Raw genomic sequence first — 139,217 nt, 5'->3', positions numbered from 1 at the left:
TAACATTCCTGTGGTGGAAAGAACACCTCAACAGCCCAACACTGTGGCATTTAATTTCAGAAAGGGGAACTATGCAGAAATGAGGAGGTTAGTTAAACAGAAATTAAAAGGTACAGTGACTAGAGTGAAATCCCTGCAAGCTGCATGGACACTTTTCAAAGACACCCTTATAGAGGCTCAACTTAAATGTATACCCCAAATTAAAAAACACAGTAAGAGAACCAAAAAAGAGCCACTGTGGCTTAACAACCATGTAAAAAAAGCAGTGAGAGATAAAAAGGCATCTTTAAAAAGTGGAAGTCAAATCCTAGTGAGATAAATAGAAAGGAGCATAAACACTGCCAAATTAAGTGTAAAAATGTAATAAGAAAAGCCAAAAAGGAGTTTGAGGAACAGCTAGCCAAAAACTCAAAAGGTAATAACAAAATGTTTAAGTACATCAGAAGCAGGAAGCCTGCTAAACAACCAGTGGGGCCCCTGGACGATTGAGAAACAAAAGGAGCACTTAAAGACGATAAAGTCATCGCAGAGAAACTAAATGAATTCTTTGCTTCAGTCTTCATGGCTGAGGACATTAGGGAGATTCCCAAACCTGAGCTGTCTTTTGTCGGTGACAAATCTGAGGAATTGTCACAGATTGAAGAGTCACTAGAGGAGGTTTTGGAATTAATTGAGAAACTTAACAGTAATAAGTCACTGGGACCAGATGGCATTCACCCAAGAGTTCTGTAAGAACTCAAATGTGAAATTGCGGAACTATTAACTATGGTTTGTAACCTGTCCTTTAAATCAGCTACTGTACCCAATGACTGGAAGATAGCTAATGTAACACCAATATTTAAGAAGGGCTCGAGAGGTGATCCTGGCAATTACAGACCGGTAAGTCTAATGTCAGTACCGGGCAAATTAGTTAAACAATAGTAAAGAATAAAATTATCAGACACATAGAAGAACATAAATTGTTGAACAAAAGTCAACATGGTTTCTGTAAAGGGAGATCATGTCTTACTAATCTATTAGAGTTCTTTGAGGGGGTCAACAAACGTGGACAAGGGGAATCCATTGGACATAGTGTACTTAGATTTCCAGAAAGCCTTTGAAAAGGTCCCTCACCAAAAGCTCTTATGTAAATTAAGTTGTCATGGGATAAGAGGGAAGATCCTTTCATGGATTGAGAACTGGTTAAAAGACAGGGAACAAAGGGTAGGAATAAATGGTAAATGTTCAGAATGGAGAGGGGTAATTAGTTGTGTTCCCCAAGGGTCAGTCCTAGGACCAATCCTATTCAACTTTTATAAATGATCTGGAGAAAGGGGTAAACAGTGAGGTGGCAAAGTTTGCAGATGATACTAAACTGCTCAAGATAGTTAAGACCAAAGAGGACTGTGAAGAACTTCAAAAAGATCTCACAAAACTAAGTGATTGGGCAACAAAATGGCAAATGAAATTTAATGTGGATAAATGTAAAGTAATGCACATTGGAAAAAATAACCCCAACTAAACATACAATATGATGGGGGCTAATTTAGCTACAGCAAATCAGGAGAAAGATTTTGGAGTCATCGTGGATAGTTCTTTGAAGACGTCCACGCAGTGTGCAGCGGCAGTCAAAAAAGCAAACAGGGATGTTAGGAATCATTAAAAAAGGGATAGAGAATAAGATGGAGAATATCTTATTTCCCTTATATAAATCCCCACATCTTGAATACTGCATACAGATGTGGTCCCCTCATCTCAAATAGATATACTGGCATTAGAAAAGGTTCAGAAAAGGGCAACTGAAATTATTAGGAATTTCGAACGGGTCCCATATGAGGAGAGATTAAAGAGTCTAGGACTTTTCAGCTTGGAAAAGAGGAGACTAAGGGGGGATATGATAGAGGTCTATAAAATCATGAGTGGGGTGGAGAAAGTGAATAAGGAAAAGTTATTTACTTGTTCCCATAATATAAGAACTAGGAGCCACCAAATGAAATTAATGGGCAGCAGGTTTAAAACAAATAAAAGGAAGTTCTACTTCACTCAGCACACAGTCAACCTGTGGAACTCCTTGCCTGAGGAGGTTGTGAAGGCTAGGACTATAACAGGGTTTAAAAGAGAACTGAATAAATTCATGGAGGGCAAGTCCATTAATGGCTATTAGCCAGGATGGGTAAGGAGGTGTCCCTAGCTTCTGTTTGTCAGAGGGTGGAGCTGGATGGCAGGAGACAGATCTCTTGATCATTACCTGTTAGGTTCACTCCCTCTGGGGCACCTGGCATTGGCCACTGTCGGTAGACAGGATACTGGGCTGGATGGACCTTTGGTCTGACCCAGTATGGCCATTCATATGTTTTTACAGGTCCTGGTTCTCATGGGAGACTTCAATCACCCTGACATCTGCTGGGAGAGCAATACAGCAGTGCACAGACAATCCAGGAAGTTTTTGGAGAGTGTTGGGGACAACTTCCTGATGCAAGTGCTGGAGGAACCAACTAGGGGCTGTGCTCCTCTTGACCTGCTGCTAACAAACAGGGAAAAATTGGTAGGGGAAGTAGAAGTGGGTGGCAATCTGGGCAGCAGTGACCATGAGATAGTCAAGTTCAGGATCCTGACAAAAGGAAGAAAGGAGAGTGAGCAGCAGAATACAGACCCTGGACTTCAGAAAAGCAGACTTTGACTCCCTCAGGGAACTGATGGGCAGGATCCCCTGGGAGGCTAATATGAGGGGGAAAGGAGTCCAGGAGAGCTGGCTGTATTTTCAAGTAGCATTATTGAGGGCGCAGGAACAAACCATCCCGATGTACAGAAAGAATAGCAAATATGGCAGGCGACCAGCTTGGCTGAACAGAGAAATCTTCGGTGATCTTAAACACAAAAAGGAAGCTTACAAGAAGTGGAAACTTGGACTGGTGACTACGGAGGAGTATAAGAATATTGCTTGAGCATGCAAGGTTGTAATCAGCAAGACCAAAGCATAATTGGAGTTGCAGTTAGCAAGGGATGTGAAGGGTAACAAGAAGGGTTTCTACAGGTATGTTAGCAACAAGAAGGTGGTCAGGGAAAGTGTGGGACTCTTAATGAATGGGAGAGGAAACCTAGTGACAGATGATGTGGAAAAAGCTGAAGTACTCAATGCTTTTTTTGCCTTGGTCTTCACAGACAAGGTCAGCTCCTAGACTGCTGCACTGGGCAGCACAGTACGGGGAGGAGGTGAGCAGCCCTCAGTGGTGAAAGAACAGGTTAAGGACTGTTTAGAAAAGCTGGGCATACACAAGTCCATGGGGCCGGATGCAATGCATCCAAGAGTGCTGATGGAGTCGGCTGATATGATTGCAGAGCCATTGGCCATTATCTTTGAAAACGTGTGGTGATCGGGGGACTGGAAAAAAGCAAATAGAGTGCCCATCTTTAAAAAAGGGAAGAAGGAGAATCCGGGGAACTACAACCTCACCTCAGTCCCTGGAAAAATCATGGAGCAGGTCCTCAAGAAATCCATTTTGAAGCACTTGGAGGAAAGGAAGATGATCAGGAACGGTCAACATGGATTCACCAAGGGCAAGTCATGCCTGACCAACCTGATAGCCTTCTATGATGAGATAACTGGCTCTGTGGATATGGGGAAAGCAGTGGATGTGATATATCTTGACTTTATCAAAGCTTTTGATACGGTCTCCCACAGTATTCTTTTCAACAAATTAAAGAAGTGTGGGCTGGATGAATGGACTATAAGGTGCATATATAGTTGAAAAAAGAAAAGGAGTACTTGTGGCACTTTAGAGACTAACAAATTTATTTGAGCATAGGCTTTTGTGAGCTACAGCATGCATCCGATGAAGTGAGCTGTAGCTTACGAAAGCTTATGCTCAAATAAATTTGTTAGTCTCTAAGGTGCCACAAGAACTCCTTTTCTTTTTGCGGATACAGACTAACACAGCTGCTATTCTGAAACCTGTCATAGAAAGCTAGCTAGATTGTCGGGCTCAAAGGGTAGCGATCAACAGCTCCATGTCTAGTTGGCAGCCGATATCAAGCGGAGTGCCCCAGGGGCCAGTTCTGGGGCGGTTTTGTTCAACATCTTCATTAATGATCTGGATGATGGGATGGATTGCACCCTCAGCAAGTTTGCGGATGACACTAAGCTGGGGAGAGAAGTAGATACTCTGGAGGGTAAGGATAGGGTCCAGAGTGACCTAGACAAATTGCAGGATTGGGCCAAAAGAAATCTGATGAGGTTCAACAAAGACAAGTGCAGAGTTCTGCACTCAGGACGGAAAAATCCCAGGCACTGCTACAGGCTGGGGACCGACTGGCTAAGCGGCAGTTCTGCAGAAAAGGACCTGGGGATTATGATGAACGAGAAGCTGGATATGAGTCGGCAGTGTGCCCTTGTTGCCAAGAAGGCTAACGGCATATAGGGCTGCATTAGTAGGAGCATTGCCAGCAGATTGAGGGATGTGATTATTCCCCTCTATTCGGCACTGGTGAGGCCACATCTGGAGTATTGCGTTTAGTTTTGGGTCCCCCAATACAGAAAGGATGTGGACAAATTGGAGAGAGTCCAGCAGAGGTCAACGAAAATGATTAGGGGGCTGGGGCACATGATTTACGAGGTGAGGCTGAGGGAACTGGGATTGTTTAGTCTGCAGAAGAGAAGAGTGAGGGGAGATTTGATAGCAGCCTTCAACTACCTGAAGGGGGTTTCCAAAGAGGGTGGAGCTCGGCTGTTCTCAGTGGTGGCAGATGACAGAACAAGGAGCAATGGTCTCAAGTTGCAGTGGGGGAGGTCTAGGTGGGATATTAGGAAACACTATTTCACTAGGAGGGTGGTGAAGCACTGGAATGGGTTACCTTGGGAGGTGGTGGAATCTCCTTCCTTAGTGGTTTTTAAGGCCCATCTTGACAAAGCCCTGGCTGGGATGATTTAGTTGAGGTTGGTCCTGCTTTGAGTAGGGGGTTGGACTAGATGACCTCCTGAGGTCTCTTCCAACCCTGATCTTCTCTGATTCTATGAGTCCTGAAACGACACTCTGAACAGGGAAGCTGGATACAGACCCCAACTGGAGAACAGAGGACTGGGACTGAGAATAAGTGTGGGATTCTGGGTCTGGAAGAAAGCTTGGGAATGACTGAGGAAGTCAGAGAGAGACACAGATCCTGAACACATTCACTGCAGCTGGGCCAGAATGGGCTCTGCTTGCATCTCAGCTCTCTGTGTTCAGCTAAGGACTTCCTAGGCTGGTTGCCACTCGGTAGCACTGTAATCTTCTCTGAGTCTAGGATTCTATGATTGAGTCATGTCAGATTATGGCATAATAGCTGACAGATTTGTTTTATTTGTATTTTATTATTTTGAAATTGTGAAGATCAGCGAGTACTTAGCTCAGACTGAAGCTTCTCATCAAATTTTCTACATCAAAATGTCTCCTCTTTTTGCACAATGAGACAATTTAACACACTGACAAACAGGAGATGCTTTTGTTTTGCAAACAAATATTTTTGAAAAGAATTTTCATCCAACTTGTTATGATTTCAAGAAACAAACTGGTTTAATCTGAATGGGATTTCCTGACAGAAAATGGTTCAATTAAAATTTCCCCATCATCTTAATTCCTGGGCTCTCTCCCTGCTTCTGCGGGGTTTGTTGTGTGTTAGTTAGAACAGGAGTCAAGACTGTTGTCTGGCTTTGCCACCACGTTACTGTGTGGGACCTTGGGTAGGTCACTTCCCTTCTCTGTACTTCAGGATTCCCATCTTTCCCATGGGAATGGGGACAATTCTCTACCTCCAAGCAGTGGTGAGCGTGGGTAAGATAAAGGCTATTAAAGCCCTCTGTGGGGGAGAAAGGGGTGTTTCAAGGTGTTGAGAGCCAAGAATTCTCAACTTTGCTAAAATGTCTAGTCTAAAGAAACAAGAAATAGTTGGGGCCAAATTTTAACCATTGTCTTTTTTTAAAGCCCATTCAGGGATATGCGTCTCACTGAGCCATAGAGAAGGGTAGCAACTTGCCCAAAGTCCCACAAGTCAATAGGAAAATCAGCAATGGAACCCAAGAGTCCTGACTCCCAATCCCCTGGTCCAGTCACTACCGCAAAGTGCGCACTCTCTCAAAGGTTGCATCTGAGCACCGGGCGAGGGGTCCCTGAATGCACAACTGCCCTACCCCAGAGGTGGCTGCATCTCAGGACCAGGCAAGGGGTCCCTGTATAAACAGCTGCACCAAACTAGAGGTGGCTGCATAACAGCACCAGGGAAGGGGTGCCCGTATAAAGTCCCCACACTACCCCAAGGCGGTTTGGTTTCCGTGGGGTCTGGCCCTTGGGCAGAGAGCAGGAGTATGGCCCTGGTTGTCCTGCCTGGGAGCTGGGGGGGGGGGTGGCCGAGCCTCACCAGGTCTGGCGCCCCCTGTTTGTTGGCATCTGGTGCCTGCGAAGTGCAGCCCAGCCTGGTCTTGTTACCACCAGGCGTGGTGTCCCCAAGCCATCCTGTTCCCAGGGGAAGGCCCGGTGCTGAGGAGGTTGCGTGTGGCCCAGAGGGTGGGGGGCTAGTGGTGGGGGAGTCGCATGCTGTCCCTGCCACCACCACCACCCCCCGGCCCAGAGCAGATGCCATGTGCTGTATCTGGGACCGTCACCATGGCACAAGCACAGAGTCCCCTGAGGGGATCCCAAAATAGGCCTTTGTTGCGGCCATGGTGCCGTGGTTCTGGGAACAGGAACGGGCCAAGTTTCTGTTGCCTGCCTGAGCCATCCCTGCCCCCAGGCCTCCCTTGCCCTTCCTCCCCCGACCCAGAGACTCAGGCAAACAACAGAGGGAGGCGGGAGCAGCCCTCCGGGACTCGACCCTGGTGGGGAGCGGGGGGGCCTCAGTTGCTCATGAGAGCCCCAGAGTTTCCCAAGCTGACCCCAACCTCTGCAGTTCCCCAGACTGGCAGGGACCCCCCACACTGCTCCTCACAAGCCGGAGTCTCCAGCAGGAAGCATACCTGGCAGGCAGGGCAGGATCTGCAGGGGGCATGGGGAAGGTAAAGGGGTGGCAGCTTGTACCAGCAGGGCCAGGGATAGAACCCAGGAGTCCTGGCTCCCAGCCCCCCTGGTAGATTCTACCAAGGACAACGCAGTGTTGGGATGGGGGGCTGGCTGGGGGCAATTCCCAGCAGTCAGTGCTTACCCCCAATGCCCCCATGTGGTGAAAGGGGCCTCATATCTGTCTTACCAAAAGTAACACCACAGGCCCAGACTGTATGTGGGGTCCCCACATTGCAGTGTGAGGGAGACATGTTCTCTGATGTCTCAGCGTGAACCTCACGTCCTGGACTATCCCGGCTACCTTCCTTCTTGAGAAATGTTCCCATCTCCACCTCCCTACGCCCATGCAGCCTGTCCAGGTGCTAGTCCACCACTCCCACACCCACCCCAGAGATGGCTGCATCTCAGTGCCGGATGAGAGGTCCCTGTATAAATGGCTCCCACACCCAACCTCAGAGGTGGCTGAATCTCAGTGCTGGGCGAGGGGCCCCTGTATAAACCACTTCCATGCCCCACCCCAGAGATGGCTGAATCTCAGTGCTGGGTGAGAGGTCTCCGTTTAAACAGCCCGTGCTCCCAGCCCAGAAGGGCTGTATCTCAGTGCCCAGCAAGGTGTCCCTGTATAAACAGCTCCCATGCCCCACCCCAGAGGTGGCTGTATCTCCATGCCCGGCAAGGGATCCCCTGTATACCGTGGCAGAAAGTGCTTTGGGCTCTGTTGGGGGGAAGGTGTTCCCTGGAGCTTGACTCCAGCAGGGTCTCTGCCCTGCTCCAGCTCCCCAGTGGGTTTCCAGGGTGGGGAGCTCCCCTACTGTCAGGAGCTGACTTTCCAGGAACACCTGGGACAAGCTAATCCTGGACAGAGGGTACTGGGGGGCCAGGGGAAGGGGGGCAGTAAATGAGAGCGGGGGCTGGGGGACTGGAGTATCCAGTGCCAGCTGGTAAAAATAACCCAGATAAGTGCCTGCTAATCCCGGCCCAGCGAGTGCCAGCCCCCGGCACTGACCGCACCCGACCCCTGGCCCGCACTGCCAGCTGGGACCTGCCAGCCACCACGGGACCCTTTCCAGCTCAGGGTGGACGGGATAAAAGGCTCATCCCAGGCCAGCGGATAGACAGACAGGAAGGTAGAGGGCTGGAATCAGCGGCTCCCCTGTGCATACTGTGGGGCTCCGGCTCCAGGAGGCAGGTAAGTGGGGTCCCTCTTCACCTGGTGCCCCCCAAGCCCACAGGGCTCCATTGATTTATCTGGGTGGGCCTCTCAATGCTGCCCCCTCTCTTGCTGCTGGCAGCTCCCAGCCTGAAGATGCCGATGGGTGTCCAGGGCTGTTGGTCCCGCATTCACTGCACATGGTGCTGGGGGGCACTGACACCAGGGCCACTTCCTCACCTGAGCAAGTCCAGGTAGCAGCCGGGACTCCTGGGTTCTATCCCCAACTCTGGGAGGGGAATGGGGGTCTAGTGATTAGAGCAGGAGGGCTGGGAGCCAGGACTCCTGGGTTGCTTCCCTGGCTCTGCCTCTGACTAAGGCTTTGTCTGCGCTCAGAAGCGATATAGGGTTTGCTGCCGGTATGAATTTGGTGCCGGAACCCAGGGTTGTAGAGGTGCCTGAGGCAGTTCAGGCTCAGTGGGGCAGGAAGAGGTATCACTGAGGCAAGGGAGCTGCTCTTCTCCAGATGCAGAGCATCAGTCGGACCTGGAGTCTGCCCAGCCTCCACAGGCTGAAAGGAGAGCCCAGTGCGGGAGGTATGTCCCCTTGGTCCACAGCTGGGCATCTACAGGAAGCCATGACTTGGTGCCCATGCAGAGAGGGATGGAGAAGCTGCTGTCAGGCCCCAAGGGGCTTGGGAGGGGCTGTTATTCAATGGGACATAATCTTGTGTGAAACAAGCCCGTGACCCCACCACAGGGGGCTACGTCTCAGCACCGGGTGAGGTCCCTGTATAAACAGCCCCCCATTCTCCTCCCCAGAGGCAGTCGCATCTCAGCTAGGGGTCTCTGTATAAGCAGCTGTCACGGATCCACAGGAGCAGTGCTATGCCCCAGCCTTTAAATTGTCTCTTGGAGGAACCCTGAGTGCCAAACCCCCGATGGGTCTCACTCGCCCTTCAGGGCAAGCCATGTGGCCTCACCGCCCCCAAGACTGAGCCCCTTGGGCTCCAGCCTCCTGCTCCACCCTGTGAGCTCTGCCCAGTGAGCCCACCTGAGCCAGAACCCTGGGGGAGACTTGTCCGTTGTGCAGGGGTCCAGGTGTCCAGCCAGAATTCGCAGCCGTCCCCAAACGGAGCAGGGTGCACTAGCCAGCTGGGCATGGCATGGGCATAGGGTTGCCAACTTTCTAGTTGCACAAAACCAAATATCCTTGCCCTGCTCCTCCTCTGAGGCCCCGCGGCCAACTGGACAGTCAATGGCCCAGTCGGCGGTGCTGACCAGAGCCACCAGGATCCCTTTTTGACCCCGGGTTCCAGTTGAAAACCAGAAGCCTGGTCACCCTATGTGGGCAGCCCTGAGGCCAGCGTGGCGAAACAAAGGTGCCGATGCAGGCCGTGTCTCAGTGCTGGGCTGGTGATGTCCATGTCCCCGGGGGGCCGTCTGGACACTGCTCCCAGTGGTAACAACCCCATCCCTCCCCATCCCGCAGCCATGACCCTGCCCGCCCCATGGGGCGCAGAGCAGCAGCTGGAGGAGATGATGGAGCTGACGGCGCAGAACCTGCCCAGGCTGGATGTGACCCAGTCGTACACCATCCTGAGGGAGCTGGGCAGCGGCTCCTATGGCCACGTGCTGCTGGCCGTACACCAGCGGCAAGGTAGGGCCTGGGCTGCCAGGGCGGGGGGGGGGGGACAGTCTGTGTCCATGTGGCCCCACCTCCCACAGAACCCACTGCTCCTGTTCCCCCAGGAGCGCCAGCACCGAGCCCACCTCCTGATGGGCACCGGCTGGGGAGGGGGAGCCCTGTCCAGGGCCAGGCATGGAGCACTGAGCCCTTCTGCCCCCTGACTCCACACCCTGGCTAGCTGCCGGGCCCTGAGATCCTACAGCCTGACAGCCCTTGGCCCCACAGAGCAGCATGGGGTGGCAGGGGGCTGATCCATGGGGGGGGGGGAAGAATATGAGAGTCTGATCCAGTGCAAGGGAAGGGTCTGATCCAGCATAGGGGAGGGGGTATGATCTGGTGGGGGGGGCAACAGCCCTGACCCCTCTGCACATCCCTTCCCCCCAGGCAGGCCGATGGCCTTGAAGTTCATCGAGAAGCGGGACACTGAGCTGCGGGACTTCCTGAGCGAGTACTGCATCTCGCTGAGCCTGGCCGCCCACCCCTGCATTGCCAGCGCCCTGGGCATCGCCTTCCAGACCGAGCACCACTATGTCTTCGCTCAGGAGCTCGCCCCTGCCAGGGACCTCTTCTCCCTGCTGCAGCCACAGGTACTATGAGCCGGAGTCTCCGACGTTGCCACACTGCGGATGGGCATGGGACATGGGCCTGTCCCCTTTAGGGGATGCCCCACCCGGCCCCAGGATGGGGACTGGCTGGCTCAAGGGGTGGGGACTGGGACATGGAACCTTTCCCCTCTATGGGGCACTAACTCAGATCCAGCCCCAGGGCAGGCACAGGGAATGGGACAGGAGGCCTTTCCCTGCTGGGTGGGGGGAGGGGGGGCTCCTATCCGCCCCAGGGCAGGGACTGGCTGGCCCTGAGGTGGGCAGTGGGACCCAGAGCCCTTCCCCTCCAGGGCACTGTGTGTAACCTCTCTCCCTAGGTGGGGTTCGGGCTCGCGGAGCTGCATGTCAAGCGCTGTGCTTTGCAGCTCGCCAGTGCCCTCGAATTCATGGGGGCCAAGGGGCTGGTTCACCGCGATGTCAAGCCTGAGAACGTGCTTCTGCTCGACCTTGAGTGCCGGCGTGTCAAACTGACCGACTTTGGGCTGAGCTGCCCACAGGGCACTGCCATCGAGGCCCTGCCTGAGAACCTGCCCTACACAGCACCCGAGCTGTGCCTCCTGGGGCCCTCGGCCCGCCTGCTGGCCCAGCCCAGCCTGGATGCCTGGGCCCTGGGCGTGCTGCTCTTCTGTGTGCTGACCGGCTTCTTCCCCTGGCACACGGCCGCCGACCGGCACTACCGGGACTTTGAGCGCTGGCATCGCAGCCCCCGCGTCCGCCCGCGCCCACCCCGCTGGGGGTGCTTCACCTACGAGGCCCGGGAGATGCTGCGAGGGCTGCTGACCCCTGACCCCAGCCAGCGCAGCCCAGCCAGCATTGCCATGGCCCACATCAAGTGCCCCTGGCTGGAACCCCAGGAGCCAGGCGCTGCCCGTGCAGACAGGACTCTGCGGGGGAGTAGCCATTGCCACTGAGCCCCAGCCTCATGGGCACTGCCACCAGGCACGGGCACCCGCCACAGCCAAGGGGCCGCAGGGACCAAGGACTTGCAGGACACATTGCTTAGCAGGGACCATGGCCAGAGGTTGGGGCTGGGGGCCTGGCCTGGGGGATTGCAGAGGTGGCAGGGGGACGGGGTAGGGAATAAAAGCACAATCCTAACACTAACGGCTCGGAGCTTCCTTCAGCGTACCAGAGCAATGGGTCCACTGCCTGACACCGTCCCCCACAACCCACAAAGCCCCAGATCAGACCTATGACCCATTCCCGTTCCTCAGTCACTGCTTTCGTCCCCCAGGCTGATGTTTTTGGCCCCAGCCACCATGGATTCTCTGAGCTGGGCCAGCTGCCCACTATGGGAATGTATGGGGCAGGAGGGCAAGGACTGAGCCCTGGGGTTGTATGGGGCAGGAGGGCAGGGACTTGCAGTGGAGGTGGCAAGGGGTGTACGGTGCATGGGGTGAGGACTTGCAGTGGAGGTGCATGAGGTGAGGGGAGGGCCTGAGACTCCCCATGGTGAGGCTGCATGGACAGTGGGGTCAGCCCCTGCGGTGGAGACTGTGAGGCATCGGGCCTGAGCCCCACGGTGCACATCCCGTACAGCAACAGAGCTGGCCTTGCACCCTGTTTCCTGGCTGTGTTTCCAGCATGTGGCCTGTTGCTGACCCCAGATGCCAAAGGCCTCAAGACACGAACCTCCGGGTGCAGCTGTAATTGGAAACTGTCAACAAGTGGCCAAGGCACGCGGCCGCACACAGCCACTAAATATAACTGGGCTGGCAGGGGGGCTTCCGTACTGCAAATGGGTCCAAGACATGGTGGGGATCACAGAGTTGGGGTAGCTGGGGGCTGTGGGTTGGGATTGAGGGGCATCCAATCTATGCATGGGATGGGGGGAACCCAGCATCCAGTCTCTTTGCAGGGGGACCCAGCACCCAGACTGTGCGTGGCAGGGGGTGGGAGGGGGGGAACTCAGCACCCAGTCTGTGCATGGAGGGGTGGGGGGAGGGGAACCCAGCACCCAGGCTGTGAGTGGCGGGGGAGGGGAACCCAGCACCTAGTCTGGGCGCTGGTGAAATCAACAGGGCAGCAACATGCCTGACAATAAGCGAAGGGGGCTATCCAGACTCGGAGGACAGAGAATAAACTTTGGGGCTATAAGCAGAAGGCAGAAAGACCCCCTTTGTCCTGCACCTGGGCAGTGCGGGTACATGAGGAGCTCTGCTACCTTGGCTGAAAACACCACGGAAGTCCGGGTGAGAGGAGCCTCCTTTAGCCAGATTAGCCTGGGCAGGTGTGTTTAGGGCAGGCTCCAGACACCAGGTGTTGCTTTTGATTTATGTGGAACCCTTCTGTTGCCACTGCCCTTCCTCACTGGCCTCTCTGGGACTAAACGTCCCGTCCCGTCCCGTCCCGTCCCGTGTGCTCTCTGGAACCAGAGCTCAGGGCGGGGCTGTTGTGCAAGAGGCTGCAGCGGAACTGGACACGCTGGTGTGTGCCCCGGTCCCATGCAGGCTGCAGCCCCAGCATTACGGGGTGTGCTCAATGGAGAGGGGGCAGCACACCACAGCGGGAGGTTTTCTGAGGGGCTCAGGCCCAGCTGTTCACCCACGAGGCAAAGGGTGGGCTTGTACGGGGAGACTTTGGCAAACCAGTAAAGTGCCTGAAACCAGTATGGCTTATTGCTAAAAGCAGCCAAGGCAGCAGGCTCTAAATTGGCCATTCAACAGTTTCAGTTTAACCAAGGCAGGAGGGGAGGGAGGGTTTTGGGTGCCACAGAAAGGGCAGCTTGACCCCGCATCCTTCCGGATAAGAATTGTGTTGAAGTTGCTGATACACGCATTTTAGAAGAGCAGGATGTGCCCCAGGAATCTCTACTAGGGCCTCAAGGCTGCAAACTCTCGAAAAACCCACACCTGGTTAATCGATAATGAGAAGGAGCCTCTTGCTTGCCCATTGGAACAGCTTGCTTAACAAGTTTTCTTTAAGGGACATCATTCTATTACTAATGTCTAAATAAGGAGGGAAAGTTTGAGGTACTGGGACTCTTCGGGACTGGACTCTCCCTCTGGAAACATCTTGTGTTCCCCACCAGCAGACGGGCTGCCCCTGTGCCACTCGAGAGCCACACTCAGCTTTGGTAATGATCAAGGGTTGGGGGTGATTTACTAACCTGTTGCAGACGTGTGTATAAGTGCTTGAGACTAAGTAAAGTTTAGCTTTAAGTGAAAGCACTCTTGTGTTGTCCTGTTTGTGCCAGCCATCTGTCGGTCGGCCGGCCGGCCGTGTCTCCCCTGATTTATTTCCTGACACCACCTCGCACAGAGTAAATGTTACCAAGAGCTTTGGGTCGAAAGAACCCCGGGTAACAGGCTGGCCTAGTGGCTGCCAGGCTGGAGGGATCAGGCAGCTGGCACCCAACTAAGCACCAGCAGGTCTGTCTGTGGCTGTAGGCAGCAGGAGGTAACACGGTGACGCCCAACCCTGGGCATCCCGAGAGCCATCCCAGAGGCCATGGTGGCCAGGCTGAGGTGGTGCCAGCGTGAGAGGGCCAAGTCCTGTTCTGAGCAGAAACCATCTCAGAGACTGGGCGAGGGCAGGTGAACAGCAGGTGCCAGGGCACTGCAGGGTGCCTGGTTAGGAGCAATGGGGAGCACCCTGTATTTAGGCTGCCTTACACCTTCCATTCTAAAAGAGTCCTTTCTTGTTGCCCCCCACCCCCATCGGTTGCTGCAGGCCTTTGCTATCTGGCACAGAAAGACCCTGGCTCCAGCAGTGCCTTTGTTGCCAATGAAGTGAGCTGTAGCTCACGAAAGCTTATGCTCAAATAAATTTGTTAGTCTCTAAGGTGCCACAAGTACTCCTTTTCTTTTTGCGAATACAGACTAACACTGCTGCTACTCTGTAAGGTGCCACAAGTACTCCTTTTCTTTTTGTTACCAGTGAAAATCCACCAGGCTTGGCCAAAATACGTGTTAAAAATCCATCATTTCCCATCTTTCGCCAACGCAGGGAAAAGGGGGCAGCAGCCGAAATAATTACTGGCCATGAACATTGTGAAGAGCCGGGCTCACGCCAAGGCCCTTGAAGCAGGGTCAGCAGCAACAGACAGTGCCCTGGGAATGGCTGGGAGAACCCCTAATGGGGGGAGAGCCCTGAGCACCCTAAGTACCTGCCCCTCATGGCCCGTCCCCAGCCAGCCTGGATAACAGTCTCCTGCTGCTGCCAGCTAGCGCAGTCAGTCCTGCACCTCAGGCAGTTGTGGGCAGTGCTGGGGGGCCAGAGCCCAGGCGCTGCTGAGGATGCTGGGTGGGAGGCTCTTCAGGTCACATTTAAATAATGTGGTGTTGCCATTGTGCTTTAAGGCCCCGGGGAATGACACACAAGAGGCCATCCCCAGAACGTCTGGCAGCTGCTGTGGGAAAGGCTGGCCGTGGCCTAGCTGCTGTCCCCCTGCTGCTGAAGCTGTGGGTCTCTGGGGCTGATACAGAATCATGCACCTGGGTGGTGTGGGGGGAGGGAAGGGACGTCATTTGACCTCCTCAGACCCCTCCCTGTGTCTGCATTAAATGTCCCTGCTCAGAGACAGGTCCCCGGGCAGGTCTATGGGCGGTGCTGCTTGGTGCATGGCTCCATGGGCAGGTGGCGATGCAGAGCAGGGGTGAGCAGTAAGATAGAGCCATGCATTTCAGGCTGCTCCCAGGGAAAGTGACTTCAGACAACACCCGCTGAACCTGGGGAACTCCCTGCCACTGGACTGCGTCGGGCCAGGCCTCAGCATGCAGCAAGCCTCTCTCTGGGTAACAGGGATGTCCAGGGTCCCACAAAAGGGGCAGTGCCCCTCCCCCCCTCCACCGTGGAGGGGATGGGAAGGCTCTGGCTGTGGGGGTTTAGGCATCTCAAACTCCCAGAGCCCTGGGCACAGTTCAGGACCCTGCATCCCCCCTCCTGTGGTACAGATGTGATGGCACTGGCTCTGCCTCCGTAACCACAGCTCTGCCCCGTGGGGGCCAGTGCTTCCCTGCTGGGCAGTAGGTACCGATGCCCTGGTGTTTGGTGTTCATGTGGGGCAGGGCCCACAGGCTGAGGGGTTATACACAGCACCGTGGCAGCAGGGTGCATTGGGCTCCCTGGCTGGCTGCATCCCAGTGAGATGGGAGGCCCCTTGGACCCCATCACCTGCCCCAGGGCTGTTGACCCCCATCCCTGTTTACTGGGCCAGATTTACTGTCCCTCCAGGGAACACTGGCTAATCCCCCCGTCCCCGCCTTGAATCGGTGATTAAAGGGAAGCCAAGTGCAGAGCCAACACCCCGTGCCCTACACCTGCTCAACTCCAGGCAGATCCACTCCACTGCCAGCCCCAGCCCAAACCACTTCTGTTTATTGCTGAGACAGGCTCAAGGTGTGACAGCGAGAGAGCAGCCAAGGGACCCGGGGCTGCGGTGGGGAGCTGCCACAGCAGGGGGTTGGGATTGAGGGGCACTGGCAGAGCTGCCTGGGGGAAGCCCAGGACTAGCAGGGGCCAGGGAGCTGTGGGTCGGGATTAAGGGGCATTGCAGGGGTCAGCCCACACCTCCCCCTTCCCCATTCTGTGCTCCCTGGCTGTGCAGTGTCCAACTGAATTGCAACTCCCCAGCAGCCCCCTCCTCCCCTGCCCCCCGGCTCTATGCCAGTCATTTCTAATTCTGCTCCTGGCAGCAAGCCAGCCTCCCTGCTCAGCCCAATGGAGGTCTGGCCCTGGCACTGCCCATAAATCTCTGGCCGTGTCCTGGATCTGCCAGCACCCAGCAGCACAGAGCCATGTATGTCATGGAATCCCACTGCATGTGGCTGGTTGAGTCCAGGGGACGTAAGAGCGGCCATACTGGGTCAGATCAAAGGTCCCTCTAGCCCAGTATCCTGTCTTCCAACAGTGGCCAAAGCCAGGTGCCCCAGAGGGAATGAACAAGTGATCCATTCCCTGTTGCTCATTCCCAGCTTCTGGCAAACAGAGGTGAGGGACACCATCCCTGCCCATCCTGGCTAATAGCTATTGATGGACCTATCCTAGTTCTTTTTGGAACCCTGTTATAGTTTTTAATTGTTCACTTTATTAATATAACTTAATAAGCAAAGTTTTATGAATGAAACAACAACATTCATTCATAAACCAGTTACCCCCAAAACTGGCTAATTGAGTTTCACTTTCAATCCAATTGCTGCTTAAATCACTGAAAATTGCACTGCTTCAACATTTTAACTTCTGCTCACTGTTTGTCATTCATTATACTTATCTATATTGTAACTTCAGTTCACTGTTTGCCATTCCTTACACTTGTCCATATTATAACTCAAATTCCATTTTAAAATGCTCACTCCACTTTGTAAAAGTCTGCTGCAACCTTCATTTTGCAAAACCCTGATGTAATCTTATTAGTTTAGTTTAGATGTGTGAATGAGGTATGGATGGATGATGGAATCAACCTCCCCCAGCACGTCCTGATGAAATAAAGTGTAAACACCAAAGGTTGAAGATGCAGACAACAGCCCTGACAAAGCAAGAAGAGTCCACTCTAAAAAGAAAAGAACAAAGGTACAATTGAAGGAACATCAAAGCCAGGTCCCAGGCTGAAAGTCATGTCTGCAGTTGATGGGGGATCAATCACACCGAATCCAGAGGCAGTCTGACACAGCAAGACCTATAGACTCTGGATTCAAACTAAAGCCTACAAAAAGGATGGGTGAGATGGAATACTTTGGAGGTTAATGTTCTGCTGCCAACATCAAGGAGCATCAGTGCACACCCAACAGAGACCCAGCCCTTTCTCATGCCCAGCTTTCCTGGCCAGTTAGCTGCCAAGAGTCACAATCCCAAGCTGCGAAATCAAGCCATGAACTCAAGCTACGTTCAGGACTGGTAACTATCCAGCAGCTGCAGAACATTTGATGTATGTGTGCGTGTGTGCGTGTGTGTGTGTGTGTGTGTAAGTATTATGTATTAGCTAGTGGTTATAGATCAAATTGTTATCATAAAGATAAACGTGGCATCTTTGCCTTGTCCCCTAAAACAATGGTGTGTAGTTTTGTCTGCATAATACTGGGGCTGGTTTTGTTCAACATCTTCATTAATTATCTGGATTATAGGATGGATTGCACCCTCAGCAAGTTCGCGGATTACACTAAATTAAGGGGAGAAGTAGATATGCTGGAGGGATAGGGTCCAGAGTGACCTAGACAAATTGGAGGACTGGGCCAAAAGAAATCTGATGAAGTTCAACAAGGACAAGTGCGGAGTCCTGCACTTAGGATGGAAGAATCCCAGGCACTGCTATAGGCTAGGGACCGACTGGCTAAGCGGCAGTTCTGCAGAAAAGGACCTGGGGATTATGATGGACGAGAAGCTGGATATGAGTCAGCAGTGTGCCCTTGTTGCCAAGAAGGATAAAAGCATATTGGGCTGCATTAGTAGGAGCATTGCCAGCAGATCGAGGGACATGATTATTCCCCTCTATTCGGCACTGGTGAGGCCACATCTGGAGTATTGCGTCCAGTTTTGGGCCCCCCAATACAGAAAGGATGTGGACGAATTGGAGAGAGTCCAGCGGAGGGCAACAAAAATGGTTAGGGGCTGGGGCACATGACTTATGAGGAGAGGATGAGGGAACTGGGATTGTTTAGTCTGCAGAAGAGAAGAGTGAGGGGAGATTTGATAGCAGCCTTCAACTACCTGAAGGGGGGTTCCAAAGAGGATGGAGCTCGGCTGTTCTCAGTGGTGGCAGATGACAGAACAAGAAGCAATGGTCTCAAGTTGCCGTGGGGGAGGCCTAGATTGGATATTAGGAAACACTATTTCACTAGGAGGGTGGTGAAGCACTGGAATGGGTTACCTAGGAAGGTGTGGAATCTCCTTCCTTAGTGGTTTTAAGGCCCATCTTGACAAAGCCCTGGCTGGGATGATTTAGTTGGGTTTGGTCCTGCTTTGAGTAGGGGGTTGGACTAGATGACCTCCTGAGGTCTCTTCCAACCCTGATCTTCTCTGATTCTATGAGTCCTGGAACAACACTCTGAACAGGGAAGCTGGGCACAGACCCCAACTGGAGAACAGAGGACTGGGACTGAGAATAAGTGTGGAATTCTGGGTCTGGAAGAAAGCTTGGGAATGACTGAGGAAGTCAGAGAGAGACACAGATCCTGAACACATTCACTGCAGGTCAGCTGGGCCAGAATGGGCTCTGCTTGCATCTCAACTCTCTGTGTTCAGCTAAGGACTTCCTAGGCTGGCTGCCACTCGGTAGCACTGTAAATCTGTGCTGGGTGCATTATTCCCTGCAGCGCAGACAAGGCTCTCCCAGGAGTCTGGCTGAGCTGCACTTGCTGGGCAGAGGTCACAGGGTGAAGCAGGAGGGAGGGAGCCCAGAGGCTCAGGTTATGTCTTCACCGCTGCAGTGTAGCCCCTCACTACAGCAGCAGGGGATTCTCCGCAATCCCTCTCCCCAAGAGGTGGTAGCTGGGTGGATGGACGAATTCTCCCGTGGACCTAGCGCTGTCTGCACTCGGGGTTAGGTCGGCTTACCTGTGCCCCACACAGGTGTGGATTTCTCACGGAGCTGGTTCGACCTGACTTTTGAGTGTAGACCCAGCCTCAGTCTTAGAGATGGTGAGGCTGCGTGGTCCCCCTGGGGGTCTGGCAGGCCAACGCCGGGGAAGCTGGACAGCAACTCGGGGAAGAGGCAGGAGGTTTCGGTGGCTGTTTGTGAGGTGCCAGAGAAACCCTGGATGTGAGGAGCTTGGACTTGTTGGACCCACAGGGACAGAGCCAAGGTGGATCCCAAGGAGGCAGAGCCAGGGGCCAGGTGAGGAGTCAGGGGGCAAATGCTCCTTCCCATAGTGACTGTCTACAGCGCAGCTTCCCCAGGCTATGATAATGACTCTCCCATGCTGGGTCCAGACTATTAAATGCAGCTTGACTTGAATGCGCCGCGCTTCCTCGCTGCACACGCTCCCTGAGGTGTCGTTTCCTGATGGGACTGAGCCCCAAACAGCTTAGGATCAGCAGAAAAACAGGCTGTCAGCCAGAAGTGTGTCAAAAGGGCAGGGCAGAGCACAGACCCGGCCAACTCGGGACTTCCAGCACAATTTCTGGGTAACTGCATCTTTGATCGCCCTTCCGTGGTCTGCTCCAGGAAAGCCCCTCCGGTCTCAGGGCTCTCCCTGGGCAGGGTCCCCCGTGCCACTCCAGAGCAGGGGCTTAGGCTGCACCTGCTTGCCACTCGCCCAGCAACGCCAGTGGGGCCTGGGGAGCAGCCGGCAGAACAGACGTCTGAGAAACGCCTCCCAGAGAACACACAGCTCTCCCCGGACCCTGCTCGGAGCAGAACTTCCCACCGCCTGCCCGGGGCTCAGGCTGGGATCCAGCAGTGCGGCTCTCCCCTTGGCCCAAAGGTCAGGTCCATCTGACGGCCCCTCGCACAGGCTGAACCCAGCCTTTCACAGCACACGCCTTTTCTTTGTCTCTAGGCCTCTGATCCCTGGCTGAGCCAGCCTATGCCAGCCACCCTGGGGAGGGGACGTCTCTGGAGCGGTTTCCACTTGCCGGCAGGGACAGCAGTGACTCTCTCACCCCCATTGCTTCCAGCTCCTCGGGGAGCGGCAGTGTCCCTCCCACATGGAGTCGCCCACAGTGACCTACAGCACGTTCATAGTGCTAATCGCATAAGGCCCCCACAGATCCCACTGTGGTTGCAATCTGTGCCCTAGCTGCCCTGCTCCAGCCCGCTAGGCTGCCTGGGTCCATGGCCCCAAGTACTGGCTCCCCAGGGAAGCTGACAGAGCTCCAGCTGGTCCAGGGCAGCTCTGTAGTGGGGGCTCTGCCATACCATCCTGGCCCTTGTCCCCCTTGCAGTCTGCCCTATGGGAGCAGCCAGCCCAGGGCCGCCCCAGCTGGGGCAATTCCCCAGGGCAGCCCCTGTGTGCAACAGGGGGCAGATGCATCCTTGTAACCTCCTGGGCTGCATGGCTCATTAGCGCAGCAGGGCCTAGTTGGGTCACAGTGTGGAAGGACAATCCAGCCCCACAGGGAGCAGGGCAGAGGTTCTGTAGGGGACGCTGTCCCCTCACAGGTTTCAGAGTAGCAGCCGTTAGTCTGTATTCGCAAAAAGAAAAGGAGTACTTGTGGCACCTTAGAGACTAACACATTTATTTGAGCATAAGCTTTCGTGAGCTACAGCTCACTTCATCGGATGCATTTGGTGGAAAAAATGCATTTTTTTCCACCAAATGCATCCGATGAAGTGAGCTGTAGTTCACGAAAGCTTATGCTCAAATAAATTTGTTAGTCTCTAATGTGCCACAAGTCCTCCTTTTCTTTCTGTCCCCTCACAGTCACTGCTGGCTTTAGTGCAATGATATATGGGGATATGAGATGAAGCAAAACCAAGGTCCTTTTGATGTGTCATTACAGCTCTCTGAAGGGGATGAGCCTTGCACCCCACTCCACACCAGCTCCAGCATGGGCCCACTGGTCGTAGGGCCTAGCCATGCCCTTGGTGCACTCCTGCCGTGGCTGGATGGCAGCCAGAGGGCTGTTGTGTAACAGGGGGGTGGGGAGTGGGGGTGGAGGAGGGGTGTTGTTTCACATGCAACAAATTTAGCTGCGTGGGTGAGATCTCTCATCACCATTCCAGGGATCAGCACACTGGCCGCTGTCCTGCCAAGCTCTGTATGTGTGTATGTGTGTGCATAGCTCTACGTCTGTGTGTGATGCTGGCAGACCAGATGCCAGCTCACGCCAAACCCCTAGGTCTTGACTGAACGCCAACAAACCCATTGCTGGATCCAGTCTGGCTCCTGTGTGTGTTAGTGTTGTTAAAATAGGTATTAGAGTTATAAGAATGTGTTTAGTGCTTAGACTTTGCGAAATGCTTGTGAGTTGCCGCATGTATTAATCTCACTTATAACAGCTGTATCCCACGCTATAAGATTATTTGTAAGCATTTGCTCTGTAACTATAAATCACCAGACAGGAGAGAAGCATTAACCAGTTTGAAATACTAGTTTCCAACAGGAGGTGTTATCCCCTGTCCAACAAGAAGGCCCATCAACACTAGAAGAACTATTGTGGAATATCAGAGGACAAAAGACTTTGTTGTTTGCTCCCCCACCTCGCAAAGAGGAGATGGCAAGCGAATTCCTTCCATCAACGGAACTTGCAGCTCAAAGCAGGAGGGAACAATAAAAAGTCCTAACAAGGAGGAACTGTATGCTGCTGGGACTGTGAGAGCATGTGTACACAGCAAAGAGCATGTGTACACAGCCTGTGCCAGCTGACTCGGGCTCTAGGGGCTCAGGCTGCGGGGGCTGTTTCATTGCTGTGTAGACTTCTGGGCTTGGACTGGAGTCCGGGTTCTTAGACTCTGTGAGGTGAGAAGATCCCAGAGCTCGGGCTCCCACCTGAGCCAGGAGATCTACACTGCAATGAAAAAAGAACGAGAAGTACGTGTGACACCTTAGAGACTAACAAATTTATTTGGGCATAAGCTTTCGTGGGCTAAAACCCACTTCATCAGATGCATGCAGTGGAAAATACAGTCGGAAGATATACACGCGCGGATGTCGGGAGTGAAGCCGTCACTACCACATGTTAATGGACCGCGGGTTAGGAGGGCCATGCTGAAAAAAGTGTCTATGATTTATTTGATAAGCAAAAGATCCCCAGTACTTAGCATGGGTTAGCCCTGAAGGACACATAGAGCTTACTTGGCATCCAAGCTTCTATTACTTTTTGAAACTTAAAACTGAAACTCATTTGCTTTAACCTTGTAAATAACTCTGATTTCCTTTTCCTATACAATAAATCTTTTGTTTGTAACAGTACTGGCTACAAGCATTGTTTTTGGTGTGAGATATAAGGTGCAAGTGACCTGGGGTACATGGATGCCAGGTTTGTGTAATTTTTGGTGGAGCCCAGAATGGGTGCAAGCAGAGCTGTCCCGTCCATACGACGGACTGAGGCAACCGCCCTGGGCCCTGTGCTTTGGAGAGCCCTGCACTTCAGGGGGACATGGGGTCCAGGGTGGCCTGGGGAGTTAGCGGGGGGACTGGCGCCGGCAGCAGCAAGTGACCTGGCCCCAGCCCACTCTGCCCCACCCTGCTGGCTCCCAGTGTGGCTCGGGGGAGGGAGCGGAAGACAGAAAGAGGCGGGGTGGGGGCTTGGGAGAAGGAGTGGAATGGGGGCAGGGAGGGGGCAGAGTAGGGGTGGGAAGAGGCCGGGCAGGGGCTTGGAGAAAGGGGTGGAGTGGAGCAGGGGCGGGAAAAGGCGGGTCAGGCTGGGGCCAGGTCGCTCGCTGCTGCCAGCGCCAGGCCCCCCACTAATCCCTCAGGCCCCCCTGGACTCTGCATCCCCCTGAAGTGCGGGGCTCCCCAAAGCACAGGGCCCAGGGTGGTTGCCCCGGTCCATCCTCTGATTAAATATAAGTCCAATCATTGGTGGAGCCAGGCCCACATTCCTGAATATTGGTGGAGCAGGGGCACCATGGGCCCGTATAACTCGCCGGCGCCGCCTATGCTGGGGTAAGCGACTGGTCCTTTGGGAATAACCTGCATATTGCTGTGATCTTTGGAATAAGGGACCATCTATCACAGAGGTAAGCTCATCCGGGCAGCAAGACAGCTTGAAGAACCCGAGGGGACTGTCTGTGACTCCCTGGTCAGGCTATATAATGCTTGAAGAGTTCACACTGGATACTTGGCTGGTGAAATGTAAGTCTAGAACTCACAGCCAGTTTGGGGCGTGTGCCCTGCTTCTTAACAGTCTGCCCTGAGCCACTGCAGGACACCTTGCCAGTGTATATGTGACAGTAGTGTGTGTGTAAAAAGAAAAGGAGTACTTGTGGCACCTTAGAGACTAACAAATTTATTAGAGCATAAGCTTTCGTGAGCTACAGCTCAGTTCATCGGATGCATCCGATGAAGTGAGCTGTAGCTCACGAAAGCTTATGCTCTAATAAATTTGTTAGTCTCCAAGGTGCCACAAGTCCTCCTTTTCTTTTTGCGAATACAGACAAACACGGCTGCTACTCTGAAACCTGTAGTGTGTGTGTGTGTGTGTGTGCTCGTGCGCAAAGCTCTGTGTGCGTGTGCACAGCTGTGTGTACCTGTGCGTAGCTGTGTGTGAATTTGCATGGCTGAGCTCTGTGATTATGTGTGAGTAGCTGTGCGTATAGAGTTGTGTAAGTGTGTTGCTGACTGGGGGGCTGTGTGTACGTGTGCATAGGGCTGTGGGTGTAGAACTACACCTGGTTGTGGAGGGTTTGGTGTGGATCTATGTGTGTATGGGCTCAGTGTGCGGGGGGGGGGGCGGGTGTACATTGCTGCAACCCATTGCCTCCTGCAGGTTGGACGGGGAACTGCTCGCTGTGTGTCCTACCCCCCCGGCCAGCTGGTGCTGGGGCTCTGTCAGCCAGGGACAGGGGGTGCAAGATCAGTGCCCTGGGCACGGGAGCGTTGCGGAGGCTGGCAGGCTGCGGTCCCGCAGGAGAGCCCCCACCCCCGCCGCCCGGGATCGCCGCAGCAGAAGGGCTGGGGTGCCTGCCCAAGCGAAGGAGGCTCCTTGGCGCCCGGCGTGTCCCCAGGCAGGCAGCGGGGAGCCCCTCGGCGCGCGTGGGCAAGGAGCTGGAGCAGCCAGGGGGCACTGCGAGGCCTGGGGCCAGTTCAATGCCGGGAGCCGCCGGCTCAGCTGGCCATGGGGGTCAGGGCCGGCTCCCTCCGGTCCCGCCTGCGGGGGCAGCGCCCCAGCGGCCGAGCCCAGGGGCGGGGGCTGGGAGCCAGGCCGCCTGGGTCCTCTCCAGGTGGAGCACAGGCCCCGCGGGTAGGAGCCGCAGCCGGGCCGGGCCCAGACAGCCCGCCCCGAGCTGCGGGGCCCTTGGCGCCGCTGCCCCGCCCGCCCGCCCGCCCGCGGGGACGGGCCCAGGCTGCCCGAGGGGCGCCACTGCTGAGCCGCCCGTGCCGGGGGGGGGAGGGGGGGGCAGGGCTGCCCGGCGCCCGCAGGCGGCGGCTGGTGGGACCCACCCCCCCCGGGGGGCGGGGCAGGAGCTGAAGCGCCTCCGGGCCGAGGCCAGCGGTGACGTCCCCGTAGGGCGATGAAGTCACTCTCCCGCGAGGCGGGGCCGCTCTCCCGCCCGGGCTCGGATGAGCCCCGCCCCCGGCTGCCCTCACCCAACATGGCCGCCCGCCTCGTCCGGGCCGTCTAAGGGACTCCGTCGACCAGGCTGCCCCGCGCGGAGGCAGCCGGCCAATGGGCGCGGGCGGAGGGGGCAGGGCCCGCGCGCGGCCCGGTGGTTAGTGTGCGCGCGGTCAAGGTTGGGTGCCTCGCGCCGGCGGCCGTTGGGAGGCAGGAGCGGCCCCGCCCCCTCGCTCCCGCCGCGGGGCGGCTGCCCTCTCCCCCACGCTGGGAAGGGGCCCGGAGCACGAGGCAGAGAGGCGAGCGAAGACCCCTCCCCCCCCCTCCCTTCCGCAGGTGAGATTGCAGGGGCCTAGAGGGAGGGGCGGGGCGGTGGGCGCTGTGTTTAAAGGGGCGGGGCCGCTCTTAAAGGGGCAAGGCACGTGACGCCGATTTTGTGTCTGCCGGCCTGTGTCGAGGGGCGGGGCGAATGGCTCTTACGGAGGCAGTGCCGGCCCGAAGCGGGCGGGGCCCCGGGGCGGCATGGCGCTTAAAGGGGCAGGCGGTGCTGCTGTTAAAGGGGAAGTCGCCGCTCCTTAAAGGGGCGGTGCTGTAGGCCCTGCCCCCGAGGGGAGCGCGCCCCTTATTTACTGCCCGCCGGACAGCGGGGGGAGGGTGGCCGCCCGGGCGTGGCCGCGTTAGTCTCTACCCCCAAGCCCCGGAGGAGGCCGGCGGCGGCGGCGGCGGGAAGGCTGACGGATTTGTTCGGGCAGAATTGGAGAAGTGGGGGGTTTACCCGCGAAAGCTTCCGCCCAAATAAATCCCTCAGTCTCCGGGGTGCCGCCAGCCTCCTTCTTGTTTTGTGCCAGAGAAATGTAATGGGGGCTGTGTGAGGGGGGGGGGGCCTTTACCCAGCGGGTGTGTGTACACGGGGGGGGGTGTAACGCGGGGGGGACAGTACTCGTGAGGGGAGAACTACCTGGGGGGCTGTGTGGCACGGGGGCTGTACCGGGGGGGGGCTGTGTAATGCTAGGGGGGGCTGTACTCATGGGGGGGGGCTGTGTAATGCTAGGGGGGCTGTATTTATGGGGGAAGGAGGCTGTACCCAGGGGGGCTGTACTGAGGGGGGGAGGGGCTGTACCCAGGGGGAAGGAGGCTGTATTCATGGGGGGAGGGGCTTTGTAATGCTAGGGGGGCTGTACTCAGGGGGAAGGAGGCTGTACTCATGGGGGGAGGGGCTTTGTAATGCTAGGGGGGCTGTACTCAGGGGGAAGGAGGCTGTACTGAGGGGGGGAGGGGCTGTACCCGGGGGGGGGGAGGAGGCTGTACTCATGGGGGGAGGGGCTGTACCTGGGGGGGCTGTGTAATGCTAGTGGGGCTGTACCCGGGGAGGGGGTGTACTTATGGGGGAGGAGGAGGCTGTACCCAGGGGGGCTGTGTAATGCTAGTGGGGCTGTACCCAGGGAGGGGGTGTACTTATGGGGGAGGAGGAGGCTGTACCCAGGGGGGCTGTGTAATGCAGGGAGGCTGTATAACTAGATTTCAGAGTAGCAGCCGTGTTAGTCTGTATTCGCAAAAAGAAAAGGAGGACTTGTGGCACCTTAGAGACTAACAAATTTATTAGAGCATAAGCTTTCGTGAGCTACAGCTCACTTCATCGGATGAAGTGAGCTGTAGCTCACGAAAGCTTATGCTCTAATAAATTTGTTAGTCTCTAAGGTGCCACAAGTCCTCCTTTTCTTTTTGTATAACTAGAGAGGGCTATACCTGGGGGGCATGGGCTGTGTAACACTGAAAAGGTGGGAGGCAAATAGCTCTTCACACAAGTTCCCTGCATGTTGCTGCAGCAAGGGGGACCAATGAGACACTGTGCTGGAGTAGCTGGAGGATTGCAGGTGGAAGCAGAGAGGTTATTTTCTCTCTTTATGTGGCACTGGTGGAACCACTGCTGGATCCTATGTCCAGTTCTGGTGCCCGCAATTGAATAAGGATGTTGATGAATTGGAGAGGGGTCAGAGAAGAGCCATGAGAATGATTAAAGGGCTAGAAAAGCTGCCTCAGAGTGATAGACTCACGGAGCTCAATCTATTTAGTTCAACAAGAGAAGGTTAAATGGTAACCTGATTACAATCTATAAGTACCTACATGGGAATCAATATTTAATAATGGGCTCTCAATCTAGCAGTGAAAGGTAGAACATGAGCTAATGAATGGAAGTTGAAGCTGCACAAATTCAGACTGGAAATAAAGTGTAAATTTATAATGGTGAAATTAATTAACCCTTAGAACAATTGACCAAGGGTTGTGATGCATTCTCCATCGCTGACAATTTTTAAGTCCAGATTTGATGTTTTTCTAAAACTAGATATTATTTTGGGGCAGGTCTCTGGCCTGTGCTATGCAAGAGGTCAGACTAGATGATCACAATGGTGTTTTTTGGTCTTTGAATCTCACTAACAGCATGACAGAAGAGTGGAGCATGAGTCAGGGCAGGAGGTGCCAGGCCCAGTGACAGGGATGAGTGAGGATGTGGTTCGGCTTTGTGACATCTAGCAAGTTTCCAGCCAAAATCCTGTTTGGATCTCAGAAATCACTGCTGGATTTGTTAACAGCCACCACATCCCAGACCAGAGGCAGCCACATTTCAAGCCTGTGCTCCCAGGGAGCTAGGCTGTCACCAATGCAGCACCAGGACACATCTTGGCTGGTACTCCCAAAGTGGGGTCAGCATCCACTCAGGTAACAGCAGGCTGTAATCAGTTGCATGGTAAGCAGGTGGGAGCCAGAGCAGTGGGTGAAGGACTGATTCCTTTACTAACCCTGCTTTGAAAGAATGCCGCAGAGAGTCCCAGCAACCAAGGGGTTAATGTGAACCATGAAGTTCATAATTAGAAGACAAATCCCTCCTTTGTATTCCAGAGTAAAGCTGGAGTCACCCCATGACTGCAGGGGAATCAGGATTCTGATCTCAGTTCCCCCAAGACTGATCTGGAGTTACCTTGCCAACGTTGGCTGACTCTGGGTGGCTGTGGGCTCTGGGTGACACTGGGCTCTGGGTGGCCGCAGATTCTGGCCTGGCCCTGGCTGCCAGTGGGCTCTGGGTAGGTGTGGGCTCTGGCTGGCAGTGGGCTGTGGGTGACTGCGGGCTCTGGCCCAATTGTTGGTGTTCTGCTGACCTGCCCCCCTTTTCCCTGCAGGCTTGGGTGAGATGGTGGGAGCTCAGCAGCTGGAGATGGCGGAGATGCAGCCAGCGCCAATGCCGCAGCCAGGCACCAGCGACCACCAGTATGAGTGTCTGGAGTGTGGCAAGGTGTTCAAGTGGTCATCGCGGCTGATTCACCACCAGCGCACGCACACGGGTGAGCGCCCCTACAAGTGTTCCGAGTGCCCCAAGGCCTTCAAGGGTTCGTCAGCACTGCTCTACCACCAGCGCAGCCATACGGGCGAGCGCCCCTACAAGTGTGCTGACTGCGGCAAGGCCTTCAAACGCTCATCACTGCTGCAGATCCACCAGAGCGTGCATACGGGCCTGCGTGCCTTCAAGTGTGCTCTGTGCGGCATGGCCTTCAAGTGGTCATCACACTACCAGTACCACGTGCGCCAGCACACAGGCGAGCGCCCCTACAAATGCACGTTGTGTGAGAAGGCCTTCAAGAACTCATCCAGCCTGCGGCGCCACCGCAACATCCACACGGGTGAGCGCCCCTATGTCTGCGCTGCCTGTGGGAAGGCCTTCACCCAGTCCACCAACCTGCGGCAGCACCAGCGCATCCACACAGGCGAGCGACCCTACCAGTGCACCGAGTGCCCCAAGACCTTCACCCACTCCTCCAATCTGCTGTTACACCAGCGCACCCACACCGGGGGCCGGGCCCACAAGTGCCAGGCCTGTGGCAAGGCCTTCATCTCTGACGCCTACCTACAGAAACACCTGCAGACACATGCAGTCAAGCCGCTAGCACCCTACAGCGAGGCGGAGCTGGCCTGCACACCGGCCAAGCTCTTCCTGGCTCCAGCCGAGCCAGTAGAAACAGTGGAGATGCTGTGGAAGTGTGGAGAATGCGAGCTGACCTTCCCCAGCGAGGAGCTGCTGCTGGGCCACCAGCAGAGCCACCTGACCCCTGCTGCACCCGCTGAGCCACCCATCCCGCCACTCTACTCCTGCGCTACCTGTGGCAAGGCCTTCAAGAATGGCTCGGGCCTGGCACGCCACCAGCACAGCCACGTGGGCGAGCGCCCCTATAAGTGCTCCATCTGCGAGAAGACATTTGTGCAGCTCTCCAGTCTGCTGGGGCACCAGCGCAGCCACCCGGCCGAGCAGCAGCTCATCCAGGCTGAGGCCGAGGTCACATGTCCCCAGACCACAGCCGAGCCGGTCCCACCCCCCGTGCCTCCCGAGGCAGCTGAGCGCCCCTACAAGTGCACCGAGTGCGGCAAGGCCTTCAAAGGCTCTTCGGGGCTGCGCTACCACCTGCGCGACCACACTGGTGAGCGCCCCTATAAGTGCTCCGAGTGCGGCAAGGCCTTCAAGCGCTCCTCGCTGCTGTCCATCCACCAGCGTGTGCACACCGGCCTGCGCGCCTTCAAGTGTGCCGAGTGTGGCCTCACCTTCAAGTGGTCGTCACATTACCAGTACCATCTGCGCCTGCACACAGGCGAGCGCCCCTATGGCTGTGCCGACTGCGGCAAGGCCTTCAAGAACACCTCGTGCCTGCGGCGGCACCGCCAGCTGCACACAGGTGAGCGCCCCTTCGCCTGCCTGGTGTGCGGTAAGGCCTTCACTCAGACCTCTAACCTGCGGCAGCACCAGCGCACCCACACGGGCGAGCGCCCCTACAGCTGCCAGGAGTGTGGCAAGAGTTTCACCCACTCCTCCAACTTGCAGCTCCACCAGCGCACACACTCCAGCGAACGCCCCTTCAAGTGCTCCATCTGTGCCAAGGGCTTCGTCATGGCCTCCTACCTGCAGCGCCACCTGCGCACCCATGCTTCCGAGACCAAGGGGGAGGGCCCAGCCCCAGGCCTTCCTGCCCCACCTGCCACCCAGGAGGTGCACATTGTGCCCAACCTGCAGGCCACCCTCAACCTGGAGGTGGGCACCACCCCCAGCGCCCCCAACTCGCAGACCTTCCTGCTGGTACAGACAGCTCAGGGACTGCAGCTCATCCCCAGTGTCCAGCAGAGCCCCCAGAAGCTGCTGCTTCTGCCCAGCCCGCAGCTGGTGCCCACGCAGCAGAAAGTGCCCATCCTCCAGAACACCCCCAATTTCACACTGGTGCCCAGCAGCCCTGTGGCCCCAAGCAACCCTGCCTCACGCCAGCAGAGCAAGGCTAGGAAGCCAGCAGCACCTGGCAACCCCCAGAACATTATCCTGGTGCCGGGAGGTGGGCCGGCGCTGCCCAGTGTGCAGATCCAGGCGATGCCAGGCACACAGCGGGCACCAGTCCTCCCAGCTGGGCAGAACATCATCGTGCTGCAGAACGTGGCTGATCAGCCCCCTGCAGAGGTGTCTGGTGTCCGGATCCAGGCTCAGCCTCAGGAGGTGGCCAGCATCCAGCTGCAGGCCCTGCCGCCACCCCCTGCTGAGGCATCCAGCATGCAGGCTCTGCCTCAGCCCCCGGAACTGGGCAGCATGCAGCTGCAAACTCTTCCACAGCCTCCCCCAGCAGGGGGTGAGGAGCAGCCCCTGCCCTGCTCCTCGGCCCTTCCGGACACCGTGGGTTCCGGGCCAGAGGTGCCAGGTCTGCAGGAGAGCCAGGACCTGCTGGTGGTGCAGAGCGGGCCAGGGGAGGAGCTGCTGGGGTCGGGTGGCGAGGTAGGTGTGCATCTGGAGACACTGCAGACAGAGGAGGGGGTGCAGAGCGTGCTGGTGCTGCGGGGCGCTGATGGTGAGCAGACCCGACTCTGTGTGCAGGAGGTGGAGAACCTGCAGGAACTGCCCCCAGACAGTGGGGTCGGGGCTCTGGCACCATCCTCAGGGCAGAAGCTCTTCATCATCCGCAGCGCGCCTGGTGAGCAGACCCTGCAAGTGCTGGAGAATGTGGGCTCTGGCTCTGGCAGTGGCGTGGGGCGAGGGGGGTCAGCTGGTGGGCAGCCCTCCACCACCAGCACCCAGATGGTACAGTTGCTGCCAAGCCCAGTGCCACCCCCACAGGAACTTCCCTCCATCCAGATTGTGCAAACGGTGCCCAGCGTGCAGCTGGTTCACACCTTCTGAGCACCTCTTCACACATGCCAGCCCGAGGGGGTGCAGCTTGGGTTGGCATCGCAGGATCTGCCAGAGCTCATGCTCCGTGTCAGCAAGCCCCACCCCCATTGTCCTGCCTAGGCAGCATGGAGATAGCGGGATGCCCCCACATGACGACCAGCATGGGCAGCAAGCTGTGGGACTTATGCAGGCAGCCTAACTCTGCTTCGCCCTCGCTATTTTGGCTACAGCCTTCTGGGATGCAAGGCTGGTGTCTGTGCCGCAGTCAGAGCCATGCTGGCATTAGCTGTGCTGGGACAGGATTGCCCAGCAGCACTGTGATCTAGGAATGGCAGGACCTGGCACAAAAGGAGCCCTTTGCCTACTCCTTGGCGGGGTCAGCGTGGCGAGCTGAGCAGGGCCCTCATCCATTGCCATGTCCTGACACTCCTCCACATCAGGCCTAAGGACAGTGATAGACACTCCTGCCTGTTAGTTAAAGAAGAGGTGTGGGAGCCAGGATTTCTGGGTTCCGTCCCTGGCTCTGGGAGGGGAGTGGGGTCTAGTGGTTAAAGTGTATGTGGGGAGGGCAGGAGGGGGAATGGTTTGGGAGCTAGGACTCCTGGGTTCTGTTGGGAGCTGGGTGAACCTGAGCAAGTCCCTCCCTGGGTGTGGCGTTTTCATGGCTGTGGGTGGGGGCTAGCACTCGGGGTGCATGAATAAAAGTTGGGAGCTCTGCAATCACCAGGTGAGGGGAGCAGCTGGCACTTGCCCCTCTACAGGGGTGGGGGGTTCCCATGACTCTGGCAGGCAGAAGACTGGCATGAGAGCATCTGCCACCTCCTGTATCCCTGTCCTGGCAACCAGGTAATACCTGCTTCCTGAAGCCCTGGCCTATTCCCCCAATGCCCAGATGGCCGCCTCCTGTAGGCAAAACACCCCCAGTCTCTTCCAGAACCCAATGTGTATGACGGCACTGGGCGCTGCCCCAGGGGCTGTGGTTCCTTCAGCCTAGAAGGCAAATAAATGACTGCTTCAAAAACGCCTCTGTCTGGTTTGTTCAGTGCATGGGGGAGACACGGCCTCACGTCCACCCCCATTTCACTAGGGCTGAGGCGGCAGGTACCACACAGGGCTGCATGAGAACTAGGCCCAGCTGGTAAATGGTGCCCTCCTGCTACCACCACAGCTGCAGCCCCTGTGCTGAATCTAGCTGTGGCTGGTGGGTGCCTGCGGGCTCAGTCTGGCAGCTGTGGATGCGTAAAACAGATCAGTATGTGCTCAGACACAGAGATGGGTCCCTGTGTTGGAGCAGCTGGGGGAGAGGGGCCCAGAGACCTGCCAGGCCTGAGGAGTGTTCATCAGATAATCCTTGTGCTGGGGGCTGTGGGGCTTTGCCACAGGAAAGCAGAAATCAGTGCTGGTGCCAATGCCCCAGGATGGTGCTTGGGAACCTATACTGCAGAGAGTGGGGTGGGGCTCAGCAAGGGCCCCTTTGCTCCCCATATCCTGCACTGTACATTTGACCCCTGAATATGTGTTGGGTAGGCCTGCCTGTCAGGTCACTGGGTCCATCTTGGCTTGCCCCCTTGCTCAGTGGTCACCAGGTCTGGCCTGGCTCACTGGGTCCAGCTCAGCTCAGTCATTGGGTCTAGCTCAGCTTATCCGTTCACTCGGTCACTGGGTCCGGCTCGGCTCACACACTGGGTCCGGCTTGCTTCGCTCATTGGTTGCTAGATCTGGCTTCACCTGCACACCGGGTCACTGGAGCCAGATTGGCTCGCCCTCTAACTCATTGGTCACTGGGTCCAGCTTAGCTCACCCCCTCGCTCAATAGCCACCGGGTCCGGCTTGGCTCACCCCCTCGCTCAGTAGCCACCAGGTTTGGCTTGGCTTGCCAGCCTGATCACTGGGTCTGGCTCAGCCCGCCCCCTCACTCATTGGTCAGTGGATCAGGGTCGGCCGGCCTGCTGGGTCACTGAGTACAGCTCAGTTTGCTCCCTTCCCTCCTGGGTCACAGTCTGGCTCAGCCTGCCCCAGGGCGCATCCATCCACAGAGACCCAGGCTGGCCTCTGGCTGGCTGGCGGCAGTTTGCGGGGAGGCCTCTAGAGCAGGCTGGGCAGGGCCGATGGCCGGGTCACGGCTGCAGATCAGGCAAGCGGTGGGGGCAGTCCCGGCATCTTGTCCCAACATGCGGGCATGCGTGGCAGGAGCCTGGCTCTGGGGGGGGGGGGCATTGCAAGAGCCCTCATAGCAATGCCATGGATAGGGGCCATGCCCCCCCACCCCCAGGGATTGGTGCCCATTTGGTGAGTGCCCCAGGAGGAGCCCCCATCCTTGCACACACCCCACTGTCCTCCTGCAGGACACGGCCTCGGCCTCCTCGCGCCCCCTCACTGCGAGGCAGGCCCTAGGCGGCCCACTGGGCCGCACTTGCTGCCTTAGCAACGGTTGCTAGGTAGTGCCAGGGCGGGTGGGGGAAGAGTCGGAGGCGTGAGCCGCGGCGCATGCGTGCTGGGCAGGAGCAGCGAGGCCGCCGCTGGCTGCGCGCTGGGCTGGGGTGAGGGGCTCGGGGGCCGTGGAGCCGGTCCGTTGCTCACAGCGGCGGGGGGAGGGGGGTGGCGGGTTGTGGGAGGTTCCATTCTTCGTTGTGGGCAGCCGGGGAGCTCCATCGCCTGTGCTGCAGGGGTCGCACTTTCTGGGGAGGAGGAGGAGGAGGACTGTACCATTCTGGTCTTGGGGGGAGGAGTGGTTGCAGGGGCGGGCAGTCCCATTTCTTTAATGGGGGGAGGGGCCGTGGGGGCAGGGGTGGGCAGTCCCATTCCCTTGCACGGGGGGAGGGGCGTATCTCCGTTATCTCTAGGGCACTGGGGGCGGAAGCTCGAGCTCTCCCTGCGAGGGGGCTTCTCTGCCTCTGGCGGGGCAGCCGCAGGAGAGCAACGATCTCATCAGTGGGGAGAGCAGCTTCTGCCCCACCTTGTCTCTCTGACCCCTCTGCCGCCTGGGCCACGGGGCCCTTCCCCCTCTAGGGGGCGCTGGCTCCCCCCTGGCCCCAGGGTGGGGAATGGCTGGCTCAGGGGGCGGGGAACGGGACGTGGGGCCTTCCCCCTCTAGGGGGCGCTGGCTCCCCCCAGCCCCAGGGTGGGGAACGGGACGTGGGGCCTTTCCCCTCTAGGGGGCGCTGGCTCCCCCCGGCCCCAGGGCGGGGAACGGGACGTGGGGCCTTCCCCCTCTAGGGGGCGCTGGCTCCCCCCGGCCCCAGGGCGGGGAACGGGACGTGGGGCCTTCCCCTCTAGGGGGCGCTGGCTCCCCCCGGCCCCAGGGTGGGGAACGGGACGTGGGGCCTTTCCCCTCTAGGGGGCGCTGGCTCCCCCCGGCCCCAGGGTGGGGAACGGGACGTGGGGCCTTTCCCCTCTAGGGGGCGCTGGCTCCCCCCTGGCCCCAGGGCGGGGAATGGCTAGCTCAGGGGGCGGGGAACGGGACGTGGGGCCTTTCCCCTCTAGGGGACGCTGGCTCCCCCCGGCCCCAGGGTGGGGAACGGGACGTGGGGCCTTTCCCCTCTAGGGGGCGCTGGCTCCCCCCGGCCCCAGGGTGGGGAACGGGACGTGGGGCCTTTCCCCTCTAGGGGGCGCTGGCTCCCCCCTGGCCCCAGGGCGGGGAATGGCTAGCTCAGGGGGCGGGGAACGGGACGTGGGGCCTTTCCCCTCTAGGGGACGCTGGCTCCCCCCGGCCCCAGGGTGGGGAACAGGACGTGGGGCCTTTCCCCTCTAGGGGGCACTGGCTCCCCCCTGGCCCCAGGGCGGGGAATGGCTGGCTCAGGGGGCGGGGAACGGGACGTGGGGCCTTTCCCCTCTAGGGGGCGCTCTTCCGCTCCTGCCTGGGAACACCCTGTGGATTCAGCCCCCGGGGCCTGCCCAGCTCTTCCCTGTGCTGCAGTCGCTGAATGACTCTAGTGCAGTGATGGGTGGCACAGGCCTGGGGGCAGAGCTGGCTCAGCAGGGCCTGCTCTCAGTGCTGGGGGAGTGAGCCATTCGGAGCTTCACCAGGTCTGCGAGGGGAAAGAGAAAGCCCCAGCACTCAGCCTTGTCTCCTGCCTTGCAGGTGCTCTCACTCCTGCCAGACGTGATGCCCATGCTGGACCCGAGCCAGCTCGCCATCCGTGAGATGCAGGAAGATGAGGAACAGATGGTCCTGGAGCTGCTAAAGGTCTGGGGAGGGGCCAGTCAGTGCCTGTCTGTCCAGCCTTGAAGCTGTCTGTCTGTCTGTCCGACCGTTCAAGCTCTAATGCTTTGCCTGCCTTTAGCACCTGCCTTGTGGGGATCTCAAAGCTAGTTAATGATCCTGCATGTCCCCCCACCCTAGCTCGGGGTGGGCAAACTTTTTGGCCTGAGGGCTACATCTGGGTAGGGAAATTGCATGCAGGGCCATGAATGTAGGGCTGGGGTGGGGTTAGGGTGCAGGAGGGAGTGCCGAGTGTGGGAGGGGGTGTGGTGTTAAGAAAGGGGCTCAGGGCAAGGGGTTGGGGCAGAGAAGGGGTGCGGAGTGTACGAGGGGGCTCAGGGAAGGGGGTTGGGATGCAGGAGGGGATGCACAGTGCAGGAGGGGGCTCAGGGCAGTGGTGCAGGGAGGGGTGTGGAGTGTGGGAGAAGGCTTAGGGTAGGGGGTTGGGGTGCAGGAAAGGTGCAGGGTGCGGCAGGGGGCTCAGGGCAGAGGGTTGGGGTGCAGGAGGGATACGGGGTGCGGCAGGGGGCTCGGGGTAGGGGGTTGGGGTGCATGGTATGGCAGGAGGTTGGGGTGCAGGCAGGGGGCTCGGCAGGGATTTGGGGTGTGGGGTGCAGGAGGAGTTTAGGGTGCAGGCTCCAGCCCAGTGCTTCTTACCTGGAGCAGCTCCGGGGTGGCAGCGGAACGCACCGGGGCCAGGGTAGGCTCCCTGCCTGCCTGCCTGCCCTGGCCCCGGCCCCTGCGCCGCTCTGGGAAGCAGCCGGCACCACGTCCCTGCGGCCCCTGGGGGAGTGGGGGCAGAGGGATCCACGTGCTGCCCTTGCCTGTGGGTACCTCCCTCAAAGCTCCCATTGGCCATGGTTCCCCGTTCCTGGCCAGTGGGAGCTGTGGGGGGAGGTACCCATAGACAAGGGCAGCGCGTGGAGCCCTCTGCCCCCCTCCCCTAGGGGCCGCAGGGACGTGGTGCCAGCCGCTTCCCAGAGTGGCGCAGGGCCCGCAGCGCCACGGGGCTGGCAATCCCACAGGCCGGATTGACAGCCCTGAGGGGCCGGTTCTGGCCCACGGGCCGTAGTTTGCCCACCCCTGTCCTAGCTTGTTGCAGCAGGTCAGTGAGAATACCATTATTCATGGAGGAAACTGAGGGTATGTCTACGCTACCCACAGGGTCCGCGGGCAGCGATTGATCCAGCGGGGGTCGATTTATCGTGTCTAGTCTAGACGCGATAAATCGACCCCCGAGTGCTCTCCCCTGTGCTCCAGCTCCACGAGGGGCGCAGGCAGAGTCGACAGGGGAGCGGCAGCAGTCGACTCACTGCGGTGAAGACACCACGGTAAGTCGATCTAAGTGCGTCGACTTCAGCTATGTTATTCACGTAGCTGAAATCGCGTAACTTAGATCGATCCCCCCTTACTGTAGACCAGAGCTGAGGCGCAGAGAGCTGAGGCAACTGACCCTTGAAGTCACACAGGGTCAGTGCAAGACCTGCTCTTGACCTGCCATTTCCTTCTGTGAGCACTAGACCCTGCTGGCCTGCAAGGTACAGAGCTAGAACCCTGCTCCTTTCCCTCTACCCCGGCCTTTGTGCTCTGTGTGCGGTACCTGTGAGAAATGCATGGGATTGAGGCCCTGTGTCCCACCCTGCACGGCCCTCGATACCATCCCCTGTGGCTGTGGTGCCCTTTCAGGTGGGGTCACGTCCCTCAGGGAAAGCTGCTGCCGTGGCGAACCCGACATCACAGCCTGACCCTATGTTGCACTCCCTCCCTCCCCGCCACCTCGCTGCTTGTCCTGCCTGTGCTGTCCTAGTGCCAGGCCCTGCTGACATGCCCTTTCCCCCCAGGATGGGTTCAAGGACACGGAGAACCGGCTGATCCTGTATGTCCTGACACGGCCCCTGGTGCTGCTGCTCCTGGCCGTGGTGAGCAGCGGCCTCCGCTTCCTGCTCAACTCCTTTGTAGCGGCGCTGCTGGGGCCCGTGCTCCTCACCATCCTGGCCCTCAAGCTGCTGCTGCGGCGCTCGCCGGACCTTGGCTGCCTGGGCGCGTACTACCGCTCAGGGCAGCGTGGGCTCTGGGTGGCGGTGTACGACGGCGACGATGTGTGTGGCTGCGTGGCGCTACAGCCCCACCCGCAGGGGAAGACCCACACAGCTGAGCTGAGGCGCTTGGCCGTCAGCCGCTGGTACCGGCGCTCCGGCGTGGGGCGCCGTCTGCTGGCCTTCCTGGAAGCCCAGGCCCGGGCGCAGGGCTACGAGCGCATGGTGCTCTACACTGCCGTGGTTACCAAGGCTGCCATCAGCCTCTTTGAGAGCAGCGGCTACCGCCCCACCAGCGGGCGCAGCTGGCTGGGCTATACCATCCTGCAGGAGTTCAGCAAGGAGCTCTAGCAGCTCCTCCCTCCCCCGGCTCTGCTGGGTTGGGGGAGTGGCTTGTAGGGAGCAATTCTGGCCAAGGGCTGGCAGGCCGTATCCGTCCTCATGCCCAGGAGTTCCTCTGCTCCACAGATGCCACTGAGGGACACAGGGCGGCGATGGCCGGGATGTGGGATTTAGGGCACAACAACAGCCCCGGCCTTCGCTCCCAGGACAGCAGTGCCACCTTGTCCTTGACTGGAAACCACCCGTTTTGGATGAGTCCCTTGCTGGAGCTTCAGCTGGACAAGACCGGCGGGACCTGATTGTGACTGTGGGGTGGGGGAGGGAGGAGGGATAGCTCAGTGGTTTGAGCATTGGCTTGCTAAACCCAGGGTTTTGAGTTCAATCCTTGAGGGGCCATTTAGGGATCCGGGGGGAAATTGGAGATTGGTCCTGCTTTGAGCAGGGGGTTGGATTAGATGACCTCCTGAGGTCCCTTCCAACCCTGATATTCTAGGATTCTATGATAGGAGATCACATACCCGATTGTGACTGTGACTGTGACTGCAACTGCGGGGGGGGGGAATAGATCACAGCCCTGATTATGACTGTGGTGGGTGGGGATCACAGGCTCTATGGTGACTGCTCTGTGGAAAGGAATATAGGTTGGGCAACCCTGACATGGAGCGGAGCAAAAGGGAACTTGAGCTTGGAGCCTGGGGAAGTCCTGCCCCTGGGGTGGAGGTGCCCCAGGGGTGGGGGGGACCCCAACATTAAAGGAGGGCTGTGGAGAAGTGTCTCTCTCCTGCCCCAGAGTGGGCTCTCCCCAGCACCAGCTTGGCTGCGTGATGGAGTTGTATGGCCATGGTTTGCCATGGACAAATTCCCAGGCCTGGGCCTGGCTGAGGATCGCATTGCTGCAGCCAGGAGAATGGGGACTCTGGAGCTGTCAGTTGCCCCCGTAGTCTGGCAGCTGCTGTCCAAGCACCCAGAGCTCACGCTGCCCCACCCAGGGCCATGGGACCTTGCTGCAGTCACGCAGGCTGCCAGCTGTCACTGGGTACATGTATGTCCGAGCATGTGTGTGAATAAATCTTGCCATTGCAGATACAGCAGCTCCATCTATCTCCCACCCCCACGGGCCTGAGGCAGCTCCCCAGGCAGAGCGCCAGCCAGCAAGAACACCCAGCAAGGGGATCCACTCAGCCCAGGGGGGTCGTCAGGAGAGTCACTGCCAGGAAAGGCCAATGGGAGCTGTCTCTCAATCTCCAGACATGCTCTTACAACAGCAAATATCCCTCCTCCCATCCTAGTGTGCATGGGGAGCCAGCACTGACTGCCAGGGGAGAGCGCCCCCTACTGAGCACCCCACTTTCTGCAGCACAGGCCCCCTAGCGCTGCCCTGGGGCATTGGGGCTAGCACAGACCGTGAGGGGAGCAAGCCCTTGCCTGCTCCTTGCAGCCGCCGGCCTGTTCCTTGGCAGTCTCCCATCCACGGCGGGCCAGGCAGCTGCTGTTTAGCGTGGGATGTTTGGTTGTATGACAACACAGGTTGCTATGGTTGCCAGTACCCTGGAAACACAGCCCTCAGCGGCGACTGGGAAGCTGAGGACCAGCCAGGCCATGGAGCTCCATCTGCCCTGCGGTGCAGCTGGCTGGGCAGGGGCAGTGCCTGGCCTGGGGTGCCAGGTGGCCAGGGTCCCCCAGGGCTGCCCCATGTCTATGGGCAGGGTCCCAGAGACCTGGGCTGCGCTGTGCCTCTGCCTACAGCACGGCTGGCTGCAGGCCAGCCTGGCTCGCACAGCACTGACTCAGTCTTTCTATGACTCGCCCCTGGCTGGGACTGTGTGGCCAGGACATCCCCAGGGCTGGGGGGGAGATGAGCGCCAGCCAGGCCACGGCCCCACACTGCCCCCATGGCAGGACAGGACCCCTCCTCCTGTCCCCTCATATCCCTTGGTCCAGACAACATGGCACAGCACCAGGGCGTGAGGCCAGCCTGGCAGCTGGAATCACAGGAGGATGTGTCAGTATGTGCGCACAAGTATGTCAGTGTGTGTGTGTGTGTGTGTGAATGACTGGCTATGTGCGTGCATTGGCATGTGTATGAATTGACACTGTGTGTGTCAGTGTGTGTGCACATGTAAGCATCTGTGCGTGTGCATCCCTTTGCATGAATATTTGCACACACATGGGCGGGCATGTAGGGATGGCGGGGTGTGTGTGTGGCCCTGGGTGTTGGTTTGCGCTGCACACACAGGCATGAACCCAGCTGTTGCAGCTGTTTCTATTGCAGCTCATTAACCCATTGCCTGCCAGTGGTCTGGCTGGAGGATGCTGCTCTCTGTCCTGGAACACGTGGCTGGCAGGGCTCGCCCAATCCAGCATCCCTGGTGTCACGCTTGCCTACTCCTGTGCACAGGGTTCCCTGCCACCCCTGGCTTCCCTGGCGCCGAGGTCACCACCCTGAGCTGTGGGCGTTGCAAGGCTCCCTCCTTAGAAATTGTGGCCAGGCTGAGTCATCCCCTGGCCTGGCCAGTCCTGCTCCATGAAACACCCCTTCCTGACACTGTGCAGACCTGGCCCCAGGGCTTGCTCCCCACCAGCCACAATGCGGCTGCCCCTGCTCCTCCTTGGTGAGTACCAGCTGCTTTGGGGGCGAAGCTCAGGCACTGGGGAAGCCCAGCCCCTTCCTAGCCCCCGGGTCCCACCTCAGGCACTGTCAGAACTGCCAGATGCTGAGGGCTGCAGGGGACGCTGAGTGCTGGGCAGAGGTCACTGAGCATTGGGAAGCTGGTGCTGAATGTTGGGTGGGGGGCGGCAAGCAGGGGGCACTGGGCAGTGGGTGCTGAGCTCTGGGCAGGGGATACTCAGTTTCAAACCCCCAGGCAGGGAGATCAAGGTGCCTGGCACTCCAGGGCTCGCTCCTTTCACAATGCATTTGCAGTGTTTACCTAAGTGCTGCTCACACTGGTCGTTCCGGGAATGAGGGCTCAGACTGGCTGCTCCCCCACACCCAGCCAGGCCCCCACACAGGACAGTCCTGACCCACTGGGCAGGAGATTAGCCATCTGCTGGCTCTGCTCACCCGTTGCGCTTTTGTTTTTCAGTTGGGTTCCTGGAATTTCACTACACAGGTAACTGCGTATTGTGGGGGTGTGTGCACACACCTGTGTGTGTGCATGTCCCTGTGTATGTGTTCCTGTGGACTCTGTGTGTGTGTATGCGTGCACCTGTTGTCCCTGTGTGTGCCCCTATGTATGGGTGTCCCTATCCCTGTGTGTGTCGGGGGAGGCGGGGCACAGGACTACCTAGGACCTGTGCGAGCCTGGTGTGGACGCAGCTCACGGAGCAGTGCTTGTCCCAGCCCAGCTGAGCCACCTTGATGATGCAAGCTCTGTCTTGCAGGTACTACTCGGCTCTGCTGACAGAGCCATGTTGGGCAGGGGTGACACCTCTTCACACCCCGCCCAACAGCTGTGCCAGCAAACTCTGCGTGTAGGCCTGGCCAGTGTGTCCCTAGCTGTGTGTGTGTCCACCCCTGCCTGTCTCACCCTAGCACTGTCTCTCTGGGCCTGGCACTGTCTGGGGGGGGTCCCCTCTCTGCCTCCAGCTCTTGCTGGCTCTAGGGTTTCTGATGTGATGGGGATGGGTCTGGGCAACCGCAACTCCAGCCCATGTGAGGCAGGGGTATGAAGGGTCGCAGTAGGGTGTAGGGTTGCAGTGGGGTGAAAGGTTGCAGGGGGTGTGAAGAGTCTCAGTGGGGTGAAGGGTTGCAGTGGGGTGGAGGCTCAAAGGGATTGAAGGTTCACGGATGAGTGAAGGATCATGGGGTGGGCTCAGTGGGGCGGAGTGGCCCATGGGGTGATGGGCACAGGGAGGAACAGCCCCATTATGGGGTGGGAGCCTGGGAGGGAAGGACTATATGGGGTAGGAGTTTCCTGTGGGGAGGGGCCCTCAGGGTGGAGGGGCCCTCGAGGGAATGGGCCCATTGGGGTGGGGCTAGAGGAGAGCAGTCCCATGGAGCAGAGAGGACTGTGGGGGGATGGGGTCCTGGGAGAAAGGAGTGGTGCAGTGGGGCCCTGGGGGTGGGGATAAGGCCCTGCGGGGCCGTGTGAAGAGGGGAGGGCCCTGTGGGGCAGAGGGGCCATGAGAGAGGGGTTGTGGGTCTGACAGGCTGTGCCATCCCTGCAGGCCCATTCCTGGTCCGTCTGGCTGGGGGCCCCAGTGAGTGCGTGGGGCGTGTGGAGATCAACTACAAAGGTCGCTGGGGCTCAGTGTGTGATGACGAGTGGGACCTGGCCGACGCAGCCGTAGTGTGCAGGCAGCTGGGCTGCGGCACCGCGCTCTCCGCCCCGATGGGCGCCTGGTTTGGAGAGGGCACTGGCCCCATCTGGCTCAATGAGGTGCGGTGCCAGGGCTCAGAGCAACATCTGCGCCACTGCCGCCACCGCGGCTGGCGCCAGCATGTCTGCAGCCACGAGGAGGACGCCAGCGCTGTGTGCTCAGGTGGGGCCAGCTGGAGCATGTGACGGGTCAGCTGGAAAAACCACAGAGCTGTGCCAGGCGGTACCCAACCCTGGGACAGTTGGAGCCAGCGCTCCTAGTAAGGACAGGTCCCATGACCCATTCCCCACCCCCTGAGCCAGCTGGTCCCCGCCTGGGGCCAGAATGGAGCGGACTCCCCCAGAGGTCACCGTGTGCCATTCCCCGCCCCATGAGCCAGCCAGTCCCCACCTAGGGCTGGAGTGGAGCAGACGTCCCTAGAGGGTACAAGCCCCATGTCCCATTCCCCACCCCGTGAGCCAGCTGGTCCCCGCATGGGGCCAGAGTGGAGCGGATGCCCCTAGAAGGTCCTGTGTCCCATTACAGCATGGTGTGGCTGGGGCTCTGGGTATGTGCAGGTGATATGGCCTGTTCCATTTCAGTGCCCATTGTGGCTGGCACCGATCCTTCCAGGGCCCAAAGGCCACACTCTCCATGTGGCCATGTCTCTGTGTCCCTGTATGACCCTGCTGTGCCCACAGCTCACCGCTTCCTGCCCGTCATCACCACTGAGCCCTCTGTGCAGCCGGCCCTTGGGGACCGCAGCCCCCCAGCACAAAGCACTGCCAAGCCAGCTTCCACCACGCCAGAGCACAGTGAGTATGAGACAAACCAATTCCCCACCTAGGAGACCCCCACCCCCAATGACCCTCCCACTCCTTGGCACATGCCTCCCTCCATTCCATCTCCTGAGCTTCCTGGGGCTTCATCCCAGGGGAAGTGGAATTGCTCGTTCATGAGCATTGATTGGAGCTAGCTGCTATTACTGACCCTGGTGGGATGAGCCGCAGGACTGGAATGTTAAAATCAAGGGTTAGAGCCTAGGTAGGAAGCTTCAAGTGGGCAAACAGGGAGGGAGGGCATCCTACCTCAAAAGTGGCATTGCTTGTTTCTGAGTCACTTCTCTACCATGTGTGGAAGAACAGTTGCATCCTGGGGGACTTCAGTTCTTTTCAATTCCAAGGCCAGAAGGGGCCATCGGGACAATGTCTAATCTGACCTCCTGCATAACACAGGCCCGAGACCATCCTCCAAGTAATTCCTAGAGCAGAGCTTTGAGAAAACCCTCCAATTGGAGTGACCTACCCTGGAGGTCTCACACTGCCAGGATCAACTGTCATAGGAATTTCAGAATATTGTAGATGAGAGTTTCCTAACTCGGAGAGTGCTGCAGCCAACACAGGGGAATTTTACACTTGAGTGTGTCTATAAACTGTTACCCGCACACTCTAGCCTACCATGGGCTCAAGACGTAACCCAGTTGATTTAGTTCCTAGGGCTCTGGGCAAAAGGCACCTACCCTTATCCAGTTCTTCTGGTTCAGGGCCCCCACCCCCATTCCTAGGGCTCAGGGAGTAATCAGCGGGTTTGCAGGGCTTGTTTGCCAGTGAAAGAGCCTTATACAGTAATATCCTTAACTTCTATTTATTAACGCTTACCAACACAGAATACACAGGCTAAGCATACAATGCTGACCACTCCCAATAAGGCAGACAAAATTTTCCTGATGATCAGTCAGGATCAGGTCATCCGGGGCTCTAGCTTCCTGCACATTGTGGTTGGCAGGGTGTTGAGGTTTGGCAGCTCTGATCTTGGGCTGTGTCCTGGAGTTAGGTTCTAAAGAACTTCCTTTTGGAGTTGGGACCCCAATTTATATAGTTAAACTTGAGTCCTGCGTAGCTAGACCTTAACCAATTGTTTAAACTAAAGTACTACAAAACAGTATTTTTCACAATCCTAGCCCATTACAAAACAATTCTTTAACCAATCACCCACCAACACCTTAATTGATTTAAATCTTGCAAAATGAGTTATGCAACAGACAAAAACAATCAAAGAACCAGACAGAAACCATACAGATGAACAAGAGAGAAGTGGGGACCATAAAGGCAAAACAATAAAAAAGTAGAGATTTCACACCCAGTGGCAAGTGGTTCCTTGCCAGACGAATACTATCAAACAAAGTTTTCTTTAAACATTTCTTTTCTGGTGATGGTGTGTACTATTAGGACAGGAGCACCTCTTTAAAGCCTGATACTGCTTTGCTTCGATGTAATTTAAAGGGAATGTGAGGATGTGACTTTCTGTTTATCTTATGGCTAAGGCTGTGAGTCTGTCACGGATTCCGTGACTTTCTGTGACCTCCGTGACTTCTGAATTAGCTGGTGCTGGCTGAGGGACTGCCGGAGCCTGGCAGCCCCGGGCCAGCAGCAGCAGTTTGGGTGTGTGGGAGGGGGCTGGGGGGTGCTTACCTTGGGGTGGGGGCTGTCTTGGCTTCCACTGGCATGGGCCCCCTGTAGTTCCCGGCCAATGGGAGCTGCGGCAGCCAGCACTTGTGGCGGGAGCAGTGGAGCCCCTGCCCTGGCCTGCCTCCACTGCCTAGGAGCTGAAGGGATGTGGAGCTGGGTAGGAAGCCTTTGCCAGCCCCGCCGATTGCGCCCACACCAGCACCAGCAGGGGTCCCGGGCTACCTCCCCCAGCACCCGCGGCGCCCCCGGACTTCCCCCGCCCGGCCCGCCCTGAGCAGCTTCCCCGCCCAAGTGTTAGTCAGGGCGGGTATTTTAGTAAAAGTCATGGACAGGTTACGGGCCCGGGAATTTTTGCAAAACAGGAACTGATCAGAGAAGTAACAAAGAACGGCAGCTTAGGTTCAAGCATCACGGAGCCCCAGGATTGGTACTACACCCCAGTGTTTAAACAGGCTCTTGGAGGAACCTCTGCAGTGTGCCAGACCCCACAAGGGGTCTCACTCTTCTGCCAGGCCAGGGGGCCTCACTGCCCCCAAGGCTGAGCTTTCTGGGCTCTTGCCTCCTGCTTTGCACCACGAGCTCTGCCCAGCATGTGAAACTGAGCCATGCTCCGGGGAGTGCCTTGTCTGTGTGAAGGGATTCATGCACCTCAGCCAGTATTTACAGTGATACCTGGCGGCTTTTTCAAAGCAGTCGGGTTTGTTCGCCCGTGGCACACAGCACAGGGAGTCCTTAGGGCAGCGCAGAGAGAGGAAGGGTCACGCAGAGCTCATTCTGGTCAGCCCCGAGCCAGTCAAGCGGGAGCAAACCCCATCTACAGACTCTGTTCCTTAGTCAGTTGCCAGGTGAGAACCCCCAAGCTTCTGCCAGAGCTCACACTTATCCCCTGCTGGTCACCTCCCAGTCCTCTGTCTCCAGGCAGGGCCATGCTGAATTCATAGCCGCACCTGCTAGAGCAGGGGTGGGCAAACTTTTTGGCCCAAGAGCCACATCTGGGTGGGGAAATTGTATTCCGGGCCATGAATGTAGGGCTGGGGCGGGGGTTGAGATGTGGGAGGGAGTGCGGGATGCAGGAGGGGATGTGGAGTGCAGGAGGGGGCTCAGGGCAAGGGGTTGAGGTGCAGGAGGGATGCGGGTTGAAGGAGGGGACTCAGGGAAGGGGGCTGGGGTGCAGGAGGGGAGCAGCAGGGGCTCAAGGCAGGGGGTTAGGGAGCTCAGGGCAGGGGGTTGGGGTGTAGGAGGAGGGGTTCGGGGTGTAGGCTCTGGCCCAGTGTCGCTTACCTCGAGCAGTGCTGGGGTGGCAGCGGTGCACAGTGGGGCTAAGGCAGGCTCCCTGCCTGCCCTGGCCCCGCACCACTCCCGGAAGTGGCCAGCATGTCTGGCAGTGGCTCCTGGGGGTGGGGTGGGGCAGGCGGCTCCACCACGTGCTGCCCTCACCTGCGTGTACCACCCCTGAAGCTCCCATTGGCCACGGTTCCCCATTCCCAGCAAATGGGAGCTGTGGGGGCAGTGCCTGCAGGCAAGGGCAGCGCACTGAACCCCTGACCCCCTCTCCCCCAGGGGCTGCAGGGATGTGGTGCCAGCTGCTTCCGGGAGCAGTGCGAGGCCAGGGCAGGCAGGGAGCCTGCCTTAGCCCTGCTGCGTCATGGGGCTGGTAATCCCGCAGGCTGGATTGAAAGCCCTGATGGGCCGGATCTGGCCCGTGGGCCATAGTTTTCCCTCCCCTGTGCTAGAGCGACCCATGGTGGAGTATCCATTGATCACTCCTTGGAGCTTCCATTGTTCCTCTGGACCCCTTGTTGATCTAGGTCTGTTTCAACCAGTTCCATAATGAACCATTTATTCCATCCAGACAATGAGATGACACACACCCTTGTGTGTCCTGCACTATTCCAGCAGTAGTGCTATCCCACTGGGTAGCAATGCAAACTACAAAGGGAAACTGAGGTGCACATAGGATTCATAAAAATATTACTAAAAATTCCCACTTTGTCAGAAGTGAGCATGACCTGATCACATTTATAATGTTCAAAAAGGAGAAACTCCAGTTCAGCAATCTGTATACTTGGTGCTTTAGAAGGGACAATTTCACAAAGCTGAAAATAATTATGAGCCAAATCATCTGGGAGGAAGAATTTAATCAGAAAAATGTGTATGATAATTGGGATTAATTTGAGAATTAGATGCTCCAAAAGCCACAATTCCACAATTGAGGAAGAATGCCTTGCTGTTTAAAAAACTGACCTGGCTGAAAGGAGAAGGAAAGCAGTGATAAAAATAAAAACAAATATATATAACAAATGGAAGAAAAAAGGAAGTTGGTAGTAATGAATATAAATCAGAAGCTAGAAATTGTATAAAATTGATTAGGGAAGACTTTTAAGTGAAGTAGTAAAAAAAAGAATCCTGACAATGGTATTGATGCATTACTAGATGGAAATGGTAGAATTATCAATAATAATGCAGAAAGGCAGACGTGTTCAATAATTATTTCTGTTCTGTATATGGGAAGAAAATATGGATGATTGCAGTCTCATCATAGGACGATGATAACACTCTTCTTATTCCACTAATATCTTAAGGATATGAAATAGAAGCTACTAAAGTTAGAAATGTTTTTAAATTAGCAGGTCCAGATGACTTGCATCAAAGAGTTTTAAAAGAACTGCCTGATGGACTCACTGGACCATTATTGTTGATTTTCATTCAGTCTTGGAGCATTGCAGTAGTTCCAGAGGACTAGAAGGAAGTTAACATTGTGCTAATATTTAAAAAGGGTAAACAGGATGACCCAGGTAATTATAGGCCTGTCAGCCTGACATCAATCCTAGGCAAGATAATGGAGCAGCTGATATGGGACTTGATTAAAAAAGAATTAAAGGAGAGTAACATAATTAATGCAAATCAAGATGGAAAATAGATCCTGTCAAATGAACTTGATATCTTTTTTGACGGGATGACAAGTTTGGTTGATAAAGGTAATAGTGTTAATGTAATATACTTAGTTTTCTCTGAGGCATTTGACTTAGCACTGCATGACCACCACTCCCAAGAGGAGGAGACGGATGGTGGTGATCGCGGACTCCCTCCTAAGGGGGGGCAGAGTCATCCATCTGCCAACCAGACCGAGAGACTCGAGAAGTGTACTGCTTGCCAGGAGCTAGAATTCAGGATGTGACGGAGTGTCTGCCGAGACTGATCAAGCCCTCAGACCGCTACCCCCTTCCTACTTCCCACATGGGCACCAATGATACTGCCAAGAATGACGTTGCGCGGGTCCACTGCAGACTTTCTACTAGGTCGCTGGGGGAGGGTGACCTAAGCCCTGAGGTAAGTGGGGAAGTGGGATACCAGGAGACAAACACAAGGAGGAGGGTACAACAGGGGTGGCCTCCTGATTCATACTGAGAAAATAGGGTAAGCGGCTAGTTATCTTAGGTGCCTGTACACGAACGCAAGAAGCCTGGGAAACAAGCAGGAAGAACTAGAAGTCCTGGCACAGTCAAAGAACTGTGATGTGACTGGAATAACAGAGACTTGGTGGGGTAGCTCATGTGACTGGAGCATCATCATGGATGGGTAAAAACTGTTCAGGAAGGACAGGCAGGGGAGAAAAAGTGGAGGAGTTGCACTGTATGTAAGGGAGCAGTATGATTGCTCGGAGCTCCAGTATGAAACTGGAGAAAAGCCTGTTGAGAGTCTTTGGGTTAAGTTTAAAACCAAGAGCAACAAGGCTGATGTCGTGGTGAGCATTTGCTATAGACCACCAGACCAGGAGGATGAGGTAGGCAAGGCTTTCTTTGGACAATTAACTGAAGTTTCCAGAACACAGGCCCTGGTTCTCATGGGGACTTCAATCACCCTGACATCTGCTGGGAGAGCAATACAGCAGTGCACAGACAATCCAGGAAGTTTTTGGAGAGTGTTGGGGACAACTAGGGGCCGTGCTCCTCTTGACCTTCTGCTCACAAACAGGGAAGAATTGGTAGGGGAAGTAGAAGTGGGTGGCAACCTGGGCAGTGGTGACCATGAGATGGTCGAGTTCAGGATTCTCACAAAAGGAAGAAAGGAGAGTAGCAAAATACGGACCCTGGACTTCAGAAAAGCGACTTTGACTCCCTCAGGGAACTGATGGGCTGGATCCCCTGGGAGGCTAATATGATGGGGAAAGGAGTCCAGGAAAGCTGGCTGTATTTCAAAGAATCCTTATTGAGGGCGCAGGAACAAACCATCCTGATGTGCAGAAAGAATAGCAAATATGGCAGGCGACCAGCTTGGCTTAACAGTGAAATCTTTGGTAAGCTTAAACACAAAAAGAAAGCTTACAAGAAGTGGAAACTTGGACAGATGACTAGGGAGGAATATAAAAAATATTGCTCGAGCATGCAGGGGTGTAATCAGGAAGGCCAAAACACAACTGGAGTTGCAGCTAGCAAGAGATGTGAAGGGTAACAAGAAGGGTTTCTACCTGTATGTTAGAAACAAGAAAAAGATCAGGGAAAGTGTCAGATCCTTAATGAATGGGGGAGGCAACCTAGTGACAGATGATGTGGAAAAAGCTGAAGTACTCAATGCTATTTTTGCCTCCGTCTTCACAGACGAGGTCAGCTCCCAGACTGCTGTCCTGGGCAACATGGTATGGGGAGGAGGTGAGCAGCTGTGAGTGGTGAAAGAACAGGTTAAGGACTATTTAGAAAAGCTGGACATGCACAAGTCCATGGGTCCAGATCTAACGCATCCGAGGGTGCTGAGGGAATTGGCTGATGTGATTGCAGAGCCATTGGCCATTATCTTTGAAAACTCATGGTGATCAGGGGAGGTGCCGTACAATTGGTAAAAGACAAATATAGTGCCCATCTTTAAAAAAGGGAAGGAGGAGAACCTGGGGAACAGTCAACATGGATTCACAAAGGGCAAGTCATGCCTGACCAACCTGATTGCCTTCTGTGATGAGTTAACTGGCTCTGAGGATATAGAGAATGCAGTGGACATGATATATCTGGAATTTAGCAAAGCTTTTGATACGGTCTCCCATAGTATTCTTGCCAGCAAGTTACAAAAGTATGGATTGGATGAATGGACTATAAGGTGCATAGAAAGCTGGCTGGATTTTTGGGCTCAACAGGTAGTGATCAATGGCTCGATGTCTAGTTGGCAGCCAGTATCAAGCAGAGTGCCCCAGGGGTCGGTCCTGAGGCCAGTTTTGTTCAACATCTTTATTAATGATCTGGATGGTGGGATGGATTGCACCCTCAGCAAGTTCGCAGATGACACTAAGCTGTGGGGAGAGGTAGATATGCTGGAGGGTAGGGATAGAGTACAGAGTGACCTAGACAAATTGGAGGATTGGGCCAAAAGAAATCTGATGAGGTTCAACAAGGACAAGTGCAGAGTCCTGCACTTAGACAGAAGAATCCCATGCACTGCTACAGGCTGGGGTCCGACTGGCTAAGCAGCAGTTCTGCAGAAAAGAACCTGGGGATTACAGTGGATGAGAAGTTGGATATGAATCAACAGTGTGTCCTTGTTGCCAAGAAGGATAAAGGCATATTGGGCTGCATTAGTAGGAGCATTGCCAGTAGATTGAGGGAAGTGATTATTCCCTTCTATTTGGCACTGATGAGGCCACATCTGGAGTATTGCGTCCAGTTTTGGGCCCCCACTACAGAAAGGATGTGGACAAATTGGAGAGAGTCCAGTGGAAGGCAACGAAAATGATTAGGGGGCTGGGGCACATGACTTACGAGGAGAGGCTGAAGAAACTGGGCCTGTTTAGTCTGCAGAGAGAAGAATGAGGGGGGATTTGATAGCAGCCTTCAACTACTGAAGGGGGTTTCCAAAGAGGATGGAGCGCAGCTGTTCTCAGTGGTGGCAGATGACAGAACAAGAATCAATGGTCTCAAGTTGCAGTGGGGGAGGTCTAGGTGGGATATTAGGAAACACTACTTCACTAGGAAGGTGGTAAAGCACTGGAATGGGTTACCTAGGGAGGTGGTGGAATCTCCATCCTTAGAGGTTTTTAAGGCCTGGCTTGACAAAGCCCTGACTGGGATGATTTAGTTGGGCTTGGTCCTGCTTTGAGCAGGGGATTGGACTAGATGACCTCCTGAGGTCTCTTGCAATCCTAATCTTCTATGATTCTATGACCAACTAGAATGAAACAAAACAATATAAAATTAACATGGCACACATTAAATGGATTAAAAATTGGCTAGCTGATTGGTCTCAAAATGTAACTGTAAAGAGGGAATCATCAACGAGCAGCAGTGTTTCAAGTGTGATCCCACTAGGTTCAGGTCTTGGCCCTATGCTCCTTAACATTTTTATCAATGACTTGGAAGAAAACATAAAATCATCACTGATAAAGTTTGCAAATGACGCATATATTGGGGGAGTGGTAAATAATGAAGGGGACACGTCACGGATACAGAGCGATCTGGATTAGTTGATAAACTGGGTGCAAGCAACAATATGTGTTTTAATATGGCTGTATTAATCTAGGAACAAAAAATGCCATACTTACATGGTGAACTCTCCTGGGAAGCAGTGACTCTGAAAAAGATTTGGGGATTGTGGTGGATAATTGGCTGAACATGAGCTTCCAGTGTGAAGCTGTGACCAAAAGGGCTAATGAGATGCTGGGATGGAGGGGAATCTCAAGTAGAAGTAGAAAGGCATTTTTACCTCTATACTTGGCACTGATGCAACCACTTCTGTGATCAACCAGTTCTGGTGCCCACAATTCAAGAAGGATATTGATAAATTGGAGAGGGGTCAAAGAAGAGCCACACCGATTAAAGGGTTAGGAAACCTGCCTCAGAGTGACAGACTCAAGGAGCTCGATCTATTTAGCTTCACAAAGAGAAGGTTAAGGGAGGATGATCACAGACTATAGATATCTACGTGGGGAACAAATATTTAATAATGGGCTCTTCAGTCTAGCAGAGGAAGGTCTAACACGATCCAGTGGCTGAAAGTTGAAGCTGGACAAATTCAGACTGGAACTAAGATGTACATTTTTAACAGTGAGAGTAATGAAGCATTGGAACAATTTACCATGGGTGGTTGTGGATTCTCCATCATGGACAATTTTTGACTCAAGATTGTTTACAAAAACACCCAATCTGCTCGAGGAATTATTTTGGGGACGTTCTCTGGTCTGTGCTATGCAGGAGGTCAGACTAGATGATGAAAGTGGTCCCTTCTGGCCTTGAGATCTCTGAATCTACAAGCTTCCCCTTCTGTCTGCTCTGATGTCACCAAGCATGCCAAAGCCATGACCCTGTCAGAGACTTGCCCCCACCCATCAGCCTGGGCAGTGGGGATCCCTTCCCTTGGAAAGACCTCCCCCCATGCCCCAGCCTGGCCAGTGGTGCCCCTTCCTCTACAGAGAGCCCCCAGCCTCTTAGTCTGGCCTATGGGGCCCCTCTGTGATCCCCATCCCCTGGTGATCTATTATCTGCCCTGCAGGTGGTGCCCCCCTGCGGCTTGTGGGGGGCCCCCACAGCTGCGCGGGGCGTCTGGAGGTGCTTCACGGGAGCCAGTGGGGCTCGGTGTGTGATGACGGCTGGGGGCTGCTGGAAGGTGCCGTGGTGTGCCGGGAGCTGGGCTGTGGCGCAGTGCAGGCTGCCCCTGGGGGGGGCGCATTTTGGGACTGGCACTGGCCCCATCTGGCTGGATGATGTGGGCTGCAGTGGGACGGAGATGTCCCTGCGGCAATGCCGGGCACGGCCCTGGGGGCACACCAACTGCCAGCATGATGAGGATGCCAGCGTCATCTGCACAGGTATGCCCCCAAGCTATCACCCCCAGGACTTACCTATCTGCCTAGGACCAACTACCCCCCAGAGCTACCCCTTCCTCAGAGCTACCTCCCCCAGAACTACCTTCCCAGCTATTCCCCAGAACTGCCTCCCCCACAGAACTACCTCCCCAGCAACTTGCTACACCTCCCCCAGAGCTACCTCCCCTACTACCCGACAAAGTATTCCCCAGAGTTACCTCCTCCCCAGAACTACATACCACCCTGACAAACTACTTCCCAGAGCTACCTCCCCCACAACTTGCTACTTCCCCCCAGAGCTACCTACCCCCCAATAAACTATTCACCAAAACTACCTCTACCCCGCAGCTACCTCCCCCTGAGCTACTACACCCCAGAGCTATCCCTCCCCCAGAGCTACCTTCCCTCCCCCAAACTACCTACCTTAGAGCTATTTACCTCCCTAGGAACAACTATCTTTCAGAGCTATTCCTCCCCCCCCAAACTACTTACTTCCCCAAAGCTACCTTCCCCTCCCAGAACTAGCCTCCCAAGAACTACCTCCCCACCCCCCAAACTACCTACCTCCCAAAGCTACCTAGCCTTCTAGGACCAACTACCTCCCAGAGCTATCTCCTCCCCAGAGCTACCTACCCCCAAACAAACTGCCCTCTCAGATTCCTGCTCTCTTCCCGGGGTGGAGGAGCTGATCTCTGCTCTCTCCCCAGGGGGTGCCGTGCTGCGGCTGGTGGGTGGCACTGGTTCCTGCTCCGGGCGGCTGGAGGTTTTCCACCAGGGCCGCTGGGGCACAGTGTGTGATGACATGTGGGCGCTGCCAGGCGCGGCTGTGGTGTGCCGGGAGCTCGGCTGCGGAGACCCACTCTCTGCCCCCAGAGGGGCCTTTTTTGGTGAGGGCAGCGGTCCCATCTGGCTGGACAACGTGCGGTGCCAGGGCAATGAGTCGGCGCTGAGCCAGTGTCTGGCTGCACCATGGGGCGTGCACGACTGCCAGCACGCGGAGGACGCTGGTGTGGTGTGTACAGGTAACGTGTGTGTGTGGGGGGGAATCTCTCGTCTCTTGCACTGGGCTCTCGCCAACCGGCACCCAGATTTTAGCTCTCTCGGTTTCTCTGCTGCTTCCATCAGCAGATGGCACTGGTGTGTGGCACATTTCCTCCATGCTGCGCTGAGCCGGAGGGTTTGGTTCATTCCAAGTAAATCAGAATTAGCCTGACGGTTCATTGGGATCCCTCCGTTAAGCAGTTTCTTTTAATATTCCAAAGTTATACCCTGAGTAGGAGCCAAGATCTGGCATTCTTCCCTTCCCCTCCCTGGGCTGGACCCCTCATCACACTTCTAGAGCAGGACGCTAGAAACAAAACCCTGGATCGGGCCTTTGAATGCAGGGCCCAGCCTGGATGTCCCCCTACTGAATGGAGAACAAGAGGCACTTCGCTGCAGTGCATACAGGAATCCATTCGGGGCAATTCTCTGGCCTGTGAATGTGTGAAGGAACACGACCAAGGGTTTGCCCAAGAAGAGCTGTCGATGGGGTTCGTGAGGCACACAAAGGAACAGTGGCTAGTTGGGCGTGAGATATGTGTCTGTTCGCTGGAGTTCAGCTAGTTTGCTCGCCAGGCCATTCAGCTGTCTGGGTGCACAGTGAGTTCTTCCTAGATGGGTTTTTTTACACTCCTCTCTAACGCTTGACTTACCCCTGGCAGCCGGGGCTCCCCCTGTGTGTTGAACCTTGGAGGGTCTCTCTAGTTGGACAGAGGGAGAGAAGCTCTGTTCCTAGGTGGCTGTCAGACTTGCTTGGTCACTGAGCTGGATGTAGATTTGGTTTAACCATCACATCTCTTAGTCCTGGGCTCATGGAAATTCCTTAGCCAATGTGTCTAAAAGACGTGTAACCCTGCTGCCAGCTCGTGGTGGCAGTGACAAGGGCCAGGTTCAATATCTAGGGGTTCCTCTTAACACCACAAAACAGAACTGGTTCAAGCCCCCACCCAGAAATCTGGGAAAAGTTAACGCCTCCCCATGTGCCTCCAAGAGGCAGTGCTTCCCCCTTACAAGCTCTTGAGTCTGCGAACAGTATAGAAGAGAAAACTTCTAAGAAAAGGCAAAAGGAAACCAGCATTAATTTGAGAAGACACCACAACAGTGACTCCCAAGTAAGCAATTGGTAAGTAAAACACCCGCCCGGCAGTGTCCTTTGCCTCAGTTTCCCACACATCAGTGTGAAAGTACAATGGACAAGTGTCCCTTTAATATGCCACTCCCCTTCCCCTGCGCTGCACCCCACTTGCGGTTGGTTGTCTGAGGTGGGCGAACTCCCAGAATTCGGGGGGCATTCACAGGGTTCAGCTCCCGCTCCTGAAGGGGGGTTGGGCAATACCTCTGTTACTGCACGTCTATCACTGCCGCTAGCTGCAATGTCGTGGTCTGATGCCCCATCCGTGGGGATTTCACTGGACAGTGAGGAACCTCACTGCTGCAGCCTCTGCCTTGCTTTCACCACACCACTGTCCCGACACCTGCTCCAAGGCTCAGAGACCTGCTCATCCCCAAGTCCGGCTCTAGTGAGCGCTGAGCAGAAGCCAGGCCTCTCTGTGAAGTCCACTCAGGGCTCTCTTTACACCCTGGAGAAGGATCAAACAGTAGCTAAAATGCTTTAACCCCCAGCTAGAAACCTCTGTTCCAGCCCCTGTTGCTTTTCCCTGCGGTTTGGCATCACTGTGCCCGCTTAGTGAGGAGATTAGGGAGACCCTCTCAGTCAGGGCAGGCTACGTACAGGTCTGCTGCCCTTTACTCCTGCAATAAGATGCCCTGCATCCAAGACTTTTTAACCCTTAACAGCCCAAATGGATCACTTTGGCCAAGCAGCTGTCTGCTGAGTGCCTAGATAAAGGAGGCGGTGTCTATGCAAATACAGCCTGTTCCTCGCATCTTTCCCCCTAGTTCATCACTAGAGGATAGGGAAGAGCTCATTGAGATCCTGCTTGCCCATAGATTGTGGGCAAGTGATGGGATGAGCCAGGGCCATCTCGCAACTTTCTTCAGTACCCTCGTTAGGGGAACAGAGGGAGAGCACCTGATCAAAGGCGCAGGGGAGCATATAGCTCTTACCAAGCTATTCTCAGCATATTTAACCTCTGTACATCTTATGTGTGCGCTGTGTGTCCATGTGCATAATGTGTGCACGTGTATGTGCATGCAGCGTGTGTATGCAGTGTGCATTTTTGTGCAGCGTGTATGCATACAGTGCACGTGTGCATACAGTGTGTGTGTGCAATGTGTGTGTGGGCAGCGGTTTGTGTGTGCAGTGTATGCATGTGCGTGCAGTGTACAATCTGTGTGTGTAGCAGTGTGTGTGTGTGCAATGTGCATGTGCATAGTGCTGTGTGTGTGTGCAGTTTATACATGTGTGTGCAGTGTGAATTGTGCATGTGCAGTGTACATTTGCAGTGTTCTGTGCAGTGTGCATGCAATGTGTCTGTGTAGAGCATGCACAGTGTGTGTATATCTCTTGGAGTGTGTTTGTGCCAACCCCCTCAGGTTGCTAGGTTCTCCTCCATCTCTTTCACAGATGAGTTGGCCCATGTGAGGCAGCACTTTGCCAAGCCCATGGCCCCACAGCCACGAATGCAGAAGCCACGGATGCAGAAGCCACGAATGCAGAAGCCACGGATGCAGAAGCCCCGGCCCAGGCCCAGGCCCAGGCCCCGGCCCCGGCCCCCTTCAGCGGCACAAGAGGAGACACAGGCACCAGCCCAGGTATCCCCACAGGCAGTGCTACCAGGTGAGTGAGCGGTGGGGATTACCCTCCCCAGCCAGCCCCCCGTTCCGGGCCAGCCAATCACCAACCAGTCACTAACCCACTCCCTAGTCCAGCCTCCAACCTGCCCCATCCCAACCCAGAGCCATCCCCCTGCTAGCTCCCAACCCATCTGTCCCTGATCCTCAGGATCTTGCATTAGACAGTCCCTTGAAGGAACCCATCAGTGTGCCAGACCCCCAAGGGGTCCCAATCTTCCTCCAGGATCAGCCACACTAGCCTCACCACCTCCGAGACTGAACCTCTGGGGTCCAGCCCTCCTGCTCCACCCGGCAAGCTTTGCCCAGTGCGTCCAGCTGAGAGACTCCTGGGAGAGCCTGGGCCGCCCTGCAGGGATTCCTGCACCTCAGCCGGGATTGACAGTGACACTTGGCGTGGGGCAGGCCTTAGGGTAGCAGGACGTTGTCCAGAGTGGCCAAGCCAGGGCTGTCTTGAAGGAACCGTGCCACCGTGGTTTCCTCTCTCCTGCTCTGCCCCAGAGCAGCTTCCCTCCCTGCCCCTGGCAGCCCTCCCTAGCCCAGTAAGGCTCTGCCATGCCTGCCCGTCAGAAACGTAGTCCCGGCAACTCCTACCTTGGCACACTAGCCCTTAGTCTGCCCCATCCCACCCCCACCCACCCAACCAGCCCTCAGCCCCTCATTTGCCCCAACCTTCACCTGCCCAGCCAGTCCTCAGTCCCCCAGCTGTCCCCCAGCCCCACCCTCCCAGCCAGCCCTCAGCCCCCCATCAGCCCCTCCAGTCCACACCTCCAATCCAGCCAGCCCACAGCTCCCCATCTGCCCCACATCCTGCCCCACCCGCCGAGCCAGCCCTCAGCCCCCCATGTGCCCCTCCAGTCCACCCCTCCAGTCCAGCCAGCCCACAGCTTCCCATCTGCCCCCCATCCCGCCCCACCCACCCAGCCAGCCCTCAGCTCCCCATCTGCCCCCACATCCCGCCCCACCCGCCCACCCAGCCCTCTGTTCCCCATGTGCCCCTCCAGTTCACCCCTCCAGTCCAGCCAGCCCACAGTTCCCCCATCTGCCCCCCATCCCACCCTACCCACCCAGCCAGCCCTCACCCCCCGTTCCACCCCACCCACCCAGCCCTCAGCCTCCCATCTGCCCCCCATCCTGCCCCACCCACCCAGCCAGCCCTCAGCCTCCCATCCCACCCCATCCCACCCCCACTCACCCAGCCAGCCCTCAGCCCCCCATCTGCCCCCCATCCTGCCCCACCCACCCAGCCAGCCCTCAGCCTCCCATGTGCCCCTCAGTCCACCCCTGCAGTCCAGCCAGCCCTGCACTCCCCACTGCCAGGCTGTCCCTCTGATGCTGGCTGGGCTCCTGTTTCCCATGTGCCTGGGGCAGGTCCGGCTGGCAGGGGGTGAGGGGGGTCCGGCTGGCAGTGGGTCCTGTCTGGCAGTGGGTGAGGGGGTCTGGCTGGCGGGGGACGAGGGGGGTCCAGCTAGCAGGGGGTCCTGGCTGGCAGTGGCTGAGAGGGGTCCTGGCTGGCGGGGAGTGAGGGGGGTCCAGCTGGTGGGGTGTGAGAGGGGTCTTGGCTGGCGGGGGATCCTGGCTGGTGGGGGGGTGAGGGGGTCTGGCTGGCGGGGGACAAGGGGGGTCCAGCTGGCAGAGGGGTGAGGAGGGTCCTGGCTGGCAGGGAGTGAGGGGGGTCCAGCTGGTGGGGTGTGAGGGGGGGTCTTGGCTGGCGGGGGATCCTGGCTGGTGGGGGGTGAGGGGGTCTGGCTGGTGGGGGATGAGGGGGGTCCGGCTGGCAGGGGATCCTGGCTGGCAGTGGGTGAGGGGGTCCGGCTGGCAGGGGGTGAGGAGGGTCTTGGCTGGTGGGGGATGCTGAGCTGGCTGCTCTGTAATCCAGGGAAGTGGAAGCCGTTGTCGTTGCTGGAGGGCACCAGTCCCCGGGAGGCCGCCCAGCCAAAGGGGACCACACAGAGCCCCCCGCCCTCAGGAGAGCCAGAGCTGCCCACTGCTGGACCCTCAGGTCAGTCTGGGAACCTGCAGCTCGAGCTGCCCAGCCACCCTCGCTGTACCCGTCCTGCCCTGGCCCTGGCTCTGGCTCCAGCTTCGGCTCCAAGCGCTCCACCCAGCACAGGAGCACCTGTTTTTTCCACTCCTGTCTGTCTAGATCTCCCCAGCACATCTGCCCGGAAGACACTCCCTGCCCCCCTTCCCCTGTAGGGGACACCTGCAGCTCGAACAGCCCTGGCCTCACTGCCAAAGCGACCAGCCAGGGGCCCACCAGTGCTGTGGATGATGCCCTCTTGGGCTGGGCCTGAGCCCCCAGGGGCCAGCAACCAGCCCCTGGGCAAAGAACCAGGCTGGGTTATGCCCTCATCCTTGCTCTGCCCCTCTGCCCCCGTGTCCCCTGCCTGTCCTATCTCCCAGCCCCCTTCCCCATGGGCTGGGGCTAGGCTGTGGCTACCCACCTCCCTTGTAAAGTGCTGTGAGATCTAGGGATGGAGAGGGCAGAGTGGGGGAGCGGTGTTGTTATCAGGGTGTGCACATGGGGACAGATGGCTGGTCAGATGGGGTGTATGGAGACTGAGGGTTAGTTTGTCAGGTGCAACCTTTTGTAACCTTTATACTGAAATATTCCCAATTGCTATTAATATGAAGTTGTTAAGGATAAAGGTGCAATGAAACCCAGCTTAACTTTCAGGGTCGAGCCTCTGGAGCGCTGACAAGCCGTGGTCAGTAGAAGGCCACAGGGCAGCACTTGGAGGGATAAAACCAAGCTCTGCTTAACTAATCATTTTCCTTTTCAATAAGGCGGCATGTGATTGCCACATACGCAGCACAGCGGTTATACTCGCACGCAAAGATGGATGAGTGTACCACCGACAACAGAGTGAAGTGAACCTAGTGGTGCCCTTTGGAGGTTCACTGCTATGCAGCAAAACTGTTTCTTTCATAGGCACCAACTCCATGGGTGCTCCAGAGCTGGAGAACCCACGAAAAAAAGTTAGTGGGTGCTTAGCACCCACCACAGCCAGCTCCCGCCCTTCCCCCACAGTGCCTCCCTTCTGCTGGTGGCCCCACTGATCAACTCCTCCCCCTCCCTCCCAGTGCCTCCTGCACTCAGCTGTTCCTCGGTGTGCAGGAGGCACTGGGAGGGAGGAGGAGGAGTGAGGACAGGGAACGCTGGGGGGGGGGAAGGGGTGGAACCGGGTGGGAAGAGGCGGGGCAGGGGTGGAGTGGGGGCGGGAAGAGGCAGGGCGGGAGTAGGAGCTTGGGGAAAGGGTTAGGCCAAACCCTAATTTCTAATTAACATAGGCTACAAAGGGGATAGATAGATAGATAGAGGGGCTGTATGCGGATAGATAGAAAGAGGGGGTGTATGAAGATAGATAGAGGGGGTGTATGGGGATAGATAGAGAGATAGAGGAGGTGTATGGGGATGGATAGATGGGGGGTGTATGGGGATAGACAGATAGTGTTAGTGCTGCGTTAGGTGGTGTGGGGCAGTGTGTTGTGCAATGAGTGTGTTAGATGGACCATTGAGCTGACCCAATGGCTGTTCTTATGTTCTTGTTAACAGGGGCTTTACAAGTGACTTTAACTTTCTATAGGTTTCAGAGAAGCAGCCGTGTTAGTCTGTATTCGCAAAAAGAAAAGGAGTACTTGTGGCACCTTAGAGACCTACAAATTTATTAGAGCATAAGCTTTCGTGAGCTACAGCTCACTTCATCGGATGCATCCGATGAAGTGAGCTGTAGCTCACGAAAGCTTATGCTCTAATAAATTTGTTAGTCTCTAAGGTGCCACAAGTACTCCTTTTCTTTTAACTTTCTATAGTTCAGTTTATTTCAGCCTTTCAAATACAGGGCCATGGATCTTAGTGCTGCTCTGGGCAGTGTGGGGCCGGGCTGGGCAGACTGAGCTGGGGCAGGGCTGGGTTTGGGTCGGTGGTGGAGGGCCGGGATGGGTAGACTGATAAGCTGGGGCAGGGCTGGGTTTGGGTGGGCGGTGGGGGCCGGGCTGGGCAGACTGATGAGCTGGGGCAGGGCTGGGTTTGGGTGGATGGTGTGAGGTAGGCTGGGCAGACTGAGCTGGGGCAGTGCCAGGGTGGGCTGGGTGGTGTGGGGCCGGGCTGGGCAGACTGAACTGGGGCAGCGCCGGGGTGGTCTGGGTGGTGTGGGGCTAGGCTGGGCAGACTGAGCTGGGGCAGCACTGGGGTGGTCTGGGTGGTGTGGGGCCAGGCTGGGCAGACTGAGCTGGGGAACCATCCGGGTAGGCTGGGCAGTGTTGGGTAGGGCTGAGCAGACTGAACTGGGGCTGTACGGTGTGGGGAGCAGGAGAGAATTGGCAGCACAGCTCTGTGTCAGAGGCCCTGCACTGCAGGCAAAGGAGGGGAGTCTCCATTGGCTGGAGCAGCAGGGCCCTGTTCTGTCCCCCACCCTGTGGAGCTGGCAGGGCCCAGCGAGCGGCTCACTGCGCCGGTGCTGGCCTGGTGTCTATGCACATCCCTGGGGAAATCCACTATCCGGACCCAACCCCTGGGGCTGCAGGTGGAAGGGCAATCAGGGTGGGGGGGTTCTGCATGGGGAACATTACCCGCCTTCCAGCTCTGCGGCTTTGTCCCCACAGCCCAGGCTGTGACAGATGCTACCATGGGGGTGAGCAGCCCCAGGGATGGGCTCCGTCCTGAACGCCATAGAGCCCCGGGGGTGCAGCGCCCCATCCCAAAGAACCGGCAGCCCAGCCCCGAAACATTGGAGACACGCACAGGTACCAGTGGCTCTGCGCGGCATGCTGTGGCCAGGGCCTGCCCTCGGGGTCTATGGGAGAGGGTGTCTGTGGTGGCCCCGATGCCCTTGGTAGCGCTAGGGGTTCTGTGCTGCCGGGAGTGGGGGGCTCCATAGGGGGTGCTGTCCCCAGCAGTCTGTGCTGGCCCCGATGCCCAGGGTGGTGCCAGTTGGGCTGTGGTGCAGGCCAGTGGTCATCGGGGGAGGTGTTGAACGGGGCCTGTTGGTTGTTACAGTCAGTGGGGCAGGGTATGAACCCTGGCGTCCTGGCAAAATGCCAGGGAGGGTCAGTGCGTTCTGCCCCTGCCAGGTGGTGCAGGACACAGTGGGTCGGGCTCGAAGGTGTCGTGGGGTGGAGCCTGTTGGGCACTGGGGCGGGGCAGGGCTGGAAAGACCCAGCTGAGCCCCAGAGCGCTCCGGAAACCTGCGTCCATGTGTCTGTCCCCTTCCTTACATAGACGCCATCCGGCACCGAGCTCCTGCTGCCACCCCCACCCTTGGGACCCGCGCTGGGGCCCGGACTGTCCCCAACGTGCCTCATCCCCCACACCGGCCTGGGGATAGCACCCCGACGACTGTGGCCTCCGCAACCCACCCTTCCAGCCAGCCCCAGAGCGCCTGGACCAGCCCAGGCACCGCCACCCCCACTCCCGGCCAGCCCCACAGTGCCTGGACCCGCCCAGCCGCCCCCACGCCCACTCCTGGCCATCCCCAGAGTGCCTGGACCAGCCAAGCCACCCCCACCCCCACTCCCAGCCAGCCCCACAGCGCCTGGACCAGCCCAGCCACCCCTACCTATACCCCCACAACCACACCCCTTCCCAGCCAGCCCCACAGTGCCTGGACCAGCCCAGTCACCCCCACCCCCACTCCCGGCCAGCCCCACAGCGCCTGGACCAGCCCAGCCACCCCCACCCCCACTCCTGGCCAGCCCCACAGCGCCTGGACCAGCCCAGCCACCCCCACTCCCACTCCCAGCCAGCCCCACAGCACCTGGACCAGCCCAGGCATCCCTACCTATACCCCCAGAACCTCCCCCGCACCCGGCCAGCCCCACAGCGCCTGGATGGGCCCAGCCTCCCCTCCCCCCACCCTCACAACCACCCCCCCTCCCCGCCAGCCCCACAGCACCTGGACCAGCCCAGCCATCCCTATCCCCATCCCCACAACCACCCCCACTTCCAGCCAGCCCCACAACACCTGGACCGGCCCAGCCTCCCCTATCCCCACCTCCACAACCACCCACCCTCCTGGCCAGCCCCACAGCACCCAGATATACCTGGCCCTCCCTACTCCCATCCCCAAAGCCACGCACCCTCCCAGCCAGCTCCACAGCACCTGGACCAGCCTAGCCTCCCCCATCCCCACAACCACCCCCCTTTCCAGCCACTCCCACAGCACCCAGATGGACCTGGCCTCCCCTACTACCACCCCTATCCTCACAATGACCCATAGAGCCCAAACAGACTCAAGCTTCCCCATCCCAGCAACCACCCAGTCTCTAAACATGGCCCACAGCACCTGGCCAGGCCTGGCCCCCACCACCTCCTACACAACCACCCAGCCTCGGGACGAGACCCACAGCGCCCGGATGGGCCCAGCTCCCTCCGACCCCACCACCACCCAGCCTCGGGACGAGACCCACAGCGCCCGGATGGGCCCAGCTCCCTCCGACCCCACAACCACGCAACCTCGGGACGAGACCCACAGCGCCCGGATGGGCCCCGCTCCCTCCGACCCCACAACCACCCAGCCTCGGGACGAGACCCACAGCTCCCGGATGGGCCCTGCTCCCTCCGACCCTACAACCACCCAGCCTCGGGACGAGACCCACAGCGCCCGGATGGGCCCGGCTCCCTCCGACCCCAAAACCACCCAGCCTCGGGACGAGACCCACAGCTCCCGGATGGGCCCGGCTCCCTCCGACCCCACAACCACCCAGCCTCGGGACGAGACCCACAGCTCCCAGATGGGCCCGGCTCCCTCCGACCCCACAACCACCCAGCCTCGGGGCGAGACCCACAGCGCCTGGATGGGCCCGGCTCCCTCGGACCCCACAACCATGCAGCCTTGGGACGAGACCCACAGTGCCTGGATGGGCCCAGCTCCCTCTGACCCCACAACCACCCAGCCTCAGGACGAGACCCACAGCGCCTGGATGGGTCCCGCTCCCTCTGACCCCACAACCACGCAGCCTCGGGACGAGACCCACAGCGCCTGGATGGGTCCCGCTCCCTCCAACCCCACGACCACGCAGCCTCGGGATGAGACCCACAGCGCCTGGATGGGCCCAGCTCCCTCCGACCCCACGACCACCCAGCCTCAGGACGAGACCCACAGCGCCTGGATGGGCCCAGCTCCCTCCGACCCCACGACCACTCAGCCTCGGGATGAGACCCACAGCGTCCGGATGGGCCCAGCTCCCTCCGACCCCACAACCACCCAGCCTCGGGACGAGACCCACAGTGCCCGGATGGGTCCGGCCTTTCCCTCCCAGCCCCAGGGCGAGCCTCCTGGTACTCGAACGCAGTATGCCAGCCCAGCAATTAATGGGACAGGTTGTGCCAAGACACCTGCAGCACCCTGGCTTCCAGGCACCCCGGCTGCACAGACAGGTAGGGGTCTGGGGGCACTGGTCCCAGGAAGGGGGGGTCCAAAGGCCTGGGCCAGAGGGTGTGTGGACAGCATCTAGACACCAAGGCTGACTGGAAATGTCACCATGTGTCAGGGGGATTCTACCAGGTCCTCCTGGGGCGATAGCATCCTCCCTAGACTGGCCGGGCCAGACCCGGCCCTCCAATAACCCTAACCCATCCTTCTCCGCAGTGACACCCACCCAATATTGTCCCACTTCTGGGATCCCCAGGCCTTTACACAGGGGAAAATACCGTTATCCACCTTTGTAGGTGGATAAACTGAGGCATGGACTCTTATAAGTGAGTCAGTGCCTAAGCTGGGGAGAAAACCCTGGAGTCCGAGCCAGCATGTCCCCTCTCACCCTAACCCACTGTACCTCATGCCCCTTCCCGGGGCTGGGATAGAACCCAGGAGTCCTGGCTCCAGCCCTTCTGCTCTAACCACTAAACCCCACTCCCCTCACAGAGCTGGGATGGAACCCAGGAGTCCTGTCTCCCAGCCCTTCTGCTCTAACCCACTAGACCCCACTCCCCTCGCAGAGCTGGGATGGAACCCAGGAGTCCTAGCTCCCAGCTCCCCCTCCCCCAGCTCTAACCATTAAATCCCACTTCCCTCCCAGAGCTGCCATGGTATGTGCAGTAGCAGACAAGGCTGTTGTCAGCGGGTGAGCGGCTGGTGGCCAGGCCCCATGGTGGCGTGCGGGGGGAGAGGGGGAGGGTGTCTCTCCAGCATGGAGCTTTACAGGTGGCTTCCTTGTGTCCTATCCCACAGATGCTGCCGCCACACCAGGCCAGCCTCAGGGACCCGTCCTGGAGATGCCACACCCTGTCACCCGCGCCCTCCCAGCCACTGCCTTCCCCCCAACCATGCCCGCAACCCTGGCCCTCCCATCCCTGGCCACTGCTCCCCACACCACCACCCCTCGGGCCACCACCACCCCTGCTCCACCCCCTGCCCAGGGGGCAGTGACTATGGTGTGGGAGACAAGAGCCCCCGTACTGGCTGCAGGGCTGGGGGCAGTCAGGGGGAAGGGGGATTGCCAGGAGCCAGGCTACAAATCTCCCCAGCTGCAGGAGTTGATCCAGGTGGTGCGGGAGCTGCGGGGGGACTTGCACGCCCTCGTCCATGCCCAGCAGCAGGAGCGTCGCCAGCTGGGAGCCATCGCTGGCAGCCTGGCTGAGCTGGCGGGGGCTGTACGGCAGCTGGTAGGGGAGCTGCCCAGCCAGGTGCTTCGGGGGCAGAGCCAGCTCCCCCCTCCAGTGTGGCGCAGGCAGGGCCCTGCACCCCACACTGACAGCCTCGCCTGATACCTACCTACCAAAGAGCCCCACTGAGAGACAGTACCCTTCCCTGGCCTGAACTAACCCCCCACTGAGAGACAGACCCCCCCCTCCCCAGCCTGAACTAACCCCTCACTGAGAGACAATCCCCCCCTGCCGTCCTGCACTGCCGCCCCCACCTCTGCTGAGAGGCAGACCCACCCCCTGCCCTGCATTACACACACACACACACACTGAGAGACAGACCCTCCAGCCTACACTGCCCCCCTTGCTGAGAGACAGACCACCCCCCCGCCCTGCATTACACACACACACTGAGAGACAGACCCTCCGGCCTACACTGCCCCCCTTGCTGAGAGACAGACCACCCCCCCTGCCCTGCACTCCACCCCCACCCCGCTGAGAGACAGATGCCACGGGCTGCACTGCCCCCTGCCCCCCTGCTGAGAGACAGACCCCCTGGCCTGCACTGCCACTCCCCCATTGAGCGACAGAGCCCTCCCAGCCTGCACTGCCCCCGCCCCCCGCTGACAGACAGACCCCCGGGCCCCTGGCCTCCACTGCCCCCTTGCTGAGAGACAGACATCCCCAGCCTGAACTCACTGCACTGCCCCCCTGGTGAAAGACAGACCTCCACTGCCTGTACTGCCCCCCTTGCTGAGAGACAGACCCCACCCGCCTACACTGCCCCCCTGCTGAGAGCAGACCCCCCCCCCAGCCTGCACTGCCCCCCCATAACAGACAGACCCTCCCACTGAGATGCACTGCCCCCAGTTATGCCCGCGGGACGCTGCAAGCTTATATGAGTTTGTCAATTTAACAAAGAAATTGATATGTACCAGGTTTGTTATCCCAAGGGGAGTCTCTGACACACTTCAAACCAAACACACTGCTTCAGGTAGAATAAATATACAGATTTATTAACTAAAAAGATAGATTTTTAACTGATTATAAGTCAAAGCATAACAAGTCGGTTTGGTCAAATGAAATAAAAGCAAAACGCATTCTAAGCTGATCTTAACACTTTCAATGCCCTTACAAACTTAGATGCTTCTCACCACAGCCTGGCTGGTTGCCCTTCAGCCAGGCTCTCCCCTTTGATCAGCTCTTCAGCTGCTTGGTGGTGGTGTCTATAGATGTAGGTGGAAGAGAGAGATCATGGCAAATGTCTCTCCCTTTTAGCATGTCCTTTCTTCCCTCTTGGCTTCTCCCCCCCCCCTTCAGATTCAGGTGAGCATTACCTCATCACAGTCCCAAACTGACCAAAGGAAGAGAGAGTCCAACAGAGCCTTTGTTGCTGTCTAGGCCAGTGTCCTTTGTTCCTGTGAGGCTGGGCTGAGTTTGTCCCATACATGCCTTGATGAGGTGTGAACTGCCTCTCTGCTCCTAGAGAGTTTTTGCCTGGGTCACATTTTCAGCCTCATAACTATATACATGAAATTATAACGTATAACATTACTATAAAATTACTGTAATGACAATTACTATAATATCATTATAACAACAATGCTCAGTACATCATGAGCCTTCCGAAGACACCCGACATGACAAACTTTGCATTGGATACCACACAATCATTTTACAAGAATGAGCATGGGGGTGCTGGGTGTTCCCTCGAGGTACAGAGCATCACACCTCCCCTCTTAGTTTACTGCAAGAGAGTTAGTTCCTGACTAGCTCAAAGGCAATTTGTGTTATAGTTCTCTTGGCATCCAGCCATTAAGGCCATGAGGCAGTGCGCTTGAGTTTCCCCATTCACTCACAGCAAACCAGGATTTTATGGTTTCTCTGCTGTGATAAGCTTTAAAGCTGTTTACAGGTATTAATTGAAAAGTAGCTTTATCATAAGGTTTAACATCTTTGTCAAAATTCTTATCCCCAAAACTTAACATTAATGCCAAAATTTTTATCACAGATGTGTGTTTACAAGTATCTTTATGATATCACATCCTCTGTTCAGACAGTGTAATTTGAGTTTGTTCATTACCCATGGTGTCCTTTGACTCTCTCCCATGTAATCAGTCACTGGCTTTTCTTTCCCTACAGTGTTCCCCTCTGGGTGGGCTCTTAATTTAATCATGTTTCTGAAATTTTGGTGCCTTAGGCTCTAGCAAGATAGGTGTTCAGGGAGATCCTGCACATTGACTGGCCCTTTGGGGAATTGTCTCCCAACCCCAGAACTGTACATATGCAAAAAATCCAGCTCCCCTTTTGGGGTTACCCTGGGTTTGTCCCCCTCCCAGCACTGTATTGAGGACAGCAGAACAATGAGCTATTCTTTGCCTGCTTCTTCCTAGCAAAGGGCATTTATTCCTCAGGTGATCAGTGGAATTACACTGATAGCACCTTTTGGGCTCTTCTGCTTTTACAGGAGATTTGGGATAAGGGTTAGAGGAATGGTTTTGGGTAAGAGAATGTTTAGGCTCCCAACCCCCTTCTCTCTTCCCGGGGCAAAATGGGATCCTCCCTTCCCACAAGTTTTAAACCCCACTTTCTGTGGCCTGCCCTCAATAGACGCCTGAGTCTGTTCGAAGGCATCAGCAAAAAAAGCCATCTCATCCACAGACTTTACATCCGTGTCCCATAGGCGCTGCTTCATCTCAGCCTGACACATGCCTAGGAAACGCTCTTGAGCAACAAGATCCAATATCCCCTCAAAACTCGCCACCTCTTTGCCCCTCACCCATTTTCCCAACAAATCTTTCATTTTGTTCACATCTTCCCCATTACTCATCCCAATATCCCTCTTAAGATTCCAAAATTTCACTCTATCTGTTTCAGGGGTAATCTGAAACCTTTGCAAAACAATATCTTCAAATTTACAATAGTCTAAAGCATCTTCACTAGGCATTCCTTTGAAGACATTTTGAGCATTAATTTCGCAATCAGGGTAGGAACTCTCTAGTCATCAGGGGTTTCCTGTATTACACACAGCCTGTCGAAGGCAGTCAGATATTCAGCAATATCATCAGCCTCACTCTGTGCAGAACATAAGTGTTCCCATTCGTGGATTTTAGGAGGGATGGGGGTCGTTGGGGTCAGGGGGTTCTCGTTCTGCTTCTCTAGCATGTCCAGTTGGTGTTTTCACTCTCTCTCTTTTTCTTCCATAGCCCTTAGGTGTGCAGCCTCCTCTTCTCTGAGCCTCATTTCAGCATCATTTCATGAGCCTTCCAAAGACACCTGACATGACAAACTTGCATTAGATAACACACAAGTATTTTACAAGGTTGAATATGGGGGTGCTGGGTGTTACCCCAAGATACAGAGCGTCACAACACCCCAGCCTGCACTGCCCCCATTCTGAGAGACAGACCCCCCCCCCCAGCCTACACTGCCCTGCCCCTGACAGACCTCCCCACTGAGAGGCAGACCCTCCCAGCCTACACTGCCCCCTGCTGAAAGACAGACACCCCTGGCCTGAAATAACCCCCCACTGAGGGACATCCCTTGCATCCTGCACTGCCCCCCCTTGCTGAGAGACAGACCCCCCCGGCCTGTAATCCCCCCCCACCGTTGAGAGACAGACCCCCCCCACACTGAGAGACAGACATCCCCTATCCTGAACTCATCCCAGCCCACACTGCCCCCTGGTGAAAGACAGACCCCTGCTGCCTGTACTACCCCTGCTGAGAGACAGACCCCCCCAGCCTGCACTGCCGTCACCCTGCTGAAAGATAGACCCCCTGGGCCCCTGGCCTGCACTGCCCCTTTGCTGAGAGACAGACATCCCCCCAGGCTGAACTCACCCCCAGCATGCACTGCCCCCTGTGAGAGACAGACCCCTGCTGCCTGCACTGCCCCCCAACCTCCAGTGCAGAGCTCTGTGGGATCCATCCTGAGATCATGCCCGTCTGCCCCTCTCATTGGCACTGAGCTCCGGGCTGCAGGCATCAGTCTGAGCCCAGCCCTCAGTAAAGAGGAAGGAGCTGGATCTGCGGCATCTGCTTGTCTGTCTGTTCTGGGGAGCCCTGTTTGCAGAGGGCAGTGGGCTGTAACCCCCGGTAGCCCCAGCACAGGGTGCTCTGCAATGCAGGGCCCCCGGGGTCCGTGCTCTGTGTAGCTGGCTGACTGGCCCCTTTGGCCTGGCTGCCCAGTTTGCCCGTCTTCCCATTGTGGATCCACAAGGTCTGGTTTAGGTCACCAGTCTCCTGGGAGTGACCCCTTTAACGTGCTGGGCTCTGAGGCCCCCCTGCCCGTCCCCAGGGGCAGGGCCATGCCCTTGGCACCAGCAACCCCGTCTCTCCCTGTGGCTTCCTGCAGTGAGCCCAGGCCAACCTGCGGGAGGCTTGTACTGGACCTCTCCAGGGCGCCTGGCCGAGGGAGCCTTCCCAGCCACACCAGCAGCCTTTGCATAGAGAGCAGGACTAATCAGTCACCTGGCTACAGCATCCTGCAGCCGGGGGACTAGCATGGAGAGGCAGGGGCTAAGCCATTGGCCAGGCTTGAGCTCTCGGTGTCCTTTTCAATCCCAGGTGAGCCCTGAGCCTCTCCCCAAAGGCAGCTCTTAGCCGCAGCCTGCCACACTCAGCCTCTTGGTGCCAGGCAGGGCCGTGCTGAGTTCACAGCAGGCCAGGGAGACACGAGTGTCCCGTGATCAGCACTGGGGCTTCCCTTGGCTCTCTGGACCCTCTGCTGATTTGGGTTGGTTTCAGTTCTTTAGCAACCCAGTCACGCCACCCAGCCAGCAAGGGGCCTCGCTTCTGCTTGGCTCCAAGAGCAGCGTTAACCCCTGTGCCCCTGCTGGGTAAGTGATACAAACCATGGAGGGACCCTGAGGCACACACAGGAGTCGTAAAAATTATACAGAAAATTCCCATTTTGTCACCCCCCTTCCCCCGGGGCCGAGGTGAGGCTTTGAGTGGTGGGGTGCAATATGAAGGGTGAACTGCTGACCTGGCTCCTCCCACCCCATGCCCTGGATTCTGCGCCCCACTCCCTTGGACTCTGCACCCCAGCCCCTGGGCTCTGCACCCCAGCCCTGGGCTCTGTGCCCCATCCCCTGGGCACTGCACCCGACCCCATCCCCTGGCCTCCGCACTCCACCCCATCTCCTGGGCTCTGCACCACACCCCCATTAACCCCTGCGCTTTTGTCCCCCATCCCATGAGTTCTGCATACACACACACCAACCCCTGGGCACTTCCCCCAACCCCTGGGCTCTGGCCAGGGACAAAGACATGCAGAAGCCCCAGCGGGTCGCTGTCCCCAGGGCTAAAGGAACAGGAGCCCTGCCCTGCAGCTGGGTGGGGCAGCACCTGTCATGTGGGGGTGGGGAGCTCCCTGCCCCTGCGGCCCTTCCCAGGGAAGAGCTCCCCTGCTGGGTGGGAGATGCCTAGGTTCTGTATGGCCTGGTTTGGAAGCAGCTGGGGCGGCAAGGGCCGAGCAGGGGGTGGCACTGCACCACCTGGCAGACACCCTAACGGCCTGACCATGCCAGCAACCCGGCCAGCAGGGGGCTCCAGCATCTCTGCCCTGGACTGGGCAGTGCTATGCCGGGGAGATCGGTTCATGGCGCGTCCTCCGTGACAGAGCTTGGGAAGCAGCCGGCGACCCCAGCAGGTCACCACCTGCTCAAAAGCTCGTTACTCCTGGGCATTAACACCAGCTTCCCAGGCCCCGGGAACTGCCGGCAGGAGAGGGCTGGCGAGCCAGCAGGGCACCTGGGAACCGTGGGCAGGAGGGGGCTGGCGAGCCAGGCAGGGCAGCTGGGAGCTGCACAAGGAGAGAGCCACATACCAGAAGATGCAGCCCGGGCTGGCCCAGCCAGACACTCACTGACCCAAGGCAGCTGGGAAAGGCCAGGAGAAAGACACAACACAGCAGGCAGGGACAGGACCCATGATGAGGGAGGGGCTTGTCAGCAGGAACCCGACTCACCTCCCACCTGGGGGCTGGTGGAGGTGGTGCTGTTGGTAGGTCCCTCCCCGGGCCTGGTCTGTCAGGACGTCTCTCTCAAGCTCAGGGCAACGACGGCCAAGAGTGTCCCAGTGGGTCTCAGGGTCCTAGGAGCTGGGGGACAGCCAGGCTGGGGGAGCGACCGCCTTCTGATCAACCCATCTCCCAGCTGGATCTCTCCCCCAAAGTTGCCTTCTAAGGTGCCTGCAAGCAGGTGCATCCGATGAAGTGAGCTGTAGCTCACGAAAGCTTATGCTCTAATAAATTTGTTAGTCTCTAAGGTGCCACAAGTACTCCTTTTCTTTTTGCAAGCAGGTGGTGGGTGGAAGTGCCCAGCCCCTCGGTTCTCTGCTCACTGACGAGGCCCAGGTGCTGCCCCCGCCCCGGTCAGCCTGCTGCTGGTCTGGGATCCTGGTCCTGCCCACATATAGTGGGTACCTACCTCCTCCCTGCTTCTAGCCCATTCTCTTTCTCTTTGTCTGCACTGAGCACAGAGCTGGGGGTGAAGGGTCTGGCCAGGAGCTAAAATGAGGGAGGGGGCTCAGGATTGGGGCAGGAGGTTTGGGTGTGGAGTGCTTACAAGGGCAGCTCCTATTTGGTGCAAGGGGTGCAGGTGGGAATGGGGGGGGAGTGCAGGAGCTCCCGTTTGGTGCTCAGGGTGGGGGTGGGAATGTGGGGGGTGCAGGAGTCAGGGCATGAGGTGGGGGGGCTGGGTATGTGTGTGGGGTGCTGGAGTCAGGGTTGGGGTCATGGGAGGGGTGCAGGGGTCAGGGCAGGAGGCTGGGGTGTATGAGGGGGGTGCAAGGATCAGGGCCAGGGGCTGGGGGTATGTGAGGGGGGTGCAGGGATCAGGGGCTGGGGTTGTGTGGGGGGGTACAGGGGTCAGGGCCGGGGGCTGGGGGTGTGGGCTTGGGTCCTGAGGGTGCTCCCAGCCTCCTGCCCAAAGCGGCTCACGGCAGGGGGCTGGAGGGGATATGCCCTGATTCCACCCCCCTTCCCCAAGGCCCCATCTCCACCTCTTCTTTACCTCCTCCCTGGAGCAGCGAGCGCGCTCTGGCTCTGCTTCTCCCCCTCCCCCTGGGTTCAGCAGTGGGCTGAGCGGGGCTAGCTGCTGGGACCCGGCAGGCAGCAGTGTGCCATTAAAAACTGGCTCGCATGCCATCTTTGGTATGAGTGCCATAGGTTGCCGACCCCTGGTCTAGATGATCCAGGACTGTGGACCCATTTGAGCAGTAGCTTGAGGGACTTCCTTGTACTGCATGGGCCACAGCAAGTGAAATACTTCATGTTCCCCAAAGACAATGAAAATAGAAGTTTCCATCCAACACATTACTGGCGTGAAATTCCCAATGGTGACAAAGTGGAGAGGCCATGGCTTATGTACTCAAAAACCCAGAATGCTGCATGCTGTTTTTGTTGCAAACTCTTCCAGTCTAATGTTCCAGCCACATTGGGTTCTACAGAAACAAAGGACTGGAAAAATCTGGCTAGAAATCTGGCATGCCATGAGAAGGCCGCAAATCACCAGAGAGCATTCATTCCATAGGTGGAAAGAGCTTGAGATGAGACTAAGGTTAAAGGCCACCATAGATGATCAGCATCAAGAGAAGACTGCATCAGAGTCTCTTTACTGGCAAAATGTCCTGAAAAGGCTCATTGCCGTTGTGAGAATGCTTGCTACCCAAAACCTAGCACCATGTGGCACTTCAGATCAGCTGTATGTGCCAAACAATGGAAACTTCCTTAAAATTGTGGAGCTGATGGCTGAGTCTGATGCTGTACTCCAGGAGCATCTAAGAAGAGTCACCACCCAAGAAATGTACACACACCACTACTTTGGAAAAATAATTCAAAATGAGATCATATAGTTACTGGCAACAAAAGTCAAACAGAAGATTGTGGCAGATCTGAAGTCAGCAAGCTATTACTCTGTTATTCTGGACTGCACACTTGACATCAGCCATACGGAACAAATGACTTTAATGGTGTGTTTTGTAACAACAACAGAACCTAGTGAAAATGTCCCTGCAATGGTGACTGTCAGAGAGCATTTTCTAGAATTTATTGACATTGATGATACTACAGGAGCTGGTATGACAAATGTGCTTCTTAAAGAGCTGGAAGATACGGGAATTGCGATAGCTGACATGAGAGGTCAGGGCAACGATAATGGTGCCAACATGAGAGGAAAGAACAGAGGAGTGCAGACACAGATCCGAGAGTTAAACCCTCGAGCTTTTTTTGTCCCGTGCAGTTCTCATTCATTGACTTGATGGTCAGTGATGCAGCATCAGCTTCTAGTGAGGCTGCTGAATTTTTTCATGTAATTCAAAGCATCTATGTATTTTTCTCTGCATCAATTCATCGATGGCAAATTTTGAAGCAACATCTGGGAACGTCCTCCCTGACACTGAAACCACTGAGTGTAACACAATGGGAAAGTTGAGTGGAGGTGATAAAGCTTATCAAACACCATATTGGGAAGACAGATGATGCCATAGTTGCCATTATGGAGGATAATGCTATGACAGGAACTGTTTGTGGGAGAACAGCGGCAGAGGGAAATGGAATCACCAGAAATATACATAACTTCAAATTTCTGTGTGACTTAGTGTTGTGGCATGACATACTGTTTGAAATAAATGTTATAAGCAAGAGACTCTAATGTATGTATCTTGATGTATCTGGAGCAAAGGAACAACTGGACAAAGCAAAGTCATACCTACAGTCTTACCAGTCAGATGAGGGATTTCAAAAAGTTCTGAAGAGTGCACAGAAGTTGGCAGAGGAACTTCACACTGAAACTATTTTCTCACCCATTCAAGAATACAAGAGTCACAAAAGAAGAAGACATTTTGATTACAAGGCACGGGATAATCCCATAAGAAACCCCAAACAACAATTCAAAGTTGAATTCTTTAACCAGGTGCTAGATTGTGCAATACAGTCAGTTGAAGAACGTTTCATGCAGCTCAAGGAACACAGCAGTATATTTGGGATGTTGTATGATATTCCAAAACTCCTCACTGTACCTGAAGAAGACCTACACCAGCAATGCAGGGCACTAGAGACAGTGTTGACACATGATGACATGCGCGATATTGATATGACTGATTTAGGTAATGAGCTGAAAGCCCTTTCAAGATACATTTCAGCAGGATCAACTCCATAGGCTGTTCTGGAATATATGTGCACAAATAAGATGGCCATCCTCTTTCCAAATGCTTTTGTTGCTCTGTGCATACTTCTAACACTTCCTGTAACAGTTGCCAGTGGAGATCGTAGCTTTTCCAAGCTGAAGTTAATAAAAACACATCTATGCTCCAGAATGATGCAGGAGAGGCTGGTCAGCCTTGAAACCATCTCAATAGAGCATGAGCTGGCCCAGACTGTGGACCTTCAACAGTTCAAATCTTTGCAACCAAGAAGACACGGAAAGCACCACTTTGATTATTCAAACAGATACTGTAGCTCACGAAAGCTTATGCTCAAATAAATTTGTTAGTCTCTAAGGTGCCACAAGTACTCCTTTTCTTTTTTTGAAAAATGCCAGTGTTTACTATGCAGAGAAGAAAAGTTACATTTGCTATTCAGGCACTTGAAAGTTAAGTGTTACTTATGTAAGCAGAGTCAGAATGAGCTCTACCCTGACATCTGGTGGTGAGCTGTGGAAAAGGACTTCAGGGGCTGATCTCGTTTGCATGGGCACACCCACCCTGCCTAGTATGATGGACTGCTTGCCCAAATGGTCATTTTGGCTGCTGTGGGATCCCCAGTCTCTGTTATTGGGGCAGGAGTAATAAAGGGTTGTTATCTTGGTTATGTGAATCAAGGACAGTAGAACTGTACTTGGCATTTTATGACAAAGGGACTTGCCCTCAACTAAATAGCACTTGCTAGGCAAGGGACATGGGTTCCAAAATCCAGGGAATTGAGAGAGGCTGGGGATAGGTATGTGTATTTAGTAGTGTGGGGCCTTAACACTATTTTGACCCCTTCTCTTGTTACATAGGGGCTCTGTTAGGAATCTTGTTACATGCTTCAGAGTTGAAATCACTGATACCTAGGTCTAAGCATTAGACCTACTTTGGGGTAGTGGTGCACCAGCACTGGGGCTCCCCCTGCTATCAGTTAAAAATCACTGAGGGCTGAAATCACTAAAGAGTTGAAGCTGTTGAGAGCGGTGTTAAGTAGTGGGGGGGCCTGAAGACAAGTTGGTGAGTAGATGGGAGCGAATAGCTGGGAAGCTGATGGAGAGGCACGGCTGGTGGTAAAGACTGCAGCAGAACCCCATGGGGAGGCATGGCACTTGGCCATCGAGCAGGGTAGCATGTAAGATGCCCCTCCCCATACCTCCCTTCACTTCTACCCAGGCTGGGAGGTAAACTCTGCTGATGAACTTCTGAACTCTGGGGGCTGCACTGACCAAGGACAGAAACTGTGGTGGGGGGAAGGTGACTATTGGGTTGCTGGACTTAAGACCCTGAGGGGAAAAGGACACTGCCAAACTTACTTGGGGGTGGGTCTTTTACTCGTGGTTGGTGTTATGAATCCTGTTTGTGGTGTTTCCCCAACATAATCCCGCATTGTTTCCCTCCTTTATTAAAAGTTTTTTGCTACACTCGGACTCTATGCTTGCGAGAGGGGACGTATTGCCTTTTAGAGGCGCCCGGGGGGGTGGTATATATTTGTCCCAGGTCACTGGGTGGGGGCTTGAGTCGATTTTGCATTGTGTTATTGAAACGGAACCCCTAGATACTGAACCCGGCCCATGTTGCTGCCAACTCTGACAGGCAGAAGGGTTACACTTAAAATTTTTGAACAAGGCATTTTAAGTTGTTAGTTCTCCTTTATTAAGGTAGGTAGCAGAGCAGTACCATGAGAGGAGTAGAACAGGAAGAAGGCAGAATTGAGACCTTTCAAAGTTTTGGCCCAAGCGAGGGGGCATGGGGGCATCATTTGAGCTCCCCACCTCATGTGCCAAAATGTTGTGGGCTGGCCCTGGGAGGAAGGGAGCCCAGAGCCAGGGCTCTGTGCCCCAAGTCAGTGGAGACTGACTCGCTTCCAGCTGCCTGGCCCCTGCCCTGCCCATTGCTCCTCCTCCGGCCTTTGTCTTGCTTCCCAGGCCAAGAGTCACCTGGTTGCATCCCACTCCTGGATCTCAGGTTATGAAGGGGCGGCCATAGCATCCATGCATTCGTCACACCTCCTTCACCAGGCATAAGCACAACATCAGCCTTGAGTTACAGCTGGAGACCAGTTTGTCTGAACTCAGCCAGCAGCTGGCTCCCAGAAAGTTGGGCCAGAGCCATGGGACTCAGGACAGTCATGGAGTGGGGAGGTGCCTCTGAGGTCCCTGCTCCCAGCCCCCCTGCTCTAACCACCACATCTCACTCCCCTGCCAGAGCCAGGGATAGAACCCAGGAGTCCTGGCTCCCAGCCCCCTGCTCTAGCCAGCATATCCCACTCACTCCACTCCCAGAGCCAGGGAGAGAATCCAGGAGTCCCCAGCACCTGCTCTAACCACCAGACCCCACTCCCCTGCCAGAGCCGGGGATAGCACTGCAGCCAGCACTGACTGTACGGGGAGAGTGCCTCCCACTGAGTTCCTGCCCTGCTCCCTGCAGCACTGGCCATATATTGCCACATCAGCAGGTTTATTTGCAGGCAGCACTATTGACCTGAGTGTCACTCCCCTGCCCTCCTTCCCCCAGCCCTGGGACACGTGCTGAGCCCAGTGCCACGGTGCCAGGAAACGATCTTGTGATGGGTTCATGGGCCGGCCCCTCACTCCAGTTCCTCCCATGCTGATCTGGCAGTCCTGTGCCAGCCCTTAAAAAGGGCTTCCTGGGTGGGGTGAGATGAGCTCTTGGCACTGGATCGTGGCAGGACAGAGCTGCTCGCCCCGGGGGAGCCATGGATCTGCGGATGTGCCTCTTGCTCTGCTTCGGTGAGGACCCCTCTGGGTATGGAAGGCACCCACCCCATCAGGGGGAGGTGCCAGCTCGGTGCGGGTACAACAGGCTCACCTGTTCTTCCCCAACCAGGGGATGTGGCTGAGCCCTGTCCTGCCGAGTCCCCCCACGGGGAAAGGGCCTCAGTCTGAGTGCTGGTGGGGCCAGACAGTGCCCTCATGGGGCTGGTCTGTGCACCAGGGAGAGGAGCAGGGCAGAGCAGCCGATGGGCAGCTGGCCTGGAGCTCCCCTGTTCCCCTGGGTCCCAGCATGTGTCATTGCTGTGTCTGGTTCTAACGGTTCTGGACTCTGTCCCACCCGGTGCCACTTTCCTTCAGGTACCTTGGGACTGGGAAGCTTCGGGGTGCACGGGCCCCTCTCTGCTCCTGACAGTTTCCCCCTTGTCTCTTCCCAGCTGCTGATGTGGGAGTCTCCTCCTCCTCAGGTAAGTATGTCTGGCCCCCAGGAGGCTGCCCTTTGCCAGAGCCCAGGCCAGGATCCCAATCCCCCGGCATCACGGCTGGGGCCTGAACAGAGATGACCATAGCCACCCTTCGGAGAGTCAGCTGCCCAAGCACAGATCCCAGAGTGCAACGGTATTAGGCAGCTGCCTGAAGTTAGGTCACAGAATGCAACAGGAGTGAGGAGGCTGCCCGAACGCAGATTCCAGCATGCAACGGGAGCAAGGGAGCTGCCTGGGTTCAAGCACACTATGGGAGCAAACTGGAGCAGGGCACTAAGAGCTGCCCCTGTGTGAGCTGTTACTCATTGCAATGGAGTCACTTCCTGTCTCTGTGCCTCAGTTTCCCTTCTGTAAAGCAGGGGCACTGATGCTGCGCCATTTCCTGGGGCTCAGTGACCTGTCTGTGCAGCACATGGCAGGAGGGAGATGTGGGAGAAGGGCCCAGGGTTAGTGTTGTGGGAAAGCCCATTCTGCCCTGTTCTGCACTCGCTGGCAATGCCTCACACTGAGCTGGGCCTGCAGCCCCTGGGGTCTCCCCGCGCAGCCCCAAAGCAGGCATCCCAGCAGCTGTGTTTGCTTTGCCAGAGGTGAGGCTCGTAGGCGGCCCCCACCACTGCGCCGGGCGGGTGGAGGTGCATCTGGACGGGCGCTGGGGCACCGTGTGTGACGACGGCTGGGACCTGAGCGACGTGGCTGTGATGTGCAGGCAGCTGGGCTGCGGGCAGGCCATGGAAGCGCTGAGTGGTAAAGTGTTCGGCCCGGGCCCCGAGTCACTCCCTGTCCTGATGCTGAATGTGGAGTGCCAGGGGACAGAGGCGGCACTGGGGAGCTGCCCATATACGGATCCAGGGGACATCTGCCAGCATGATGAGGATGCGGGGGCCCGTTGCCAAGGTGAGCCGGCCTGGAGAGCCCTGGCCCTAAGGGAGGGATGGGAGGATGCCTGGAGTCCCAGGTAGGGTGCTCAGTTCTGACTGAGTGGCCTTGTTGGGTGAGCACTGCACAGTCTGCCTGGGGAGCAGGGAGGGGACCTGACAGGCCCGGAGGGTGGGACAAGTAGGGCCTGGGCTCTGCTCCCTGTCATGTGCCATGGAGCAAGATTATGAAGGGAAAACGCTCTCATGCAGCAAGGTCAGCATCCACACATACCATCCGCTACTAGAAAAGGAGTACTTGTGGCACCTTAGAGACTAACAAATTTATTAGAGCATAAGCTTTCGTGGGCTACAGCTCACTTCATCGGATGCATTTGGTGCAATTTTTTTTTCCACCAAATGCATCCGATGAAGTGAGCTGTAGCTCACGAAAGCTTATGCTCTAATAAATTTGTTAGTCTCTAAGGTGCCACAAGTACTCCTTTTCTTTTTGCGAATACAGACTAACACGGCTGCTACTCTGAAACCTGTCATCCGCTACTGATACGTCTCCATCAGGATTGGGAGCCAGGACTCCTGGGTTCCATCCCCAGCTCTGGGACGGGAGTGGGCTCTAGTGGGTTGGGGGGTTGGGAGTCAGGTCTCCTGAGGACTATTCCTGACTCTGGGAGGGTGTTACCTACACACTCCAGGGCACCCACCTTTACCCAGTTCCTAGAGATCCCAGTAACTCTATTGATTTTGGCACCTTGACCCTTTCCAGTTCCTAGGACTCCGGGGGAAGACACCTTCCCTTACCCACTTCCTAGGGCTCAGGGTGTGTAATCTTCTGTGGGTTTGTGGGGCCTTCCAGGGAAAGAGCCTTACACAGTAATACCAGTTGTCACAGAGTCCCCGGGCTCTGGAACTGCTCCCTACAAAGCCAGTCAGGACTCTGGGGAAGTCTCCTCTCCGTGAGCAACTGTCTGCAGGACACACAGCTCACCCGGCTTCCCCCTTCCTGGGTCTGACCTCGGAGCATTCAGCATCCTCTACCCCTCCATGCACTTCCCACAGCGAGTCCGCCCAGGCACGGTCCTGGGGAAGCCAGAGGGTCCTGCCCCCCAACTCCGCAGTCAGACGTTGACTCTCAGCCAGCCAGTAAAACAGAAGGTTTATTAGACGACAGGAACATGGTCCAACACAGAGCTTGTAGGTACAGAGAACAGGACCCCTCAGCCAGGTCCATTTTGGGGGGCAGTGAGCCAGACAACCACGTCTGCACTTCACTCCACTTCCCCAGCCAGCCCCCAGCTCACTCACTCTCCAGCCCCTCCTCCTCTCCTGGGCTTTGTCCCTTTCCGGGCCAGGAGGTCACCTAATTCCTTTGTTCTCCAACACCTTTAGCTCTCACCTTGCAGGGGGGAAGGGCCCCGGCCATCAGTTGCCAGGAGACAGAGTGTCGCCATTTATGTACACTGGCCCTTTGCTCTGCAACAATTACACCCCCTTATCCCTCCACCTAGAAACTTAAGAAACGCATAGGGGAAACTGATGCACCCCTACAGTATTTAGAGGAAACATTAAGAACAGTCCCACTTTGTCACACCCTTAACAGTTACAGTTACAGTTATTAACAGTTACCAATACAGAATACACAGGATAAGCATACAATGCTCAGCACCCCCAATAAGGCAGATGAAATTTTCCTGTTGGCTAGTCAGAATCAGATCATCTGGGGACTCCAGCTTCTGCACAGTGTCGTTGGCAGGGTGTTGAGGTCTGTCAGCTTTGGTCTTGGGGCTATGTCCTGGAGTTGATTCCAAAGAACTTCCTTTTGGACCCCAGTTTATATAATATCAGGGGAGTAGCCATGTTAGTCTGTATCCACAAAAACAACCAGGAGTCCGGTGGCACCTTAAAGACTAACAGATTTATTTGGGCGTAAATAAATTTTTGTGGGTAAAAACTCCACTTCTTCAAATGCATGGAGATGCATGCAAGTTTATATAAAGAAACTTGAGTCCTGCCTAGCTATACCTTAACTGATCATATTAAACTAAGGAACTACAAAACAGTATTTTCCACATCCCTAGCCCATTATGAAACAATTCTTTAACCAATCAGCCCCCACCACCATAGCTGATTTAAATCTTGTAAAATTAATTATGCAACAGACAGAAACTGCAACAGACAGAAACAATCAAAGAATCAGACAGAGACCATACTGATAAACAAGAGAGAAGGGGGGACCATAAAGGCAAAGCTATAAAGTAGAGATTGCACACCCACAAGTGTTGATAAGTGGTACCTTGCCAGACAGAATGCATCAAACAACATTTTCTTTGAACATCTTAAGATCTGTTTCTTTATCTGGTGATGTGGGTACTATTAGGACAGGAGCCTTCTTAACAGCCTGTTACTATATTGTTTTAATGTAACTTAGACGGAATGTGAGGATGGGACTTTCTGCTTCTTGGCTCATGGCTGCTGCTCTCCTAATATGGCTGCAGAAAAAAGACCGCAGACCTTACAAGGGGAGTGGAGCCTACTGGTTAGAGCAAGGGGCTGGGAGCCAGGACTTCTGGGTCTTTCCCAGCTCTGCAAGTTGCTCTCTACAGCCCTTGATCTCTCCCTGATCCTCATTCATATCTCTCCCCCCATCTCTAGCTGCAGAGCTCCCAGAGCCACCTGTCCGGTTGGTGGGCAACGGCACACGCTGCAGTGGGCAGGTGGAGATTTACCATGACGGCCGCTGGGGTGCCGTGTGTGGGTTGGGCTGGGACCTGACTGACGCCAAGGTGCTCTGCCGGGAGCTGGGCTGCGGGAGCCCACGGTACATCACCCACCATTGCAGCAAGTTCGGTCGGAGCTCAGCACCTGTCCTGCTGGGCCAGCTAGAGTGCACCGGGAAGGAGGCCTCGCTGACCCACTGCCGAGTCCAAGCCTGGGAGGGGCGGCACTGCCCCCACCACCGGGAAACCGGAGTCATGTGCCAAGGTGAGAAAGCAGCGTTGGCACCAGGCCCTCACCACCTGCTAGAGGCCCAGGGGGCTACTTTTCCCCCTGAGTGCCAAGCTGGTCCCCTTGGAGCAGGGCCATCCCCAGCCTCCTTGCCCACTGGGGCAGCGTGTGCCATGGCCCCAGCTGAGCCTGGCAACAGCTGCCCCTCCTAGTTGGGCATACAGGGCACGGAGAGCAGAGCACTGGCACCCCTGCGATGTGGGGGTCAGTCCCAAGCAAGCACCCTGCACCAGCCAGGCCATGCCTTCCCAGCATGCATTGGGGCACCGACCCAGCTGACCCCCCCTTCCTCGCAGAGCCCTTCGCACTGCGGCTGGTGGACGGCCCAAGCAAGTGCTCCGGGCGGCTGGAGGTGCGGTATGATGGGGTGTGGGGCACCGTGTGCGATGACAACTGGTCGGTGACCAACACCCAAGTGGTATGCCGGGAGCTGGGCTGTGGCCCAGCCGAGCCACTGGCCCCAAAGCTGCAGGACTGGCCCCGCTTTGGCCAGGGTACGGGGAAAATCTGGCTGGACGACATCCGCTGCAAAGGCACCGAGGAGACCTTGCAGAACTGTGCCCATCGCTTCTGGAGCTACCACGACTGCACCCACTGGGAGGACGTCAGCGTGGTCTGCCAGGTGCATGCCCACAGCCAGGGAGAGGGAGATACAGGGAGCCCTACAACTTCTGGGCTCTCTCCCAACCCTGGGAGGGGAGTGGGGTCCAGGTGGCTAGTAGGGGGCTGGGAGCCAGGACTCCTGGGTTCTATCCCAGCTTTGGGAGAGGAGTGGGATCCAGGTGGCTAGCAGGGGGGCTGGGAGCCAGGACTCCTGGGTCCAGGCAGGGAGTGGTTGTAGGCACTGGCTGTGTCAGTGAAGGGGTGAGGCTGGGGCTGACAGAAGCACACAGTTGGGTGAGGTGCCTGGCACTCCCTGCAGCCCTCACCCAAGGCCATGGGCAGTGCTCCCTAACCACCCGTGTTCTCTTCATCCTGCAGGACAACTGAGCCGGCCACAGCTCCTCCACAGCCTTCCATTGATAACCCCCCACGCCCCCAAGTTTTCAATGCATCCCCCCTGCTGCCAGGCCCTTCTTCTCTGCTGCCAGGCTCCCTGGCCCTGCCCGCCCAGCCCGGGGATGGCTGTCGGCTGTGCTGGGGCATGGCTTGGTTAGTGCCTGGGGGGAATTCCCATTTCAGTGATGAACCACAGGCGCCCAGGGCATTCCCCTCCCACACTCTGTGGGCTGCCGCACAAAGCTGGCACAGACTGGGTCTCGTGTCTCACTAACAATGGGGCAGCTTGCCCTGGCACGTCCCTCTCGGAGCTCGAGTCTCCAGGGCCGTCGCTCCAACTCCGGCCAAAGGAGCCGTCCCTGATCAACCCCGCCATCACCGGGGTGGGGCGGCACACCCTCTCGGGGGCCGGGATACACGACTGTCTCCCCCGGAGGGGTCCGTACTGCATCGACAGGCAGGAGCCGGGAGGGGGAGAGCCCCAGGTGCCACACGCCATCCCAGGCTGAGCAGATGCGAATAAAGAGCTGAATCCGCTGGATGACTGACTGCCCCGTGTCTGCCTGCGTCTGCCAAGCGCTCGACGCTGCACAGGTGGGCCCAGCAGGTTCAGAGCTTGAGGCACTGGGAGCAGCCCAGTTCCTGTGAGCTGTGGGCGGAGGGATCCTGAGGGGCCAGGCACAGCAATGTCCTAAAGGGAAGGAAGGTGCTGCCTCCAGAACTGGCCCAGAGACAGCGAGCTCCTGCAGGCTTTGGGAGTCCCGGCTTCGGCCAGTAGATGGCAAGTCTGCATGACAGCACACACAACTGTCATCAAAGTCAGTCCTTCCCAGAGCTGGGGATAGAACCCAGGAGTCCTGGCTCCCAGCCCCCCTGCTCTAACTACTATACCTCACTCCCATCCCCTCCCAGAGCCAGAACCCAGGAGTCCTGGCTCCCAGACCCCCTGCTCTAACTACTAGACCCCACTCCCATCCCTTCCCAGAGCCAGAACCCAGGAGTCCTGGCTCCCAGACCCCTGTTCTCAGCAGCTGCACCCGTTCCCTCACGACTGGCTGGTGTCCCTGCCGCCACTGGGCCAGTGTAACCTCTCCCAGCATCTCTGGGCTGTGACTGTGTGTCCTGGAGTTGGGGGCTGGAGGGGCATCCTCTTTTTGGTCTGGTTCAGTTGGGGCAGCTCCTCCTCCCGAGGATTCCCCATTCATGCAGACGCCCCCTGTGCACAGCTCCCCTGCCCAACCTGAGGGAGTGTCTGGGGCCCTACAGTCAGGGAAGGGGTGGACAATGTGTCTGGAAACCCTTTCCTCCCCTTCATGGCACCCACTGCAGTTCCCAACCTCCACAGGTCTATGGGGGGGGGTTGCTGGGGATGGAACTGACCCTGAGCCCTGAGGGGAGGAGCTGGGGAAGGACAGGACCCTGTGTCCGGTGTAGGGGAGAGGCACCCAGGAGGGAACTGACCCTGTGCCCCATGGAGGGGAGAGGGGCTGGGGTGGGACCCTGTGTCCCGAGGAGGGGAGGGGGCTGGGGAGAGAGCGGTGTCACAGAGTGTAGGGGAATCAGGGCCCTGCACCCCGCACTTCCTGCGATTCACCGTGACTCTCAGCCAGCCAGTAAAACAGAAGGTTTATTAGGCGACAGGAACACAGTCCAAAACAGAGCTTGTAGGTACAGACAACAGAACCCCTCAGTCAGGTCCATCTTGGGGGCAGGGAACCCAGACCCCGATGCTGGGCCTCCCTCCATTTCCCCAGCCAGCTCCAAACTGAAAATCCCTCCAGCCACTCCTCTGGCCTTTGTCTCTTTCCCCGGGCCAGGAGACCACCAGATCTCTTTGTTCTCCAACACCTTCAGTTGGCACCTTGCGGGGGAGAGATCCCGGCCATCAGTTGCCAGGAGACAGGGTGTCGGCCATTCTCTGTGCAGACCCCTGCACACCCCTTCCCCTCTAGGGGCTCTGCAACAATCACATGCCCTTCTCCTACCACCTAGATACTTAAGAATTGCATAGGGGAAACTGAGGCACACACACAGTATTCAGAGAAAATATTAAGAACATTCCCATTTCATCACAAGTGGACCCTGCACCCTGAGAAGGGGAGGGACGCTGGGGAGGGAGAGGACCCTGTGCCTTGTGGAGGGGTGGGGCACTGGGGAAGGAGCTGACCCTGTGTCCCGAGGTGGGGAAGGGTGCTATGGAATGGCAGGGTCGCATGCAGCTAGAGGTTCCACTGGGGCGATTACTGTGCTCTGGGTCCTGGGGTGTATGGGTCCCAGATGTGTATGGAGGGGGCGTGTCTATGCTGTGGGTGCGTGGGGCTGTTTGTCTCCTTGCCGTGGGTTCTAGGATGGGTTTGGGGGTTCTCGATGTCATGGGTCTGGGGAGGTGAGGGGTCTGTGCTGTGGGTCGTGCTGGCAGGGAATTGCGCATGCCGGGCACTCGGGACACGACTGGGGTTATATTTAGGGTGGGCTGATTAGGGGACAGTGCATCTCAAGTGGCCACTGCTGGGGGGCCGTGCCTGAGAGCTGAGCCCAGGTGCAGTGAGACTAGGCCTGCAGCAGCACCCTCCCTGGCACCCACACTCTGTCCAACTAGCAGTGACCCCCTTTCGGCTGCAGGGACCCATGAGAATGGCCAGACTGGGTCAGCCCAATGGTCCATCTAGCCCAGTATCCTGTCTTCCGACAGTGACCAATGCCAGGTGCTTGAGAGGGAATGAACAGAACAGGGCAATTTATCGAGTGATCCACGCCTTGTTGTCAAGTCCCAGCTTCTGACAGCCAGAGGTTTAGGGACACCCAGAGCATGGGGTTGCATCCCAAACCATCTTGGCCAATAGCCACTAATAGACCTATCCTCCATGAACTTATCTAGTTTCATAGATTCATAGATATTAAGGTCAGAAGGGACCATTATGATCATCTAGTCTGACCTCCTGCACAACGCAGGCCACAGAATCTCACCCACCCACTCCTGCAATAAATCTCTCACCTATGTCTGAGCTATTGAAGTCCTCAGATCATGGTTTAAAGACTTCAAGGCGCAGAGAATCCTCCAGCAAGTGACCCGTGCCCCATGCTACAGAGGAAGGCGAAAAACCCCCAGGGCCTCTTCCAATCTGCCCTGGAGGAAAATTCCTTCCTGACCCCAAATATGGTGATCAGCTGAACCCCGAGCATGTGGGCAAGATTCACCAACCAGATACCCAGGAAAGAATTCTCTGTAGTAACTCAGATCCCACCCCATCTAACATCCCATCACAGGCCATTGGGCCTATTTACCATGAATAGTTAAAGATCAATTAATTGCCAAAATCATGTTCTCCCATCATACCATCTCCTCCATAAACTTACCAAATTTAATCTTGAAGCCAGATAGGTCTTTTCCCCCCATTGCTTCCCTTAGAAGGCTGTTCCAGAACTTCACTCCTCAAATGCATCCGATGAAGTGAGCTGTAGCTCACGAAAGCTTATGCTCTAATAAATTTGTTAGTCTCTAAGGTGCCACAAGTACTCCTTTTCTTTTCACTCCTCTGATGATGGTTAGAAACCTTCGTCTAATTTCAAGTCTAAACTTCCCGATGGCCAGTTTATATCCATTTGTTCTTGTGTCCACATTGGTACTGAGCTTAAATAATTCCTCTCCCTCCCCAGTATTTATCCCTCTGATATATTTATAGAGAGCAATCATATCTCCCCTCAACCTTCTTTTGGTTAGGCTAAACAAGCCAAGCTCCTTGAGTCCCCTTTTGTAAGACAGGTTTTCCATTCCTCGTATCATCCTAGTAGCCCTTCTCTGTACCTGTTCCAGTTTGAATTCATCCTTCTTAAACATGGGAGACCAGAACTGCACACGGTGTTCCAGATGAGGTCTCACCAGTGCCTTATATAACGGTACTAACACCTCCTTAAAAGCAGTTCTTTTATTAACCCAATTTTACGTCTGGCCTTCGCAACATCCCCAGCAAAGAGTTCCACAGGTTGACTGTGCACTGTATGAGGAAATACTTCCTTCTGTTTGTTTTATACCTGCTGCCTACTAGCTTCATGGATGACCCCTTGGCTTTTGTGTTATGTGAAGGCATAAATAACATTTCCTTACTCCCTTTCTCCACACCAGTCACGATTTTATCAGGCCTCTACCATATACCATAGGTCAGGCTTGACAAAGCCCTGGCTGGGATGATTTAGTTGGGGATTGGTCCTGCTTTGAGCAGGGGGTTGGACTAGATGCCTCCTGAGGTCCCTTCCAACCCTGATCTTCTATGATTCTATGATCTCTCCCCTACACACTGGGTCAGTCCCAAAGGTGCATCTAGCCCACTATCTTGTCTTCAGAGTGGCCAATGCCAGGTGCCCCAGACGCTCCACCTTCAGCTACAGGGACCCCTCCCTGCCCTGGCAGCAGGGATCCCTCCCTTCCCCCAGCCCCATGCTGAAAAGACACCACTCCAGCTGAAGGGACCCCCTTCCCCACACTGCAGGGACCCCCCTCACCCTCCTGGCTGGAGGGACATTCCCCACCTGGCTGCAGGGATCCCTTCCTGCCCTGGCTGCAGATCCAGAACCTCCCCCATCCCATGCTGCAGGGCCCAACCTGCCCACCCACACGTTGCTCAAGTCCTGTCACATCCTGATCTCTGACCCTATTATGAAAGCTGGTTAGCAGCTAATCCCACCCCTCCCCCGCAGCCCCCGGAGCTGCCACCTGTTGCTGGCTCTGGCCCCTAGCCCATGACTATCCCCAGGGGTCAAGGCGCTGTTGGGGGAGGAACCAGGCAGAGCAGCTCTTGGCGGGGCTGGGGCCCCAAATCACCAGCTTGGCTTAGACTAGCTTGGTGCAAAGGGCCCCCCACCAGCTTTGGGTTCACAGCCCTGTTCAGTGGCCCTCAGCCTATATCGTAACAGAACCAACCAGCGTTTTCGGGGCTTGTTGGGTCGCAAAAAATATTGAGAAATTTGGGCTTGTTCTGAATTGGAGTAAAACCAAGGTCTGGACAATTGCCCCCTGCCCCCTCCCCTCCCGGAGCCCCACGGCAGCCAGCTCCAGTCACCCCACTGTGCCATGAGCAGGGGGCGCTCTCCCTGGCAGTCCGTGCTGGCCCCAATGCCCAGGGCGGTGCTAGGGGGCGTGTGCTGCAGGGAGCGGGGCAAGGACTCAGCTGGGGGCGCTGGGTGGGTCTATTGTGTAAAGTGAGATGTCTCAAGCCCTCGATCCGGCGCCCAAGTTGCTGGCCCGGGCCCCAATTACAATGTACAGCGTTTTCAAAGCACTCGGGTTTGTTAGCCCTTGGCACGTAGCCCAGGGAGTACTTAGGGCAGCGAGAGAGGATTCTGAGCCCCTTCTGATCAGCCCCGAGCCCAGCTGAGCTGTAGGGAACACCGTAGGCCCTACAGGTTTCAGAGTAGCAGCCGTGTTAGTCTGTATTCGCAAAAAGAAAAGGAGTACTTGTGGCACCTTAGAGACTAACAAATTTATTAGAGCATAAGCTTTCGTGAGCTACAGCTCACTTCATCGGATGCATTTGGTGGAAAAAAAACAAAAATTTTTTTCCACCAAATGCATCCGATGAAGTGAGCTGTAGCTCACGAAAGCTTATGCTCTAATAAATTTGTTAGTCTCTAAGGTGCCACAAGTACTCCTTTTCTTTTTGCGTAGGCCCTACGTTTTTCTTTTCCCCAGGGGATGCTCCAACCCTGCCCTGGCCCGAGGCCCCATTCCTCCCCCAAGGTCCCTCCCCCATGCCGGCTCTGCCCCAAGGCCCCGCCCTCGCTCCACTTCTTTCTGCCCCTTCCCCGCCCCCCTCCCTGAGGCCCCCGCTTGCTCACTGCTCTCCGCCCTCCCCCAGCCCCTCCCGCAACCACCAAGCAGCCAATTGGGGGCGTCACCAAACAGCTGTGGCTGGTGGGTGCTGAGGACCCACTATCTTTTTCCATGGTGCTCCAGCCCCGGAGCACCCGCAGAGTTGGCACCTATGGAGAACGCCTTTTTCAGGCTCTGGGTCTTTCTTCCTTAGGGTTTGTCTACACTTAAACCGCTAGGGCAGTGCTGCCGTCGTATGTCCGAGAAGACACTGCCTATGCTGACAGGCGGAGGTCTCTCCTCGGTGTAGTCAACACCCTCCCCGAGAGGAGAATTCTCCTGTCGACCTAGCACTGGCTACACCGGGGTTCAGGTGGGTTACCTGTGTCGCTGAGAGGGGTGGAGTTGCAGCACCCCTGGGAGACGTAGTTGTACTGAACTAATTTCCTAGCGTAGATCAGGCCTAAGTCAGTTCCCAGGGGACAGAGCTCCAAGGATTTCCCAGAAGCTAACTCTTATCCCCTCACCTCCCCGTCCTTTATTCTCCTGCTGGGGTCTGTGCCCAGCTTCCCTGCTGACAGCGTTGAGCCAGGAGTCACTGGAGCTGGCATCGTCTCTCTGGCCCCGGGCTCATCTGGGTCAGTTTCAACCTGTTCCCAGCAAGACTCTTTGTTCCACCCAGACAGGGAGGGGACACACACATACTCACACACAGACCCCTTCCCCCCCGCTGGGTAGCCATGCCTTGTCACACATAGGGGAAACTGAGGACACATGGCCCACATAAAACATTATAGAAAATTCCCACTTTGCCACACCCCCACCAACTCCTGTGCCAGTCCCCTTTGGATTGTGCCCCCTCCACCAGATGGGATTGAGGTCTGGTGGGTTAGAGAAGGGGGGCTGTGAGCCTGTACCAGCCCCCTGGGGTCACTGCCCCACCTCCTGCCGCTCCTCATGACCCCATACAAGGGTCACCCAGGAGCAGCAGCTGCACAGCCCTGGTGCGCTGAAGTACAAGCCACACTCATCACACAGCCTGGCCACTCGGGACCTATTTCCAGCTCCACGCGCCTATTTATACCCTGGCCACTGCACTCTCTCAAACATCTCCTGGCAAGCTCGTCAGCAAATGCCGCCACCTCCTCCCCAGGGGACAGACACCTACGTTCTCCCGCCCCACCCAGGGCCTGGGAAGGAAAGGACAGGTTATATACGGGCAATAGAACTCCTGGGTTCCATCCTAGCTCTGCGGGGGAGTGGGGGCTGGAGGGTTAGAGCAGCGGGGGGGCTGGTGGTGGGTAATTCCAGTGAATCTCTCCCGCTCTGTCATCCTGACAGGGCTGGAAACTTTCCCACCCCTCCATCCCCAACCATCAATCTCCTCTCAGAGAGTAAACACATCAGCTGGCTATGCAAACAAGGGCGGCCCACGGAAGTCTTTGCTGGGACACAGCTGCCTGACCTTTCCTCTTCAGCCGCCAGCCAAGCCCAGGTGCTGCTAATGCACTGTCAAGTATTAATTCCTCTCCACTGAAGCTGGGGTCAGGACAGCTCTGAGCAGCTGGTAGGGGTGGCGATGGATCAGTTGGGAATGGGACAAGGAGCCCCTGGCTGGATGGGCACAGGGCCATCCTAGGGCTACACAGAATTCAGGCCCTTCTGAAGATAGGGGTGGGCCCTATCTCTACTGCAGGTGAAACCTTCTCTCCCCCCCCCCCAGCCCCCACTGTAAACCCCACTTCCTTTCCAAAGCCAGGGATAGAACCCAGGCTCCCAGGCTCCCCTGCTCTAACCACTAGACCCCCACTCCCCTTCCAGAGCCAGGGATAGAGCCCAGTATTCCTGGCTACCAGTTTATCAGGCTGTCTCTAGGCTCTTAAAAAGAAAAGCAGTACTTGTGGCACCTTAGAGACTAACAAATTTATTAGAGCATAAGCTTTCGTGAGCTACAGCTCACTTCATCGGATGCATTTGCACCAAATGCATCCAATGAAGTGAGCTGTAGCTCACGAAAGCTTATGCTCTAATAAATTTGTTAGTCTCTAAGGTGCCACAAGTACTGCTTTTCTTTTTGCAAATACAGACTAACACGGCTGCTACTCTGAAACCTGTCTCTAGGCTCTTAGAAGACCACTGCAGCGTAGGGTCTGAGCCCCTTCTCCTCTAACAACTAGACACCGGAGTTCAATACAATCGTACTCTGTTGGCAGGACACACTACCCTTGTGCTGCCAAGAGCCCTGCCAGGATAGACGCCTCCTGAAATAGACCCCCGGAGCATTCCACGCACAGAGGCTCAGCTGTGAGCTGTAGCAGGGGCCTGTGGGGACCCAGGCAGCCCGGGGCTGCGGGTCGGGATTGAGAGGCACCAGCGGGGCTCTGGGAGCATGGGGGCGGTTTGCTCTGCACAGTGCTAGCTCTGGCTGGCATCGTCACTCTGTCAGTTTTTGCCCCTTACCTTTGATATGATCCTTTCCCCACGCCCAGCCCTAGGAGATGTCCTGCAGGAAAGGGGGACATGGGGATTGCCCAGCTCTGCAGGGAGCCTGGGTCCCCCCATGTGCCAGGTGGGAGTGGGGCTGTGCCTGGCGCCCAGGGTCCTTTGCCTGCCCAAGACTGGAGGAAACAGTTGCAGGGTCAGCATCCTAACTTAGACTGTTCCCAGGCAGATTAACCCTTTCAGCACCCCCCTCCCTCTAAGGGGAGCCCTCAGGGGCTCTGGGCCCTGGCTCTGCAGCTATAGGGTTGCCAACCCTTCAGGATTTTCCTGGGGTCTCCAGGAATTAAAGGCTAATCCAGAGGCACCAACTTTCTGGTTTCCTCCCCCTCCCCCCGAGTTGATCACCGGCGGCACCCATGGAGTCCGCGCCTATGGGTTAATCTTTAATTAAAGATTATGTCATGTGATCAAACCTCCAGGAATACCTCCAACCAAAACTGGCAACCCTACAAGGTGAGGGGGTGGATTCTGGCCCTGCTCTGGTGATCAACTCTTGCCCAGGTTTGTTAGCTGACCAGAGGGCTCAAATGTGCAGTGAGGGATAGAAGGACACGTCCATGGGACCATGGGCGACGGGTATAATAGGCCTGGGGAGGCCAAGTCTTCTCTGGTGCAGCCGATCTCGAGGTGGCCCCTCCCCTTCCCCGAGGCCCCCCCTGTACACCGCCTGCTGCTGCTGTCTCCTGCCTACCTGCACTCCACATCCCCTCCCAACACAGGTCCCCACTGCTCACCCTTGGGGGCAGGGAAGTGAGGAGGGATGCTGCGAGCAAGAGGCGGGTGCAGAGGTCTGGTGGGGAAGTGAGGCAGCTCAGCCGGGCACTGGGGCTGCCAGCTCAGGGGGGCGGATAGGGTTGCCAACTTTCTAATCGCACAAAACCGAACACCCCTACCCCGCTCCTTCCCCGAGGTCATGCCCCCTTCCCCACCCCTTCCCCCCGCTCACTACATTCCCCCTCCCTCGGTGGCTCGCTCTCCCCCACGCTCACTCACTTTCACTGGGCTGGGGTGCGGGAGGGGGTGAGGGCTCTAACTGGGGGTGCAGGCTCTGTGGTGGGGCCAGAAATGATTCACCACATGGAAAAGGGGCAATCTCCATGGCTGAAACAAATTCCTGTGGGGGGAGGGATAGCTCGGTGGTTTGAGTATTGGCCTGCTAACCCCAGGGTTGTGAGTTCAATCCTTGAGGGGGCCATTTAGGGGTCTGGGGCAAAAATTGGGGATTGGTCCTGCTTTTGAGCAGGGAGTTGGGCTAGATACCTCCTGAGGTCCCTTCCAACTCTGATATTCTATGAGTCTATGATGGGTTTGGGGTGCAGGAGGGGGTTCCAGGCTGGGCAGTGAGACAGAGGGGTTCAGGGTGTGGGAGAGGGCTCAGGGCTGGGGTAGGGGCTTGGGGTTGGGGTGCAGGTTTATCTCAGGCAGTTCCTGGTCTATGGCACAGCTGAGGGGCTAAGGCAGGCTTCCTGCCTGTCCTGTTCCCAGCCAATGGGAGTGCAGAGCCGAAACCAGACACCTGGTCACCCTAGGGACGGAGGCTGCTGGCGCTGCCCAGCTCTCAGGCGGGGGGGGGCTTGGCATGGTGCTCAGGTGGGGGGCCGGGCGGAGTGGCTCGGCACTCTGGCAGGAGGTGGGGGGCAGTGGCTCGGCCCACCGCTCTGGGATCACTGTCGGGGGACAGTGGCTTGACTCAGCCCGGAGCTGGGGCTCACCTGGCCCGGCCTGGCACTCGGGAGGGAGTGGCTCGGCCAGGCCTGGTGCTGGGAGTGGCCTGGCATGGCACTCAGCCTGGGGCTCGGGGGGCTGGCCCGGGGTGGCTGGGGTGGGTGAACCGAGGCTTCTCTGGTCATGTGAGGGAGGGCTCTGGGCTCCTCCAGTTATGGGGGGGCCGGTTTCGGGGCTCCAGCCTGTGGGGGGGTGGGGAGGCCATCAGGCTAGCCTCCCTAAAGTGGGGGTTCACCTGCCACCCATGCAAGGGACAGACAGAGAGAGGGGGCTGCGAATGTAGCGGTGCAGGGGGATGTGTTCATGGGACAGACAGACAGAGCTAAGGACAGAGCAGGGCAGGGGGATAAGTCCACGGGACAGACAGACGGGGCTCCGGACAGAGCAGGGCAGGGGGATGTGTCCACGGGACAGATGGACGGGGCTGCAGACAGAGCGGGGCAGGGGCATGAGTCCACGGGACAGACAGACGGGGCTGCGGACAGAGCGGGGCAGGGGGATGTGTCCACGGTGTGACAGATTTACATTACCAATCTGCCTGAGGCATCAGGTGATCAGGCTGAGGCCCCAGGATCATTTGGGGAGGAGATGACAGAATTTTAAAAGCTTTCTTGATAAAATAATAGCGGAGAGTGCTGGGTGGGGGTGTTCCCTATGTTACTCAAAGGAATGAAGAAAGTGTTAACCCACTTTCAAACTCATACACACACTACCCAGGCTGGCCAGGCCTGGGTATAATGTAAGACGACGGGGTGGGGTGGACGGGAGTTCTGTCCTGTGCACCCAGGTCATCCAGGGTCTGCTGTTGATCTCTGATATTTGGGGGCGTTTTTATTTGTTGGCTTTAGTTTTTGGTGCTTTTTGTACCAGTCCAAACTGGCTCACTGTGGTCTCCTCGGCTTTCCCAAAACACAGCGGCTTTAGAGACTTTGTTTTCCCCCCTGTTGGCCTTTGCCATTTTATTTGTTTTTATTGTAATTTTTGCAGCCCTGTTTTGCTTAGTTTTTTTTTTAAATGGCTGGCGCGGGGGGGGGGGGGGCGGGGGGTTGGGTAAGATATGAAAGCAGCTGCCGACTTCTTGTCAAGCCCCTGACCTTGGACGGAGCTAGCAGAGGTGTTGAGTTAACCCGTTTTTTGCTTTTTTTCCCCCTCCCCCTTTTGGCTTCTCGTAACCTGCAAAGAAATCTTCCACTCCACACTCACATCTTTGACCCTTTCCCAACATGCCTTGTAATGCTTGCAACAGCATTAGCAACATACAATGCTGATTTGCCTCCCCAGGGGACCCCCTAAGGGAGGGGGCCCTTGGGTTGTGACACTGGTACAGACAGACAGATGGGGCTGGAGACTGTGATGAAATGGGGGGTTTTCTTGTTTTTTCCTTGGTTTTTCTATGGTTTGCATGCAGAGGGGGTGGGACGCAGTTTCCCTGGGTGTTACTGGTTTGAGGTGATGGGAGAGGGAGCTTGTTGTTACAGAGGACCAGTGATGGAACTTGGGACCCCGGCCAATGGCCTGGAGAATGGAGACCCCAGTGACTGGTGACCTGGTGACCCGGAGGCCCAGCTCAGGAATCACAGCCGGGTCCGGCCAGTGGAAGGACAAGGGGCTGTGAAGAGAGGACCCCGGTGACCTGACCAGCCGGTTCCAGCCAGAGGGGGCCAGAGGATGGAAGAGACGAGAGGAGGCCCAGGTGAGCCTGTTTACCTGGAGAGAAGACAATGGACAGAAGCGGGGCCTGGGGCCAGTGATCTCAATTGCCCATCTGGGAAGCAGGGCAGGCTCGGGACTGGAGGGAGGGAGCAGGCAGAGCCCATCTGGATGCAGGGGAGACTGGGATGCGCTGTGCTGAGGGAGCCCAGACCTCAAGGCCCTGAGAGTTTCCTGTGCTGGGTTCAGACGCTCAACAAACCCTCCTGTTTTACGCTGGCTGAGAGTCGCTCCGGTCTAGAGATCAGGGGGGCATTATTCCCTCTGGGAGTGGAGGCCCTGGAGATTCAAAGCAAGTGGACTGCCTGAGGGGGCCCACCGTGAGAGACAGGCATGCTAAAGCTCAGAGAGGTGCAGTTCCAGGAGGTGGAGAGGCTTAACCCCCGAGAGAGAGTGGACCCCCGAGAAGGGCTGTCACACTGAAGGGGGTTCCCCGCAGGGACTTCATGGGGCCAAGAGTGGGCCTGACCTGTGAGTCCATGACAGGGACAAAACTGGGTAGGGGGATATGTCCGTGGCACAGACAGAGAGACAGGTTGGCATAGAGCAGGGCAGGGGGATGTGTCCATGGGACAGACAGACAGGCAGTGCTGGGGACAGAGCAAGGCATGGGGATGTGCCCATGGGGAAGAGAGACAGAGGGGGCTGGGGACAGCATGGGACTGCAGGATGTCTCCATGCCACAGATAGAGAGACAGGGCTGGGGACAGAGCAGGGCAGTGGGATGTATCTATAGGATAGACAGACAAACAGACAGGGTTAGGGAAAAAGCAGGGCATTGGGATATGTCAATGGAAGAGAGGGAGAGACAGAGAAGTCTGGGGACAGAGTGGGACAGGGCGATGTATCCACAGGACAGACAGTCAGAGTGGACTGGGGACAAAATTGGGTAGGGGATGTGTCCATGGCAGAGATAGAGAGAAAGGTTGGCCCAGAGCAGGGCAGAGGGTTGTGTCCATGGGACGGACAGACAGACAGGGAAGGGAACAGAGATAAGCAGTGGCAATGTGTATGTGGGACAGTCAGAGAGATAAAACTGAGGACAGCCTGGGGCAGGAGGCTGTGTCCATGGACAGATAGACAGGGCTGGTGACAGAGAGAAGCAGGGCATTGTAAATATGGGACAGACAGAGTGACAGGGGTGGGGACAGAGCAGGGCAGGGGGATGTGTCCATGGGACAGACAGACAGACAGGGCTAAGGACAGAGCGGGGCAGAGTGATGTGTCCATCTGACAGACAGACAGGCTGGTGACAGAGAGAAGCAGGGCATTGTAAATATGGGACAGACAGACTGACAGGGCTGAGGACAGAGCACGGCAGAGGGATGTGTCCATGGAACAGACAGACAGACAGTGCTGAGGACAGCATGGCGCAGGGGGATGTGTCCATGGGACAGAAAGACAGATGGGGTTGGGGACAAAGCAGGGAGTGGGATCTGTCCAAGGGATAGACAGGGCTGGGGACAGAGTGGGGCAGGGAATTATGTCTTTAGGACAGACTGACTGATGTGGCTGAGGACAGCATTGGGCAGGGATATATGTCCATGGGACAGACAGACAGACGGGGCTGGGGACAGAGCGGGACAGGGGGATGTGTCCATGGGACAGACAGACAGGGCAGGGACAGAGCAGGGTTGGGGGTTGTGTCCATGAGACGGACAGACGGGTCTGGGAGGAGAGCAGGGCAGAGCAATGTGTCCATCTGACAGAGAGATGGGGCTGGTAACAGAGAGAAGCAGGGCGTTGTAAATATGGGACAGAGAGACCAACAGGGCTGGAGACAGAGTAGGGCAGAGAGTTGTATCCCTGGGACAGACACAGAGACAGGGCTGGAGACAGATCGGAGCAGAGGGATGTGTCCATGGAACAGACAGTCAGACGGGGCCGGGGAGAGCATGGGGAAGGGGGATGTGTCCGTGGGACAGACAGACGGGACTGGGGACAGAGCGAGGGAGGTGCATGTGTCCATGGGACAGACAGACAGGGCTGGGGACAGAGTGGGGTAGGGGGATGTATCCATGGGACAGACAGACAGACAAAGAGACAGGGCTGAGGATAGCATGGGGCAGGCGGATATGTCCATTAGACAGACAAACAGACAGGGCCTAGGATGGAGTTCCCTATGATCCACAGGATCAGTTCTATGCCCCATCTTTTAAACAGTCTCTTGGAGGATCCTCTTCAGTGTGTCAGACCCCTGTCCTTCAGGGCAGACCCATCAGCACCACTGCCACCCAGCCTAAGCTTCTGGGCTCCCGCCTCCTGCTTCACCCTGTAGCACTGCCCAGCGAGTCCACTGAGCCAGACTCCTAGTCAGAGGCTTGGCCACTCTGCAGAGACCAATGCTCCCCAGCCAGGATCTGCAGTGACACCAACCAGCCGTTTCCAAACAGAGCAGGGTGTATTAGTCTGTGGGACAGAGCACTGGATGTCTTTAGGTTAGCCCAGAGAACCAGAGGTTAACACATTGTCCATCCGGCCATGCCAGAGCAATTACCCAGCCAAGCTGTCCTGGATCCCATGTCAGGCTCTGTCTCCCTGCTGCCTTGAGGACCTTGTTTACTGCTGGTCAGTAAATCGAGGTCAACTCAGAGTGCTTTGTCCAGGACAACTGTTTAATAACTGCAGGCTGGGTTTGAACATGTGCTAACAACACTCTGCAGGGGGATTCAGAACTTTACATGTAATGTTGCTACGCACATTGCACCAGGATGTTACTGACCAGCTAGTTATTAGTTTTTAAATGATACATCGCAAGGCACCATGTACATAAAGTATGACAGCAGTGCATAGGATGTGAACAAAGGGGTGCTTCAGGCCACAAAGACGGAGTCCAAATCCTCACAAGGCCTGTGTGTGTCAGCGCTAGATATGTGCTGCAGAGATGGGAATGATGACCCACCCAACACACACGCAAATGTACACATTGACACACCCACACAGCCCTAACACAAACTCCCAATACATGCAAGTGTAACACCTACAGATCCCAGTCGTCAGCAGACAGGATCGAACCTGGAACCTCTGGAACTTAGTGCATGAACCTCTACCGCATGAGCTAAAAGCCAGCTGGCTGTTAGCTAAGGCTGTAGAGCAGACTCATCCTTAATGGGAAGAATGGTTATGAAAACCAATACCCCAGTAAAAGAAAAAAGGTTCTCCTGATCCCAAAGGAACGAGCCCCAGACCCAGGTCAATATACCAGTCAGATCTTACCCACAAATCACGCTGTTGCCAACCCTTTAGAATCTAAAATCTAAAGGTTTATTCATAAAAAGAAAAATATAGATGAGAGTTAAAATTGGTAAATGGAATCTATACATACAACAATTGCAAAATTCTTAGTTCAGGCTTGTTGGGATTACTGCTGATTTAAACCAATCAAGTCTTTGGAGTACAAACATGGTACATCCCAGTTTGGATGGGTCATTCAGTCCTTTGTTCAGAGCTTCAGTTTCAAGCACAATTCCTACAGAGGTCAGAAGCAGGACTGAAGACAAAATGGAGGAGTTTCCAGGGCCTTTTATAATCTCTTGCCATGCGGCCTGTGCTTTCTTTGTTTCAAACACAAGTGTGCACAGCACATGGCTTGGAAGCCTTAGAGTTCTCTCCATAGGCAGGTCCCTGCATGCCTTGCTGAGTCATAAGGTGTATCTGCCTTCTCTCAATGGGTCAATTGTATAGCTGATGGTGCTTAATGGGCCATCAAGCAGGTGTTGATGGTCAGCTGGGTTGGTGGAGGGGTGGTAGCAAAAAGGGGTGGTAGCGGCAGTGAAGGAAGATGTGGCGGAGGGCAGCAGGACCGGGGGGAGGGCTCCACGCCTCTCCCCCGGCTCCCCACAGCAGCAAAAGGCTACCACCACCCCAGGAGCACAGCTGTTCGAGTCACTCAGTCCAATAACCGACCCCCTCCACAATTCCTCGCAGTGGTCTTCCTCCTCCTCGATGAGACAGCAAGCTTACGAGCAGCAGCAGCAGCAGCAAGCGGGCGGCGGCCAGCCAGGTGAGGACCCAGGCAGAAGGGGTGACAACCGTGGTGGTGGTGGCGGGGTCCTCGCTTCTCCTCCCTCCAGAGGGGTGGGGATGGGGGGGCAGGCCGGCAAGCAGGCAGTGCTGATGCCAAACTGTCTGGGGTGTCACCCAGAAGCATAGCACAAGTTTGAAATACAGACATACATACATATTTATAACTCATAATACAATGGCGATACCAACATATAAACAAGATTATCATATCTGGCAAATTATAACATTTTTGCAGATATCTTACATGGCATATCTGGCTGATTACTTTGTGGTTGTTACCCCAGGAGCCCAGATTTGAAACAGGTATAGTGCCAATACTTATAACTTTAAATACAAAAATGATACATGCATACAGATAGCATAATCATAACCATCAAATCATAACCTTTTCATAGACACTTTACCTGACCTCCTTTGTACAAGATTTGGTACAACTGTAGGACCTTGGTTGCAACAATGATCTATATGGTCACAGTTCATGTCAATAACATCACACCCGCACACATAGATAAACCCCACACACATTGACCTCCCTCCACACACGATACCTATCCCACATGAACCTCTCACACACATAAATGACCCCCAATGACCTCCTCCCACACTTAGATACCCCCATGCTCACCTCCCTGCAGACATACATACCCACCACGCACATGTACCTCCCTCCACATATACCTCCCTCCACATGCTATACTCAGACATATACTGCCCCACACACCTACATACTGCCCACCTACATGTACCTCCTTCCACACTATACCCTCACACATATACATCCCTCCACACGCTATGCCCCCAGCCTACCTCCACATGCTACACCCCTAACACACGTACCTCCACACACTGTAACCCCACACATCCCTCTCTCCACACACTGTACCCACCACATTCGTAACTTCCTCCACATATTTAGTGTGTGTATGTTTTTGTGGTGTGCTTGCTGCGTGACTGAAATATACGGTGTGCTCTGTTTGTTTATTTGGGGGACCGTGTGCTGACCGTGTGTGTGCTGAGCCTAGCGGCTTGCTAGGCAAGGAGTTCCTGGCCCTCAGAAAGTGTGTATGGGCTTTGGAGACCAGAGTGGCTGAACTGGAGGAGCTGAGGGAGACAGAGAGGTACACAGATGAGACTTTCCAGGGCACAATAGAATGGTCCCACCCCCAGTCTGACAGCCTCTGTGCTGTTGAGGAGGATGAAAGTCCCAGGAAGGAGAACATCTAATTGGAGCAGAGGGAAACAATCCCATAGTTGGGACCTTCCTTCCAGATGATGAATGGTATCCTCTCACACTGAGGTACCTCTCCAGGGGAGGGAACTCCAGTTATTAGGAAGATACAAGTATTACTAATGGGCGATTCAATCATTAGAAACATAGATAGCTGGGTTTGCGATGACCGGAGAACCGCATGGTGACTTGCCTGCCTGGTGTAAAGGTTGCGGATCTCTCTGTCTGCGGACACCTAGATAGACTTATGTGTAGTGCTGGGAGGAGCCGGTGATTGTGGTACATGTAGGTATCAATGACCTAGGGAAGGATAGGAGAGGGTCCTGGAGGCCAATTTAGGCTGCTAGGTAGAGATTGATGTCCAGGGCCATTCTCTGAGATGCTCCCAGTTCCACACGCAGGGCCAGTTAGACAGGCAGAACAGCAGAGTCTTAATGCGTGGATGAGACAATGGTATATGGAGGAGGGATTTAGATTTATCAGGAACTGGGGAAATCTTTGGGAAAGGGGGCCTGTACAGGAAAGATGGGCTCCACCTAAATCAAAATGGAACCCGATTGCTGGCACTTAACATTAAAAAGGTCGTAGAATTGTTTTTAAACTAAGGGCTGGGGGAAAGCCGAGGTGCGGAGGAGCATGTGGTTCGGACATCCCTTAGGGTGATCTATTAATAGAGAATCTCTATGTCCTAGTGAGGACAAGAGGATGGAAATGACAAAATAAAGGCAGGGTCTGATCAGAAACTGTCAAATAAAAAAGAGTCCCATTCAATTACATCGTGTAATGGCAGACACTAAAAGGAGACAATTTTTTTAAGTACTTATACACTAATGCTGGAAGTCTAAATAATAAAATGGGTTAACTAGAGTGCCTTGTATTAAATGAGGATATTGATATAATAGGCATCACAGAAACTTGGTGGAATGAGGATAATCAATGGGATACAGTAATACCAGGGTACAAAACATATTGGAAGGACAGAACAGGTTGTGCTGGTGGGGGAGTGGCATTATATATGAAAGAAAGCGTAGAATCAATGAAGTAAAATCGTAAATGAATCAAACTGTACCATAGAATCTCTATGGATAGAAATTCCATGCTCTAATAATAAGAATAGCAGTAAGGATAGCGGTAAGAATATTAGCGACCAGGATGGTGATAGTGACTATGAAACTCAGGGAGATTAGAGAGGCTATTAAAATAAAAACTCAGTAATAATAATGGGGGATATCAATTATCCCCATATTGACTGGGTGCATGTCACCTTAGGATGGCATGCAGAGATAAAGTTTCTTGACACCTTAAATGACTGCTTCTTGGAGCAGCTGGTCATGAAACCCACCAGAGGAGAGGCAATTCTTCATTTAGTCCTAAATGAGGCACAGGATCTGGTCCAAGAGGTGAATATAGCTGGACCGTTTGGTAATAGTGACCATAATATAATTAAATTTAATATCCCTGTGGCAGGGAAAACACCACAGCAGCCCAGAACAGTAGCATTTAATTTCAGAAAGGGGAACTACGCAAAAATGAGGAGGTTAGTTAAACAGAAATTAAAAGGTTCCGTGCCAAAAGTGAAATCTCTGCAAGCTGCGTGGAAACTTTTTTAAAGACACCATAATAGAGGCTCAACTTAAATGTATATCCCAAATTAAAAAACATAGTAAGAAAACCAAAAAGAGCCACCGTGGCTAAACAACACAAAGTAAAAGAAGCAGCGAGAGGCAAAAAGGCATCCTTTAAAAAGTGGAAATTAAATCCTAGTGAGGAAAATAGAAAGGGGCATAACTCTGGCAAATGAAGTATAAAAATACAATCAGGAAGGCCAAAAAAGAATTTGAGGAACAGTTAGCCAAAGACCCAAAAAGTAATAGCAAAAATGTTTTTAAGTACATCAGAAGCAGAAAGCCTGCTAAACAACCAGTGGGGCCACTGGACGATCGAGGTACTAAAGGAGCACTCAAGGACGATAAGGTCATTGAGGAGAAACTAAATTAATTCTTTGCATGGCTGAGGATGTGAGGAGATTCCCAAACCTGAGCCATTCTTTTTAGGTGACAGATCTGAAGAACTGTCCCAGATTGAGGCACTATTAGAGGAGATTTTGGAACAAATTAATAAATTAAAGCAATAAGTCACCAGGACCAGAGGTATTCACCCAAGAGTTCTGAAGGAACTCAAATGTGAAATTGCAGAACTACTAACTGTTGTCTGTAACCTGTCATTTAAATCAGCTTCTGTACCAGATGACTGGAGAATAGCTAATGTGATGCCAATTTTTAAAAAGGGCTCCAGAGTGCTCCCGGCAATTACAGGCCTGTAAGCCTGACCTCAGTACCGGGCAAACTGGTTGAAACTATAGTAAAGAACAAAATTGTCAGACATATAGATGAACATAGTTTGTTGAGGAAGAGTCAACTTGGTTTTAGTAAGAGAAATCATGCCTCACCAATCTACTAGAATTCTTTGAGAGGGTCAACAAGGATGTGGACCAAGGGGATCCAGTGGATATAGTGTACTTAGATTTTAAGAAAGGTCCCTCACCAAAGGCTCTTTCGCAAAGTAAGCTGCCACGGGATACGAGGTAAGTGCTCTCATGGATTCGTAGCTGGTTAAAAGATAAGAAACAAAGGGTAAGTATAAATGGTCAGTTTTCAGAATGGAGAGAGGTAAATAGTGGTGTCCCCCAGGGGTCTGTTCTGGGACCAGACCTATTCAACATATTCATAAATGATCTGGGAAAAGGGGTAAATAGTGAGGTGGCAAAATATGCAGATGATACAAAACTACTCAAGATAGTAAAGTCCCAGGCAGCCTGCGAAGAGCAAAAAAGGATCTCTCAAAACTGGGTGACTGGGCAACAAAATGGCAGATGAAATTTAACGTTGATAAATACAAAGTAATGCACATTGGAAAGCATAATCCCAACTATGCATATAAAATGATGGGGTCTAAATTATCTGTTACCATTCAAGAAAGAGATCTTGGAGTCATTGTGGATAGTTCTCTGAAAACATCCACTCAATGTGCAGTGGCAGCCAAAAAAGCGAACAAAATGCTGGGAATAATTAAGAAAGGGATAGATAATAGGACGAAAATATCATGTTGCCTCTATATAAATCCATGCTACGCCATATCTTGAATACTGTGTGCGGATGTGGTCACCCCATATCAAATTGGAAAAGGTTCAGAAAATGGAAACAAAAATTATTAGGGGTATGGAAAGGCTTCCGAATGAGAAGAGATTAATAAATTGGGACTTTGATGCTTAGAAAAGAGACGGCTAAGGGGGGATATGATTGAGGTCTATAAAATCATGACTGATATAGAGAAGTAGATAAGGCAGTGTTGTTTTTCTACTTCTCATAACACAAGAATTAGGGGTCACCAAATGAAATTAATCAGCAGCAGGTTTAAAACAAAATAAAGGAAGTATTTTTCACACAGTGCACAGTCAACCTGTGGAACTCCTTGCCAGAGGATGTTATGAAGGCCAAGACCATAACAGGGTTCAAAAAGAACTAGATAAATTCATGGAGGATAGGTCCATCAATGGCTATTAGCCAGGATGTGCAGGATGGTGTCCTAGCCTCTGTTTTCCAGAAGCTAGGAATGAGTGACAGGGGATGGCTAACTTGATGATGACCTGTTCTGTTCATTCCCTGTGGGGCACCTGGCACTGGCCACTCTTGGAAGACAGGATACTGGGCTAGATGGACCTTTGGCCTGACCCAGTACGGCCATTCTTATGTTCTTATATTCCCTCCACACACTATACCCCCCACGTACCTCCCTCCACAATATACCCACCACACTATGCCTCCCTCTACACCTTATACCCCCTCCACTGTACCTCCCTCCACACACTGTATCCCCACATTTGTACCTCCTTCCACACACTATACCCCACCACACACACAGCTCCCTCCACACACTATACCCCCCATGTACCTCCCTACACCCACTATACCCCCCACACATGTACCTCCCCCACATGACTGCACCCCTCATACACGTACCTCTCCATACACTATACCCCTCACACTTGTACCTCCCACCACGCACTGTACCCCTCCTACTCGTATGTCCCTCCACACATTATACCCCCATTTACCTTCCTTCCACATTACACCCTCACACACATACCTCCACACTGTAACCCCACACATACCTCCCTCCACCACTATACCCTCCACATTCGTACCTCTCTCCACACACAGTACCCCTCAGAACATACCTCCCTCCACATACTATACCCCCCACACATGTACCTCCCCCCCATAGTTACCCCCATGCACACATACACATATGCACCCCCACCATAGACATATACCCCCACATACACCGCCGAAGACACATTCACCCTGCACACTACAACCACCCGACATACACTACCCCCCCCCCCACCAACCTGTACACCTGTTGCACACTCCATCCCCACCTATATACCCCCATATGCACACCCCACACATATATATACATAGTCCCACAAACACATATTACCCACACATATATCCACCCCACACATGCACCTGCCCCAAACACATACCACCCCCACACCATACGACCCACAGATACACCCACATATACCTGCCCCCCACATATACCACAAGCTGTTCCCATACATCCCACAAACACATACTACCCCATATACACACAAATGTATACACCCCCACACATATACCCACACACATATACACACAGCCCCCCCCCCACCCCACATATACACTCCTCCATTTATCACCACCCTCCACATATACACAGAAGCCCGCACATATACGCCCCTATACACATACACAAAAAAGCCCCCTCTCATATACACCCCCTACATATACACCTGCCAATACACATATATATATACCCCACATATTATATATATATATACCCTCATCCTGCATATTCATATACACCCCTCACACACATACAGTCCTCCCACAATATAGAGCCCCAACACACAAATGCCACCCCACAGAGCTACCACAAACAAACGCCCACACAGGGCACAAGCCAGCACCCACACACATACCACAACACCTCCTGCCCACCCACACAGATGGATGAGCTCAGCTGTCTGCCTGCCATGGCTCTGCCCAGCGTGCTGTGGACAGCTGGTGCAGGGCTGTGTGGCTGAGCCCCTGTGCTGTGCGGCTCTCCCCTGCCTGTCCCAGTTCCTAGGTGCTCCAGCATTCACAGCCCCCGAAGGCTGGCTTTCTTTGGGGGGGTAATTGATACTGAAGCCATCTACCCGCCCTGGGGGGTGGTCTGTGCCAGGCCAGAATAGAAGTGCCCCTGGCCAGGGCAGCCCCAAGTGGGAACGGCATTCAGCTCCCCCCCACAGGGGTCATGCTGTCTATGCTCCGTGATTTCATTCACTGCGCTCCCTCTCAGCAACTCCCCACTTCCATGGACTCCCTGCCATGGGATTCAGCATAGGCCCAGCAGAGCCAGTCTTCCCGCGCACCTGTCTTTCTGTCCCCAGACACATCGCCCTCTAACTATGGCCATACTGAGTGTATCTATCTAGCTATCTATCCTCATACACCCCCTCTATCTATCTATCCTCATACACCTCCTCTATCTATCTATTATCTATCTATCTATCTCCATACAACCTCTCTATCTATCTATCCTCATACACTCCCTCTATCTATCTATCTATCTATCTATCTATCTATCTATCTATCTCCATACAACCTCTCTATCTATCTATCCTCATACACTCCCTCTATCTATCTAATCTATCTATCTATCTATCTCCATACAACCCCTCTATCTATCTATCCTCATACAATCTATCTATCTATCTATCTATCTATCTATCTACAGCACAGAGCTCTACACTCTCTCTCTGGTTGCCCTCACCCTGCAGCTGGGGGGAGCTGAGGGGCATTGCTGAGGGCTGTGGGGAGGGGGCTGGGGCAAGATCCCTGCACAGGGCAGCAATGCTGGGTTCATTGTTGTCAGCGGGCTGTCAGCACCAGCCTCCCTGCCTATGTTTGGAAGTCAGCATGAATTGTGTTTGAGTCAATGACACGTTCTCCGCCGGGAGAGATTATCCAGCGCAGGACAGCCCCGGGGACAGAGAGCGCGGGCCAGAGCAGGAAGTCTGAGTCACAGCTCCAGCTCCTAGGGACTGCACGGCTGGCCGGTGGCTCGCGGCTTGGCCCGGTGCAGGGAGACACGGAGACACAGCAGCACAGAATCCCTGCATACGGAGCTCACTGACATGATCCCTGGGTGCATGTCAGCAACAGGATCCCTGCACGGCACCTCCTGAGAGACCCAGCCAGGCCCAGTGTGGACTCTAGGGTGAGAGAGTGGCTTTCAAACACCATCAACCATCTATCATCTAATCTAATCTATCTATCCATCCCCACAGCCCCTCTATCTATCTATCTAATCTATCTATCTACTATCTATCTATCTATCTATCTATCTATATCCCCCTTCTATCTCTCTATCTATCCCCATACATATCCTGTCCCATAGCCCTGGGAAGCTGCCTGGAGTGCCTCATGCTCTCTAAGCTGGGGGAATGGGCTGGTACCCATCTCAGGGTACAAGTGCATCAGTTGGCTCCCCCCGCCCGGGGAGCAGGAAAGCTCTTCCCTCGCATGCTGGAGGACAGGCATGCAGGGAGGGGTGCTGCAATGTCTCCAGGTCTCTGTGGGGGCTCAGGAGAGACCAGGGTGTATGCCACATTGCCACCAGTTCTCGCATCAGCAGAGGAGGGTGCCCGAGCACCCAGTGGATGCTGGCTGCTCCCGACTCCCTGCTAGGCTGGCACAAGGCTAGGCTCACTCCGTGGCAAGGTGCGCACAGTGCTGCAGGGTGTGACAGAGCGCCACTCCCCCACCCTGGTGGGGCGCTGGCTCCTACCCCCATGAGGGTCTGTGAGCTCTAGAGCCCTGCCCTGCCGTTGCATCTTCATGGCTCTGATCCCACTGCATGGACCTAGCTAATGCGACTTTTCCATCAACTAACTAAGCCTCACAGTAGCCTGCATGCTGGTAAATCTGGAGTCCCTCCCTGACTGCAGTGCGGTCAGATACATAGACAGAGGGGTGTGTGGGTAGATAGATAGTAACTGGCTCTGTGGATGAGGGGAAAGCTGTGGACGTATTATTCCTTGACTTTAGCAAAGCTTTTGATACAGTCTCCCACAGTATTCTTTCCAGCAAGTTAAAGAAGTATGGGCTGGATGAATGGACTCTAAGGTGTATAGAAAGCTGGCTAGATCATTGGGCTCATCAGGTAGTGATCAGTTGCTCCGTGTCTGGTTGGCAGCCGGTATCAAGCAGAGTGCCCCAGGGATCTGTCCTGGGCCGGTTTTGTTTCAATATCTTCATTAATGATCTGGATGATGGGATGGATTGCACCCTCAGCAAGTTTGCAGATGACACTAAACTGGGAGGAGAGGTAGATACGCTGGAGGGTAGAGATAGGATACAGAGGAATCTAGACAAATTAGAGGATTGGGTCAAAGAAATCTGATGAGGTTCAACAAAACAAATGCAGAGTCCTGCACTTAGGATGGAAGAATCCCATGCGCTGCTACACACTAGGGACCGAGTGGCTAGGCAGCAGTTCTGCAGAAAAGGATCTAGGGTTACAGTTGACGAGAAGCTGGATATGAGTCAACAGTGTGCCCTTTTTGCCAAGAAGGCTATGACATTTTGGGCTGTATAAGTAGGAGCATTGCCAGCAGATCAAGGGACGTGATCGTTCCCCTCTATTCGGCATGGTGAGGCCTCATCTGGAGTACTGTGTCCAGTTTTGGCCCCACACTACAAGAAGGATGTGGAAAAAATTGAAAGAGTCCCGAGGCAACAAAAATTATTAGGGGGCTGGAGCACATGACTTATGAGGAGAGGCTGGGGAACTGGGATTGTTTAGTCTGCGGAAGAGAAGAATGAGGTGGGATTTGATAACTGCTTTCAACTACCTGAAGGGGGTTCCAAAGAGGATGGATCTAGACTGCTCTCAGTGGTAGCAGATGACAGAACAAGGAGTAATGGTCTCAAGTTGCAGTTGGGGAGGTTTAGGTTGGATATTAGGAAAAACTTTTTCACTAGGAGGATGGTGAAGGCGTGACTGAAATGGTTACCCAGGGAGGTGGTGGAATCTCCTTCCTTAGGGTTTTTAAGGTCAGCTTGACAAGCCCTGGCTGGGATGATTTAGTTGGGGATTGTCCTGCTTTGAGCAGGGGCTGGACTGATGACCTCCTGAGGTCCCCTCCAACCCTGAGATTCTGTGATAGAGATAGAGAGATGATAGAGGGGGGTGTATGTGTATAGATATACATGGATAGATGGATGGATGTACAAATAGACAATTGTGGAGAGATGTGTGTATGTATGTGTGGGGGATAACCAGTGTGTGTCTGGAGAGATGGATCCACATCCTCCCCAGATCTGAATAGGCTCCTCTCTGAGCCGCTCAGAGCTGACCACCAATCACGGCTGTTCTAGGGCATCTCTCTCAGGCTGGTCTATACTGGGAACTTACACTGGCTCACTACATTGCTGAGGGGTGGAAAAAATCCACCCGCTTGAGCAGCATCCTTAAGCCTGGCTAACCCCTGGTGCAGACAGCGATAGGTCCGCGGATGGATTAAATACCGCTGACAGGAGAGCCCCTCCCATCGCTGTAGTGAGTCTCTGCACTAAAGCACTATAGTAATGCTGCTGTAGACACCACCTTAGCCTTGGTCGGCACTACAAACTACGCTGCTCAGGGGTAGATCCACATTCCTGAGTGATGCAGTTATACTGACCTAACCCCCCACGTAGACAGGGCTATGTCAATGGGAGGGCTTCTCCTGTCCACATAGCTACTGCCTCTGTGGGAGGTGGAATCCCTACACAGATGGGAGAAGCTCTTCACATCTTCACTAAGCGCTACAGCGGCACTGCTGTCAAGCCCTTAGGCCTGGTCTACACCGTTAGGTCAAAGTGAGGCAACTTATGTCGATCTAACTCGGTAAGCGTCAGCACTAACTCGTGTAGCTCCCACTGATGTAAGTGCCCCACTACAGTGGTTCTCAGCCAGAGATACATGTACCCCTGGGAGTACGCAGAGATCTTCCAGGAGGTACATCAATTCATTTAGGCATTTGCCTAGTTTCACAATAGGCTACATAATAAGCACTAGTGCAGTCAGTACAAACTAAAATTTCATTCAGTCGATGGCTTGTTTATACTGCTCTATATACTATACACTGAAATGTAAGTACAATATTTATATTCCAGTGGATTTATTTCATAATTATATGGTAAACATGAGAAAGTCAGCCATTTTTCAGTAATTGTGTGCTGGGACGCTTTTGTATTTTGATACAAGCAATTTTTAAGTGAAAGGTAACTTGGGGGTACGCAAGACAAATCAGACTCCTGAAAGGGTATAGTAGTCTGGAAAGATTGGGAGCCACTGGCCTACTACACCAACTTAATAACTCCTTCACTGCGAGAGGCGTAGCGTTTGAGTCACCGTCGGTAGGTCGACGCAGTGTCAGGGTAGACACTGTGTTACTGATATCACCTGTTGCCACCTTTCCGAAGCCGTCCCACAATGCCCCATGCTGACAGTTAAATTGGTGCAAGTGTTCCTGGTGAGGACACGCACTGCCGACACAAAGAGCATAGTGTGGACATACAGAAACATCGAATTACTGCAGTGCTTCTATGTCAATGTAACTTAGGTCGACTTAATTTTGTAGCATAGACTTGCCCTAAGTCTCTGCTGTTGAAGCTGGTCCATAGTGTAAAGTCTGAAATAATTACAGGGCCAGCAAGTGTGAAAGCCCCACGGAGTTTGACTCTGTGGCCCAGTGGCTGGAGCATTTACTGGGAAGCAGGAGACCTGCACCACAGCAGACCGAGGGGGGATTTGAACCTAGCTCTCCCCTCTCCTCGGAGAGTGCGCTGCCCACTGGGCTAGGGCTGTAAGCAGGGGGCTCTCCTGCGGGGTTTTCATGAGACAGGGCTGACCTGGCTCAGGCACCCAGCTCCAGGACAGGGGTCCCGGCTGACAAACCCCAGCTGGACAGGGGGCCAAACTGTCTCAGAGGGAGCGGGCTGAGGAACTGTGGTCTGTGGAGTCCGCTGGTGGCCAGAGGCCAGGCGGTGTACCACAGAGTCCTTTGTGCACCCACCTCTGGTCCCTCGGCTCGGATCTGCTTTTCTCCTTTGGGAGGGGACTGGGGCCAGGCCCGCAGGCGGGCGCAGCTCCTGCTCTGTAACCCCTGCAGGCTTAGTGAGGCTCCATGGCTGCCCACACGAGTCGTGCTCGGGGCTGCCAGTTCCAGCAGGAGGCCCTGGGGACACAGGCCAGTCACGATCAGCACTAACTAGCACTGGGTAGCAGACAGGAAAATCCAGCAACCTGGCAGGCAGAGGGAGCCCCCATGTGGGTGGGGACGGTCCCAGACCTGGGGAGGCAATTGCCTTGGTTGCGGGGACCTGGGCCCAGACCCACAGTGGGGGACAGTCTCCCCCGCGGGGGTAGGGGCGCATGGTGGATGGGATCAGGGCCAGGGCCAGCTCAGCAGGAAGCGCCTACCCAAAGCTCACAGGTGGCCTTTGCTGGGCGGGCAGCAGGGCTTGTGCACAAAAAGGCACCAACCTTCCCCCCTGCCCCCACTCCATGACTGCATTTCTCCTGTGGGTATGACTCCCTCGCATCAGCCCTGTGGGGGCAGCAACAGCACTGGGGGCTCAGCTACCAGGGGCAGAGCTCAGCCCCCTGCTCTAACCATTAGACCTCACCCCTGCTTCCCAGAACTGCGGAAAAAGCCCAAGATTCCTGGTTCCCAGCCCCAACCCCTAGTTAGGACCCACTAGACCCCAATCCCCTCCCATAGCCAGGGATAGAACCCAGCAATGTTCCCTCTAATTTTTTATATCCATGTGCGGAATGAATGTGCACCACTATGCACCTCTCTGTGCACCACTATGGAGTGATGTGTGGCGGGGGGGGGCTGAGGGGTTTGGAGAGTGGGAGGGGGCTCAGGGCTGGGGAAGGGGGTTGGGGTGTGGAAGGGAGTGAGAGGTGCAGGCTCTGGGAGGGAGTTTGGGTGTGGGAGGGGGCTCCGGGCTGGGGGGTGGGCTCTGGGATGGGGCTGGGACTGAGAGGTTTGGGGTGCAGGCTGCCTCAGGGGCTGCAGAGGGGAGAGAGGACTCCGCCCAGCCCTCTCTCGCCTCAGCAGCCCAGGGCTGGGGGAAAGCTCCTCTTCCCGCTGTGGTAGCTGAGGCCGGGGCCAGGGGAGAGGCGCCTCGGCCCTCTGTGCACCTGCGCGGTCCTTGATAGCCAGCTGCACGGCCATGTGGCCACACAGCTTAGAGGGAACTTCACAGTCAGGCGGAGCCATGGCTCCCAGCCCTCCCTGCTCTAGCACCTAGACCCCTGCCTTCCTCATCTAACTCGCAGACAGCGGACTGATGCTACCCACACTGACACCTCAGGGTGTCCAGGGGGCACCAGCAGGATAGGGATGCGCCCCACATGCTGGGGGTGGGATAAGGGCCCCACCACGGAGGGGGAATTGGCCCCGACAGAGGGGCACGCAGAGAGTACCTGGTCATGGATGTCGTCCCATGAACCTCAGCCTCTGGCCCCCAGCAGCAGCACACTGCACAGTTTCCTCATCCCAGGAGCTGGGGAGCAAATCACCCAGCCCCTGCCCCTCTCAGTGCCCCCCCCCACTAGAACAACCCAGCTCTGCCCCTCTCAGTGCCCCCCATGCTAGAACAACCCAGCCCTGCCCCTCACAGTGCCGTCCCAGCTAGAACAACCCAGTCCTGCCCCTCTCAGTGCCCCCCATGCTAGAACAACCCCGTCCTGCCCCTCTCAGTGCCTCCCATGCTAGAACCAGCCAGCCCTGCCCCTCTTACTGCCCTCCCGCTAGAACAACCCAGCCCTGCCCCTCTCACTGCCCCCCCGCTAGAACAACCCAGCCCTGCCCCTCTCACTGCCCCCCATGCTAGAACCAGCTAGCCCTGCCCCTCCCAGTGCCCCACCTGCTAGAACCAGCCAGCCTGCCCCTATCAGTGCCCCCCCATGCTAGAACAACACAGCCCTGCCCCTCTCAGTGCCCCCCAGAACAACCCTGCCCTGCCCCTCTCAGTGCCCCCCTGTGGTAGAACCACCCACTGCCCCTCTGAGTGCCCCTCCCGCTAGAACAACCCAGCCTGCCCGTCAGTGCCCACCCATGCTAGAACCAGCCAGCCCTGCCCCTCTCAATGACCCCCTGTGCAACCAACCAGCCCCTGCCCCTCCCAATTCCCCCCCACAAGAACCACCCAGCCCTGCCCCTCTCAGTGCCCCCCCACATTAGAACCACCCAGCCCTGCCCCTCTCAGTACCCCCCACCACTAGAACCACCCAGCCCTGCCCCTCTCAGCCCTCCTCCTCCCCGTGCTTGAGCTAGGTGGATGGGATTCTGGACCCATATGTCTGAGCCAGCAGCACTCCATGTGCAGACACTCATCCCCTAGCAGCAAGGGGTGCCAGCAAGTGGGGCAGGCCACACCACACAGCCTGGCCAGGGCTGCCCTCCCAGCTAGTTCTAGTGCTAATCAATGGCAGGAGGCCCTGTCCAGAAGCCGAGCCCTGCTCTGGAGGGGCAGCCCCTCAACAGCCCTGAGAAGGAGCTGACCCCTCACTGGGTTTATCTCACACCTCTCAGCTCAGGCCTGCAAATATCTGAGCACTTCCCAGAGCAGGGAAATTGAGAGCTGAAGGGAATTCACTCAGCTCAGCTGGGACAGAGCCAGAAATAGAACCCAGGAGTCCTGGCTCCCCACTCCCCTTACCACCAGACCCCACCTCCTCCTGGAGCTGTGATTGAACCCAGATGTCCCAGCCCTTCCTCCCCACTCTAACCCAGTAGCCCCCACTGCCCGCCCTTGGCTCAAGGCATCAGGAGGCGGGTGCAGTGGGTGTCCCATGGGGGGATAGCTCTCTTTTGACGGGCGCTGCCTTCTCCACGCAGGTGCGGGCAGCGAGTGGCATGGAGCTCCCTGAGGTGGAGGACAACGCGGAGTTCCTGGAGCGGCTGATGGAGGTGACCTCGCACCGCCTGCCCCAGCTGGAGCTGCAGGAGCAATACACTGTCATCAAGGAGCTGGGCAGGGGCACCTACGGCAACGTGCTGCTGGCAGAGCACCGGGAGCGAGGTGAGGGCAGCGCCAGCTGCTCCTGGGTGGGCCAGGCCTGAGTAGCCGCAGCCTGCATTGGGCCCCTGCAGGGAGCAGGGTGGGGACTCGGTGAGGGCTCTGTCTCCCCAGCAGTCAGTGCTGGCCCCCGTGGGGCACTGCGAGGCGCTGTACTGCAGGGGGTGCGGTGGGGGCTCAGTAGGGGACGCTCTCCCCAGCAGTCAGTGCTGGCCCCCGTGGGGCACTGCGAGGCGCTGTACTGCAGGGGATGCGGTGGGGGCTCAGTAGGGGATGCTCTCCCCAGCAGTCAGTGCTGGCCCCAGTGCCCCGGGGGGGCTAGGGGGCAGTGTGCTGAAGGGAGTGGGGCAGGAACTCAGGGACTCGCCCAGCTGCTCTCTGACACCACTTACTTCAAAGTAGCCAGCTCCCTTTTGCTCACTGCTCCCGGCACAGGCACCGACGGCCCCATGCCACCCGGCAGATGATCCATTGCAACTGCCAGGCCAGCCGCTCGGGCAACCACTGCCAACCCACAGGGGCCCAGGGGAGCAGTCAGTGAGGTGAGGAGGCAGCCACAGAAGGGAGTGATCCCACTCAGGGCCCTCTACACCCAGAACCTACTGACACAATGGTACTCTCTGAGCCCACCCACAGGGCCCCTCCACCCCCTCTGTTTGTGCCCAAGCACTGCCCTTTGCTGGGGCACACCGACCCCCCCTTTGTGCCCAGGCACTGCCCCTGATGAAACACACTGACCCCCCCCTTTGTACCCAAGCCCCGCCCCTGCTGGAACACACTGACCCCCCCTTTGTATCCAGGCCCTGCCCCTGCTGGGACACACTGACCCCCCCCTTTGTACCCAAGCCCCCCCCCCCGCTGGAACACACTGACCCCCCTTTGTACCCAGGCCCCGCCCCTGCTGGGACACACTGACCCCCCTTTGTACCCAGGCCCCACCCCTGCTGGGACACACTGACCCCCCCTTTGTACCCAGGCACAGCCCTGGTGTTGAAGGTGATGCCGAAGGAGAGGACGGAGCGGCGGGCGTTCCTGCGGGAGTACTGCATTGCGCTCTGCCTGTCTGCCCACGCCGGATTCCTGCACACTCTGCCCATCGCCTTCGAGAGCCCCACCCACTTTGCCTTTGCCCAGGAACTCGCGCCCGCTGGGGACCTGTGTGCCATCGTGCATGACGGGGTATGCTGGCATGAGGCAGGGCGGCAGGGGTGTTCCGGGGAGTGGCGATCAGGGGATGGGGCATCAGATGTCAGCGGGCTGCTGAGCAGGGGATGGGATGGGGAGCAGGGCATGGGGCACTGGGTCTCAGTGGAGGCCTGTGAAACAGGGAGCTGGGGAGTGGAGGATGGGGGATCGGTGCTGGGGTCTTGGGAGTGCATGGCTGGGGGCTCAGCGGAGAGGGCTGGGAAGGGGTTGCTGGGGTACAGGGTCTCAGGGTTCTGGGGGAGTAGGGGCTGGTGGGCTGGAGTCTCAGGGCAGGGGAGCAAGGGATGCGGATGGGTTCTCAACTGGAGGCCTTGGGACCTGGGGTGCAGCATGGGAGATGCTGGAGGGGACTGGTGTGCTGTGGGGAGTTACAGTACAGGGCACTGTGGGGTGCTGAGGGGGGGGCCAGAGGGAGCATAGGGTACTGTGGGGGGGGAGGGGCACTGTGACGGGGAGGTCTCCAGTGGGGGCGCTCTGTGGGGAGGTCCGAGAGTGGGTGCTGGGGTGCAGGGGAGGTCCCCAGAGGGGTGCTGTGCGCTGTGTGTAGGAGGTCTCTGGTGGGGCACTATGTGGGGGAGGTCCCCAAAGGGGGCGCTGTGGCACTATGCGGGGAGGTCCCCAGAGGGGTGCTGTGGCACTGTGTGGGGGAGGTCCCTGGTGGGGCACTATGTGAGGAGGTCCCCAAAGGGGGCGCTGTGTGTGTGGGGGAGGTCCCCAGCAGGGGCACTGGGTGCTGTGTGGGGGAGGTCCCCAGAGGGGCGCTGGGCGCTGTGTGGGGGAGGTCCCTGTTGGGGCATTGTGTGGGGAGGTCCCCACAGCGGGCGCTGTTGGTGGGAGGCCAGGGCTGCCCTTGTGTAACCCCCGTGCCCCCACAGGAGGGTCTCCCAGAGGCCCAGGTGAAGCGCTGTGCAGCCCAACTGGCTGAGGCCCTGGACTTCATGCACGGCAAAGCCCTGGTGCACCGGGACATCAAGCTGGACAACGTGCTGCTCTTTGACTGCGAGTGCCGGCGCGTGAAGCTGGGCGACTTCGGGCTGACGCGGTTGGAGGGCACGCCCGTCTGCGCCATGTCGGGCACTCTGCCCTACGCACCGCCCGAGCTCTGCCTGCTTGAGGCCTCGGAGACGCTGGAGCTGGATGCCAGCCTGGACGTGTGGGCCTTCGGGGTGCTGCTCTTCTGCCTTGGCACCGGCTGCTTCCCCTGGGACGTGGCTGTCAGCCCCGACCCCCAGTTTGAGGAGTTCGGCGCCTGGCAGAACAGCACGGTGCCGGGGGAGGCGCCGGCGCCCTGGAGGGCTTTCAGCACCACCGCCCAGGAGATGTTCCGGCGGCTGCTGACCCTCGACCCCAACCGCCGCAGCCCAGCCATCGAGGTGCACAAATACCTGCCCCTGGTCTGGCTGGCAAGCAGCCTCCGGGAGCTGGGGGCCAGGGGACTGGGGGCCAAGGGCACAGCCAGAGCCTGGCCGGAGAGCAGCACAGTCAGGAACAGCCCCGAAGCAGCCCAGGTGCTGCCTGCAGCCCAGCCCCCGCAACTGAGAGCTCTGCCCAGGCTGGGGGAGGCAGGCCCCAGTCCAAATTGGGAAAAGAGGTGAGGGGAGGGGAGGAAGGGGCAGAGAGAAAGGGAGGAGGCACTGGCAGGAGCGGAGGGAGAGGGGAGCCAGCACCCCCTGCCATAGCTTCCATCCCCTGCCACCCCTCTGTCTCCTCGACCCCCATCCCGATCAGTTCCTGCTGAGGATCCCGAGACAAAGGGGCAGCCCGGGGCTCCCTGCCAGAGCTGCCCTTGCCACAGCCAGAGAGGCACAAGGGCTGGGCTCAAGGAGCCTGTTCCCCTCCGACAGCGCCAACCCCTGCTGGGTGAGCAAAGGAGCCTGCCTGTATGTACAGTAAGTGATGAGCCCAGCCATGGGGGGCACTCTGAGCTCAAGGCAGCCCATTGGCCAGGGGCTCCTAGCGTAGGGCTGTGGCTACGGGCTGGAGCAGCTAGGGGTACCCAGTATGGTCAGTGAGGGTAAGTGGGACCGTTACTGGGCCCTGTACTCAGCTCGGGTGCCCTCACTGCAAACAGGACAGGGACTAGCGGGGAGGGGGCAGAGAAGAGCTACAAGAAGGACTTGGGGGCTGGGAACCTGCTGGGCAGGGAGAGGCTGAAGGAGCTCAGTGGATTCAGTGTCTCCACCCAGAGGAGGGTCCCATGATCCCAGCCTCTGGGTACCTGCCCAGGGAGGAGATTTTGGAGAGCAGGGAGCTCTCTGCTCCCCGGGGGCAAAGGCAGAACCAGATCCACTGCTGAAGCCAGGCTGATGCAGGCTGGGAATAAGGTGCAGATTTTGAAATGAGGCGAACTAATGCCTGGAGCTGCAGGGTTGGGGGATTCTCCTGACTCTGCTTTATAAACCTTTGACACAGATCCACAGGATCGTGGCTATGGCCCGAGCTTTGTAACAGTCCCTGGAGGAGCCTGTCAGTGTGCCAGACCCCCTAGGGCTCTCACTCTTTCTCCAGAGTAAGCCACACAGCCTCACCGCCTCCTTCGGCTGGATCTCTGGGCCATCAGCCCCCTGCACCACCCCGTGAGCTCCCTTCAGGGAGTCCCACTGAGATAGACCCCTGAGGGAGCCTTGTACAATTGTAGGGAGCAACGCACCCCTCCACCAGCCTGTGCAGGGACACTCAGCCAGCGCTGTCACACAGGCGAGTTTATTTGTCGACTGGCCCCCAGTGCAGGAAGCCCTTGGTGAGCACAGAGAAATGAAGGTTCAAAGCTCTGTCCCTGTGTCACTCGGTCTGACCTCCTCCATCAGTAGAGCCCTGCACGGATACACATTTCTATCTGTGGATGCAGATATCCGCAGACAGAAATCGGTATCCACTGAACCACAGGGCTCTCCCGGGAACCAAAGCAGCATAGGGAAGCCACCTCCCCGAGGTGCAGTAGCTGTGTGGATGGAAGAATTCTTCCCTCAACCCACCGCTGTCTACACGGGGATTTAGTTCAGCTTAACTACACCACACAGGGGTGTGGATTTTTCACATCCTCCCTTAGGTCTGGTCTGTCGGCTGACACATGGGGCGTTTTCACGTGGCCTGTGCCCTTCTGCCACCCCAAAACCTTTGGGTTTGAAACTGGGCTGGGGTGCTGCCGCTCTCTCCTCCCCCTCATCAGCCGGGGAGGGAGGAGGGCAATGCACCCACATTTCTCCATGTGTCAGCTGTCTTGGCTGCAGCCTGGGGTGTCTGGAGCCCTAAGCTGGGGTACAAAGTGATCCCTTGAGCATTAGGGGGATCAGTGTAGGGTTTTCCCCTCTGTCACAAGTCCAGAGGATTGGTGCTGTGCCTCCTGCTTTGGAACAGTCTCTAGGGAGAACCACTTCAGTGTGCCGGAGCCCCATGGGGTATCACTCTTCCTGCACCATGCGGCCTCGTCACCTCCTAAGACTGAACCTCTGGGCTCCAGCCCTCCTGCTTCACCCCCATGAGCTCTGCCCAGCGCATCCAGCTGAGACAGACTCCTGGGAAAGACTTGTCCACGCTGCAGGGACCAGTGCATCTCAGCCAGTATTTGCAATGACACTCGTGCTTTCCAAGCAGTTGGGTTTTTAGTCAGAGGCACACAGCACCGGACATCCTTCGCTCAGCACAGAGAGCTGGAGGATAAAGCATAGTTCATTATGACCAGCACAGAGCCAAGCCAAGCTACAGTGAACCCCATGTTCAGGTTCTGGGTCCCTCAATCTGACCTCCTTAGTCAGTTCCCAGGTGAGAGCCCCAACTCCTTCCAGTAGCCAGCTCTTGCCTTCCACCTCACACCTCTCCAATCCTGTTCTCGAGCTGGGGCCTTTGCCCAGCTTCCCTGCAGGGGCCGGTGAGGGTGGGGGGGAATCCATCCCCCTCTGGGCCATTGGGTGCTAGGTTTCCATGTCCTGGGTTTTCTGTTATCTTCTGGATTTTCCACTGATCTGGGGTTGGCCTCAGCCAATCCTTTTCCAGTGACCTGTTGTAGCTCAGATAGCTGGACTACATTCATACCTGTGTCTCCTAGCCTGCCCAGGGGGCAAACAGTCCCCTTTCCTGCACTGGACAATCATGCAAAATTTAAGGCAAACTGAAACACATGTAGAGGTCACACAAATATAACAAACGCTTCCTATTTCATCATACCCTGCAAGGTTGGTCTTAACCCAGCCATGTCTCTGGGGCTCTAGTGCCCCAGAGGCTGGTGAGGCAGGGGTGCAGGGTGCTCCTGCATATTTGCAGGCCCCCTCTGGAGTTGTCTCGTAACCCCAGGGCTGTGACTTGGGAGTCTCTTGGTTTAAAGAACCCACCCTGGCCATGGCCTCCTGCTGACAGGGTGTCTTTGTGATGGGCTGTGGTCTCAGGGCTGCTTTACACTTACCCTGGGCTTTTCCCACCCTCTGACAGGGCTCACGGGACTTGCAGTACTGCTGGACTGCTTCTGAGACTCTGGGCTGGTACAGCAGCCTGTGCTTGGTGCACTGGATCCCCTGCTGGCCCAAGGGAGACATCATGGGCCAGGTACAATAGCCTGCAGCAGCACCCCGGGAAGCACCAGCTGCCTCCTGATCCGCCAAGACTTAATTTTCCCTAGGGGACCCACGCCCAGCACAGGAATCCCTTCTCCACAGGAATCTTTCCCTGCCATCCTCCTGAAGAGGGTTTGCAGGGCTATGGCTGGCAGGGCCCTCAGCTTTTCTAAGCAGGGAATCCCTTGGCAGTTCAGTATGAAATTCAGCAGCTGGGGCAGGGAGGGGGACCCATCCCTCCTTGCTGATGGGGTTTGGAATCACAGCACCGCTTGGCTGGACCTTAGTTTCTCCAACTTGGGACAGAGTCTTGGACCCATCTCCATTCAGCCCTGCCTCAGGGAGCTTATCCCCCCAAGCCAGAGGTGGTGGCTTGCTAGCCCCAAGCGTGGTAGTCTTTGAGCCTGAGCCAGGTCCTGGTGGTGCTCTCTGGCTCTGTCTCCTGGTAAGGACCAGGGCGCTGGGCACCGCCTGGCCACTCCTCCAGATCATTCCCCATCTGCAGGTAACTGATCCTGCACCCCAACCTCTTTGTGCCCCTCCTTGGCACCCCATCTCAGGTACATCCGTGCTACAGGCACCTTGACCCAGGATCCAGACCCCCTCTGGGATGCTGGCAGAGCAGGTGCCAGTTCATGCTAAGGTCCGAACATTGACACACATGTGGTTGGAACCAGTCTGGCTCAGCTGTGTGTTGGGATTGGTAGAAGATGTATTAGAATTATAAGAATATATTTAATCTTTATGGAATGCTTGTAAATTGCTGCCTGCATTAATCTCATGTATAGCATCTGTATCTATCCCATCTTGGAAGGTCACAGTTAAGCATTTGTTATAAGCCTCCATGACAGTGTCACCAGAAAGGAAGACACATTAACTAGTGTGAACTGCTGGTCTCCAGCAGAAGGTGTTGTGTCCTTTAGGACAAGGAAGGCCTGTCCACACCAGACAGACTAGAGCAGTGGTTTTCAAACTTTTTTTCTGATGAACCAGTTGAAGAAAATTGTTGACGCACGTGATCCAACGGAGCTGAGGATGAGGGGTTTGGGAGCGGCTCAGGGGTGGGGCAGAGCATTGGGGTATGGGGGCGAGCACTGCGATGTGGGGCTGGGAATGAGGGGCTACAGTTTTGCGGGGGGCTCAGGGCTGGGGCATTGGGGTTGGGGCATGGGTTTACCTCGGGTGGCTCCCGGTCAGCAGCACAGCAGGGGTGCTAAGGCAGGCTTCCTGCCTGGCCTGGCACCGCGGACTGCGCTGCGCCCCGCAAGTGGCCAGCAGCAGGTCCATCTCCTAGGCAGAAGCATGCAAGCAGCTCCACATGGCTCTTGCCCACAGACACTGACCCCTCCAGCTCCCATTGGCCAGGCACGAGCCAATGGGAGTGTGGAGCCGGTGCTTGGGGTGGAGGCAGTGCACAGAGCTCTGTGGCTCCCCCGCCTAGGAGCTGGACATGCTGTTGGCCACCTCCAGGGTGCAGCATGGTGTCAGAACAGGTAGGGACTAGCCTGCCTTAGCCAGGCAGCACCACTGATGGGATTTTTAATGGCCCAGTTGGCAGTGCTGACCAGAGCCGCCGTGACCCAGTGCCTTACATTCCGTGCCCAATACTGGGTCACGACCAGCAGTTTGAAAACTACTGGACTAGAGTGGAACACTAAAGAGGACAAAATACTTTGTTGTTACTCTTTCCATCCCCATGACAATGAGTCTTGCAAGTGAATTTCTCCCGTCAGCTGAGTTTGCAGCTCCAAGCTGAAGGGGGAAGGGAATAAAACCCCCTAACAAGGAGGAACTGTATCTTTATGCTGCTTGCGCTGTGGGGGGCAAGGTTTCTAGGCATAAGCAAGAGGCCCCCCCAGTGCTTGGCCTGGGTTAGCCCTGAAGGACACATAGACCTTGCTTGTCATAGAAGCTTCTATTACTTTTTGAAATTTAAGAGTGGAACTCGTTTGTGTGGGTATGTGTTTACCTGCTTTAACCTTGTAAATCCCCACTTGTTTCCTTTTCCTATTAATCAATCTTTACATAGTTTATTAAATCTTTACATAGTTTATCTGGATTAAGTTTAGAAGTGTGTGCAACAAGAGTGATGTCATGGTGGGAGTCTGCTATAGACCACCGGACCAGGGGGATGAGGTGGATGAGGCTTTCTTCCGGCAACTCACGGAAGCTACTAGATCGCATGCCCTGATTCTCATGGGTGACTTTAATTTTCCTGATATCTGCTGGGAGAGCAATACAGCGGTGCATAGACAATCCAGGAAGTTTTTGGAAAGCGTAGGGGACAATTTCCTGGTGCAAGTGCTAGGGGAGCCAACTAGGGGGAGCGCTTTTCTTGACCTGCTGCTCACAAACCGGGTAGAATTAGTGGGGGAAGCAAAAGTGGATGGGAATCTGGGAGGCAGTGACCATGAGTTGGTTGAGTTCAGGATCCTGACGCAGGGAAGAAAGGTAAGCAGCAGGATACGGACCCTGGACTTCAGGAAAGCAGACTTTGACTCCCTCAGGGAACAGATGGCCAGGATCCCCTGGGGGACTAACATGAAAGGGAAGGGAGTCCAGGAGAGCTGGCTGTATTTCAAGGAATCCCTGTTGAGGTTACAGGGACAAACCATCCCGATGACTCGAAAGAATAGTAAATATGGCAGGCGACCAGCTTGGCTTAATGGTGAAATCCTAGCGGATCTTAAACATAAAAAGAAGCTTACAAGAAGTGGAAGGTTGGACATATGACCAGGGAAGAGTATAAAATATTGCTCGGGCATGTAGGAAAGATATCAGGAGGGCCAAATCGCACCTGGAGCTGCAGCTAGCAAGAGATGTCAAGAGTAACAAGAAGGGTTTCTTCAGGTATGTTGGCAACAAGAAGAAGCCAAGGAAGTGTGGGCCCCTTACTGAATGAGGGAGGCAAGCTAGTGACAGAGGATGTGGAAAAAGCTAATGTACTCAATGCTTTTTTTGCCTCTGTTTTCACTAACAAGGTCAGCTCCCAGACTGCTGTGCTGGGCATCACAAATGGGGAAGAGATGACCAGCCCTCTGTAGAGATAGAGGTGGTTAGGGACTATTTAGAAAAGCTGGACGTGCACAAGTCCATGGGGCCGGACGAATTGCATCCGAGAGTGCTGAGGGAATTGGCGGCTGTGATTGCAGAGCCCTTGGCCATTATCTTTGAAAACTCGTGGCGAACGGGGGAAGTCCCGGATGACTGGAAAAAGGCTAATGTAGTGCCCATCTTTAAAAAAGGGAAGAAGGAGGATCCTGGGAACTACAGGCCGGTCAGCCTCACCTCAGTCCCTGGAAAAATCATGGAGCAGGTCCTCAAAGAATCAATCCTGAAGCACTTAGAGGAGAGGAAAGTGATCAGGAACAGTCAGCATGGATTCACCAAGGGAAGGTCATGCCTGACTAATCTAATCGCCTTTTATGATGAGATTACTGGTTCTGTGGATGAAGGGAAAGCAGTGGATGTATTGTTTCTTGACTTTAGCAAAGCTTTTGACACGGTCTCCCACAGCATTCTTGTCAGCAAGTTAAGGAAGTATGGGCTGGATGAATGCACTATAAGGTGGGTAGAAAGCTGGCTAGATTGTCGGGCTCAACGGTAGTGATCAATGGCTCCATGTCTAGTTGGCAGCCGGTGTCAAGTGGAGTGCCCCAGGGGTCGGTCCTGGGGCCCGTTTTGTTCAATATCTTCATAAATGATCTGGAGGATGGTGTGGATTGCACTCTCAGCAAATTTGCGGATGATACTAAACTGGGAGGAGTGGTAGATACGCTGGAGGGGAGGGATAGGATACAGAAGGACCTAGACAAATTGGAAGATTGGGCCAAAAGAAATCTAATGAGGTTCAATAAGGATAAGTGCAGGGTCCTGCACTTAGGATGGAAGAATCCAATGCACCGCTACAGACTAGGGACCGAATGGCTCGGCAGCAGTTCTGCGGAAAAGGACCTAGGGGTGACAGTGGACGAGAAGCTGGATATGAGTCAGCAGTGTACCCTTGTTGCCAAGAAGGCCAATGGCATTTTGGGATGTATAAGTAGGGGCATAGCGAGCAGATCGAGGGACGTGATCGTTCCCCTCTATTCGACACTGGTGAGGCCTCATCTGGAGTACTGTGTCCAGTTTTGGGCCCCACACTACAAGAAGGATGTGGATAAATTGGAAGAGTACAGCGAAGGGCAACAAAAATGATTAGGGGTCTAGAGCACATGACTTATGAGGAGAGGCTGAGGGAGCTGGGATTGTTTAGTCTGCAGAAGAGAAGAATGAGGGGGATTTGATAGCTGCTTTCAACTACCTGAAAGGGGGTTTCAAAGAGGATGGCTCTAGACTGTTCTCAATGGTAGCAGATGACAGAACGAGGAGTAATGGTCTCAAGTTGCAATGGGGGAGGTTTAGATTGGATATTAGGAAAAACTTTTTCACTAAGAGGGTGGTGAAACACTGGAATGCGTTACCTAGGGAGGTGGTAGAATCTCCTTCCTTAGAGGTTTTTAAGGTCAGGCTTGACAAAGCCCTGGCTAGGATGATTTAACTGGGACTTGGTCCTGCTTTGAGCAGGGGGTTGGACTAGATGACCTTCTGGGGTCCCTTCCAACCCTGATATTCTATGATTCTATGATTCTATGATTACAGGATTGGCTACAAGTGTTGTCTTTGGTGTGAGATCTAAGGTGCAATTGACCTATGCTGAGTGACTGGCCCTTTGGGAGTGGGAGTCACTGAATATGGCTCACCCACATGGCCTCAGGGATCCAAGTGGTGGAGGAACTAGATGACTCCTACCCTCCCTGACATATTAAGGGATCCCATCATGGTGACCCCCAGCTGCCCCCATCCCTGCCAGCCTCCAGGGCTCCAGTTTTGGCAGCAGAATCTGAGCACCCTTCCTCCAGGGATTCACACACACACAACACACACACACACACACACACAGTAGTGGCAGCAACACCCAGCCACAACCCACCTCTGCCCCCTCTGAACAAATTCAGAAATCCTGTGGGGGCAATAGCCAACTCTGCCCTGCCCCCTTGCTGGCCTCAGGGATCCAGTGGAGGCAGCGGCAGCACTTGGCCACCCACCAGCCAGCACCATGGATCCCTTGGTGGCTTCATCTGGCTGCTCCCCCCCCCCGTTAGCCTGAGTGATCCAGTGGTGCACCCCTCCGTCAGGGATCAAGTGGCACCCCCTCCGTCAGGTGGGTGGAACACTATGGGCTGACTCCACCCACCACCACCCTCGCCAGCCTCAGGTTTGCCATGGTGGTGGCACCCAGATACCCCCACTCCCTTCGCCAGCCTCAGGGATCCAGTGTCCATGGTACCCAATGTAGTAAGATGAGGCCCTGAAACATAAACCTTTGGTATCAAAGGCCCGGTATGAGGCCTAAGGCCTGAACTAAAGTAATGGTCAAGACTTTGCTAACATAAAGCAAAGTTAAGCTGTGACCAGGAGGCAGGTTTGCTCAAAAAAACTGGCAAGAAGAAGGCTGCTAATTGGATGTATACACATATCTAAAGGGGATCAAGCACTAATAGGCTAAACATGGGCCAGGATGGCACCAGAATAGTCAGGTACGAACACATTCCACAGAGATAGTGAGGAACAAGCTGACCCATCCAAAAGGATAATATGATGGATAGACTTGTTTTTTTGAACCAACATGTACCAGGAGAGAGGCAGCACCCCAACACGCAGAGGGGTTGTACCTCAATACGTCAGGAGTGATGTATCTCTTGTTTGTACCTGTGTATAAGAATGCACCCCTGAGGAGGTTTCTTTGTCCAGCCTAGGGGCCAGTGGAGGGTCCCACCACTGACTGAGCTGCGTCCATTGTCAGGGAGCAACTATGTACTAGCAGAACCATAAACGTCTGATCCGGGGAGCTAGACACTGTGTTTCGTTTGGTAATAAACCTGGCCAGGTGCCTTCGTACCTTATCGGAGTCTGTGGTCATTGGGGATTCTCTTGGGGCCTGCTGTGTCAGTGATCTGCACTGAGCAGCACACAGAGGGAACACACACACTCAGCTGACTGTTATCAACATTGAACAGAGCGGAGCACCACACCAGTGATGTCTGACAACACCCAACTCGCCCCATGGAACGACCCACCAAAATATCCTGAGAGAACCTGGTTCAATATGGAAATAAAGCCCCCTCTGACCACATACCCCTAGTTGTCACCTGTCACCCCACGTGGGCTCCCTACGGGTAAAATCAAACAATGACACCCCATACTCAACAGGGACTCCATCCCGAAAGCAATATTTTCTGGCCTTGAAACAACCCTCCAACCTCATCATCAGAAGAAAACTCCCCACAGACCAGGACCTAGCAATTCAAAGCAGCACCAGACCTTGCCAAAACAACAGATACAAAACCTGCAGCCATATCTCCACTGCTGCCATGATCAACACTCCCCACACAACACACCTTTCAAGAGCCATGGGTCCTACACATGCCTAGCACAACATGAGATGTAACCTCACCCAGTGCACTAAATGCCCCAATAACAACTAGGTTGGCGAAACCAGAGAAGCACTACGGTCTCATATGCATTTTTCACCAAGCGATCACTCCATAGCTGACCTCTCAGTCCTCATCCTCAAAGGAAACCTGCACAACACTTTAAAAAAAAAACACCTGGGAGCTTCAATTCATAACTTTGCTGGAACTAAAAATCGTGGTCTTAAAAAGACCCTGGATTTATGGCTTTTTACAACAATCTGTAACCCACTAACTCCCTTTTTTCCCTATGACTGCAGGGTGTTAATGGGTCACTTCACCCCGCATGGTCCCTTACAATCTGTGTATCTCCTTCTGCGACACAATCTTGCGTTTAGCTTCGACACTCAGTGCCTTCTCCAGCCCTGCAGAAGAGCTCTGTGTGACCTGAAAGTTTGTCTCTCTCCCCAGCAGAAGTTGGTCCAATCCAAGATACGACCTTCCCGACTCTGTGTCTCGACTAATGCCATGACTGGGTGCTGGAGAAGTGTGCAGTCTCTGGCCGCGCCGCTCTCCCTCCATGGTTTTTACACAGTTTATGGTAATGCTACACTTGGCAACATGTGCAGGAACCGGGAGCGGCTCCTTTGCAGTGTAGACACCCATTGCAGCTGTGCATCATGTATAAATACCTAGCAGTGCTGTGGGGACACAAAGCACCAGGGAATGAGGAAACAGCTACAGTGCCATGGTTACCTCCCCCAGCTGCTGTGCAGCGAGAAACCAGACAGGGCTGAACACCCCAAGTCTGGCTGGGACCTGGCTGGCTGAGAGCTCAGGGCTGCTGTGTGGGATGGGGAGTGACTATGACCAGCGGTAACCAGGCCTAGCGGAGCTGTGTGGTGCACACGCCTGGCTCTAGTCTGGGGGAATCACACCGTCGCCTGTGGGACTCTGCAAAAATCCCCACTTGACAAGTGGCTCTAATTAACTGCTGGGATTCTAGGCCCAATCCGGCAGCCCTGTGTGATGGAGTCTGTTTATACAGGGGCCCCTTGTCTGGTGCTGAGATGCGGCTGCCTCTGGGGTGGGGCACAGGGCTGTTTACACAGGGACCCCCTCACCCGGTTCTAAGATGCAACCACTTCTGGGGTAGGGCACAGGGGCTGTTTACACAGGGATCCCTCGCCTGGTGCTCAGATGCAGCCCCTCTGGGGTGGGTCCTGTTGGCTGCATGGTAGCTCTCACTGTCTCACTGTGCCCTGTCCCCATCACTGCTGTCTGCTCTCTCTTCCAGCCCCGGCTCTGCAGCTCACCAGCAAGGAGTCCTGCTGCCCGGAGAGTGAGTGCCCCGTCAGGCCACAAAAAAGCCAACCCATCTCAGCAAGATGCCGAGCACAGGGGCGCCAAGGCCCGTTGCCAGTGAGAAGCAGGATGCGATCCCTCTGCTCTCCCGGCACCGGAGCCTCCTGGGGCCCCCATTTCCAGCTTCTCTTCCTAACCCCCAGGGCTGGGACCTGATTTTGTTTAACCGAAAGCAGGGACAGCCCAGATCCCAGGGCTCCAGGAGCTGGGGCTGCAAGGGAACCCCAAACACTGCTAGACTTAGATGGGTTCATGATCATGGTGACCCTTCCAGGACAGGCAAAGGGGACCCGATATCCCTCACAGTGACCCTGCACCTTACTCCAGAGGGGGAACCTCCCCCAATCTGGGAATTGGTGTCTGGCTTAGAAGCTCTGCCGTGCTGGGAAATCCCCTGGGCCGCATGCTATGTGGGAATCCCCCACCCTCCACCAGGAACTCTACCTGCTGGTCCCCACCAGGGCACACCCCTATCAGCATACACCTTGTTGCCAGCCCCGCGGCACTCACAGGGCAGGAGAGAGGCCCTGAAATTCTGCGGTTGGCTTCAAAACTAGCCAGACACTCACTGGTGTTGTGATGGGGAGGATGAGATTCTCCCCTGTCCTCACACTCAGGATCTCCCCACCTGCCCCCCATGTGGTTTATACCCCTCCACCCGAGGATCTGTCCCCTTCCCGACAGCCTACTTTGGGTCTGTCTATTCTGCAGTTGTGTGTAGTGATTGCAGCTCATATAGACGTACCTGAGCCAGCTAGCTCAGGGCCTCGATCCTGGTAAGTGCTCCCCAGGCTCACCTGTCTGGATGCGCACTCTGTGCTATGGGAGCTAGCTAGGCCGGGTACATCTACACCAGCTGCACCCGAGATACTAGTCTGACTCTGGTTTCTCTGTAGTTCCCTGGCCAGGCTCTCACTCCCGCTTCTCCCACCAGGGCCCCTGCTGGCTCCCCAGCTGTCTCTGAATGTGTCCCTGGCTCATATCAGAGACACGGTTACCAGCTGCTGGTGAGCCCCACGGACCCTGCCCTGAGGCTTGACCAGTGCGCCGGCATGAGCTGAGCCCACGCTCTGCATGGGGGCTATAACAGTTCCAGTGCCCTGCGGCTCGGCACAGCGGGGACCTGGACACTCTCTCCCACTGGGTTACGGCAGGAAACCCACTAGCCCCAGCGGGAGTCATCCCCAGGCCATGCAGCACCCTCAGGAGCTCGTCTCTGGCTGGATGACCCTGGAGGGGTGGCTGTGGCAGGCTCTGGGGCCAGAAGCCCCATCTGACAGAGGGGCAGCCCCTTTCCCTGCAGTCCTTGTGCCAGCTTGGGCATGACTCAAGCTTGGTGCATTGTCCCTGCCATCAGCCTAACTGGCACAGGGCTCTCTGCCTGGCCATTCCCCCTGCCAGCTCTCAGGGCTGACAGGAGGCCCAGGCTCTCTGCCCAGCAGTTGCCACTCTGTGTGCATGTGCCCCCCATCTGGGATCAGAGTTGCCCCCATTCTCCCAGCATGCACTGGGACAGGCTCAGCTGGGATGGCAGAAAAGCTGCAGTCCGGAGCACTCTGAGCTGTATGTGGTCATGGAGCTGGTTCGGGGCTGCTGTGCAGCGAGACCTGAGCCACTGGGGCTGGGGCGGATATGGGGCAGGGCAGGAGAGGACGAGGCAGGAAGCGTCAGGCTGGTATTTAGCCAGGTGCCCATGAACCAGGCAGGCTGCTGCCCCTAGGGGCAGACGTACTGACTGACAAGATGGGGGTATGGGGGCTGAGCCTGCGGGGTGGCTGGGTGAAGCTGGGGGTGGCAGAGGATGCTGCTGTGCGGGACGATCAGCTGTGCCAGAGTCCTGGAGGGTGGGCGGATGCTGCCTTTTCCCGTGGAGGTAATTGGCTCGTTCTGTACAGGTTGGGGGCAGAGACGGCTCCTCTGGGGACAGCCTGGGCCCTGCCTGCCCAGCCTGGTTCTCTCACTGGGGGTCAGTGTCAGCTCCCTGGCCAGAGCCCAGACCCACAGTGGGCACTGCCAGGCAGGGAGGGGGGCTGAGGGGAAGGGGGGGCTGTGGGGAGGCAGAGAGTTGGACCTGCAGGACCCAGATATCAGGACACAGGGGTCTGGTGAACCTGGGGGACCCAGTGAGAGCCAGGAGCCCCTGACGGTGCTCCCTATTCCCCATAGCGCTTAGCACCCATCCGGAGAGCCACACAGAGCCCTGGGAGTCACTAGTGGCCTCTGCTGGGCCCTTCCCAAACTCTGCCCAGGGCTGGTGCTGCCAACGACCTCAGCATTGAACCCTCAGCACTGGGAGTGAGCAGGGCCTGGTGCTGCCCCAGGCACAGGGGCAGCTGGGGAATGTCGCCCGTGCACACAGTCTCATCACACAACCCTGGGCGAGCCTCAGGCTGTCTGAAGGGTGCAGGGGTCTCCAGCACATTCAGATCCCCGCGGGTGCTCCACAGACAAGCGAGTCTGATCGGGGGGGCTGGGAAATCCTGGCTCAGGGCTTCCCGGGACATTTTCAGAGCTTTGACCCCAGTGACTGGTGCCAGGATCAATGAAATGACAGTTTTTAAATGGACAGTGACATCCTCGCTGAGACTGCAGTGGGAAAACTCAATGTGAAACTGTGACGAAGTGGGACTGTTCTTAATGTTTCCTCTGAATATTGTGGGGGTGCCTCAGTTTCCCCTAGGCAGTTCTTAAGTATCTAGGTGGTGGGATAAGGGTGTATGATCGTTGCAGAGTCCTAGAGAGCAGGTGTGTACAGGGGTCTGGACACAGAGAATGGCCAACCACCCTGTTTCCTGGCAACTGATGGCCTGGGCCCTTCCCCCCTGCAAGGTGAGAGCTAAAGGGTTGGAGAATAATGGAATCAGGTGCCCTCCTGGCCTGGGAAAGGGACAAATCCCAGAGAAGGAGAGGGTGGAGAGAGTTTCAGTTTGGGGCTGGCTGGGGACATGGAGTGAAGTGCAGACGTGGTTGTCTGGCTCACTGCCCCCCAAAATGGACCCAGCTGAGCGGTCCTGATCTCTGCACCTACAAGCTCTGTGTTAGACCATGTTCCTGTCATCTGAACACCAAATGGCGGATGACGCCGGTGCTGCTGCTGCAGGAGGAGCGGGAGCTGCAGGAGCAGCTGCAAGAGGGGGTTTCCGAGGTGGCTTTGGCAGTGGTCTCCGAGGCCGTGGTCGGGGTTGTGGGGCCCGTGGCAAAGCTGAAGACAAAGCATGGATTCCTGTCAACAAACTTGGTCGCCTAGTCAAGGATATGAAAATCAAGTCTCTTGAAGAGATTTATCTTTTCTCCCTTCCAATCAAGGAATTAGAAATCATCGACTTCTTTCTGGTATCTTCCCTGAAGGATGAGGTTCTGAAGATCATGCCTGTCCAGAAACTGACTCCTGCTGGTCAGCATACCAGGTTCAAGGCTTTTGTAGCTATTGGTGACTACAGTGGTCATGTCTCCCTTGGTGTAAAATGCTCCAAGGAAGTCGCCACTGCTATTCATGGGGCAATCATCTTGGCTAAACTATCCATTGTACCAGTACAACAAGGCTACTAGGGTAACAAGATTGGCAAGCCTCATAATGTAACTTGCAAGGTTACTGGTCGTTGTGGGTCTGTTCTGGTGCGTCTGATCCCAGCACCCCGTAGTACAGGAATTGCATCTGCCCCTGTTCCAAAGAAACTGCTGCTGATGGCTGGAATTGATGACTGCTATACTTCAGCTAGGGGTTGTACTGCTACACTTTGCTAAACTTTGCTAAAGCCACCTTTGATGCGATCTCCAAGACCTACAGTTATCTGACCCCTGATCTCTGGAAGGAGACTGTATTCACTAAAAGAAAAGGAGTACTTGTGGCACCTTAGAGACTAACAAATTTATTAGAGCATAAGCTTTCGTGAGCTACAGCTCACTTCATCGGATGCATTTGGTGGAAAAAACAGAGGGGAGATTGATATACACACACAGAGAACATGAAACAATGGGTTTATCATACACACTGTAAGGAGAGTGATCACTTAAGATAAGCCATCACCAGCAGCGGGGGGGGGGGGGTAGGGGGGTAGGGGAAGGAGGAAAACCTTTCATGGTGACAAGCAAGGTAGGCTATTTCCAGCAGTAACAAGAATATCTGAGGAACAGTGGGGGGTGGGGTGGGGGGGAGAATAACATGGGGAAATAGTTTTACTTTGTGTAATGACTCATCCATTCCCAGTCTCTATTCAAGCCTAAATTAATTGTATCCAGTTTGCAAATTAATTCCAATTCAGCAGTCTCTCCTTGGAGTCTGTTTTTGAAGCTTTTTTGTTGAAGTATAGCCACTCTTAGGTCTGTAATCGAGTGACCAGAGAGATTGAAGTGTTCTCCAACTGTTTTTTGAATGTTATAATTCTTGATGTCTGATTTGTGTCCATTCATTCTTTTACATAGAGACTGTCCAGTTTGACCAATGTACATGGCAGAGGGGCATTGCTGGCACATGATGGCACATATCACATTGGTAGATGTGCAGGTGAACAAGCCTCTGATAGTGTGGCTGATGTGATTAGGCCCTATGATGGTGTCCCCTGAATAGATATGTGGACAGAGTTGACAACGGGCTTTGTTGCAAGGATAGGTTCCTGGGTTGGTGGTTCTGTTGTGTGTGTGGTTGCTGGTGAGTATTTGCTTCAGACTGGGGGTCTGTAAGCAAGGACTGGTCTGTCTCCCAAGATCTGTGAGAGTGATGGGTCGTCCTTCAGGATGGGTTGTAGATCCTTGATGATGCGTTGGAGAGGTTTTAGTTGGGGGCTGAAGGTGATGGCTAGTGGCGTTCTGTTATTTTCTTTGTTGGAATGTCCTGTAGTAGGTGACTTCTGGGTACTCTTCTGGCTCTGTCAATCTGTTTCTTCACTTCAGCAGGTGGGTATTGTAGTTGTAGGAATGCATGATAGAGATCTTGTAGGTGTTTGTCTCTGTCTGAGGGGTTGGAGCAAATGCGGTTATATCGTAGAGCTTGGCTGTAGACAATGGATCGAGTGGTATGATCTGGATGAAAGCTAGAGGCATGTAGGTAGGAATAGCGGTCAGTAGGTTTCCGATATAGGGTGGTGTTTATGTGACCATCGCTTATTAGCACTGTAGTGTCCACTTCCTGGACACTACAGTGCTAATAAGCGATGGTCACATAAACACCACCCTATATCGGAAACCTACTGACCGCTATTCCTACCTACATGCCTCTAGCTTTCATCCAGATCATACCACTCGATCCATTGTCTACAGCCAAGCTCTACGATATAACCGCATTTGCTCCAACCCCTCAGACAGAGACAAACACCTACAAGATCTCTATCATGCATTCCTACAACTACAATACCCACCTGCTGAAGTGAAGAAACAGATTGACAGAGCCAGACACATGATGTCTCATGTCTATACAGGGCCTTCAGCGATACACACTTAGCTGCATTTCAGATCTCGGAATGTCAATGGTGGCACCAGGGTCCATTGTGGGGTTTATAGACAATGCACAATTCTTAAAATAGGGGAGCAGAGATAAGAAGAAAATCCTGGTAATGTTTCATCTCTGACCTCTTCAGCCTTTTCCAGGTGAAGGCACCTTCCCACCCACTAGATGGGGCTTTGCAACAATCCCATTGCAAAAGTCCACCTTACCTATTGTTTCCATGTGTTTCCATGCCCAGACCTGAAGAAGAGCTCTGTGCAAGCTCATAAGCTTCTCTCCACCAACAGAAGTTTGTCTAATAAACAATATTACCTTCCCCACCTTGGCTCTCTATTTTTTCCAGACACACATTAGTGCCGCCATCTACCGGCCAAAGCTATAAATGCAACTGTGAAAAATTGTTTTGTTTTTGGACTCTACATCAGGTTTCATGAACTTCTCCGTCCTGTGGAGCTGACTGTAACAGACAGATTGTCTCACAGACACCTCCCCTGCCATTAGCACCCACGTAATATCCCTGTGACCATCCCCACAACAGATTGTTCTGAAAGTCAGCATAAGGAAAGGGCTGGTTTCTCAACAGGAAAAAAAATTCTCCCACTCTGGTTCTGTTCCCCTAAATCCTGACAACATCTTGACACCCCTACCCAGCAAGTAATCTCATGCCAGCCTCAGCTAAAAATAGAGACCAGAGAGCCAGGGCTTCAACCCTCCAGTGCCAGCTAGAAATGAAACTTCAGTGTGGTTTGGGGGACTCAGGGTACTGTGATACAGGGCTTATTCCTTATAAGGGTCTCAGGCTCCGATCCAGCTCCACGCTGCGGGAACTGGCTAGTTAGAAATAATCCCCAAGGTTCAAACTGCTCAACTGGGCCCCACAAGTAACAATAATGGTCCCAAACATGAACCCTTAGTCACAATAGCCCCTCAATAGCTAGGAGCACATAGCAGCAAGTTTACACACAGCAGCAGGATTACACAGTGTTGCCAGCTTGTGGAATTTTATCATGAGTGTTGCAATATTTGATAAAAAGAAAAGGAGTACTTGTGGCACCTTAGAGACTAACAAATTTATTAGAGCATAAGCTTTCGTGAGCTACAGCTCACTTTGAGCTGTAGCTCACGAAAGCTTATGCTCTAATAAATTTGTTAGTCTCTAAGGTGCCACAAGTACTCCTTTTCTTTTGCGAATACAGACTAACCGGCTGCTACTCTGAAACCTGTAATATTTGATGTTTTTCTTAACACTCCAGCTCCTGGAGTTATGGGATTAAATGACAGGTTTCAAGTAGCAGCCGTGTTAGTCTGCATTCACAAAAGAAAAGGAGTACTTGTGGCACTCAAATAATTTATGCTCAGATAAATTTGTTAGTCTCTAAGGTGCCACAAGTACTCCTTTTCTTTTTGGGATTAAATGAGAATCTCAGTTTTCGTTTTTAAATAAAGCAAGTTCCTCACCCTTATGGCTGCAAAAAGAAGCTAGAAAACACGAACCTATAGCTGTTCTACATGGAGACACTCAAGAAAGTTAATCCCAATTAATTTTTAAAGTGGATTAGTTAAACCGCAGTAAACCCCTGTGTGGATGCTCTTCTTCAGAATTTAAGTGGAGTTAATCTGATTAGGTCTGTCTAGGTGCTCCAACCACCCCTCAGCCCCTGCAAATGGCTCAGGCTCAAAAACTGGGCAATCTGGTCTGAGTCTTCCACTCCCTTCTGCATGTCTCCCTCTTCCTTGCTGTCACCAGGGGCGCCATTTCCAGGGGGTGGGGGCTAGTTTAGTACCACCAGCAGGAAGCATACTGCTTACTCTCCCCCTCCCCTCAGGCCAGGAGCTACTGTTGCTTACTCCTCCCCTCCTGCAACCCCTCCCTTGGCTATTCTTTGCTCAGCAAATAGGAATGCAGAGGTGTATCTGGCAGAGCCAATAGCAGCCCTGGGAACTTCGGCAGCCCTTTTTCAAAGTCATTGACCACCTGGAATCTTTCCCTGCTGTGAAGAAACAAGCGTGTGCTGCCACCACCACAAATATTGCTCAAATTACTCTAAGGTGCCACAAGTACTCCTTTTCTTTTTGCGAATACAGACTAACACGGCTGCTACTCTGAAACTTAAACTTTCTAATTTTATCCAGCTCTCTAATGCTGCAGTGAATGGCAGTACCCTAGTGTCACCATTTAGTCCCACTTGTCTGTAGGAGTCTTTCCTTCACCAGCAATGGGCTTTGGGGTCAGGTCCATCGGCTGTGACACAGAAACACCAATTCTTCTGGGAATGCCTGGATTTACCAAATCTCCCCAGAGTGGGGCTGCACTTTTCTAGGACCTTAACCCCAGATACCTTTTGAGTAAGGTGACCAGATGTTCCACTTTTAAAGGGACAGTCCTGTTTTTGGGGACTTTTTCTTATATAGGTGCCTATTACCTCCCAGGTAATACCTCAACTTTTTTTCCTCAAAAATCCAATTAAATTAAAAAAATCCAATTATTTGATTTTTTTTAAAAAGTCATTGATTTTTATCCACCCTTACAGTTGGGCATGGAGTGGGTGGGGGAAGGATTGGTCCCCAGCTGGAGCGAGGCAGGGACCAGGGGCAAGATGAGCACAGCGGGGAATGGAGGGAAGGTTAGTCCCTGTTGACTGGAGCAAGGCAGGGGCTGAGGGCAAAAGCACAATGGGGTGGGAGCTAGGGTTTGTCCTTGGAGCAAGAGAGGGACTGGGGGTAAACTGCAAACGCAGCAGGGCTGGAGAGAGGGTAAACAGGATCCCCCCCACTCCTGCCCACATAGAGTGGGGACCTACCTTTGCCCTGGTTCTAACCCATTCTCTTCGTCTCGCTCTGCACTGAGCTGAGGGTGGGGGATGCTCTGAGCACAAGGCTGGCGGTGCAAGGTATGGGAGGGAGTTAGGGTGTAGGAGCAGGCTGGGGGTTGGGGTGCAGGGTCTGAACAGGAGCTAGAATGAGGGAGGGGCTCAGGGTTGGGGCAAGAGGTTGGAGTGTGAAGCGCTTACCTGGGGCAGCTCCCATTCGGTGTGAGGGGTGCAGGTGGGTATGTGGGGAGAGGGTGCAGGAGCTTCCGTTTGGTGCTCAGGGTGGGGGTGGGGATGTGTGGGTGGGTTGCAGGAGTCAGGACTGGGGACTGGGTGTGTGGGAGGGGGGTGCAGGAGTCAGGGCATGGGGTGTGGGGAGTCTGGGTATGTGTGTGGGGTTCAGGAGTCAGGGCAGCGGGTGTGGGGGGCTGGGTATGTGTATGTAGTGCAGGAGTCAGGGCAGGGGGCTGGGGGAATGTGAGGGGGGTGCAGGAGTCAGGGCAGGGTATGTGTGTGTGGGCATGCAGGAGTCAGGGCAGGGGGCTGGGTGTGTGTGGGGGTGCAGGATCAGGGCAGGAGGCTGGGTGTGTGTGAAGGGGGTGCAGGAATCATGGCAGGGTGAGTGTGGGGGGTGCAGGAGTCAGGGCAGAGGGCTGGGAGGGCATGAGGGGAGTGCAGGAGTCAGGGCAGAGGGATGGGGGGTTGGGCTGAGGTCATGGGGGTGCTCCCGGCCCCCTGCCCCAGGGGTATGCCCAGATTGCAACCCCCTTCCCCAAGGCCACGCCCCGCCTCTTCTCCACTTCCCCCCCTCCCTGGCCCTGGCAAACAGCTGATCGGTGGCAGGGAGAGGGATGGAAGTAGCAAGCTGGGGGAAGAGTCTGGGGACGGGGGAGCTTGGTTGCCGGCAGAGCCTGCCATGCCGAGAGAGCAGGGGGCGCAGAAGAGCGGCTGGCCAGGGCCCCTTCGGAGCGTGGGCCCGGTGCCCTGGCGCCATGGTCAATCTGCTCCTGTCTGTGGTACTTACTGTTTAACATTTCTGAGGGTGGCAGAGTCTCACAAGGACCATTCATGAATTTCATGGAGGTGACGTTTACTCTCTCAAGTCCTCACCACAGCACACTAGAAACCTCCCTCCAACTTAATCCTTTGAATTTATCATAACTATTTGTATAAACCCTTCAGTGAACAGAACCCCCAGCCAGTCTGAACAATTGGTACAATTTGGCTGACAAAATGTGTTTATTATAGATCTATGCTACTAACATCCATCATTTCATTGCACTCTAGATCAGGGGTCTCAGACTCAATTTACCTTAGGGCCAGTCCCAGTCCTCAAATCCTCCCAGCAGGCCAATCTTGTCACTCGTGCCACCTAGAACCTGCCCCCCCAAACTCTGCATCCCCAAACTCTGACCCCCACCTGCCTAAGGCTCTGGGAGGGAGTTTGGGTGGGGGATGGGGTCTGGGGTGCAGGCTCTGGGCTGGAGTTTGGGTGCTGGGTGCAGGCTCTGGGCTGGGGTAGGGGGTGGGGGTGCAGGAGGAGGGGGTGGGGGTGCAGGCTTTAGGAGGGAGAGGGGTGCAGGCTCTGGGAGGGAGTTTGGGGCAGGAGGGGGTATGTGGGGAGGGGGTGGGGGTGCACGCTCTGGGAGGGGGTCAGGGGGTGTTGTGCTTACCTGAGGCTCCAAGGCGGGGCAGGCCGGGGGGCTTCCATGCGCTGCTGTAAATCGCCCGGGGGGAGCAACGGGGGGCGGCAGGTGGGGCCAAGGGAGACACCCAGCCCCAAAAGTGCTTGAGCCCCGTGGGCCACCTTGGGGAGGTTCTTGGGCCACAGATGGCCTGCGGGCTGGGAGTTTGAGACCCCTGCTCTAGATAGTGACTCTTTTTAAAGGTACAGACCATAGTGTTAATAAAAACAATTGTTGAAATAAATAGATTGGGATACTTTTGAACTAGTTTTTAAGTGACTGGGGACTATTGAGGCAGCAGAAAGTAGCCCCTGAAATCATGGTTAAAGTTGCTCCCCCAAAAAAATCTGAAACGGCGCCTCTGCCTCCACTTTGGGGGTACTGGGACCCTCCCTCCCCCAGCCATGAGGTCTGCACAGAGGAACCAGCCAGAGGGTTCCCTGGGAGGCAGGGAGCACCCAAAGCTAGGACCTTTTCTGGCCCTCTGGCCAGTCCAGCCCAAAGTGCAGACGATCTGGGCCTGGTGCTGGTTGGTTACTGGGCTCCATCCCTCCCACCCCCCTGGCATGGCAGTCTCTTCACCTCAGCTGCAATCTTCCCCAGCCCCTCGGCCTTCCCCCCTTTCCCCTCTGCCCTTTAGCTGAGCCCCTCTAGGTGACCCCCCTCCCAATCGCAGCCCTGCCAGGCTTTGTGCCACCATCATGCTGTGGCTCTGCTGGTCTGTCCTGCCCCGGGCCTGGCTGGGTGTCCTGGAGCCACAGGGTCTGGTCCATGCCCAGCCTCTAACTGGTCCTCCAGGTGTGACCCCGTTACTGGGTCAGGCCTCAAAGCCTGACACGGTTCTACAGGGCCAGGCCTGTGGTCTCCACAACACCGAGCCTGGGCCATCCGCACCAGTGTCCTGTGTCTCCCTTGGGCCTCCAGGGGCAGGGCCAGGCCAGCTCGGGAAACGGGTCCATATTCAGAGCTGGTGCCAAGCTCTGCGGCAAACCATGCACACCCCAGTCCCAGAGCTCCCCCCTCAGGCCCAGATCAGCAGCTGCCATTGGCACAGCCAGGAATTGGAGGCTGCCAGCCTGCCCTCCTCATCCTGCTCCGTCCCCTCCCCACAGGGTCAGTGTGGCCAGGGGAGGGACTAGGCTAATGCTATAAAGAGGGGTTTGGAGAGACTCAGCTGAGAACCCATCACTGGGGGTCCCGTGTGAGCATCTGTCAGCGGGTAACGGCACCCCGTCCTCCTGTCCATGGAAACCCTAGTAAGTCTCCCCCGCCACCTCATAAATCATAGAATCATAAAAGATTAGGGTTGGAAGAGACCTCAGGAGGTCATCTAGTTCAACCCCCTGCTCAAAGCAGGACCAAGCCCAATTAAATCATCCCAGCCAGGGCTTTCTCAAGCCAGGCCTTAAAAATCTCTAAGGAAGGAGATTCCCCCGCCTCCCTAGGTAACCCATTCCAGTGCTTCACCACCCTCCTAATGAAATAGTTTTTCCTAATTTCCAACCCAGACCTCCTCCACTGCAACTTGAGACCATTGCTCCTTATTCTGACATCTGCCACCACTGAGAACAGCCGAGCTCCATCCCTTTGGAACCCCCCTTCAGGTAGTTGAGTCTGCTATCAAATCCCCCCTCACTCTTCTCTTCTGCAGACTAAATAAGCCCAGTGCCCTCAGCCTCTCCTCATAAGTGATTTGCCCCAGTGCCCTACTTTCATTGCCCTCCATTAGACTCTTTCCAATTTGTCCACATCCTTTCTGTAGTGGGGGCCCAAAACTGGATGCAGTACTCCAGATGTGGCCTCACCAGTGCCAAATAGAGGGGAATAATCACTTCCCTCGAACTGCAGGCAATGCTCCTACTAATGCAGCCCACTATGACATTAGCTTTCTTGGCAACAAGGGCACACTGTTGATTCATACCCAGCTTCTTGTCCACTGTAATCCCCAGGTCTTTTTCTGCAGAACTGCTGGTTAGCCAGTCGCTCCCCAGCCTGTAGCGGTGCATGGGAATCTTCCATCCTAAGTACAGGACTCCGCACTTGTCCTTGTTGTACCTCATCAGATTTCTTTTGGCCCAATCCTCCAATTTGCCTAGATCACTCTGGACCCTATCCATACTCTCCAGCATATCTACCTCTCCCCCCAACTTAGTGTCAGATGCAAACTTGCTGAGGGTGCAAGGAATCCCATCATCCAGATCAATAATGAAGATGTTGAACAACACCAGCCCCAGGACTGACCCCTGAGGCACTCTGCTTGATACCAGCTGCCAGCTAGACATTGAGCCGTTGATCTCTACCCGTTGAGCACGACGATCTAGCCAGCTTTCTATCCACCTTATAGTCCACTCATCCAATCCATACTTCTTTAACTTGCTGGCAAGAATACTATGGGAGACTGTTCCTGATCACCTTCCTCTCCTCCAAGTGCTTCAAATGGATTCCTTGAGGACCTGCTCCATGATTTTTCTGGGGACTGAGGTGAGGCTGACCAGTCTGTAGTTCCCCTGATTCTCCTTCCCTTTTTTAGAGATGGGCACTATATGTGCCTTTTTCTAATTGTCCAGGACCTCCCTCAATCGCCATGAGTTTTCAAAGATAATGGTCAATGGCTCTGCAATCACATCAGCCAACTGCCTCAGCACCCTCGAATGCATTGCATCCAGCCCCAGGGGTTTCTGCATGTCCAGCTGGAGGCTGTGTTGGGCAGACGAGGAGAGGTTGCTGTCACAGCAAAGCAGTGTAAAAGGCATCCCAGGTTGGAGAATTGAGGGCACACACCTGTCCACCAGTCCAGATTGTACCCTGGGTACAGTCACAGTCACTCAGAGCATGGTGGGGTTGAGTTGCCGTTTTTACACCTGAAAGAACACTTCCTTTCTCTGACTCCTCTCCATGGGGTGCTGGGTCTGCTGAGTCAGGCTGCCTCAGCTCTCAACCCCTGACTGGGTCATGGGGAGGGGTCTCTATGGGTTCCTGGCTCTGAGCCTGTCCTCTGGCTCAGATACCCAGGAGCATTATGGGAGATGAAGCTCAGGGTGCCACACATGCTTTGCAGATATGAAGCCTGCATTCAGTAACCACTGCCTGCATCTTTGCTTTTGTTTGCACATAGCTGTGTAGGTGGGTGGTGAAGGTCTTGGACTCGAATCCAATGGTGTGTCTCTGGGCAGGATTGGATTCTGCTCACAGAGAGGGATTAGTTTTAGTTGTAGACTCCAATCCGTGCAATGAAGCAGCTTGAGGGGGAGCACTTCCTGTGAAGAAGAAAGGCACAGCCAGCTGGAGCATGGAAGTTGGGGGAAGGGGCAATTCACATGCAGCAGAGAATATAAGAGAATTGTTTGGGGATGGATGGAGCATCCCAGGACTGTGTGGTGTTGGGGGATCAATGGGTCCGGAGTCCCAGCTCCCTCTACTCTGGGATCCCTGAGCCCCTTAAAGAACAAGGACTTTCTCTGCACTGAGTTCAGGAGAGAAAAATTGAAACAGCGATACAGACTGATCTGGATGGCTTGGTAAGGTGGGTGCAAGCAAACAATATGTGTTTTAATGAGACTAAATGTAAATGGATGGTTCTCGGAACAAAAATATCAGCCAGACATATAGGATGGGGGACTCCATCCTAGGAAGCAGTGACTCTGAGAAAGATTTGGGGGTCATGGTAGATAATCATCTGAACATGAACTTCCAGGGCCAGGCTGTGGCCAAAAGAGCTAATGCAATCCCAGGATGCATTCACAGGGAATCTCAAGGAAGAGTAGAGGGGTTATTTTTCCCTCTGCATTTAGCACTGGTGTGACCACTGCTGGAATCCTGTGTCCAGTTCTGGGGTCCACAATTCAAGAAGGATGTTGAAACATTTGAGAGGAGTCAGAAAAGGCACAAGAAAGATGAAATGATTAAAAAAACCCTTCCTCTTACAGTGATAGACACAAGGAGCTCCATCTATTCAGCGTAACTAAGAAAAGGTTAAGGGGTGACTTGATCCCAGTACATAAGTTCTTACGGG

General features: G+C 55.6%; 7 protein-coding genes and 1 long non-coding RNA gene across 17 annotated transcripts; 7 read left to right on the top strand and 1 right to left on the bottom strand.

Moving 5' to 3' along the window:
• The first annotated feature begins 7,932 nt into the window (after positions 1-7,932).
• Positions 7,933-11,813, top strand: LOC119847420 (serine/threonine-protein kinase SBK2-like). 2 transcript variants are annotated; one of them, XM_043501291.1, is made up of 4 exons: positions 7,933-8,196; positions 9,649-9,816; positions 10,235-10,433; positions 10,769-11,813. In XM_043501291.1, the coding sequence occupies exons 2-4, from the start codon at positions 9,668-9,670 to the stop codon at positions 11,360-11,362; spliced, it is 942 nt and encodes a 313-aa protein (XP_043357226.1). In that variant the 5' UTR covers positions 7,933-8,196; positions 9,649-9,667; the 3' UTR covers positions 11,363-11,813. The 2 variants fall into 2 exon arrangements, with proteins under 2 accessions (XP_043357226.1, XP_038238138.1); XM_038382210.2 differs by having other exon boundaries at positions 10,231-10,433.
• A 12,727-nt stretch (positions 11,814-24,540) lies between these two features.
• ZNF628 (zinc finger protein 628) lies at positions 24,541-31,753 on the top strand. Of its 7 annotated transcripts, none has more exons than XM_038381072.2 (3): positions 24,774-24,881; positions 26,985-27,263; positions 27,722-31,753. In XM_038381072.2, the coding sequence occupies exon 3, from the start codon at positions 27,733-27,735 to the stop codon at positions 30,739-30,741; it is 3,009 nt and encodes a 1,002-aa protein (XP_038237000.1). In that variant the 5' UTR covers positions 24,774-24,881; positions 26,985-27,263; positions 27,722-27,732; the 3' UTR covers positions 30,742-31,753. The 7 variants fall into 7 exon arrangements, with proteins under 7 accessions (XP_038237003.2, XP_038237000.1, XP_038237001.1 ...); XM_038381073.2 differs by lacking the exon at positions 24,774-24,881 and adding an exon at positions 25,071-25,221; XM_038381071.2 differs by lacking the exon at positions 24,774-24,881 and adding an exon at positions 25,250-25,399.
• A 1,440-nt stretch (positions 31,754-33,193) lies between these two features.
• Positions 33,194-38,395, top strand: NAT14 (N-acetyltransferase 14 (putative)). Of its 3 annotated transcripts, none has more exons than XM_038381085.2 (3): positions 33,194-33,272; positions 34,814-34,918; positions 36,775-38,395. In XM_038381085.2, exons 2-3 carry the CDS (start codon positions 34,838-34,840, stop codon positions 37,318-37,320), a joined length of 627 nt encoding a protein of 208 aa, XP_038237013.1. In that variant the 5' UTR covers positions 33,194-33,272; positions 34,814-34,837; the 3' UTR covers positions 37,321-38,395. The 3 variants fall into 3 exon arrangements, with proteins under 3 accessions (XP_038237013.1, XP_043357239.1, XP_043357238.1); XM_043501304.1 differs by lacking the exon at positions 33,194-33,272 and adding an exon at positions 33,281-33,299; XM_043501303.1 differs by lacking the exon at positions 33,194-33,272 and adding an exon at positions 33,567-33,666.
• Positions 38,396-41,661: 3,266 nt separating this feature from the next.
• On the top strand, positions 41,662-82,072 carry LOC119846873 (CD5 antigen-like). The gene is given in 9 exon segments (XM_043501306.1): positions 41,662-42,428; positions 51,552-51,715; positions 51,717-51,867; positions 52,572-52,886; positions 70,259-70,270; positions 77,240-77,548; positions 80,179-80,508; positions 80,829-81,154; positions 81,514-82,072. Coding segments are annotated over 9 exon segments (1,917 nt in total). The 5' UTR covers positions 41,662-42,127; the 3' UTR covers positions 81,523-82,072.
• Positions 61,751-64,479, top strand: LOC122457265 (vegetative cell wall protein gp1-like). The gene is made up of 2 exons (XM_043501288.1): positions 61,751-63,040; positions 63,834-64,479. Exons 1-2 carry the CDS (start codon positions 61,831-61,833, stop codon positions 64,367-64,369), a joined length of 1,746 nt encoding a protein of 581 aa, XP_043357223.1. The 5' UTR covers positions 61,751-61,830; the 3' UTR covers positions 64,370-64,479.
• On the bottom strand, positions 67,371-68,241 carry LOC122457276. The gene is made up of 2 exons (XR_006276746.1): positions 68,123-68,241; positions 67,371-67,522 (listed from the first exon to the last, which is right to left on the bottom strand). It is a non-coding gene; the product is annotated as an uncharacterized LOC122457276 (long non-coding RNA).
• On the top strand, positions 82,072-115,107 carry SBK3 (SH3 domain binding kinase family member 3). The gene is made up of 5 exons (XM_038382208.2): positions 82,072-82,125; positions 111,520-111,703; positions 112,677-112,879; positions 113,782-114,497; positions 114,978-115,107. The coding sequence occupies exons 1-5, from the start codon at positions 82,072-82,074 to the stop codon at positions 115,105-115,107; spliced, it is 1,287 nt and encodes a 428-aa protein (XP_038238136.2).
• Positions 115,108-128,318: 13,211 nt separating this feature from the next.
• LOC119847313 (40S ribosomal protein S2-like) lies at positions 128,319-129,071 on the top strand. Its single transcript, XM_038381983.2, has one exon. It carries the CDS (start codon positions 128,340-128,342, stop codon positions 128,817-128,819), a length of 480 nt encoding a protein of 159 aa, XP_038237911.1. The 5' UTR covers positions 128,319-128,339; the 3' UTR covers positions 128,820-129,071.
• The last annotated feature ends 10,146 nt before the right edge of the window (positions 129,072-139,217 follow it).

Source organism: Dermochelys coriacea, chromosome 23, assembly GCF_009764565.3.
Source record: "Dermochelys coriacea isolate rDerCor1 chromosome 23, rDerCor1.pri.v4, whole genome shotgun sequence".
Classification (NCBI taxonomy): domain Eukaryota; kingdom Metazoa; phylum Chordata; order Testudines; family Dermochelyidae; genus Dermochelys; species Dermochelys coriacea.
This window is presented reverse-complemented; position numbering and strand designations above follow the sequence as displayed.

Coding starts and splice junctions, on each gene's coding strand:
- LOC119847313 (XM_038381983.2), top strand. CDS start 128,340: ATGGCGGATGACGCCGGTGCTGCTGCTGCAGGAGGAGCGGGAGCTGCA.
- LOC119847420 (XM_038382210.2), top strand. CDS start 9,651: ATGACCCTGCCCGCCCCATGGGGCGCAGAGCAGCAGCTGGAGGAGATG. Junction 9,817..10,230: donor GGCCGTACACCAGCGGCAAG/GTAGGGCCTGGG, acceptor CCTTCCCCCCAG/GCAGGCCGATGGCCTTGAAG. Junction 10,434..10,768: donor TCTCCCTGCTGCAGCCACAG/GTACTATGAGCC, acceptor CTCTCTCCCTAG/GTGGGGTTCGGGCTCGCGGA.
- SBK3 (XM_038382208.2), top strand. CDS start 82,072: ATGACTGACTGCCCCGTGTCTGCCTGCGTCTGCCAAGCGCTCGACGCT. Junction 111,704..112,676: donor GGCAGAGCACCGGGAGCGAG/GTGAGGGCAGCG, acceptor CTTTGTACCCAG/GCACAGCCCTGGTGTTGAAG. Junction 112,880..113,781: donor GTGCCATCGTGCATGACGGG/GTATGCTGGCAT, acceptor GTGCCCCCACAG/GAGGGTCTCCCAGAGGCCCA.
- LOC122457265 (XM_043501288.1), top strand. CDS start 61,831: ATGGACCTGGCCTCCCCTACTACCACCCCTATCCTCACAATGACCCAT. Junction 63,041..63,833: donor CACCCCGGCTGCACAGACAG/GTAGGGGTCTGG, acceptor CCTATCCCACAG/ATGCTGCCGCCACACCAGGC.
- NAT14 (XM_038381085.2), top strand. CDS start 34,838: ATGCCCATGCTGGACCCGAGCCAGCTCGCCATCCGTGAGATGCAGGAA. Junction 34,919..36,774: donor TGGTCCTGGAGCTGCTAAAG/GTCTGGGGAGGG, acceptor CTTTCCCCCCAG/GATGGGTTCAAGGACACGGA.
- ZNF628 (XM_038381075.2), top strand. CDS start 24,554: ATGAGCCCCGCCCCCGGCTGCCCTCACCCAACATGGCCGCCCGCCTCG. Junction 24,882..27,721: donor CCCCCCCCTCCCTTCCGCAG/GTGAGATTGCAG, acceptor TTTTCCCTGCAG/GCTTGGGTGAGATGGTGGGA.